Consider the following 144,179-nt stretch of genomic DNA (forward strand, 5'->3'; position numbering starts at 1 on the left):
ACTTGAACTGATACAGATATACATACACATAAGACTTGATATAACCTTCATATCCCACCCTGCTCTCTACCCATATGGAATAATGAGATTGGTAGTGATACTAACATATATTAATATACCATTATTTTAAATGCTTCCTTCATAATGTCTATTTTTCCATCTGCAATTCTCTTCCCCTCTCCTTCCCACAATTCTATTGATTTTTTCTCCTCAATTATCTAAAGTTGTTTTTGTTTTCTATTTCTCTTTAGCTTCTTCATATGAGAGAAAATATTTGACTCTTGACTTTCTGAGACTGGCTGATGTCATTTGGCATAATATCATCTACTTCCATCATTTTTCTGCAAGTCACATGATTATGCTTTGCTTAATAGCTAAATCAAATTCTTCTATGTGTATATACCACATTTGTGTTAGTTGGACACTTCTCAAATGGCCAATAGGTGTATGAACATTTTCAACACCATTAGCCATAAAGGAAATGCAAATCAAAACTACCCTGAGATTCCATGTTACTTCATTTAGAACAGCAATCATCAAGAAAACAATTATAGTTTCTGGTGAGATTGGGAAATAGAAACTCATATACACTGTTGGTGGGCTTACAAATTAGTTCAACCACTGTGGAGATCAGCATGGAGTTTCCTCAAAATCCTGGAAATGCAATCACCATACGACCTATCTTTTCCCATCTTTCCAAAAGAATTGATGTCATAATACTATAAGGAAAGATGCATACACTTGCTTATATCATCACAATTCAAAATAGCCATATTATAAAATAAACCTAGATGTCCACCAACAGATGAATGGATAGCAGAAATGTGATGTTTTTCTTTGAAAATTATTTTCATATGCATTTTATGTGTCTTTGTACCACAGGGTTGGGTTTTTTTTTATAACTTGTAAAGGAGACAATGCAGAAGGAAACTTAATTAGCACAGACTGGTAGGCAGAAGTGGGCCAAATACTCTCTCTAGCGATGGGTCTGGGCTTGTTGCTGTTGCTTGCTAAAGGCTGTTAATAACATCGCCAGCCTTTGGTTCAGTTGCTAGGGATAAAGAAAAGTGACTGCATTTGAAGGAAAAAGACCTAAAGAAATGTTCTTTTGCCTACCATAGTTACATACCTTAGGAAGAAAACCATAGGATAAAAGTTACTGTTTTATTAAGGCAAATTTATTATTATCTTGCTTATGTTTGCTTTAATGCAAAAAATAAATCACAAGGAGGATATTAAGGAAAAGATTGAAGACCTACTTCCCTCCACTAATTGAAGAGTATGACACTCAAATATGAAGGCGGTGAGCATTTTTCCGAGTATTTGCTTTGCATGCCAGTCGTGAACATCCCTCTTAAAATATGAGCATTCTCAAGTGCAAAACAAATATGCCTGTGATTGGCTAGTGATTCTATACTGAAGCATTCCCTATGAACAGCCTAAGTCATTTTGTGTTCTTCGGAAGACCTGATGAACCCCATTGTTCTCTTCATTGAGGAAATGGCTGGCATTGCTCAGAACAAAAGAGCTACAACTGCAGTTCAATTTCATTTTTAAAATTACAGATTGCAACCATTCTATCATGCTATCCAACATATCATATTCAAATAGTCATCCCTGTATATTTCTTCCTATCAGGAATAAGAAAAAGGATATTTCTGTGAATGAATCCAAATTATGCTGAAATCATATAAATATAAAATTAGAATTTTTTTCTATAAAGCAACTAGGGATTGTACCCTACTCTAAATCTAAAATGAAACAAGAATTTTAGAGCTACTGTTGGCATTTTAAATTTTATCTGTTAGAATTATTGTAACATTTTAAACTTATTTTATAAATGCTAATGTATGTGCCCAAGAAATAGCACAAAGAAATCATCAAAAAATCTCTCTCTTTTTTTTTTTTTTACCTTTTCCTTACTCTCTATTTCATGGTTTAAAAAATTGAATACTCAAGAAAATTAGAATAGGCTGGGCGTGGTGACTCATGTTTGTGATCCCTGTGCTTGGGAGGAAGAAACAGGAGGATCTTACAGGTTTGGAGCCAGCCTTGCTGGCTTAAGAGACCCTGTTTATAAATAAAAATATAAAATTTTTATATAAAATATAAATATAAAAAGGTCTGGGCGTGTAGCATGGAGGTAAAAGGGTTCCCAGGAACCCTAATACCATAAAAAAAAAAGAAAATTAGAATAGGCAGAAATCACTTATGTCATTCCATATAGTCATAGAATCACTCTGTCACAAGTTGTAGAGATATTGGAGGAATGTTTAATCAGTAAAAAGAAATACAGTCCAGAAGAGAACAGAATTCAGAGAAAGCCAAATTATTTCAGTGGAGTGAGTTTGGGAATCTTGTAACATATTTCATCATAAGAAGGTCTGAATGATTGTAATCCAAAATCCGTATTTCAAATGAAAGCAATGACAACAATTGCAATAAAAATACAGTTATCAGGGCATAAGCATATTGAGGTCTGTGAGAGTCAAGGATATTTGTCAAAAGAGACCCTAACTGGCAGTTGAGATTTGTGTGAGTGGCGTGTATTAATAGAGGTTTTTTTTTTTTTTTTGGCATATTTTCCCTCTGAAGTAGGAATCAAAGTGATCTCTTCAGAGTAAAGGGGGAAGAGTGGGATTAGCAGGTTTAGGAGAGGAGAAAAGGTTTAAGATCATTATGGCAGTTTACACACTCTCTGCACACAGCCAACGCCATCCATGGACTTAAAATTATAGGTAGCATTTGCCGAGCCTAAGATTGTTTGTGGTCCTGCCATTTCAACTGAGATGCTGAATCAATTTGGTCAAACATCACATTAATAAGGTCAAAAAGCCAGTCAAACTGGTTGTCTGACTTCAATGACGGCGTGACTGATGTGATTAGTGAAAACAGCCTCAAACTCACTGTCATCCCCAAGTCTAATTCCAGAAAGAGCTCTCCTGGTTCTGATGTTAAACTGTTCTCTTTCTCTCCGTTTTTGACTCTGTAAAATCAGTTTGCCTCTATTGATGTCCTTTAAAGTTTCAGAGCTCAGACTTCCTGCAGACAACATACTTAATTTTATGACTTCCTATAAAGTTTCATCAAATTCAAAGCAATTTTTTTAAATGCCACAAAGACAAAGGGATTTCAATTGACTTTCAAAACAAATGTCTGTCTTTATCCTGATTTCTATCAAATGGACATTTTATACCAACTGCCTCTTCAGCAGGAGCTTGAAAATAAAATGAAAATTTTATTCATTCTCTTACCTCTGTCTGTCCATTTTCATAACAAAAACCTTCATGTTTTCCAAAATCAAACTTAACCTTTATCATTTCTTTATGTATTGAAACTCAGTGAGTACTAAATTCTATGTTTGCCCCCAAACCTTGTAAAACAACTATCATTAGCAGAGGAATAGCATATAGCCTGTAGCAGTTAGCAAACTTCATTTAAGTCAGTAAAATATCATTTGTAGTTTTCCACTGCCTACCCATCATAAACCATTGTTTTACTGATATGATGAAAAATTAAAGTTTGATCTAGAATTGAGACAATTTATTGTTTTAGAAATATTTTAGTAGGGCAAAAAGATCAACTTCAGATTTTTTCTTTGGGTGGGGCATATTGGTACATCCTGTGTAATCCCAGTACTTGGCAGGTTGAGTTAAGGGGATGCCAGGTAGAGGCTACCCTCAGAAATTTAATAAGACCTTCAGGATTCTAGCAAGACCCTCTTTCAAGATAAAATAAATAAAATAAGTTGGGCTTGTGGTGCACGCTTGTAGTCTCGGCATTCAGGAGGGTGAGACTAAAGGATTGTGGATTGAGATCCTGTTTCAAAAGTAAAGAATAATAAAAAATACGGCTCAGGGTGAAGTTCAGAGGTAGAATGCCTTTGGGTTCCATCCCCAGTACCACCAAATAAATAAATAGATAAATAAATAAATAAATAAATAAATAAACAAGATAATGTAGGGCTGCGGATATAGCTCAGAGGTACAAGGCCCCTAGATCCAATCTCTATCTATCTATCTATCTATCTGTCTGTCTGTCTGTCTGTCTATCTATCTATCTATCTATCTATCTATTTTTTGCAAAACTATCACTTGAATAAACAAAATCATAGACTAATATATTTGTACTTTTCATATTATACCAATAAATAAATAAGATAATGTAGGGCTGGGGATGTAGCTTAGAGGTACAAGGCCCCTAGATTCAATCTCTATCTATCTATCTATCTATCTATCTACCTATCTATCTATCGATTTTTTTTGCAAAACTATCACTTGAATAAACAAAATCATAGACTAATATATTTGTACTTTTCATATCATACCAACAATGCCTTTCATTCATCCCTTACATAGTGTTAAAAAATCAAAATTCAAATGTTATGATTTCCACAAGAGGAGAGATTTTCTGTATCTTACTGTTCAGTTCTATGCACCATGACCCAGGAGATCCCCAAATCCACTCTGAAGAGCACAGCTATACCTTTCCATGGAAGATCACAGCCAGAAAATTGCTAACTATCAACTAAAATTATATCCTCCTCACAGAGGGCTCAGCTCTATCACCAAAGATCAATCTTCTAAACAACTTCCCACGTGGTGCAAATGGATCAGCTTCTCTCCATGTCTCCATTCAAGCCACTGACCTGGCTCAAGGAAGAGTCCCCTGTGTCTCTAATTTTCTTTCTTTATACCATTTAATTCCCTTCCTCCCTCCCTTCCTTCTTTTTGTGGTCACTGGGGATCAGAGTTAAGACTATGCCCATCCCTCTTCTCTTTTTCTCCCTCTCTCTTTGCTTAGCAGCTACCAAGAGCTAGGTAGCTCCTCTCCACCACCTCCTGCCACCATGGTATTTCTGCTTTTGAGGCCAGCAAACAGTGAACTAAACCTCTAAAACCCTGAGTCCAAAGAAATCGTCCCTCCCTTAAGTTCTTTGTGTCATACTCGATTGCTGCCAACGTCAGTAGAAGGAACACAGGTTTAAAGCAGCTCATACATTTAAGGCAATGCTTTTCTAAGGAGGGATGAACACCAGGGGGAGGATCACTGGGACCAGCATAGTGGGCGCCTATCTCAAACTATAACTTTATCTTTTCTCTGCATTTATACAATCTGGGATTTTGAGTTACTAAAATGCATGGTACTCAAGAGAGAAAAGAGAAAAGAACAAATAGAAGGTAAATGACTATTCAAGTAGAGATAAGAGGGTCTGTAGCCCCAAAAACAATATGAGGAAAAAATACTTAAGAAGAAAATGTCGAAGTCAACCACTAAAGCAATCATGGGAGGGAGGGATGGGGAGGGAGTGAGGTGGGGACAGGGTGGGGGCTGGCTGGGGCTGTGTGCATTTATGCCCACACAAGTTTTTTTTTACCCAACTCTGATGTATAAATACAATGCACCAATAAAAATAATTAATAAAAAAAGAAAAAATATTTGACAAGTCTGACAAGAAATTGCTCTACTCGGTTATATTTTAAAGAATAAGAACACATATTTCTTCCACTGGGCAGTTGGCCCTGAAACAGTCTCTGGTTATTTTTTCAGTTTGGGTTTAGCTATCTGGTTTTATAATCTTTGTGTTTTCAACATTTAATTATTTTAGTTTTGTCGTGTATCACAGACTGTTTTTCTTTTTATGCTTTACTTAAAAATGATCTCTATTTTATCTGATTTAAGACAATTTTTTCTAATAGTAATAAAGTGAATGTTACTTTCATAATCATGCCCCTTGGTCTTTAGGTAGACAAGTAAAATTATTTTTGGATTATTTTAATAAGCAAAACTAGGTGTAATTGAAGATATTAGATGTAAAAATAAACCAGAGATAAATTGTATTTGCTTCATCAGTTCTAAGTGTCTGAATAGGAAAAAACATTCTTAAATCATTTATAGTTTTCCAGTTTAGGAGTTTTACAGGATTCTTAACTTTTTTAAAGTCACAGAAGCCTGTACTGACAAGCATTATGGATAAGTATAATTTCAAGTAAATAGTTGCAGATATTTCACGACAAATGATTGAATATAATTCCATTTTACTAACTAGATTGATAGCTTGTTAATAATTGGTAGAATTTTTTGAAACTTTTAGCCAAGTATAGTGTTTGTAATTCCAGTAGTTGGGAGGCAGAAAGGATCAGAAGTTTGAGACCAGCCTTGTCAACACTGCAAGATACTCATAAACATGTTGGGGTGTCATTCAGTGACAGAACACCCTTAGGTTTGACTCCCCAGTACCCCCAAAATCATCTGAAATATTTGATCTTAAGATTTAGAATATGCATCAATTATGATGTAGCTAAAATTTGAATGCACATTGAGTATAATGATTGGGTAAATTTCATCTGTACATGAAAAAGCTAGATTTGTTTTCTACTTTGCCCCAGTGTAAGATGTATAGACAAAATCCTTCAGGAAAAATTAGTCATTGAACTAGAAATCACATATAAGAATTCTAATTAGCACATTACTGTATTTATGGTGTTACTAAGGCTTCTGAGATCCTAATTATATCTATCATTTGGGTAGTCATTCATAATTGATTGAGGAATCTTTTTGAAACTGTTCTCCAAAGCTGCTACACAACTAAGTCCAGATTTTACATTTGTATGGGAGAGATTCTGTCTGCCTTTGCTCAGTGCTGTATCCACAGAAACTTTTCCGCTAACCAAAAATAATGGTTAAAATTAAAACAGATTATTAATTACCTTGTGATGTAACTATTAATTCAATAATAATCGAGCAAAAATAGTCAACATTCCTTATATTCATACAAGTCTATGGCTTTATTTGGAGAAAAAATAAAGAAACAACTCCTCATCTTTTTAGGAGAGAATTACATATTTATTTTCCAATGTTTAAAAAATCTAAAGCAAATTCGAAATTTGTTTTAACTCCATTAAGTAATAACTTTAACGTGTGATAATAAAAAATTATGGATTACTAATCCCAGATACAGAATACTTATCAACTCTATTTATACTGGTATTTGTTATTGTTTTTTTAATTCATAGCTCATACACATCTAGAGAAAAGTAAATTTATAGAACATTTTATAGTCTCATCTAGCAGTTAACTCTCTCTTTTAAAGTTGTGAGGATTCGGGAACAAATTAGTATGAGAATGGTTTATGAGGCAATTAATAAATATTTCATGATATTTCCAAATGCCTGAGACAGCCTTGGGCCTTTTTTAAATCAACCCATAAAGCATAGTCTGAAACATATTTAGGATATTTTAACATGGACATTTAACTGAGTCATTTTAAAAAGATGACAAAAATTTAAGCTTCTTTCTGGACAAATAAATGATAATAAACGAGCATGTATATTTGAAAATATGACATAGGTATGTCTTCATTGCTTCTCCAAATTTTGTCTCTTAGATGAGCTCACAGTCAAGTTTTAGGGTTATGCTCATAGGTAAGTAGTGTTGCATTTTAAATAATTTGGCATATTTTTAAAATTAGCATTGAGTTTTCATTGATATATTACAATCTTAATTTCACTGGAAAAATTATTTTAGATGGTCTTGACAGTGAAGATTTTTCTCCACTTTGTTTTGCATTGAAAGACCTACTTTAGTTTGCTAGTGACAATGTACTCCGATCAATAAATCAGTAGGGTGTGGTGCTGCATGCCTGTTATCCTAATACTTTAGAGGTTGGATAAGGAGGATTACAGATTCAAGGTCAGACTCAGGAATTTAGTGAAACTCTCAGCAACTTCGTGAGGTCCTCTTTCAAAATGAAATAATAAAAAGTGCTGGAGATGTCATTCAAAGGTAGAATGCCTGTGAGTTCAATCCCCAGTATAAAAACAAAACAAAAATATCAAGAAGTCATGCAAGTTTTTATTTTTAAGCAACTACATTAATCCCACTATATTAATCCTCTGCTTTAACTCAGTGGCTTTCCATTGTCCTGAAGGTAAAAATCCAGATTACGTAGCATAGCCCATAAGGCCCAGTATTGTTGAGCCTCCTGCATCTCCTCCTCTTCCTTTCTCTCCATCCACCCACAGTGTCTCAGATTCCTCCTTTTGCCCTTCTCCCAGAGTTCAGGATTACTCTGTTGCTATGTCTTCAGTAGAAACTTTCTTCTACCATTTGGCCATTGTTACCATCTAAAGGAAGCCAGCAAGAAGGAATGGGTTGTATCTCTTTTATTCACCAGTATACAGTCAGCATTTAACACAACACCAGATCAACTAGCATTGACTAAATGAGCAACTTTACTAATGAATGTTGCTGCCAATGAGCCAGTTTCCTTGGTGACAGCAACAAGGCCCTTTTTGAGCATCCCTATGTGGCCATTGTCAACTTCACTTTATAACCATTCATAAAAATCACAAACCCCTTTGTCTACTATGTCCTCTTTTATACCTAGAGCAGTAATCCCCCCCCCCCCTCTCTCTCTCTCTCTCTCTCTCTCTCTCTCTCTTTCTCCCTCCCTCCCTCTCCCTCTCCCTCTCCCTCTCCCTCTCTCTTTTCCATCAACATTAGATTTGAGATTTCAGGGTAGTAGAAGAGGTAAATTAAGACCTGAGTCATCCTGAGTCTAAATCTAGTCATCAGCTCAATAAGCAACAGAAATGCATTTGCTTATAATTTGCTTATAAAAAACACTTTGAGTGTTTTTGAATACCTGAAGGTATAGATGATGGAAATTTATTTTGCATTTCACATTTAATTTAAGGTGTTTTATAAACCTAAAAATCACCCTTTTCTTATACACTGTTAAATTGGCTAATTATTATTTTTTTCTAAAACTTACCTGAGCTTCTGCTGTTTTTGCTGCTGCAATTTTTTTTCTCTCAGTATGGCCGATGGCTTGCTCAATTTAATTTTGTTAAAAGCAATTTCCAAATAATTAAAGGTGCTAATATGATGATTTCACTCCATCATTTGAAAACTTAGGGCTTGTTTATTGATTGTTTGAGCTGACTGCAACCATTTAAATATAGAGGTAAAGAACACCTGTTAAACAAAAACTCTTTTTCAGTTCACATTGTTGTACAAACTATGGAAAGCAAATTATGTTATATTTCAATTATATATACCCTCATTTATTTTACACTGTTTTTAAATGGTTAAATTTTCTTTCTTTAAAAAGATGGCTAAGCCGGGCGTGGTGGCGCACGTTTATAATCCCTGCGTTTGGGAGGCAGAGACAGGAGGATCGCGCAGGTTCGAAGCCAGCCGCACACGCTGGCTTAAGAGACCTTGTTTCCAAATAAAAATATAAAATAGGTCTGGGAGTGTAGCCCCAAGGTAGAAGGGCTTCCAGGAACCCCAGTACCACCAAAAATAAATAAATAAATAAAATGGCTAGATGTAAAATATTTCTGTTTTTAAGTAATCATATTTTAGAGAAAGGCAAAGTTACAGAGAAGATTAAAGAGAAAATATTGAGTCAATGTTGAGTTTATCAATTGATAATGTCATTCTTAGAGACATTTCTAGAGACTCCTAGAAATGTATAGTATAATAATGACCATGATTTATCAACTCTAAGATGACTTCACTTGAAAGATAAATAACTTTTGTATGCACCGTCACACACACACACACACACACACACACACACACACACACACACTCTAATACTGACAAGTAAGCACTGACAGAATGCCTAATGATACTCCCACAGTTTTCTAACACTAGCCTACTGTTGCCTTGAAGTTTCCAGGGAATATTTCAATTTTTTCTGCTGCAGTTTTACTGTCTGATATATAGTAGCCAACCCTATAGAGGTATCTCAGTAAGAAAACACACCATACCTTCAACTATGTCTCAGTATCTGATCACTCCTCTTAACCCCAGTGTAGCTTTGCATGGAAACCTGGTATTACTGCTCTCCTCTCTTGGCCTGTATTTTTTTACTTCTTCATCAAATTACATCCTGCTGATCTGTTTCCATGCCTTTAAATATACTCAATAATAGTTTGTTTGAATGCCCACAGTGTCGTCTTTTTTAAAACGGTGGAACAATAATTAAATACAAAAGTGTATAATGCAAATTGCACATAAATTGACTGAAGCAAAAACAGTATGAAATATTATGACTAATTTCATATATGTACAATCAATCTCAACTATCTCACAATAGCTGCCAAGCAAGCAGTAATTGTTAGATATCATTGATTGTGGTTTCAAATTCAAAGCTCTAAAAACATTTTAAAAAAGAGAGAAAGAAGGAAGAAGAAATGATAAAAAGAAGGAAGGAGGCTACTTGAAAAATTAAACATTGTATTAAGGAGCACAGAAGGCATAAAATTCATGCTGTAGTTTGATATTCACACCCCATTCATTCTTTTATTTTATCCAGTCTTCTTATTAACACAATTATTTTCAATTGACATGTGAGTAGAAAGTGATTAAAATAAAATAAATATTTCAGATGTTTTTCTCTTCATGAATATTTACAAACTATTTAAAATATAAATATAAAAGTATTTGAATGGTTGAGTTAATATGCAATACAAATTTATAAACCACTATATATATATATATATATATATATATGCATGTTATATTAATAGCAAAAAGTGAGTGCATGAACTTTAGTGTTCTAAAGTAATCATTCACATTTAGCTCATAAGATGTACAAGTACAAACATAAAACTCAAAATCTTATCAGAAAAATTAAATAAAAATATATTATCCAACATAATAACACATATTTCTTTTACCTGAGGGGAAAACTGGTTTCCAAGTATGCAAATGTACATGGCCTTGATTACTTGGCTGCATGTTCACTGAAAGAATTTATGAGGCAATTAGAGTAACTTGTTTGCATTATTCAAAACTCAACACACATGACTGAACTTCATTATACCTTTGATTCTAAACATATTATTGCCTATTGATAGTGAATGACTGTTGAGCCCCATTACTGCTGTGCATTATACTTGCTAATTAGTCATATATATATAAAATATATACTTAAAACTGTTACAAAATCAACTCTTTCCCAAAAGGTGGCTTCCTTTAACCCATGATTTTCTTTCTGATAATTACTGGCCTGCGCTGTTTCCCTAGTTATGTGCTAATGACACAGACTTAAACTTAATGTTTTTTTTTATTTTCCTTTTTTTTGGTGCATTATAGTCTCACATCACAATGTGGATCATATTGACAATGGAATATATTGACATAGTACTTGGTGCCCTCCCCCTTCACCTGTTTTCCCATTTCCCTCCATTCCAATACTGAGTGTCCAGGTTAACAAAGTTATATTCACACGTATACACATAGTTCCAAGTAGCTTTTCTATTAATAAACTTCAGCCTTCTTCCTATGCTATACTCTCTTCCTGGCTTTTCTGAGGTTTCCCCTACATTATTTGGAGTCCCTCTGGTAATTCCTAATACTTTCTAGTTTGGGTATATTAGAGAAAACACATGTCTCTTCTCTTTCTGAGCTTGGCTGATCTCAATTAACATAATGTTCTCCAGGTCTTTCCATCTTTTTGCGAATGACATGATTTTGTTCTTCTTTAGTGCTGAGTAGAATTCCATTGTGTATATTTCCCATAGTTTTGCAATCCATTCATCTGTTGATGGAAACTTAGATTGGTTCCATATTTTGGCTATTATGAATTGTGCGGCTATGAACATGGGTATTCATGTTACTGTAGTTCTGATTTCAAGCCCTTTGGAAAGATACTCAGAAGTGTAATAGCCAGATTATGTGGTGGATACATTTCTAGTTTTCTAAGGAATCTCCACACTAATCTCCAAGAGGCTGAACTAGTTTGCATTCCCAGAAAGAGTATAGAAGTGTTTTTATTTCCCTACATTCACACCGGCATTTGTTGTTTTTTGACTTCTTTATGCTTGCCACTCTGATTGGGGTTAGATGGAATCTCGCTGAAGTTTTTATTTCCATTTTGCTGATGGCTAATGATGCTGAAAATAAGTGATGCTTTATACATTCTTAACAGTTAAAATTTATAGTAATAAAATGTATCAATCCCCCTTAAATATATTTGATCTCTCAGAATATTGAACAAATAGAAAAATAAATACCATAGCAATTTTTTTAAGTTTAGAAAATAATGTTATGATATCTAATATAGAATTAAGAGGCATTTCAGAAAGATGAAAGTGTTAAGTGAAGGTTAGAAAAAAAACTCTAACAACAAAAAATAGTTTAAGAATATTTTATAAGTAATAAAAATACTTGAATCTAGCCAAACATGGTGGCACATGCTTATAACTACAGTACTTGGCAAGCAGAGACAGGAGAATTGCGGGTTCAAGACCAGCCTCAGCAACTTTTTGAGGCCTTCAGCAACTTTGCAAGACATGTGTCAAAGTCAAAAAATAATAATAAAATGAAATTGGGCTGGGGATATATCTCAGAGGTAGAAATCGCTATTTTCAATCTCCAGTACCACAAAACAAAAAAGAAAGACAAAAAAATACTTGAATCTTCAGAACAAAAGAAATCTTATTTTAATGATGATGAATCATAAGGTACTGATTATAATATTAAAAGTATGTTCATATCTATCTTAAAAATAAGTAATTTTGAACTTTTATGATCAGTAAATGTAATTTATCTGGATAGGGTAATTACAATTATTATATATGAACCCATATATACAGTCACTTCCAAATTCAAATGAAATTGAGCACAGTGGCTGATATTACTTACATAATGTTTCATATGGTTGTAGAAACCTGTTTAAACATCAAACTGATTAATTTAAGTCTCTACTAAGACATTTTCTTGCCATTTCCCCAACTTCTCTGTAAACTTTCTTGGTTTCTGTGAATTACTGCAATGCCTATCTTTTTTAAGGAATGATAAAGTTCTTTTATACTAAACAAATAGGGAATCAAGAATTTCACAACATTTATGAAACACACACACACACACACGCACACACACACGCGCACACACACACACACACACACACACACACACACACAATACCAGAATTTAAATGCAATCTTATGAATCCTAAAATTAATAAAGGAATAACTTTTATAACTACTATAAAAGTGGTCAATAACCAATATCTGTGTGTGTTTGTGTGTGTGTGTGTGTGTGTGTGTGTGTGTGTGTGAAGAGAAAAAAGAGAAAGGGGAGAAGATAGGAGAGAGAGAAAATTTGTCTGTAATTACAACTTAATCAAAATACCCCAGTAACATAATCACGTTACTGTAAGTAACATCATCTCATCTTGAGAACAAAAATATATAAAAAATGTAATGGAGATATAAATATCAACCCAGGCACATGTTCTATATTTCATCCTTATCAGTTTGCATTTTGTCTGTGAACCTCAATTTCTTCCTTTGTTAACAAGAGCTAAGATTGCAATGCCATAAAGTTTTCTTGAAGAAGAGAGCAGAAATCGGGTCTAAAGTACCTGCCCAAGGAGCACATCATAGGTAATTCACCAAAACCCTTTCTTTTTCTTCTACAACTAGAGATTAGTTACAAGCTAAAGGTATAACATGAAATATATACAAGTTGGGGACATTGCACTCTTAAAAATGACATTTTTCTAGCGTGCAATGTTTTACAGAAAAACTGATTCTCCTCATATACTTTGCTACTTGTTTGACACAATAAAAGTGTGATAAATGTGCTTTTTAAATCCATAGATCTAAGTATAACATGCGGAAATGATTTCAGCAACTTAAGATATTTTGACATGATTAAGTTTTTTATATATAACCTGCAAATTCTAGTAATCAAAGAAAACTGACTAAAGTGTCATAATTTTTTGCTGATTTAGCTTTATCTTGGCAATTCTATCACTTTTTCAGACAGAGTAAAGATTATTTCCTCTTTGGGAGGTTGATGGGACCATGTGTTGATACCTTACGTCAGCATTTTCCCCTTACAACGCACTCATGTCTAATGGTTTTCTGGCCAGGTAAAATGACTTGGATACCACTGAGTCAGTCTTTAAGAATTAATCACGTGGAGCAGCATACTGAAACCTCCTTTTAACATATGTTAGTAGCAGGTTTGATGAAACAAACTAAAGATAATGAGGAGATATAACGTTCATGTCGTGTTAAGATACATATGTTTATACACATTTCGAAAAGCCCCACAGTACAAGAATAATTGGTGTTTTCTTACATATGCTACTTAAATATCTTCTGCTATTGCTTCTAGTCTGAAACAAGGCTACCATTTGCAAAATTGAACCCTGTGGAAATAGGTATGTCGAGGCAATGTTTAGACACTAAATGTTAGACACTAGAGGAAGAAACAGACACTACTATAAATTAAGATGAAATTATAGGCAAATGTAAAGATTTCATTCCTCTAATAGGCTTTAGTTTTATTGCATGAAGAAATATGTACATTTTAATGAGAAAACAGATAGTCTTTTTGAATGTTTATTAGATTAGCTAATTATTAGATAGTATTACTAACTAAAATATTAAAAGACTAAAACATATTAGGGTCAAATATATATTAAATCTGCAGGATAAATAGATAAATCATAGTAAGAAAGAGATGTGAGAAGTGAAAATTAATGAACTCATAACTTCAAAATATTTTATCACAAGGCAGAAATACACATGAAACACAGACTTTCGTTTCTTTTTATGATGAAGAAAATAATTTTACAAAGAATGAAGAGTTGTCATTAAAAATACTGCCTAAAAGAGTGGTCAAAATTTTACTAATTTTATAACACATCAAGACAAAATAATCTGGTGTGAGCCTAATATCAGGATTGAGAAAATACTTTTGTTAAATATATATCTGGTCTAACAAATGATGAAGTAAAGAATTTGTACAGTTCAGTATCTACAGAGCAATTAGAAATTAAATCTAGAAAACAGAAGTTATGTTGATTCAAATGATAGAATGCAAGAAAAGTAGATCAAGAGGCAAGAAAGAAGATAGGAAATGAGAGATTGGTGGAAAAAACTTCTTTAAGACGGCAATAATAACTAGAATTAAAACTTGATAAAAGCATACTTTTCAGAATTTCTCTCAAAACAGAGACAGTATAGAGAATACCTAATCTTTTTCTGTGTAAATCGGTATAACTTAAGTATTTTATATCTAACTAATTTTATCTTATTACTTGAGCTAAACACATGTTAAAGGGCAAGATAACAACAATTTTTATAAACACTAAAAAATTTCAAATCAGGCGTGGTGGCACAGGCTTGTAATCACAGCATTTAGGAGGCTGAGAAAGAAGAATCCCCGGTTGTGGACAGCCTCAGCTACTCAGTGAGGCACTTTGTAACACAGTGAGGCCCTGTTTAAAAAACAAATGCCCCTGGGTTCCATCCTCAGTACCACACACACAAAAAAAAAGACATAAATAATACATAAATAAATAAATGAAATATTACCACTCACCTCCCCAAAAACTAATCCTGGAAACTGAGAGACAATTTAAAGTCTCTTGCTTGTATTCATTGCATAATTTCCTCCTTTTTTATTTAGAAAAAAAATATTTGATTTAGCCGAATGTGGTGAGGTACGCTTATAATCCCAGCATTTGGTAGGCTGAGACCGGAGAATCATGGTTCATGGACAGCCTCAGCTACTTAGTGAGACCCCTTCCAACTTATTGAGACCCTGTTTTAAAATAAAGAATAAAATATAGGGCTGGAGATGTACCTCGGAGGTAGAATGCTCCTGGGTTTCATCCCCAGTCCCCGACCCAGCACACACAAGTTGATTTAAAGGAGATTGTGTCACTTCGACTATTAAGCACATCAACTTCATATTCTGAGGATCTGAACATTTAAATATAATGGGATTTTTTTCTGAAATATTTTCTAAATATCATTAATGTTATTATTCCCATATATAATTATTTATGCATATATTTTATATAATATATAACAAAATATAAATTATAAATATATATAAATTTTTATAATTACATATAATTTTTTATGGTACTAGGGATTGAACCTAGGCAATTCTACCTCTGAACTTTACCCACAACCTACACTTTTAGTCTTTATTTTGAGACAAGGCTTCACATGTAGCCAAGACCGGTCGCCAAACTGTGATTGTCCTGTTTCAGCTTCCCAAGTACTGGAATTACAAACATGCACCATTATGCCCAGCCATTATTGTATGTTTTTTGAGAAGGATTGTATATTATTGATAAATTTCTTAAAGCAAATATTAAGGAAAATTATAGCAATATTATATTCAGATCTACGTGTTAAGTTCTCCGGAAGCTTTTAGGTGCAGTGGATATGGGATAAAGAAAGGGCGATTGAGATACTCATTCCCACTTTAGAACTTAAACAATGGAATATTAGAGGTTTACAGTCTACATGGAAATTAATAAGTATAGAAACAACATAGTCAGTTTCCTACCACTGATTAAACATGTTGTGTATTCTGTCATACTATCTGACTTCAAAAAGTATGTCTCCTATTTTACAGTTATATTATTATATTATTAAGAGAGACTTAATCATTCAATAATGATTTTAAGTAACAATTACCTGAGATTGTCTAACAGAGAGTTAAAGTAACTAGCTAATTATTCAAAAAATTCCTAGAAAACAACATTAAGCTATTAAAGCAACTTTTCTAAGACTCCACTTTTCTAATCAGTGCCACAGAATACAGCACCTGGTCACAAGCAAAAAATATGCAAGAAAGGAGTATGGACCTGGGCTCATCCTGCAGCCCAGTGTTCTCTGCTTTGCTGGTTGTTTTATGATGGGGGTAATCCAGAGATTCTGGACTGCAAGACAGTCCAGAGAAGGAGGTGCACTCAGGGCATCTGGGGAGCTAGCTGTTTACCAAAGAGAACAGTGATAATGCATTCTTTCAACCAACAGTGTGCTTGTACAAAAGCATGCTGAAAGTGCATCAGCCTGGCTCGTGGTTTTCTGAAATTCTGACCTTCTAACCATAAGAGTAAGGTTAGTGGTACTGTGCACACACTTGTTTTATTCTTCGGGGATTCTTGGACCATTGTCCTCCAGTCACTAGGCGACATTACTGTAGATGTGTTATCTACCCAATGGCGCTTTGATGTGCTCATCTGTGAAGCACTATTTTTAAGTCAAAGTAGAAATATGTCACCCACTTCCCCTTTCCTACTTCATACATTTGTTTCTCCTATAAAATTAAGTAGGATGCTGTGTTAATTATGTATATTATTGTTCATTACTAGAATAAACTAGAACACAGCTACTTAATGTAAGAAATTAGATTCTAAACGTGGCTCCATATTTGGGCTATGAGTGTGAAATACAATTTCAACAGCTTTGTAGTCCCAAGCTGCCCTGTCATTAAAATAATGGAACAGGAGAAGATTCTTCTGTCTAAGAAATTATTTATTACGTTTTTACTGACCTTTAAGTACCTGGTCTTTGTGAAATCAGAAAAATGAATGTATTTAGAAAATATTGTAAAATAGAAAACGGGATTGGTAAAGAATTTTCAAAATATTATTTAAGAAGTACATTTAGTTAAGACAGATGCTATCTAAGAAATAGAAGAGTGAAAGAAACCCAAGTGTAATGGTAAAATCTACAATCCAGTCCTATAAGTGGCTGAGACCGGGGATCACAGGTTGGAAGCCAACCTCAGCAACTTAACAAGGTGCTGGCAAGGTCCTGTTTCAAAATGAAAAATAAAAATGTCTGAGGGTACAGATAAAAGAAGACACTCCTGGGCTTACTCCTCACTTTAAAAAAGAAAAAACAAGCAAAGGAGCCTCTGTGTTAGAATAAAGGTAGATCTTAGGTTGAAACTTAAGTTCTAGCACATGAATGATTTAACCTACTTAATCTTCAATTTACTTATAACTAAATACGATTAGACTGTCACATACCCATAACTCTGATGCAAATATAAAATACGATGATACATTTTATAATGGTTTCAGTTCCTCTTACCTTGTTCTCACTAAAACTTATTATATTGGCATTGAGATTTTGTAGAAAAGGATTATTTATTCTCCTTCAGAAATTCATTTCACTTTGGAAAATCAAGAAAAAAGTTACATGCAAGCGTGGCAAATAACAATAACTCAACTACGCTCGACTGTGTGGTGGACCTGGGAATATCAGGTGCCATATTGAGCCTCATTTATAAACTACTTTCTTAAATGTCCCGGAGTTGTAAATGGAGGGTGATTCAGCCTTCAATTTTGATCAGCTAAATAAAAATTTAAACTAGCCAAACCAGACTATATAAACTCTTAAAAGTAGACTAGCTTAGAGTTATCACTTGACATATTTTATTACTCTTTTCCATTTGCGGTAGGTAATTACTCCATTCTAATGCTAAAACTTAGGCTTATAAATTCTGCTCATAAGACTATAAAGAGTCTTTTTTTCTGTAATGTCTCCTCTTCTTTGTCTTGGCAGCTAGTTCAGTCTTTCACTATGAAAAAGAGACAGACATCAGCAATATGTGGTGAAACAAAACTTAAAAAATAGAATACTTGCTAAAATTAAATAAGATAGTTTTAGTGTTAATTACTCATAATTACTCAAACTTTTTGTTGAAACCCATCCAAAGGATAGAATAGTTGGCTTGGAAATTAGACAGTATTTTGAAGTTTTCTCTTTTAAAATATGTATGTGTATATAGGTATGTTTATATCTATATACACATGTGTATGTATTATGTTCAATATATTCTATATAAAATAGATGTATATACATAATATACTCACATAGATTAGATATGATATGCTTAATTTTTCTAAACATGATTTATTTAAAAAGTACTAAGTTATATATTATATATTATATATATTATATATATATATATATATATATATATATATATATACACACACATACATACTAAGGATGGAACTCAAGGGTAATTTACTGCTGCGTTATATTCTCTGTCTTTTTATTATATTGTTTTGAGAAAGAGTCTAAGTTGCTAAGGTGATCCTTGAACTAGCAATCTTCCTGCCTCAGCCACCTGAGTAGCTGAGATTACAGGTGTGTGCCACTTATTATATATTAATTCTTATTATATATTAATACACAAGTTGTCAGAAAGTTTTATCATCCCACTCTTATACCAATTTTCACGGTTTACATAAATTGTACTATATTGATTTATTGCAATATTATGTAGGTATCTTCAGAGTCTTCAAATTAGGGTGAAGAGCTCTGAGATAGGAGCAAAAATGCAGTGTCAGCTTTAAATTTCAATAATTACTAGCTATGTGACTTTGGATAAGATAGACACTCTGAACCTCTCTTTTCATATTTTAAAAATACAGAGTCCCATTTACAGAAGAAATATTGTCTGTAAAAAGTATAGTGCAGACTATTTACACTGTTGATTAGATGCACAAAATAATAAAAGAAATAATTTAAAGTTGAATTGCAAGTGATTTGTATGCAAGTAATTTGACAAATACTACCTGCCTTGCACATGTAGATAAATGAAAGTAAATTAGTCAACTCAATTGTTTTGTCTTTCATTGAAAATATCTATCTGAAATAAAATATGTTGTACTTTTCAGATTTGCTGCTAAAAACTTAGTATTATACTATTTAAAAATCTATTTTTCAATCATGCTAAATGATAATTGTATCCTATACTTTGCATACCACTGTAGGTTATCTTCACCTCATTTTTCTGACCTTTGTCCTCTTGCTGAGTTTCAGCTGAAAATTAAGGTAAATTAGGCTAAATCTTGTTCCCAGATCAAGTCTGGTTGGGATGACAGAAATGTAAAAAAACAGTCAAGATACCATCATTAGTTCCACAAATAATTGTCAAGTGCCTACCATTCATACAGTTTTCTAGGTGGGAAGATGTGACAGGGCAGGACTGTAAAAATAACTGCTCCTGTGAAACATATGTCATAGAAAGGAGGACAAGCAATGTTAGAATAATACAAGGAGATGATTATTTGTAATGCAGATGGGAAATTAATAATTACAGTAGAAAAATAGGACAGAAGAGAGGTCATCCAGGTTGTAAACATTGGAATTTAAGCTGTGTTGGTAAAATTCATTTCATCAGGGATGGCTTTAAGCAGAGACTTGAAAAGCATAAAGTAGTTAGTTGTAAAGATATATCAAGAGAGAGTTGTCCAATACAAAGAAAACGCCAATTCCAAATTCCCATGGCTTGATTCCACCTGATTAAAAAAAATGGAAGTCAGGAAGAACATCAACAAAGAAGACTCTCCTCTAGAGAGCAGGGTGAGGGCCATGAAGATCCATGGACCACAGAACTAACTCAGGAGGGCATTGTCCTCCTCCCAAAGAAAGAGAATCCATAGGGTTTGTCCAATGAGATTAATGAAGCATGTTTATTTTTCTCTGTCTTCTCTTAAATGTGTATCATGAGAATTTCCTTTCCTATCTCCTTACAGCATGCAAGTGCAGGCAAAATACTTATTCTTTTGCTGCACAGTCAAAATAAGGTCTAGTAATACTTAAGTCCCTACTATCAGTAAATTTGTCCTTTGCACAAGTAGAATTATTTATTCTATTACCACATGTATTTCTCTAAGACTCATAGCTCTAATCTGTCATCTAAATATAGGAATTTACATCCTTCTAAACAGAGGCACTGGGGCCTTTGTAATATGTGTTTGTTCTATATACAATTGGCCATCGTTTATTCCTCATGATATGCTGGACTTCACTGAAGTCCCATGATCCTGGAAGTCAGTGATAGTTAGAGAAATTCTCTCACCACTTCATATTCCAGAAATGGTTTCTAGGAAGGGATCACTTTCCTACATATTTCTTAGGTAAGGCTCAAGGAGATTCCCATTGCTCTTCTGTGAGAAGGCCAGACACACACTTCCCAAATTCCTTTTCCCTTTTTCTTTCTTTCTTTCTTTCTTTCTTTCTTTCTTTCTTTCTTTCTTTCTTTCTTTCTTTCTTTCTTTGCCTTTTAACTGACTGGTTTAACTATTTCAGTCTCCTGATCAATCAGGCCAAATTGTATGCTAACTTGATCAAACTTTAAACTTTTATCCTTCCTTCAAAGTCATCTTTGATACCTCCCAGTCCCCAGCTTGAGCCAAATTTCACCTTCTTCACAGCCCTCTTGAGCATGGACTGAACGCAGTGTGAAACATTGCCTGGTCATTGCATCTTTCCACAGTCTCATTCCACTTTCTCACATCAACCCTTCAAGCCCTGTTCACACCTATTATGCATATAAGATCCCTTTATGTTTACCTTTGATGTGGTTGCAGATTGCATGGTCATTACATTACTAATGCGTAGCATCTCCTTGCCACTTGCAATAATTCCTTCCAATAAATTATTTCCTTACCTGTGACCTGTTTTGTTACTTAATACCTGTTACATTTTTCAAAAAAAATGATTTTGCTATGTATTGCTATTTCACGTGTAAAGATAACCTAAGCATTATTACTAAAAGCAAAGGGAATTGTAACAAGAGAATTAAATTCCCAAACTTAGCATGCCCTGTCCCTACAGAGATTCTCTATTAGCTTTATTACATAAAGCTACAGTTTTTTCAGTAGTCTTTTTTGACTCTGCACCTAGCTTTTTTTTCTTCCTTTCCTCATTTGCACTTCTGCATCATCACACTTGCCTGAAAAAAAATCGCAAATACCATTTTCTCTGCTAGGAGCTTTGTTCATATGCCCACCTATCCACCTCTTTTTCTTAGACCCTGAGTTTGGAAGTCAGCACCCCTGGGAATTTCTTCATACCCCTTTTTCTTTCTGCAGTTCCTCTGATATGTTGCTTCCTTCCCAAATACTATTACCCTGGTATATATTGTTTCCTTTTCCACCGAACAACATAACAGTAGATTGCAATTATCTCTTTTATTTAATAAATAGAATATTATTTTCTTTTGAGAGAGAAAAAAAAAAACACTGATAACAAGAGTGCTTTTTGCAAAGATGGAGTTACAAAATCAGTATTGCTATCATATAAGAAAGAGAGTAGAAAAGCTCAGAATCCTTTCACATTACCAGCCTGGTACTGTGCCCAAATAATATGAGCCCGATTTCCTATGGATCTTCTCCTAATCCCCTGGAGAGGATACAATTGCTTCTAATAACAATTTACACAGGCAGCAAAGAACAAATCTATATAAAAGGGGTAAAAAGCTCCCGAAGGCGATCACATTCGAAAGATGTTACCTATTACCAGACGCGGGATAAAGAAATCTTTTTATATTATTATGCAGAGCAGTTAGCATCCTATTGAACATTTCTGAATAGGATCTTGATTTTAACATTGAAGGTAGAAGGCCTATTGAAATGTTTGATTCAAACAAGGAATCCCTTTACTCTAAAGGTGAATCCAAGCAACACAGAAAGGTAGACTGCTTTTCCATCCAATTCTTTCCAATGTATCTTTTCCCCTAAACTCCTAAACGGTGACAGGCTTTAAATATTGGTCCTAGGTTCTTGCCTTTCTTCTGTCTGTGCTACTTCCTGATGTGATCTAGTTTTAACAAGAAATCCAGACTAACATTCAGAAGGGTACCGGATGTGTCCACATCTGTGCTGAATAAATAAATATGAGAGTGTTTAAATAAAAATTACAAATTCATATCTCCAACTTCTTTCTTCTGAGTCACTTACATAAAAGTAAATCACACCAATGAGCCAGGGTTACACAGTCAAAATCCTTTGCTAACAAGTAGATCTTAAAAGTTGGCTCTTAATTATTTAAATCCAAGGGTTGGGCCCCTTATGATATGGAAGGCAAAAGTATGAGTATAAAAGACAGTATTTGTTCACCACAAAAAGTCAATCACAACAAACTGCAAATGAAATCCGGTGAATATTACAAATATATAGAATGCCAGATATCAATAAGGCATGATACCTTAGATACAGATTTACTTTAAAAATTTTATCGGCAAAATATTGACTCAAATATGAAGATACAAATGGACGATGGCCAGAATGTATATATGTATGCATATTTAGATATATAATAAATAATCTTCTGAGGCCAGCCCAGGAAGCCAAACTGCTCTCTAGAGTACGGGGTTCAGGAAGTCAGACCTCTATCTCCAGCAACAATCTAGGAGGCAGAGCAATAACAGCGGTACCAATCCTCTACAAATGGCTTGGAGCTGATTATCTACTGAGAGATACCCTAATTTTTGCCTCTTTTTCCAATTTAGAACTGACAGAGAAAGCCAAATACTCCCCTAAACACATCACTTAAAATACTCATCAATAGCTTTCCCATGCCAACAGCCTGCGATGAGGGCACAAATAAAATCTTTTCTTTACTCCATGGGAAAAATCTTTCCCACTTTTCTGCTTTTGAGTCTGTTAAACACAGGAAATGATGGCTGAGCCCTTGCTTTAGCAATTTCTGCACAGCCAGCCCGTTCCTGTTCTCACCGTAGTGAGGAGAGGAGGTCTGTGTTTACTTTCACAAAACTTCCACCAGTTTCTTCCCTACAAAATATTTGAATTGTTTTAAAAGTCAACATCCTAAAATTCCAATTAAACAAAACAAATCCAAAGGTCACTAGAACTTATATTATTTTTTAAAATTTATACACATTTATAGACACAATGTTGAGATCTTTCCAAAACCCTTCAAATATCTCTAAAAAGGAAAGCCATAAATACATCTCTGAAAAAGAGTCATCTTCGGCCTGGCGTGGTGGCACACGCTTGTAATCCCCGCGCTTGGGAGGCGGAGACAGGAGGATCGCGCAGGTTCGAAGCCAGCCGCGCTGGCTTAAGAGACCCTGTTTCAAAAATATAAAATAGGTCTGGGAGTGTAGCCTGGAGGTAGAAGGGCTTCCAGGAACCCCAGTACCACCAAAAAAAAAAAAAAAAAAAAAAAAAGTCATTTTAAAGCCGGGTATGGTAACACACACTTGTAATCTCAGCATTTGGGAGGTTGAAACAGGAGGACTGCAGTTTGCTGCCAGCCTCAGCTACTTAGTGAGGCCCTTTGCAATTCAATGAGGTCCTGTTTCAAAATAAAGAATAAAATAAAGGGCTCAGAGTGTAGCTTGGAGGTAGAATGCCCCTGGGTTCCATTCCTAGTACCGCCAAAAAAAAAAAAAAAAAAAGTCATCTTTTATTTCTGTCTTTCTTTCAATCACAAGATAAGCTCTGTCTACAAAGAAGAGCCATGTGGATTTTTAAATTTTTTTATTGGTGCATTTTAGTCATACATCTTAATGATATACAAGATGGTAGAGACATACTTGCAAACATCACTCATTTAGCCCTTCCCTAATACCCACCGCATTCCTTCTCCCTTCTTTCCTTTTCATGTTTGGCTTAGTGACTGACTTTGATATGTTTGTTAATGTACATCATATGCATTAAGAAATTTCCCCCTTTCCCCTCCCATCCCCCTCTGTTAGGTTGCCTTGTTTGCTCATCAATGGTTTCTCCTTCTTTGTCTAGAGTTTCTCCTATGACCCTTTTCTCCCTAGCTTCTTCATATTAAGGAGAGTGTTTCATTTTTAATTTCTAAGACTAATATCACTTAGCATGATATTATCCAGTTCCATCTATTTCCCTGCAAGTGACATAATTTTGATCTTTATGGCTGAGTAAAATTTCATTGTGCATGTATCCCATAGTTTTGTAATCTTTTTATTTGTTGATGGACATCTTGGCTGATTCCATTGTTTAGAAATTGTGAATTGTGCAGCTATGAACATAGACAAGCATGCATTAGTTTGGTAGTTTTGTTTCCATTATTTTGGGTAGATACTTAGAAGTGGTATTGCTGGATCATATGGTAGTTTCAACCCCATTCTAATTGAAGTTAGGTGAAATCTTCTAGTAGTTTTGATTTGTATCTCTCTGATTGCTAATGATTGTTGAATATTTTTCATACATTTATTGGTCATTTAAATTTCTTCTTTTGTGAAGTGTCTATTTCCATTTTATGATTGTGTTATTTGTTTTCTTATTGGTAATTTTTTTTACTTCTCTTTATATTCTAGATATTAGTCTAGATATTAGATATTAGTCTAGATATTAGATATTAGATATTCTAGAAATTAGATTGGAGGGATAGTTGGCAAAAATTTCCTCCCCTTTTGTCAGCTCTTTGTTGAGGTTATTGATATTTTCCTTTGTTGTACAGAAACTCTTCGGTTTAATGCAATCCCAAAGATTAATCCTCCTAATTTCTTGTGAATGTGGTTTTTGATGAATGAAAAATACAGATTAATTGCCCTTGGACTAAAAACTGGAGACACTCTAATGGAAAGACTGGAGAAGACAAAACATGAGGCTGTGTAGTACCCAGATTGGACTGGGAATTATAACTGAGAGATTTCTGCACAAGGATTTTCCATGAGCTCAAGAGTGTAAGTGTTAAGTTTTCTTTCTGAGGTTCTGCCTTTTAGCACCAACTGCTCCATCAGGCAACAGTCCCTGTGCAACCAGTGCTTTGGAGAACTAAGAAATGGGATTTATATCTTCCAATGAGACACTTCAGTGAAGAATATTGCTATTTTTTATCTCATTTCTTTGAAACCAGCCCATTGTGGGAAATGTCTTTAAAACTCAAAAAAAGAGTACCCTAAGAGCTGATCTGTGATGTTGAGGCAGAAAATAACAACAGAAACAGAAAAGAACAGGAAAACACAGGCAAGGGAGAGCCCAGCAAGAGAAGTGAGATCTCCATGGAATTTATGGGAAAAACAAGAATTCAGTACTCAAGAGAACATGCCAAATGAAAAGTATAGAATTCATTGTTTATTATCAATAAAAGAAATCATAGTCCACATATACACACAGCCTGTGTAAAGCTATGGTTGATTTATCTGGAAATAAAGCTATTGTGTAATTTATTAAACTGAGAGCAGCCATTGAATTTGAATTGGTGTGTTAGGTTTACTTTGATGCCTCCGTTTATACAAATGTTTAGCAATACCTCCTGTAGTTTTTATAACTCCATCTACTGCACAGGACGTAAAACCTGCACTAGCACTTCATAAGCCTTAGGTTGAGATCAGGCTCCCGAAAATTACTGTATCTTACCCCAGTCATCAGTGACTCTTGGAAACTTGTTAAAAATTCAAATTCATGATCTCACTAAAGCGCTAACAATAGATTTTAAGGCAGGTTCCAGAAATTGAGGATTTACTAAGCCTAGAAGTGACTCGCTTGCTTATCTTTGAGAACCTCTGATCTACTTTAAATTCAACCAAAGGTCTTCAGTCACCACCTCTATTATTGTGTTATTTCAATAAATGCCACACTGCAGTGGATATGATCGCCCAACAGGGCAGTCTGATCACATGATGGGCAGTGAGCATGAAGTACAGTCATTACAGCAGATTACACTCCACTGTCCTTAATGCAGTAATGCATGGAAACAGAAATAGATTTTCAAAATACATAGTCAAATTATACTTTTTGTAGTGAACTGTAAAACATTTATATTTGGTGAAAGAGGTTCTGAGTTATCACTTGATTTAAATGTTAAACTAGAACACAAATATAGTCTATCATAACAAACTTCATATATTCTAAAGTAGTTTGAATCAAGAATATCTTACTTTTGGATAAAATAGACTAGTATGGCAAGTTGAATGGCTTTATAAGCCTAGGGCAAATCAAGACCAAATCCAAAGTATGCCTAAATATAGTGGGACGCCTTCCGTCATGAAAGTGAATATACACAGGAATCCTTGTAGGAAGCGAAAATAAAGTCTTTTCTGAGAAATCTTAAATGATGTTTTTCTCATAAAATTTGTTACTCAGTTTACACTACCATCATCTACAGGACAAGTTTATGGAACTATGGCTATAGAATAATATTTTTTCTGGGAAAATTTCATAATATAAACTTTTATCTCATGTCTCAATCAATTTAAACAGATTAGTTATTAAAAATAAATATTTTTTTATTTTACTTCCATAAATAAGGAAGCAAAGTATAATGAGCAAGTATTAGTATAAATATTGGAAGCATAATTAGAACCCTAAAAATCTCCAGAACATTTAATGTTTAAATCTTAAAAAGAAAAAAGTGGCATTGTACTTTAGAAAATAAAATAAAAATACATAAATTAGAAGTAAACACATCTGGGTGTATTCATTCTAGTCACCCCTCCATGCTAGTCTGGTACCTATCCTCTGTATTTCTATCTTTTAATAAATTTCTTTAAATCTTCAAAAAAAAAGAGAAGTAAACAAATTTACCCAAAAAGTAAGTAAAATTTCTATAACTTTGTAGAAATAAAAAAATGTTGAATTGAAAAGTAGACATAACTGAAAAGAAAATGAGTAAATTAGGTAATAGAACTAAAAAAGTACAAAGAGGCAAATAGATGACAAGTATGTATAAGGACTCACAGAGGATAGATAAAAAAAAGTATACATTTGAGCTTTAGAGGGAAAATAAGAGTATGTTATAGTGCCCATACGTTATATCGATTGGCAATACCCCCAAACTAAACAATATTACTAGTTCACAAACTCAAGAACTTTATCAAAATCCTAAGCAGAATCAGAAACACAAACACAACAACGACAAACACTAGATGTAGACAGAAAATAGTGAAAAGTTAAACACTTAAAAAATAAAAAAGAAAGTCACTGAGAAATGATCAGAAAAAAAGTGAACTGCCACTTAAAGAGCAACAGCTGGTTCAGTAAATGTCTCTTCAGTGACACTCATGCCAGAAGATAGTTGTGTGTGTCTGTAAGAGACTGAGATAAAGATGTTAACCTAAAAAAATTCTATGACAAGCACAATACTGTGGAGAAAAGATGTAGTGGCCACTGGCAGATTCTCAAAACAAAAAGAAAAGGTATGATTTTTATCCATAAAACCTGCAATGCAAAAAGAAACAGAGGTGCCCCAATTAGAAATGAATAGTAAGTCTCTCAAATACTGAAGATAATGTTTCATGAGGTATAATAAAATAAGTCCGATGGATAGATTAACTAGCTTATTAATAATAATCATTTCACAATGCATCCATATACCAAAACATGTCTTATTCACTGCAAGTATTATTTTTAATATTTCACGTATATATATAAATGAAACTGGAAAAAGAATTTGAATATTTCAAGCAATAATGTGCCGTTTTAAAATATTTTAGTTTGTTTTTCAATATTTTGAAATCTTTGTAGTTCATGAGAACTTATAAGTTACTTGGTAAGTAAGTGGTAGTAAAGAAATAAAAATGAGGATAAAAAGGTATATAAACAGAAACATAACAGATGGGGCAAATAGAATGAAAAGATAACATTATATAATTAAATTAAAATTTATGTCATGGTAAATATAATTGGGTTGTTACAGTTAAGAAAAAAGTGTGTGTGCGTGTGTGTGTGTGCGTGTGCGTTACTAGAGATTAGAAACAAGAGACTCACAGGTTCATGGCTCATCTCAGGAATTGAGCAAGGCCTTTTAAACTTAGTGGCACTCTTTCCAAAACAATACAAATTTTAATGGAAAAATCACAACAAACAAAAAACAAAACTATCCATTCTATTGAAAAACACATAAAACTAGAGGATACTGAGAAATGGCAATATCACATTAAAAAGTATACCAAAGAAATATTGAGAAAAATGAGACATTAACATGAGACAAAGTTTTAAGACAATATAATTCCCAAACATATGGAGGCTTATTAAATAAGAAAAAGACAATCAAAATAAAAACATAATGATAATTCTAAAATTACATGGATTAATAATAGAGAAAAATATCTAAAGTAAATGAAAATAAACACAAAGATTTAGACATAAACACAGTTCTTATTAAAAATTCAAATATAATCTTGATGTTAACTTCTTAGGCAAATAAAAAAATCTAAGAATATAAACAATATGAAAAGCAGAAAATTCAAACTTGATCTAGCGTACAAGTATAAATTACACACTGAACAGCTCCAAAAGGCAGTTCTTTAGCTCACAGAGAACACTTGGAATATGGACAGTGTACTGGATCATAAACCCAACTCAACAAATGTACAAGGATTGAAATCACAGAGATCTCACTCACACCTACAGTGCAATTAAGCAGAACACCTATCCCACTCCCTCTCCTTCCCCTAAGGAATACATAGGATGTTAGCTGATCCCGTTCCACCATGAGGAATTCATATAAACACGTTCTCTCTTTTCTCATTTCAAGTAAACTATATGCATAAGTGGAGAAAAATACAGAATTTATGTTGCTTACATAAAAAAATCTATGATCTTTGTGTCTCTATTCTCTTGTTTTATGAATTTTCTTTTGCTTAAACTGTCTTCTTTACTCCAAATATTTATTTGTTGCACAAACTTATTTTATTATTAATTTTTATAAGCTAATTATTGCTTTATTCTTTAATTTTAAAAATTAGAGCTTTGCAAACTGAACATGAACTATTTTAAGAAGACATTTTTATAGAAGTATTTTCAGGATATACAATCAGCAATTTTTCTGCGAGTAGAAAAATATCACAACCTCTTTATAGTTTATTTCCCTTCTTAACAACAAAAAAAATTTTTTTCTAAGGTCTTTTTCTTGAATGTGCATTTCTAAGTTACATTAGTACTTTTTTCTCCCTTAAGCTTCAGCCATATGCCATTAATTCTCATTGATGCTCGGCTTTAGCCAGGATCATATTAAAGTATTGATTTTAGATGTTATCTTATTATCTTGCCAGATGGCATGAGAGAGTGAAATCTCATCTTGGGATCTTAAGAAATGAAATAACCTACTTCCAGAAATAGAAAGCTGCTGAATGAAGACGCTCTTTATAGATGCTTAATTTCTAATACTGCAAAAACATGAAAAACAAAATGTGGTTTAACTGTACTGAAAATAAGTGACCAGGAACACGTCCCTGTGAAAAGCTACATGAAGATGCCAGCGTGACTTTGCTACAATTCTTTATAGCATCAGAAGAGTAAGTACGTGAGAAATAGTATTTTATACTAAAAAAATAAAAAAAACAAACAGACAAGTTAAGATGCCATTTGGCTTGCAGCCTCTTTTGTGACCCATATATATATATATATATATATATATATATATATATATATATATATATATATCTTTTTTAACTTTTCCATAAGTTCACAATAATAAAGATACGAACGTGACCCAGTCTAGGATTGATGACATGCCAGAATCTGTAAAGGATTTTTATTCAGTGAGAATGAAACAGAAATAAACGAACTCCTTAGAAAAGAGGTATTAAAAAGATGCAACTTTCTTTTTGACTTTGCATTTACCAAGGGCCAAGCAAAAGTTAGGCTTTTGTTAAAAGACTGTATAATTACTTCTCTCTAACCAATATTTTCAGATCTTTACAATAAAGATCAGGAAAAAGGGTTCATGCCTAAGGGATGCTTGCATTTTGGAAACATAGAATCCCAAGATAAAATGAAAGTGCCTGGGCTCGGATTGTCCCCCAACAGCCTTCACATCAATGAAAGTGCTATTACTAGAGTATGTTTAGAGTGGTCTTATCAATATTTTAAGTCATAAGAGAACCAAAAAAATCTACTATATAAAGCAGATACCGTCCAATACTTTACAATCATCAATGAAGAGCCCATTGAAGGTAGATGCTGCCAACTTTAATTAAATTAACACATTTACTCCTCAAAATAAATTTGTTAGTTTGGTAGTACTGTTATCACCAGTTTATAGGTGCAGTAGCTCAGGTGCAAGTTGGATAACTTATCCAAGACTCACAACTTATACAAATCCTTGAACTAGTGAAAAATAAATGCTTGTGAGTCTGATGTAGGAATGTTGCCAGCATCTAAGTAGTTGAAAAGCAAAACGAAAATAAAACCTAGGGACTAGCTATTGGCAATAGTGCATGTGAATAGAAAAATAAACAGCAGAGAGGCCCTGAGGTACACACCTGTAATCCTAGTACTGGGGAGGCTGACATAGGCGGATCACAGGTTTAAAGCAAGTCTCAAATAAAGAAGTGAAAGTTGGGCTTATAGCTCAGAGGCAAAATGCTCATGGGTTCAATCCTCAACTTGATATTTAAAAAATTGAATAAATAAAAAGAAGAAAACAAAAAGAAATACTTAGAATATATTTTCTATATTCTGAATTTTTTTTTTTTTTTGCAGGTCTGGGGATGGAACCCAGGGGCATTTGACCTCTGAGCTACACCCCCTGCCCTATTTTTTATTCTTTAATTTGAAACCGGGTCTCACTGAGTTACAGAGGGCCTCACTAAGTAGCTGAGGCTGTTCGCGAACCACGATCCTCCAGGTCTCAGCCTCCAGAAAGCTGGGATTACAAGCGTGCGCCACCACGTCCGGCTTGTATTCTGAATATTCTAAAGTAGAGAATACCTCTTGAAATGTACTAAGAAAAGAATGTTTTAAAAATGATTGGTTCTCTTTGGAGGTTCAAGAAGATATATCCTCTTTGATATTTTTATCATGTTAAAATACTAGAAGCTTCCATAATAAGTATTTTACAATAATGTGCTTTAAATTAATAGCAACAAAAATCTTAGTGTTTTAAACATCTCAAATAATTTTCCAAATGCAATTGCAATAACAGCATCTTTGAATTTCCTACAGCTTCCTATCATTCATAATACTGATGTTCTATTTCAGTCTGATACATTTAACATTATGTGGTTTCCATAAAAATCCATTTTGATTTTAATTTGCTGAATTTGGTATTCTAATTTTAATAATTTGGTATTCTAATTTTAATAACCATTGAAAAAGATTAATGCTAAGGACATATCCTAAATATTTAAAAAATACTAATAACTTTCACAGTAGTGACTTTGGCAATCACATGTTAGTAAAACTTCTATAAAGACAATAGATAAACAGGTAAACTTATCACCCACATCCCCCTTCCTAGAATTTTCTCCCTTATTGTGTGCTCTTGGACTTAGAGTGCACGTAGACCTGCACACTCCCTGGCCCAACTTTGCACGCATTTCTTTAATCTCTCTGCTTCAGCCACTTCAGTGAATGTTCAACTTCCAGTTGCCTCTGCTTCCCTATTTGAATAAAAATTTGTGTGTCTTGGACCCGAACCAGGGCTCAGTTGCCCTTGACACTGTTTCCAATTCTATAACACACCCAAATGGCTCAAGCTGGTAGCCAGAGATAAGAACATAGAGGCTTCTCTCCCTCACAGTGGACAGGACTTCCAGCTTTCCTGTCTTTTTCTTTAAAGGGACTATTTCCGGCAACATCCTTTCTCTCCTGTGGTCTAAACACTGGACACACAACACCTAGAGGAAAAGGGTTTATTTGCTTACTGACCTGGAGAAGATCCGTGATGAGAGTCCATTCTGTACCTGACTCCTTCAGCATCTGTGCTCCGTGGGGCTATCTGGCTGGGAGCAGAGACAGCAAGGTAAGGAGAAGGGATATATACTGTCCAAAGCCCTCACCCCCAGGGACCCCTCTGCAGCAGACTCCAACATGGGCACCAGGCCAACCACGTGAGGTCTGGGGGACATTTTATACCCAACAGCAACAGGGACCATTTAGGCATTGCTACCTCTATCCCCCAAATATACTGCTGTTTGCTTTATTGCCTTTTCTGTTCCTGATCTCAGTATGTGTGACCTCCAGGCCCACTATGTACACCCTTGCTTTAAGATATGAAGTTACTAAAACTCTTAAATTTCACATGATCATGGTCATTGATCACTACACTACACTCTCAACCCTGACAGAGAGGCTGCTCTGCGGAACCAGTGCAGGCCCATGCTTCCCTGGGTGTTTTGTGTTTTTTTTGTTTGTTTGCTTGTTTGTTTTGCCCTGGCCTACTATGGCTGCTAAAGGTGGTTGCTGCCAGATAACTCAGTAAAAACTAGAAGATTTTTATATAAAACTTTCTCAACTCCCCAAAATGTGTCTGTTATTGAAATACCTGATATGTATTAACTGATAAATGCTATGGTGAAATTTTTGGTCTGTGTTAGATTCTGTGACTGTAACAAAATACTTGAGAGAAACAGATTTTGTAAGAGGCAAGATATATTTTGGCTCAGGGTTTTGGACCTTTCAGCCCATGGCCATTGACACCTGCTGCTTTGAGCTTGTGGTGAGGCAGGCAGAGTGCGTGGTATAGAAGAGGAGGATGTGGTACAGAAAGCTGCTCGCCTCCTAGTGGCTGGAAAGTGAAGGACTGAAGAAAGGAAGGGACAGGGTCCTAATATCATTTTACATATCCTCCCAATAATGCCACAAGCTGATGACCAAGCTGCTAGCGTATGAACCTGCAAAGGATATTTAGGATTCTAACCATAACATAGTCACAGCTCTGAAGACCCTAAATGGGCTTTTCTTTTTTTCAAGAGTGTGCTGGGTGAGATTTTTGGATTCCTCAGAGAGAAATACCATATAAGATATTTTTTCATTACTGGAAAAAATGAGTATTTCTTAAAGAAATTTATTAAAGAAATGTCTCTCTATCAAAGATAAGGATTGTCAAATATGTTACAGAATCCTATCTTATTATAAAATATTAATAAAAGGATAAGACAGACATTAGAATTCATGTGAGTCGAGAGCTGAAATGGTAAATCAGAATGGAAGCTAGAAAAAATATACTATTTAATAATTATTATGCACAAGCCAGTGCAAAATTTCATTTTACCGTCAAAATTAACAGAGATATGGTCATTAGTTCATTTTTTGCACATGGCAAAATCTAAGTCAGAAACGATTAAGAATTTGTCCATGGTGATACTGTTTGTAAGTGGTGAAGTAGAATTTAGGTGTGCGTTGCCATTATTCGTAGTGTAAACCTTCATGGTTTCCATAATTGACTGACTGAATGAGAATAGAATACAGGAAAATAAATGAAAACCAAAGATAGAAAAATGACCAAAAAGATTTAGAAGACTAAACCATCAATGACGTAAGAAGAGTATCAACTTATTCAACAATGAAAGTAAGATTCTGTCAATGATAGGAAAAAATAGCCAAGGGTCTAGAGATGTAATTGAGGTAATTTGAGTCATTTTTCCCATGGTCAAGAGAAAAAAAAGAAGGCAATTTTGAATGGAAATATAAAAATAGGAGTGAGTTTAGGCTGGACTGCATAGAAATATGAATCCATTAGAGAATGAAGGACTAGGTTTTAAAAAAAAGTCAGCAAAATAAATTGAGGAAAATAAATTGAGAAAACATGTTTCACATACGAAATACATATATATTGGCTAAAGAAATGAATATATGGTGACTGCGGTGGAATGGGAAAATCCTAAATGATATTGCCACCCTGGCAGCATTTTGTGGTTAGGTGCTGAGAACCAGGAAGAAGTAAGGATGCCCAGTTCAAGTAATGAAGCATGTGTTGGTGTCTTTTACTGTGAAGGTACTTAAGGGGGTGTTAGATGGTTGGAGCCATACAGAGCTCAGGACGGGATATAACTAGCTGCCAGAGTCTGTGGAAATTCTGCCTATGGCATGGAGACACACATGTCATTGGAAATTCTGGAGACATGTTCAATGGACAACAGTACTGAAGAGTCCTGCCTGTTTACTGAAGTTCACCCATGAATAAAAAGCTCCTGTGAGATTACCCTGTGCAGAGGGAAGAAAGAGAAAGCGTCTCAAGCCACATACTAAACAGCAAATGAAGAAAAATGTGAAACAAAACTAAATTTTTATTTAAAATTAATGTTTATTTGATTTTTAAAATTAAATTTTTATTTGATTTTTCAAAGAGAAGAAGGAGTCTGCTCTTTGAACAAGAGACTGAATCAAGTGAAGCACAGAGCTGGGCATGATGGTGCACACCTGTGGCCACAGTCTTTGGGATGTGGAGACAGGAAGGTCGCAAGTTTAAGGCAAGCATGCGGAAACTTAGTAAGACCATCAGCAGCTAAATGGCTGAGAATGTAGCTCATGAAAGGAATGGCCCTTGGTCTAATCTCGAATACTAAAAAGAAAAGAAAGGCATGCAAATATGTATAATGATGTATAAATATATGATTTATAATATATAATGAATGTTGAGAGTTGTGTTATCTCAGAGGTAAAGGAAATAAAAGAAAAAACTGTACAAATCTGTTGTACTCTAATATTGCAAGGAAAATAATGCAAAAACATCTGTTAATCAAGCTAATGAAAAATAGTCAGATAATCAGAAAACAAACAGTTGATTATTTTAACATAAAGAATACACATTTTGCTATTTTCATGTGCTTCTGTATGACAGTAAAATTATAAAGGAGGGATGTGATAGAAAGTTCACTTTTATTTTGTGTATTTCTAAATTAAAAAAACACTTAGAGGATGCCCTTATTATTTTTAAATAAAAGACAACAACAAAAGGAAAGGTCAAGAAATGTCCTGGAAATATTAATTGCACTTGGAAGCAAGTTTAAGTTTTTTTGTGACCTTGGCCCTGCCGATTTTAGCGTTCCTTGTGGGAGCAGAGGGTAGAGGAGGGTGGGAAGCTGAGCAAAGGCCTCCCCAGTAGAGTGACCTCGAGAGGTCAGCCAGAAGCAGGCAAGAATGCAGGAAGCTGGCTCAGGAAGCACAGGGCTTCCTAATGTCTGGGACATACATCAGCATTTAATCTTATCTATCCATTATTGTAGATTGCAGATATAAAAAATTCATTTTGGAAATAGTTCTCAACCTACATAAAATTTTATGTATGTATGTATGTATGTATTACATTTATGTACTTGCAGAGAAAGCAGTTTTTAAGGTAGAAAACGCTTCCCCTTTGCTGTTTCTAGGAAATATGATGCTCTGTAAAATAAGAGTCAATGTGGCCAGGCGTGGTGGTGCATGCTTGTAATCCCTGCGCTTGGGAGGCAGAGACAGGAGGATCGCGCAGGTTCGAAGCCAGCCGCACGCGCTGGCTTAAGAGACCTTGTTTCCAAATAAAAATATAAAATAGGTCTGGGAGTGTAGCCCGGAGGTAGAAGGGCTTCCAGGAACCCCAGTACCAAAAAAAAAAAAAAAAAAGAGTCAATGTGTTTCTCTTGGAAGAACAAAGAAACTAGTATTTACCATTTAATTTCGTGTGTGTGTGTGTGTGTGTGTGTGTGTGTGTGTGCGCGCGCGCGCATGTGTGTGGCACTGGAAATTAGATTCAAGGGCATTTTACCTCTGAACTATACCCCTAGCCTTATTTTATTTTTGTTTGGAAACAAGGTCTTGCTAAGTTGATGAGCAGCTCAGTGCTTGCTGAGGCTGTCCTCGAGCCTGCATTCCTCCTGTCTCAGACTCCCAAGCACTGGGATTACAAGCATGTAATTTCTATTTCTATATACCTAATAGTTTTAAAATTTTTCTTTGGCCAGGTGTGGTGATGTATACTCATTTTCCTAGTACACTGTGAAGCTGCGACGGAGGAATTGCAGGCTTGAGGTTAGATCAGCAACTTAGCAAGAACATGTTTCAAAATAAAAAATAAAAAGGGTTGGAGATATAGTTCCAAGATAGAATGCTCCTGTGTTCATTCCTCAGAACCAAATAAAATAACCAAACACAAAAATATTAGTTGAGTCACTAGTTTAAACACTTGTACTAGGATAGCAGTGGTACCAATGTTGGAAGGTGATGGAATAATTAACAATCGCTTTATTTGACAAAAGACAGATTTGGAGCCAGAAAGATGAAGTTTATTCACACATGAGAGAGTGATGAGAGAAGTAGTTCCCAGGCAATTAGAGTGAACGTTTATATCAAATTTTCATAAGATGGGTGTCAGGAAGCCCAAGGGCAAAGCTATAGTGAGAAACAGGTACAGAGAAAGAAGGAAGAGTTAGGAATCTTTCCTTCTTGTGAGTTCTAATACAAGTGAGAGATAGATCCCCTTCTGGTCTATAAATACCTTGCAGGGAGCATTTATGGAAGCTGTACTTTGAGGGTATTTTGGTTAAGTCAGTTAAAACAGGAAAGAAACTAGAAAAGTTTAAATGAAGGTTTTCCCATTCCTGTAACTGTTATTCAGATTTTTTCAACTTGAAACAATGCCACATTGATAGCTTCAACTGGCTCCCCTCGCTGGGATGTTTGATTGTATTTGAATCTCAAATGTGCGCCTTTAGAATTTCCTTTCTCTTAAGAAGCAGAATAAATATTAACACTCAAGGCAGATAAGCAAGCCTTTACCTAGCGATTGAAAGGCAGAAATTTTAGGTGGCGTCTCATTTCACTTACCCTTCACTTTGTTCTCTTTTATATCCATTTCGTGGCAGCAAAATTTGAGTACAGCCACTACTTAATGGTTTGTATTTTCACATCCACCTGTTTTGAACTATATTCTTACTACAAAAATTAAGGAGCAATGACACGATCTTCTAATGTTATCCTGATATTTTTAAATTATTCTGTCTCTCTTAATCTTCTTCCCAGGTCCTTCTCCAAAAACAGCTTGCAGGAAAAAAATTGTACAGTAGAAATCTCTGCTCTTTAATCACAAGTTATTTGATTAAAACTTATTTTTTGAGGTTCTGAGGATGGAACCAAGTACACTATACCACTGACCTACAACCCCAGAATTTTTATTTATGTTTATTTGGTTTTTTTTTTTTTTTGAGATTTGGATCTCATGAGGTTGCCCACCCTGGCTTCAAACTTGCCTCAGGCTCCTGAGTGATTGTGTTTACAGGTATGCACCAGGTTGCCTAGTTTGATTGAAGCATTTCTGTAGGTATGAAACCCTTGAGAATTTTCCTGTAAATGAATTAATGTTTGGGATTAAAAGAGGAGAATGACATTCTAAAAGGGTTCAAATCCCTTTCAAATTTAACAGTGTAAATTTGATGGTCATTTTGACAATAGTGGCTTCAGTGTGCCCGTCTGTAAAATGATTATCTAAAGGTACCTACCTCACAGAGTTATTATGAAAATTACACGAGATACTTTATGCAAAATGCTAGTAAAGTTCATAAAAATCCAGAGCACAGGGCTGGAGATCGTGAAGCCCAGGGCAAATAGCGTAGAGCCCAGGGCCAGAGAGCACAAAACCCAGGGCCTGAAGGCACAGAGCCCAGGGCCAGAGAGTGCAGGGTCCAGGACCGAAGATGGCAGAGCCCAGGGCCTAAAAGCGCAGAACCCAGAGCAGGAAAACCCAGAAACTTGCGCTTATGCCGAACTCATTTACAGCGACACTCCGTGCACTGACACCTGAGCACAAAGTAGTCAGAGGTGAGAGAGGGGTGCAAACACTCATAGAGTGGGTCCAAACGCTGACAGCAGCTTATGGAGCACATGAGAGATACTGAAAGCCGGGTGTATTGGCTCACGCTTGTAATCCCCGTGCTTGGGAGGCTGAGACAGGAGGATCGCACAGGTTCAAAGCCAGCCTCAGCTACTTAGTGAGGCTCTCGGCAACTTAGTGAGACCCTGTTTCCAAATAAAAGTATAAAATAGATCCGGGAGAGTATATTCCGGAGGTTGAAAGCCCCTGGGTTCCACTCCCAGTACCACCCAAAAAGGGAGAGAGAGAGAGAGGGAGAGAGAGAGAGAGAGAGATTGAAACATACTTCAGAATTTGTTAGAGTGAACAGACATTGTTTGGGTACTATATGTATATATTAGTAGTAATGCCTTTTTTGTTGAGTTTTTGTCTTTGACTTATTCCTATAATTGTTAGTTTTTTTGCTTGTTTTGTTATTTTATGCATGTTTGTTTGCTCCCCCCTTCAGTCCTTCTGTAAGCTTCCTCCCTCTATCCTTTCTACTCTCTTTTCACAAATTTTTTTCCTTACTGTATCTCCTTGTTTTATATTCAAGCTGTTTCATATTTTTATACCTAAACACTCTATACTAACTACAGGAATCCTACTATATCACTATCTCTCATCTCAACCCGACACTACCTTATTATACTTAAATTCTTACTCAATTTAATCATATCCCCTACTTTACCCTACTCTCACCCCCTCACCTAAACCTCACCATTGAAAACAACATTACTTACCCATGCGTGAACCTGCTGAAACCTGTAAATCCCCACTGCTGAGATTGGATCAGACAAGTAATCCACAGGAAAAGACAAAATAATAGAATGGAATTTTAACCTTATATCATTTTCACTTTAAAAGCAGTAGCTTTTTGTGTTTATTTCTTCCAGGCAAAGTTGCTCCATGGAGAGATTTGGTAGGACTTTTTGTTGTTGTTGTTGTTGTTGAAGTAATATTGAAGATGTAACTTTAATAGGACATGATAAAACGCCATTAGCATAAGAAATCAGACTGAGCACACATAGCAAGACAGCTGAACTGATTTAAAACAATAAATCATGTCAAGATATGAAATCCTTTCATTTGGCAAAATGAAAGAATATGATGTTACATTTCTCACTTCCTATAAATATGCTGAATTTCTGTAATCAATCATCTCAAATAAACTGGGATTTTATAATATAGCTTAAGGAAGTCAGACGAAAAAATGGATTTTGGTTTATTTCCAAAAAGTAAAAAATTTACAGTACTTTAGAAACTTTTTTGATTAGGGTTATTTTATTTTATTTCTTTACACATTAAAGACAATATTGTGAAGAGATACCAACAAGCTTTCCACAGATAAATATTCACATTTAATAAAGATTGTCTTGGAAATGACTAGTTCCTAGACAAATATGATACCAAAGTTCATTAAATGCATGAAAATTTGGATCATAAAGTATACCACTGCGAAGATAAACACATCCAGATATAAAGTCGTGCAAAAATATAGCAACCTATGCAACTTTCATTAATATTTATATTCATAAATGACTTTATTCAGAACTACTTTAAAAACATACAGGGTGGTTAATAATTATTTACAATAACTTCTTCAAAAGTTGATATATATTTTTGATATATATTGAACTAACACACTTTTTAATAGTAGGCATATTTTTAAGACGTAACAGTAGACTTATTTTCAATACTCTACCTATCAAAAAGTTAGAGAAAAGCATCCTTCTCATTATTGAATCAAATTATACAGAAAAATGAAGACAAAAAGCAAAAGTTCCAATATTTCCTTAAAATGACACAATTAAATTTCTTATTCAGAGAGGACTATCTCTGTTATTAAAAAATATAAAAACATTGTATGAAAAGTTTGTGCATATATTCTAGAACAAGTTTCATTCATTTCTGGGAGAGAAGATGGAGTTAAGATGGTAACTACATTTGCTTTTTAAAAAAGACACATAGAGGTAGAATTAAAGTTTTGGGTGCAGTAGAAAATTAAAAATGTAAAAATAAACTCAAAGAATGATCTTTCTTCTTTGTCTAAAGGAAACAGAATCAACACTTCCAAGAAATCTGAATAGAACTAAATAAATAAATAAATAAATAAATAAACATCCCAGAATCCCTTGAGCTGGTAATAGGTTCAAAATTCTCTGAAAGTTAAAAGAAAATATGCCTCCAAGAGAATTTTTAATTTTTTATAATTAAGCTACAAAGACTTGCAGATAATTTATTTCTAGTGAAATTGTATCAATAAGCAAAGGCTTGCATATATTTTCTTTCTATTAAAATTATATCAATCAGGTCCCACTTTTAGTATGATGGAGTTGTATCTGGATGAACCCCATATGTTGAAAATGAATTTAATACACTTCATCTATGGAATATCACAACTTAGCTCATCCTGAACATGTATGAACGTTGACATTAGTCTTCGATTTGGCAAAACAATATAAGACAAATCTTGCTTTTAAATAATGTATTAAGCATCCATATAGCTGACTAGGAGCTATAGCTCACAACTATTGACAGGCATCACATGAAAATACCATGCTACCTATAAATAGCCTGGAAAATATCAAAATTCAAAACTCCGACTATGGTTTCTGCTAAATTCAGATAGCTTTCACAATATTGTAACATGAGAAAAACTTGTAGGTGGAACTTTTTTAAAGTTGGGAGCCATCTGCATCACCTAATTTTGCTAAGAAGAAAAAAAACCATTGTTGCTAAGTTGTCTAAAGATGATTAATAAATAACATACCATTCTCTGAAATTATACCTTAGCAAAAGTACAAAAACACCTAGAAATTTGGCAGTTTTAGTTATGGAAAGTGCAGCATTTTATCAGATACTATGATCTCACTTAATTTTGTGGCCTTAAAGTAGATATTTAGGGACTTATTCTTGTTTTTCAGAAAATATCAATTATGAAAGATCAAAATTAGTGTAGAAAATTGTTAAAAAGATTGTCTTCTTGGTCACAGTGCTTCCCTAATTTTTCAATTTAAATGCAAAATATGAGTCACTCTTGCATACTCTATATTTTCAAAGAGGCTATGGTTAGTGACACTGCTTTAAAAGGAAGTTGCTTTGACTCTAACATTCATGGAAAGATTTTAGTGGAAATAATTTGAAGTGCCCTTTCAGCTCAAATTTTATTGTTCTTCCCTGTAAAGTTAAACATTCAAAAATCAAAAATTCTCTGTCTTTACTCTCATTATGAACATGTGGTAGATATTTTTTGTTGTTGTTGTTCAACAAGAACCATCACATCCTTAATCCAAAGGCTCTTTCCAGTTCTCTCCTTACTAAATTCTTCAGTCAGCATTCTCACCATTGTGATCCAAAATACTGGACGACCATAACATAATATATGGAAGATTTATTTGCACAGGGTTCTAGAGATTTCAGTTTATATTAAACGAGCTTCCAAACAGGAGCCAGAGATGTAGATCCTTAAGGCATTATAATGAGGCACAAAGAGAAAGGGCAAATGTTTATGTCAGCTCATGGTGGAAGGGGAGATAAAAACAGGAGCTGTAGCAGCCAGCCCAGGAACACTTTATCCCTGCTCAAGCTCCCAGGGACTCTTCTCTAGCAACTAAATTCTGCTTTCAACATGGCTGTCTCCAGCCTTTGAGACAGAGGCACATTTTAAAGTAGAAATTATAACACAGAAAATCTCGACACTCCCTATTTTTAAAAGATTCTTCTTACTTTATATTACCATGAGAACCACAAGTGGATTTTTAAAGGAATTCTTATATGTAGAATACTAAGCATCCATATTTAGAAATATTTATGCAGAATTTTATTATGTATATATTCTATAGTTTAGTAATCCATTCATATGTTGATGGACATCTCAGCTGGTTCTATAGTATGGCAGTTGTGAATTGGGCAGCTATAAACATAGATATGCATATATTAGTATGATAATTTGGTCTAATTATTTTGAGTGGCTACCCAGGAGTAGTATGGCTGGGTCATATAGTAGACTCAATTTCATTCTTCTGAGGATCGTCTACTCTGTTTTCCAAAGTGGTTTCAATAATTTGAAATCCCACCAACAACCTATCAGAGTTTTTACTTCACATTCTCACCAGTATTTGTTACTGTTAGTGTTTTTAATGACTGACATTCTAGTTGGAGTTAGGTGTAATCTTAGGATGATTTTGACTTGCATCTCTCTTACTGCAAATGATGTTGAACATTTTTTCAAACATTTATTGGTCATTTATATTTCTTCTTTTGTGAGCTATTTAATTTATGTGCATATCTTAATTGGGTTATTTTATTTTTTATTTATTTTTTTGGTGATGAGGTTTTTTGTTGGAAGGGAAATGGATGGACTGAAGAACATTAATGTTGAATGATATTAGTCACAAAAGTGAAACGTCTCATGTTCTCCTTCATATGTCAAATCTAAGGAGATTTTGGAACATAGAAATTACTCCAGAGGAAAGAGAAAAATAAAAACCTTAGTTGAATGAAGGGGACCTAACCGAGGAAGATAGGAAAAAGAGAAAAAAGCCATAATGATCATAATGCACTTACACGAACTCGTCAAAGCCAATCACTGTGCTGAGAATGGGAATGTGGAGAGGAGAAAGAATAGGGCAGGAACTGGGAAAGAGCTTAATTAGTGCTGTGTTCGTGTCTCTATCACCCTGAACTTCATCAAGATGTATGAGTATGATTTAATATTTATAGATGTAATATATACATACATACATATATATATATATATATATACACACACACACATATATTACATATATGTATTTATGCAAGTTACTCCGTAGGGGTTTTGGGGAAAAAGTAAAAAAAAAAATCTAATAATCTGAGAGAGGTCATAAAGAAAGCCTAGTCATCTACCTGGATGGGTCTGCATAGGATAGCTTTCCTCTTCTAAACTTGCTACAAACAAGGGAACAAGGGTATTATCTCAACCTTCTCTCTCTGTAACCCAATGTTCCAACTAGAAGAAAGAGTTTTCTTTTAGTACAAGCTCACGTCTGCTATTTGAACATGTTTCTACTACATCTACTAGCAAAAGAAATCTTGGACTTAAGTAGCAACATCACACAGAACTTCTTAGCCTTTAGCTGTTCCTTTAATCGGATATGCAAATCAGTGGAAATTACAAGAATATGAGAATTAGTAAAAATCATTCTAAATTAGAATGCCAAATTTTTATCTAAACTGAGAAAAATTGTTGCCAAGATGACTATGCATCCAAATTCTAATTGCTTTGTTGTATCTTATCTTCAGTTACCATCTCAGGGGCAACACTAGATATACAACCAAGATTTAGAGTTGGTCGAGGGGGAAAACAAATAATAATTAAACAAAGTGTAAATGTTATCTGCTTCATTTAAGAAATAGCATAGAATTTTATTTGACAAGTTAAATTTATACTCCATCTGTACTTTTTATTAGCACTTTGGTAATCCTCCTAAACTGTAATATTGGCAATTTATTTATGTGTGGAGTAAAGATGAGAATTCCCAACCTGCACATCTCAAAAGTTTATTTTGAAGAAGGTGCTATGATGTATAGGCAGTATTATACAATGTAGAACATAATATGCAAATATAACAATGGTTTTTTTTTATCTAAAGATAGTTATTGGTTTCCTGGTGTTGCTATAACAAAATGCTACACACTGGGAAGGTTTAGTAACAGAAAATTTATCATAATTCTGGTGGACTGAAGTCCCAGATTAAGGCAATGATGGAAGAAAAAATTGTTTTTTAGTGAGGACTGTGAGGTAGAATTTACTATGTACAATATGTTATGTGTCAGGGTTTCAGTAGTTTAATATAACTTTTATCCTTTACTTAGGGATCCTCCCTGGCCTTTATTCCAGCTAAACACATAGAGATTTATCCATACTTCTTAAGACATTGCTACTTAAAAAAAAAGAGAAAGAACTTTACTAACCTCTTGCTTACTAAACTCCCTGATTCTTAGACAACCAACTACTTTTAATTATTTTATAAAAATGATTTTATTTAAGAGATATATCGCTGGTCATAGTGGCATATGCTTAATCCCAGTACTTGGGAAAGTGAGACAGGAAAGTCACAGGTTCAAGGACAGCCTCAGCAAGTAGTGAGACTCTAATCAACCTAGGGAGAATATGTTTCAAAATAAAAGTAAAATAGGACTGAGGATGTAGTTCAGAATTAGAATGTCGTATGTTTAATCCTCAGTATCACATAAAAGAGGTTCTCTGTAAATTTGTAATTACTATAAACTTTGAGAGCCATTTCATATGTAAAAAAATTTACTAAGCCAAGAATGACGGTGCACACCTATACTCCCATCATTTGGATGACTGAGTCAGAAGAATCACAGGTAAACCAGTCTCAGAAATTTAGCAAGACCTTAAGCAAATTAGTGAAAGCTTGTTTAAAAAAAAAAGTTTGGGGACGTATGCAAAAGATATAATGCCCTGGGTCCAATCTCCAGCATGAAAAACAAATTTAAAAATACCTTACTCTGCTTGTTTTCTAAAATAAAATGAAAGCTTTGTGTAATTTTATAGTGTTCAATATCTAAAATATAAGGAAATATTGAACGGGCATATTGATTTTCTAGCTGTAAATACCCCTACTTAGGAAAAATAGATCCTTTTTTCTCTCTGAAGTTTTATAAAATGTTGAAAAACTTTGTTTCATAAAACTTCAGAGAAAAATAGGAAGTATGTATATATTTGGATATACCAATAGGTCTCCAATATGTCCATTCAACACAAAAATTGTTACAGCTATATTTTTGTTACTAAAATTTAATAGTAAATATATATAATGTGACATATTATAAACAGGAGTTAATATATAGAAGCATGTATGCTAAGACATGTACAATGGTGCATGCCTACATCTCTGTACTTGGAAGGGTGAGACAGTAGGATCGCAGGTTTGAGGAGAGATTCAGCAAGTAGTGAGACTTTCTTTAATCTAGTGAGACCATTTCATAATACAAGTAAAATAGGGCTGAGTGTGTAGCTTGGAAATAGAATGGCGCTGGAGTTCAAAATTTCTAGTAACACACACACACACACACACACACACATTTATGTTAATACATAAGAGATCCTAGTATCAACTGAGTGATTCTTTTTAGATTCATTGAATTCCCCCTATATATCTATCAAGTTTAATTTATTTGAGGGTACAGGACTTGTATGTTAAGTTCCCCAATAGTCTTTGATTATACAACACATGTTCTTATAGAATTGAGCACATTCTGATATAAAGGTAGTAACAGAACAAGTAGGTATTATATCGCACAACTCCTTCAGGTAAACGGGGATGGCTAATTTAATTTCCAAGGTGACAAATTATCTTATCATGAGTGAGCAGGCAATTTCTTCCCTGAAATAAACTAAGTAGGCCAGGACAGCTTTAACTAGATGAAATCATTATCCTTTTAAAAGACACAAGTGTTGAATAAAGTTAATTTTCTCTGCTTTAGTGTGTGGTAGAAAATGGCATAAGAAAATAGTACTGCCTTAAGGTGATGCTAACTCGTTTAAATTCTCCAGTAAGGAAATAAAAATAGTATTACTTTGGAGAAAATATGAATCTGTGTGTGCATGCACATTTTTAATGTAGGAGACTGCAATAATGAACTATTTAAAAGACAAATATGTGGGCTGAGAGTGTGACCCAGTGGTAGAAAGCTTGCCTAGTATATGTAAGGCCATAGGTTCAAGCCCCAGGATTGTCAACAAAACAGAGGGGAAAAAAGAGAAAAAGACAAATATCTTCTCTACCATTCTCCATGGAAAGTGCACACAAATGTTAATTTATATCTCTTATTTTCATAACAATTTAAAAAATTATTTACGAAGCTACAGCTTTAACCACCTGATCATTGATTACAGCATTGTATATTGGATATGTTTTTGCTATATTATTATATTGGAAACATTTCTTGTCTTTGAGTTCAGAACGGTAATTTAAACAGCTCTTTCTGGTGATTGTTTAAGTCTTCCTTAGCACCTTTCTCTTCTATCAAAGACTAAAACTTATTACCTAATTTCTGGCCATCTCAGTAACAGAGAGTCACCTCCAGAATAATTTGTCACTTGTATTTCTTAAAGTTTCTTAAACATTTTCAGGAAGATTAAGAAAGCTAAATTTATCTTGAGTTTATTTAATGAGTGATGGAACATTTGAATTTATAAAATTTAAATATCTTTAAAATCTAATAGAAATTAGTAAGTGTTGAGAAAGGCAATGGCCATAGACTTTGAGCATTTTTCCTATGTTTACTGTCCCAAAGGGAATTCAGGAGCTTGACTGCTCTTACCCAGAATATTTTCACTGTTTCATTTGCGGCAAGTCAAGTGAAAGATGGGTTCATGCCGTTATCTCTCAAAACCACCCCAAGGAGCAGACTTGTTTCCACTTATTGAAAGAAAGCAGGCTCATATTCTGGAAACACAGTCTTTTGTATCTGTAAGCATCCTTGGGCATCCTTTGCAACACCTCCATGGGTCTATTTTCTGTGACTTATAAACTTTTTTGTCTCTAATCCAGAAGTCTAGGTCTTCTCTAAATATCTCTAAAACCATAACAAAATAATTGATTAGATTATAAAAAAGTAAAGTCTCAGAAACTGCCTAATCCTTGACAGAAATAAATTAGGTTACTTTCTGTCTTTTTTTTTTTTCTTCTGAAAGTTGATAGTAAGTAGGTAAATACTCTGTGAGAAGCATAAAGTAATTTCTGAAGAGCATTCTTTCCCATCCTCAGCCCCAGAATTTTGCATACCAATAAACCTCTTGCAATAATATACAATAGGAACTAAGTACACCTAGTACTCAAAGTGCATTTACTATTTACATTTGGAGAAGATAGCACTCTGTGACCCAAGAGGGAAGGAGGGAGGTTGGAAGGAAGAGAGAGAGAGAGAGAGAGAGAGAGAGAGAGAGAGAGAGAGAGTTAGTTAGTTCAAATTTTCAATCAAAAGTAACTAAGGGTGCTTATTATGGCTATTATGTTGAAAAATACTCAACTTAATAAACTAGATGAGTTGAACATATGGAAAAAAGTTAATGAAACACAAAACTAGAATGTATTATGGGTTTTATGGCTTACTAAATAAATTCAAAAACCAAAATGACATTTTATTCATGACTATATTTAATATAAAGATGCTCAGAATTTTAAGACATCACACATTACAATTGCAATGTTCAATTAGAGGGCCTGGCATGAATTCAAAAACTACTATAAATATCCATTGTCTTTAGACACTATGGCCTTGTACTTAAATTGAATAATTTCTCTTAAATTTTGGCTTTTACCCAATCTAGTGGGCATACTTCAGTTGTGAGTTTAATTTGGGGGGGGATATTTTTGCTTTCGATATGCATATCACTTATACTACATCTTGTGTATGAGGAAAGGACAAAATGTATGATATTTATATTTTTTTCTCATAGTGTATTGAGTTGGAGGAAAAAACAAACATCTAGTGGTACTTCTCAGCTTTTGATGTTAATTTAGAGGTGAATTGTATGTATGCACTTTGTTGGTAGCTCTACAATACACTAGTTATATGGTTACATTTTAAGTAGATTTGATCTGTAAGTATTGATGCAAGTTGAGGATCTATTATCTGAAATGTTTGAATCCAGAAATGTCTCAGATTTCAGATTTTTTTCAGATTTTGGAATATGCTCATATGTATAATGAAATATCTTGTGTAGAGGACCCAAGTTTAAACACTAAATTCACTTATGTTTTATAAAATCCTCAACCATAGAGCCTGAAGGCAATTTTACATATTATTTTGTACATCTGCATTTAAAAATTTTTTTATTGGTGCATTATATTCATACATCATATTGGAGTTAAAAAACTTGTGTGTACATACATGTACACATCACTGACTTAACCCCTACCCAATTCTCACCCCATTCCCTCCCCATCTCTCCTTCCCTTGTTTGGCTTAGTGGTTGACTTCTACATCTGCATTTTCTCTGTGGTCTGTCATATGAGGCTGAGTGTGAAGTTTTAGAATTTTACCTGATGAAAACTATAATTTATTTTCATTATTATATGAGATTAACAAATAATATTAACAAATATCTTACTTGCTATTATCTTCATTTTAATTTTCCAAAGGTCTTTGTAAGTGTAATGGCTATACTATTTCCCCAAAATCACTTTGTTAGAATTATAGCTTAAAAATTTTATCTTTAACAATAAGTCAAAGCAATTTTAATATGAAAAGTACCTTCAGATAAAATGTTTAATAAGCAATTAAAATTACCTATAGGCAAAATTATGAGATAGATAGTTTTATTGATCAGCTAACATTTTTAAAGATATTTAACACTCAGCTGTTGATAAAATATGATAGTAGGAAATCTTATGTGTGCTTGAAATCCAGAGATATGGAAAGACAAAGAAGAATGGAGCATTTCACTGATAGTTTCCAAATTGAATTTAAGGTAACAGGGTCTTGGAAGAGCTGTCTCTGCCTAACTAGAATATCCTCTAATATATATTTTACTAATAACCAGCTCCAGACGCTATTATGACAGATAGTTTATTATGAGTTAATTTGGTATCATTCTATAATCTAGCATATGTCACTCAGTATAGAGATGAAAAAATGGTATAAATTTTTTAAAGTATCCAAAATATGAGTCTTCACTCTAATTCAATATATTTTGCTATAAGATTTTAGAAAATTCACTTTATATTAGCATTTTGGTTTTCTTAGATAATTTTTGTTTGTTTTTGTTGTTGTAGTTGTTCGAGATAATGGATATTGAACACAGGGACATTCTACCTTTGAGCTATAGCTCCAGCTCTATTTTTTATTTTTTTGTTTTTTGTTTTGAAACAGGATCTTTCTAAGTCACAAATGGCTTTACTAAATTGCTGATGCTGACTGTGAACCTGCAATCCTCCTGTCTCAGCCTCCTAAGTACTGGGATTATAGAGGTGTGCCACCATGCCCAACTTTCTTGATAATTTCTAAAACTCTTGCCAGCATGAATGCATCTTTTCTATTTAGAAGGTACTGTGAATATATTGGAGATACTGGAAATACAAATATGAACTTGACGTTTCGTTGTAGAGTATATTTAGTTTGAAAACTTAGATTGTGGCAGGAAAATTAGGTCCCCAGAGAAATGAGACAGAGATAAGAGTTGAAAGCAGCTTTCTTTGTTCTCTAGTCAAGGCTCCGCAAGCAATGGTTTGGGTCTGGGCACCAGTAACCAAACATATAAGCTCTTTTATGCATTCGGTTCTTTACTGTTGGGAGAGGAGGAATAGGAGTGAGATGTGTGTTTCCTAGCATAAGCATGATTACAGAAGCAGATCAAGCAAGTAATGATTATATTAATTTTTACATTGCTTTTTATTTCATCAATGCATTGTGTATATTTGAGAGAGCCTGTTCTGGGTCATGCCCTGAGCTGACCAGGGTGACTCAGCCTTGTTTATATCTTGGCTTTTTTATCTTCTGAACTGCCTGCTTGCTTAAATCTGTGAAGAAGTTTTGTTCTTTTCATTTTGCTTCTAGCCAAAAATAGTTTTAAGGATAAATCCAGGGGTCCTATCTCAAGATAAAAGGACCTAAAGACAAATATGAGAGAGGTTATGATTAGAATGAGGTGTGTGTGTGTGTGTGTGTGTGTGTGTGTGTGTGTGTGTGTGTGTTACTGGGGATTAAACTCAGATGCACCTTAACTCTGACCTATTTATGGTCCGAGACCTTTAATCTTTTTGGATTTGGAATAGGGTCTTGTTAAGTTTCTGAGAGTCTCTCTACATTGCTAAGGGTGTGTCCTCAACCTGCAATTCTCCTGTCTCAGCTGCCTCCCATATTAGGATTACAGACATGTGCTACCATGTCTAAGACGAACACTGTGAACCAACCTCAGGGAGAGATTCGTTTAGACACCAGTCACATAAAAAAGAGAAATCTCCATGGGTACCATCGAAAAGAGCAACCTCCTCAACATTTTTGTTTGTCCTTGAATAGTTGAAAAGAATTAGAGCCTGAAGTCCAGAATCTGGAACATCCTAAATCACCTTGTAATGATGGGACTGAGGTCATCCTCACATAACTCTTGCCTAAGCCTCATGAAAGTCCCCTACAAATAATCCCTGAACTCCCCAATGGCCTCTCTCATTCTTGGGGTGGTCTATGCTCTCCACTGCATAAGGAATGATAGGTTGGTAGGTTTTCTTCAGGAAGAAGAAATATCTAAGCAAACAGCAGTTTTCTGAAGTGCCACCTTTGTATGGCAGGGCAGAACAGAGGGACACTTGTGCTATGGTTACTGGTTGGGGTGGTGGTGATGGTGGTAATTGATTTCTAGTTTTAAACTATGGGAGTCTTGAATTGTTATAGTCTAATGTATTTCTTGAATGATCAGTATTGGGTTATTATTATATCAAAACACATATAGCTTGTGAGAAAAAAGTTATTGTACAAAACTCTTAATTTAATGTAAAATTGGTTAGTATTCATATTATACGTAGTGTTTAAAGTGATTTGGAACTCTTTCACACTTGAAAATTTAATATAGTATAAAAGTCAAAATCAAGAACTTTCAAATAAGATTTAATTTAATAAGATTATCAGGCTACATTAATAGATATTTTATTAGTATTTTTATTAATAAAATTAATGTTTAAAGGTTAAACACCTGTATTTTTCTCCTTTACACAGTGCTATCTCACTTTATTACTGTTATTATGTTAAATTTTTAGTTAATTTTTCCAACTAACTATACAAGAACATTAAACAATCCTGGATAAAGCCATTTTATTCTATGATGTTTCAACATAAAACTCTAATCAATATTTCACTACATTTGGTTCAATTCTTAGGACTGATAGAAAAAGATGTGTTACCATTGGATCATGAGAAGATATGGGACATCTCAAAATTATGCTGCTATCTACTATTCTGAACCAAACAAAGTCTAACAGTATCTTAGCTTAGGCTGTATTACTTTTTTTCCTTTAGAACTTTCCTCAAGAAGTATTGACTTTGGAGGGCAGAAAGCTGCATAATAGCTCTTTCTCTTGGCATTTTGCTTTATTCTCAATCTTATACACATTTGTTATACGAATATACATATATTTGTATATATGTGACAAATTGTTGTTTTGATAATACTTTGCATAAAAATGCCTAGTAAGTGTTTTACCAAGGAAATATTAGCTATGCTTCCTCATTTTTGAGTTGCTAAGCAGGAATCTATGGCATTGATTGATGTATCTTTTTGAAATCTGCAATGGTCTTTATAGTTTTAGTTATGAATATGTATGAAAAAATCAGTTTTAGTAACTGTGCTATTAGAGAGATGGCCTGGGACTATAATTCAATAGTAATTTCCTTAAAAGACAAAGGAACTTGAATTACAATAGAATAAGTGTTGATAATGGAATGTCTTCTTGAAAAATAGCTTTTTGTATTCAGGCACATTTTCAAATGATGACAAGAAGAAAGGACTAAAGGGGGAGCACACTCAGAAATATGTCAACTCCTAGCTGAATACTGAAGAAGAAATGCTTTAATATTCTGTCCACCTATGCCACATTATTTGAAAATTTTAAAAAATCGTCATTAATGCGGCACTATTATATTTCTCCAGACAGTAGAAGCATATTTCTTCTATGTACAGGTATGTGCCTGTGTATACATACACACATATGTGCATAATATACACACATATGTGTATACATTTATAATATATATGCAGATATGTATGTATTTATAATTTAAATACAAATGCATAATATATACACATATATGTATGTTTATATATAATGATCAAACAAGAAAATATGTACTAAAAAATTTAAAGGCAGCTTTAAGATGAACTTTAATGTAGCTTTAAATGTAGAAGTGACCCTTTATATCCATGAGTCTCATAAAACATATTGAAATAACTTTAAATCAAAAATATAATTTTAAAAATTGTGTTTATATTGACTATACCAGACATTTTTCTTGTCATTTTTTTCTGATTTATGCACTATAACAACTATTTACACCACATTTACATTGTATGAGGTATTTCAAATAATCTGGAAATAATTGAAGTATTTAGGAGGATATATTTAGGACATATGGAAATTACCAAGCTATTTTATTTAGAAGATATGTGTACTAATGGATCAAGGTATCACCAGGAAATTTTGGAACCATTCCCCTGTGAATACTGAGGAAAATGTGTTCTTTGAGTTCATCATTCTTTTCTCCTGACAACAATAGCAACAACATGTATATGTTGGCATATCAGAGTTTTCTTTATACTCTATGTCTTGTTTTCAGAATCAATTCAAGGCAACAGACTCCAGTTAAAGAATACACATAGGTATCCCCATCTCAGCTGAGCATCGTTATTTTATTATTAAAATTTAATAATTAAAAAATAAATTGCTTTCACAATGTATTTTTATTCTACTTTATCTTATTGTGATGACTCGATTTTTGTGTTACTTTGCACTATATAAAAGATTTTTGAAACACACATAAAAAAGTCAGCTATGGATTAAAATTTCGGAGTCATTCTTCAATTAAAAAATTCTGTCATTAAAGGATTTCTTTACGAACTATAGAAAACAGAGAATAGCTATTATATGAATAGAATAATCGCTACCTTATAGATTTTTGTTTAATATGGCAATACCCTTATGTGCTGAAACTAAGTTATACAAATTTCTATATATGGTGTGGCAGATATGTGTTTCCTTTCCATATGCCCTAATAATGATAGAATGGGAAATTTTCAGGGGCTCTTTTCAATTGTGGATATTCCATTTTTCTTTGAAGGCACATCGTTTAGCAGAAAATAAGAAAGAAAACACATGGCCATATATCAGAGCAGTCACGATGAAGAGCACCGCTACCCAGCTATTGAGAGAGAAAGCAGCATTTTACCATAACTGGGCCAGCTCTGCTGCATCTATTATTTAGGAAACAACATAAAACGTTAGGGCTACATAATGGAAAACTGTAAATGAGTCAACCTTCTTGACACCCAGACTCTCAGGCACCAGGTTAATGTCACAGAGGCAAACTGGTCAGCATCCAGGGCAAGGAGCCAGATGTAGTATCTGAACTTCACTCTCTGAAAGAATAGAACTCAAAGAGAAAATTGAGCAGTTTCAGGAGGTCAAGAGAGTGCTATTTATGGTGGAATCACAATGTGGCATTTGGGGACTAGACAAGTTCCTGGGACTTCATTTCCAACTCACGATGACTGATAGCAACCAAAATTACAGAATGGATCTTCTGCACGGTCATAAAAATGTGTTTTCTCTCCCAAAGCAAGTCAAACTAGTTACTAATTATTGCTATTATGCTTCTTTTGTCCATATTTCACCTGTATCCCATTTGAGGGATATGTATAATCTTTACTAAGAATAATGGTGGATGTGTTACCATTTACTTGCAGTCGAGAAAAGTTTAAATATTTAACTTATGATCACAGTTTTAGTCAATATGATAAAAATTTATAACTGAGTTCATTTGTATAAAATTTTCTTCATTCCTCAGAATTATTTATCAAGCCCATGATCTTACTATGATATGACTTTTTGTTTAATGAAGTCAAATTTTAAAGTGTTAGCTTTGCCAGGCGTGGTGGCTCACGCTTGTAATCTCCGTGCTTGGGAGGCGGAGACAGGAGGATCGCGCAGGTGCGAAGCCAGCCGCGCTGGCTTAAGAGTTGCCAAATAAAAAAAGTATAAAAATAGGTCTGGGAGTGTAGCCCGGAGGTAGAAGGGCTTCCAGGAACCCTAGTATCCCCCCCCCAAAAAAAATGCTAGTTTTGTGCCCTAAGAGTAATTTAAATATGCAAAACAAAGGAAAAACAGATTTTAAAAGGTGCCATGTAAACCAGATCATTGTATAACTCTCTGGATATCATACATCAAGTTTTTATGAAGTAGTTTATTGAATTTTAATTGTTATATATTTTAAAATAAAACAGAAACGTTGCATACTCTCTTTTTAGGTATTTATTTTCTCTCCAAATTATATTGCCACATTACACTATGGGGTCTGGATGCCCAGTAGAGTAGCCACTAGTCATAAGTGGTTTGCAATAGAGCTACTCTGACCGGGGAAATGGATTTTTAACATCTAATAATTTTAGTTTAAAAACTGAGATTATATATATAGTGCAAATAAGAGTATTGCCATGTTAAACAAAAAGCTATAAGATAGCGATTATTCTATTAACATAGTAGCTATTCTCTGTTTTCTATAGTTTGTTAGTAAATAAATCCTTTGATTTTTAAATTGAAGAATGACTCTGAAATTTTAATTCATAGTTGACTTTTTATGTGTGTTTCAAAAATATTTTATATAGTGCAAAGTAAAACAAAAATCAAGTCATCTACTATATATATGTATATATATATATATATATATATATATACATACATACACACACACATACACACACACACACACTTTTTTTTTTTTTGCTGTCACACACAAGTTTTTTTGGGAGGTTAAATTTTGCTTCAACAATCAAAAACCCAGCATCTTATTTGAGATGTAGTTTCAGATACCCACCTGATTTTGAAGACTTATAAAGAACATAAGAAATTCACTAATAATTTCTGTGTTTATTGCAAATATAAATATGTCAATTTAAATAGAATATAATAACTGATCATTTCATCTATGCCTTTGTACAGTTTATATTACTAAAATTGAAAATTGTATATATAGCTCATGGTACATTTCTACCAATAAATATAGTATTTATTTTAAATTTTAAATATTTTGAAATTAAAGATTATAGGAAATACTTTCTCTAAAGATTCTGGGACCAACAGATTTCAACTTAATTAAGAGGACACCACAACTATTTTAGTGGCCAATTCTAACCATGTTGACTAAGAGGTAGATTGGCTGCTAAAAAAAAAAAAAAAAAAAAAAAAAAAAAAACACACACAAAAAGTAAAAAGAAAAGATTGGGAACAAATCACTTTGATATCTTTTGTAAGTAGTTATAGGATAATTTAAAGAAAAAATATCGACCTTTAGAAAATTATATTTTTCTTCAACTGGGAAAATTAGAAATTAAAGACTTCCAATTTTTAAGTTTTGTCGGTACATTGAAAATAACGAATGAATTACAAAACTATGAGATATGTACATAATGGAATTTTACTCACCCATAAAGCAAAACACAATTACATCACTTACAAGAAAATGGATGAAACTGGAGGGCAATATGCTAAGTGAGATTAGTCAGTCACAAAAAATAAGAAATCAGGTGCTGTCCCTAATATATGGAAGCTAGGGAGAAAATAGGCAATAGGAGAAACTCTAGACAAAGAAGCTGATTCTATAGCTGTGCAAATAAGATGACCTAACTGAAGGGATTGGAAGGGGGAAGAGGGAAATTCTCTAAAGCACATGATGTACTTTAGCAAACATATTGATATTAATCATCAATTCAAACATGAGAAGGAAGGAGGGGGAGTGAAAAGGGTGGGAATTGCGTAAGGGCTAATGAGTGATTTGTGCATGTATGTGTCCACCATCTTGTGCCCCATTAAGATGTATGACTACAGTGCACCACTAAAAAAATAAATCTTACATCATAGGAAGATTCATGTTGATACATTCATATATATGCACAAGTCCACTGTTAGACTCAGTCTCTTTTCTTCCTAAAACCATCTCGAGTAAAACCCCATTGTGTATATATACCATGCTATCTTTGTCCATTTATCTGTTAATGGAAACTTAGGTAGGTTCCATAATTTGGCTGTGATGAACTGTGCTACACTATACATGGGTATCATGTATCACTATAGTATTCTGACTTTACTTTCTTTGGAAAGATACTGAGAAATGGTACAGCTGGGTCATATGGTGGCTTAATTCCTAGTCTTGAGAAATTGCCATAATAATCTCTGTATTGGTTGTACTAATTAAAATCCCCCCAGCAGTGCAAAACATTCCTCGTTTACACACCCTTGCTAACATTTATTATTTGTATTGTTTCAGTTTTTATCTTAATAGATTTAGCTTCAGTTATTGACATTAGTTGCATTCATTCCTAATATTAGATTCAGGTTTTTTAACTCAATTATATTTAAGGCTTGGCCAGAATCAGGTATGTTGCCCTCATTATTTCTTTATTTTTGTTGTTTTAATAAATTATTGATACTAGTCATCCTACTATATTGCCATGATTTTAAATGTATCCGTTTTAAACTAGTTAGAAATTAATTTCAGAGGGTTGATATAAGCATATTTCTTAATTATTAATTTCTTGTGACTATATGATCAATATTATACTACAAGGTCATATTATACTACCTAGTAATAGTATGATATATTGAGTATATTTAATGAGAATTATCTTAAGGATGATTTTTTAGTACAAAATAATTTTACTTGCATTTAAAATATACTAAATTGTTTTCTGATATTTTCTGATTTCCATATTATGAAATTAACTTTGATATTACTTAAAATATTAATATATGTATAAAATATAATATCAGATTACATGATGTTATTACAGCAGGTAACAATGTTTTGAGCTGGTTGTGAATTTTTTAAATTTATGGAGAAGCCAGAAAAATACTGTCCTTTTTTTTTATCATTTTCGTATAACTGACTAAAACACTAGAATAAATGACTGTATTTTTCCTCTCTAGAGAATTCAAATTCCCAATTTTAATGAAAAACAATCCTTTCTGAAGTTCTTAATTTTTTTATTAACATAGCATTTGTAAATTAAATTTAGGCATTAATTTGTGCATTTAATGGTCTACAAATCTCATACATATTGTTAAGCAAAAGCAAAATAGAAGTAAAGCATCCTTCTTTTTCACTGTTAAATCATTTAAAAATTGTCAAATGCTAAACTTAAAGGACAGTCATTGCTTTTAGGATCAAAGGGAAGTGTAATGGTAGATTTCAAACAAAGACTATCTGCTATACAGAAGAGTCGATGAAATTCCCTTTCCTCACCTTGCTATGATACATTATGAACTTTTTTGGAATAATGTATTACTAACTGAATTAGTTAATGGACTTTAAGGTTGAGCAGTGATAATAGTGTGTCTGTTTTGCACTTTGATTGGATGATGCAAGAGTATATTTCAAAATAAATAACTTATGACACCACAGTATCTACTGATATTTTTGGTGAGAACCTTTAAAACCTGCTCTTCCTGCAGTTTTTAAATGTATAATATATTACTACTAGCTACAGTCATCATGCCATATCATACATCATTACACTTTACCCTGTCGAAATGAAACTTTGTACACTCACATCTCCCTTTTTTCTATCTACCCCTCTCAGCTTCCGGTAACAATTATTTTACCCTGTACTACCATCATAGGACTTTTCTGCATTCTATTTGTAAGATTTTGTCTTTCTGTGTCTGGGTTATTTCATATAACATAATGCCCTCTAGATCCATCTATGATATTGTAAATGAACGAATCCCTTTCATTTTTTGGCTGAATTGTATTTAGTTGTGTATTTATATCAGATTTTCTCTATCCATCTGCACGTCCATGTTCATCACCACATTATTCACAATATTCAAGACAGGGAAACAACCAACGTGCCCAGCCATGGATACATGGACAAGCACACAACCTTTAATAACCAAGCCTAACAACCTTTAACAACCAACGTGCCCAGCCATGGATATATGGATAAGCACACAATCTTGTCACTTCACTTTATATCTAACTCTCTGGCTGTTTGTTATACTTTACTTTGTGACTATTTCTCAGGCAATAACCTCTCCTAGTTACTGCTTTCATCTGTAGGGAATTTGCTATTTACCAACCTGCACAATGGGAAGAATTAAACCTTGAAAGCCGTATATTGCTTCTTGGATGCCATTTTGTGAATGAAGAAAACGAAAACTTAACTGTGGAGGTACTGTTAGCAAATCACACATAAGTTACTGAATTTTACTTTTATGTAAACCAACAAAGATATCAAAAGAGATGCCAGAATTTACTTTCAAATGAGAGATTAAGGACTTATTTAAAGAAGAAGGCACCTCCTTTGATGTTATGTACGTGAGATACAAATGCCAATCTCAATACAAAGTATGAGGAATAGGAGGGCGTGGAGAAAGAGCCGGGGGCAGCTCACCAAGTGCTGTGTGCATGTATGTCACTAGCACTCTGAACTGCATTATGATGTGAGATTAGAATGCACCAATCAAAAATAAAAAATATATATGTATATTGTTGGGCTTGATGGTATATACCTGTATTCCTAGTACTTGGGAGGGTCAGACAGGAGGATTACGTGTTCAAAAGCCAACATCGGCACCTTAGAAGTCTCTTAGCACTTAGTGATAAAAGGTTTCCAATTTTTAAAAATAGGGTTAGGGGTATAACTCAGGGATAAAATGCCTCTTAGTTCAATTCCCAGAGACAAAGGACAAATATAAAGGACATATAGCTCTATCTTTGCCTACTTATTTGTCTATCTCTTTCACCCTGTGATTGCTTTATCTTGGTTTTCATAAAGAAAGAATAGATGGCTTCTAATGTAATATTAGACAGCCTTTGTAGAGATAAAAAGTACCATCTCTTCTTCTCTCAAAAAGTAATTTTAAATATATAATGTAAGATTAATATCACACATGAATTACCAATTTTAACCATAATTTATGGGGTCATGTCTCTGTAATAAAAATAATTTGGATTCTATTCTCCTTGATTCTTAATTTCTCTTTACTAAATCAAGCATGTGGTCATTATAACTTTGTATTTAAATGCATTTTTGAGGGTTTATAGTTTAACATTCTTATTCAATTGTGTGGCATATATTTATGAAGAATAATGTTATAAATGATGTGTCTTGACACTTAATTCTTTTTCTTTTATGATGTTTTACACAATTTTAGGAAACACAGAACAATAGAGAATTTACTTCCTTAATCATTACATGGTTAGAAGTATTTAAACTTCCTCTTAAAGTGCTAGAAAAATCATTAATAATGAATGGTGGTAATTGAAGAAGCAAACATAATTTACTCATGCATTCCACTTCCTAGGCAAGCAAGAAAATAAATGGCAAACTAATTATGGTTCAAAAACACAAAAGTTTACAAATACTTTTATATCTTATTTCTTCTATTTTTACTTGTCAAACATTCAGTTCTTTCCCTCCAGCTCCTAATAATTCAGGAAAACTCATTTTTTAGAGAATGTTTTGTGTGTGATACTGGGGATTGAACCCAGGGCTATTTTGCCTTCAAGAACCACCTCCAACTCCCTTTTTAACTTTCATTTTGAAATATTGTCTCACTAAGTTGAAGAGAGTCTCACTAGTCAATGAAGCTGTCCTTAAACCTGGGATCCTCATCAGGTCTCAGTCTCCCAAGTACTGGGATTTCGGGCATGTGCAACCACATCTGGCTGGAAATTTTATTTTATTTTATTTTTTCGAGATACTAGAGATTGAACCTAGGGACATTCTGCCTCTGAGGTTTACCCCAGCCCTATTCTTTATTCTTTATTTGAAACAGGGTCTCAGTTGCCGAGGACCTCACCAAGTAGCTGAGACTGGCCACAAACCTACCATCCTCCTGTCTCAGCCTCCCAAGTACTGGGATTACAAGCATTCACCACCGCACCTGGTTTTGGCTGGAAATTTTTGAGCCAGACACATCAGTAGCTTGAAATCATTTATGGATGGATTGTTTTCATCATGAAAAATTTTGACGGGCAGCATATCACTGCTAATAACCCTTCCCCCCGATATGTATGATAGGGTTGTAAGTGGACAAAGTATATGGGTAAAGTATATGCTCTAGCATATTGTTACAAACATTGGGTTTTATCCTGCAAAGTCTTTAATATTTTCATCACTAATATTTAATTTTAATATTTCAAATCATTCATATTCAGAATCTGTGGAGCATATTTAAAAACACAAAAAATTCAAACTTCCTTACACATCACATGCCATTTATAATAACAAAATATATGTTTCATTTTTTATTTATCACAGTTCTAAGAATATAGCAGTTTCTAGAAGTTTCAACCTAAACTTTTTAAATAGAATAAAAATTTACATCTAAAACTTGCTAGATATAAAAAAGAAAAGAAATAAATTACTTAGATCTTAGTCATGGCCATATTTTGTAGCAAGCTTCTGTTGTTGTTGATGTCATAGAACAACTCAGATCTTCTCCAGGAAAGATAAAAAAGAAAAAAAAACGAAGAAAAAAAAACAGGTAGTATAAATAAATTCAGTGAAACAAAAGCAAAACTTACTTCAGATAGACTTTGTGTGTGTGTGTGTGTGTGTGTCCTTGTATTATTAAAAACTAATTTTAATTTTGTCCACAATACCTTACACTAAATTTGTCATGGTAGGAAATAAGCACAAGATTGACACCAACACCGTGCTCACAGAGCAGGTAAGTGTGTTATACAGGTGTGTTACCAAAGGTGTCAAGTATTGCGGAAGGTCAGGTAAGATGGGAATGAAGAGCTGACATGGATACAGCAATGATGGATACAGCAATGGCAGTCTCTAGAGATGTTAATAGGAAGTCTTCAGTGTAGTGATGAGACAAAATTGTGGTCTGAAGAAAGAATGGAAGAAATTGGTATCAGAGAAGGAGGATATATTAGGTTTTGAATAAATGTTTAAAATACACTTAGGATCACATGAGATTATAATTACATAAATACATGCTTTGACATGTTCCTTATCAAAGAAATATACAGAAAATGCATCAATGTGCTAGATTTAAGAATGCTAACTTGAAACTAGGTATGTGTGTCTGTAACCCCAGTACCAGGGAAGATGAGAACTACAGCCTTGAGGTCGGCTTCGGCAACTGAGCAAGACCTTGTTTTGAAAATTAAAAATACACACACACACACACACACACACACACACACACACACACACATATATATATATTTATTTATTTATTTATTTATTTATTTATTTATTTATTTATATAAAGGGTCAGGGGTATAGCTCAGAGTCAGAATGCCGCTGGGTTCAACCCCAGTAGCAAAAATAAAAGACAAAATTAAAAATCAAAAGAAGCTGGAGGTGTAGCTCAAATGTAGAAAGCCCCTAGGGTAATTCTCTATATTAAAAACAAAAATAAATAAATAAATAAATAAATAAATAAATAAATACATTGCTACAAGTGAAAACACCTAAGACACAGGAAGAGGCTGTACAATGTTTACATTCTTGTGACCACAGGACTGAGCTGTGCCAAGCGTCTTTAAAATATCTAATCAACCAGCAGCAGTCCAAGTTGACCTTAATGTTAAAGACAAAAGTTCTGCACCATCTGAATGAACCATCCTTAGGAACACAGCACAGGCATATAGGCTTCTGCCTGAGGAAACATCTGGAAGTTAAATATAAAGAGTTAGCATGATGCAAAATCAGCAACCTGAGAGCGCAAAGTTCCCATGTAAGTGAAGGGAATTGCAAGGTTTTCTTGGGGATTCAAGATATACTGCTGTCCTACTGAGTCCACCTGCAACACTATTTTAAAAAAAATGGATATTTTCATGATGTGTGCTCCTGTTTGGGCAGAATGGCTTCTGAAAAGAACTTGGGACTGGAAACATTAGAACCCTTACTGCTGTGGCAGTTTTTTTTTTTTTTTTTTTTTGCGATAGCAAATCTATGTTGTTCCTGCTGTTTTGTTTGTTTGTTTGTTTGCTTGTTTGTTTGTTTGTTTTTTGCAGGTCTGGGGATGGAGCTCAGCTGCATTCAACCTCAGAGCTACAGCCTCAGCCCTATTTTTTATTCTTTATTTTGAAAGCGGGTCTCACTGAGTTGCAGAGAGCCTCACTAAGTAGCTGAGGCTGTCCGCGAACTGAGATTCTCTGGTCTCAACCTTCCGAATGCTGGGATTACAAGCGTGCGCCACCATGCCCGGCTGGCTGTTCCTGCTATTTTTGCCTCTTGATGAAATGCAAGAAACATGAGCTCCTGCGAGAAGAGAAGAAGAGTCACCATCCAGTACTTTTGTGATAATTATCATTTTTCCTTGGAATTTTGGATAATTTACCTTTTTGACCATGGGAAGAGCTTCCTACAGACTGAGGAGGGCTGCATCCTGAGTTCATGAACATCTAGAGTTTGAGCAGTTCTTCAGCAATCTGAGCAAGTCAGCAGTTTAATGGAAAAAGTATAACAAGAAACAAAAAATAGCATCTTAATTGATTTCACTCAAGGAAGTCTTGCTTGTGTCTCAAAGAAACAAGTTGAATTGTTTCTTTAGGTAGTCTCATTTCCTGTTTGTCTGAGAACATACACACCTGGATGGAATGAGGAGATTCCGGTGCTTAGAGGAGAAAGGAGTGATCTTATTTCATTCCTTTTCTTTTTTAGACAATAAGAAAAAGAAATAAATGCGAGAAGAAAAGAAAATATAAAAAAGAAAAAACGGGGAATAAAAGAAAAGAAGGAAGAAAGAAAAACATGTTCTAGAGCTGGTAAAAGAAATGTAAAACTGCTCTTGTGGTGAGAACATGTATTTGCAATATTTTGTTCGTAGAAAGACTTGTTTCAAGAATAAATGCAAATAATGCAGTATGAAATTAAAATAAAACCTCCCGTTGGTTGGCTTAATAAATAGAAAATAGTGACATGATATTTATAGACTCATCAACCAATAAATTTGATTAATCTTTCTTTAGACATCTCTGATGTAATCTAATTTTATATTTTATCAGTTTTCAAAGGAAAATTTAACATTTTCTTTAATTTTGTAATGTTGTAGAACTAAGCAATGCACATCATCAATTAACAATGTGAAATAAAATGAGGAACCCTATATTAAACATTAAGATATATGTCTTTTTATTTACCTACCATACATCATTGATTTGAATATTAATTCTAAGCCCACAAATATAATTTCCCCTATGTGAATTTAATGGTTTCAAAAATTTAGATCATATAGTACATTAAAATATACTGAATTTAGATAAATTTGTGTTATTATTTTTCAACCCACAGGTAATTTTTATTTGGTTTGTAAATTTTTTTTTTAGTGGTACTGGGGTTCCTGGAAACCCATCTACCTCTGTGCTACACTCCCAGATCTATTTTATATTTTTTATTTGGAAACAGGGTCTCTTAAGCCAGGGAGTCTGGCTTCGAAACACTGAGATCCTCCTGTCTCCACCTCCCTAGTGCAGGGATTACAAGGTATGCCACCACGCTCAGCTTGGTTTGTAAATTTTTACAGGGATTACCCTTATCCTTCTTTTATTAAAAAATATAATGTGAAGTGCACATAAGATGAATAATTCTATATGCTATGATGACTTTTAAAATAGTAGAGATAGCATGGATATGGTTCCAAATATGCACTTTTAATTAAACACACCTTTTGATATATATAGTTCTTTAATTCAAAATACACTATAAAAAAAAAGACAAATGGCAGACTGAAGGAAAATATCTTGTAGTATTTGTAACAGACTAAACCATCTTATTTAAAACCACAAATATACTTAGATACAAGTATCAACATAAACAAAATATAATTACGATTTTGCACTTAACAGAAAAATAATCAAAAAGTATCAAGAGAAATTTCATAGAAGATACAAATGCTAAATATTCATATAAATAAATAAATATATGAAAATTTGATCAACTTTACTTGTACTTGAGAAAATGTTATATCAGCAGAAGAAACACTTGCTAATAGCAAGTGTTGACAAATTTTGTGAAGAAATATATATACCAAAAACTATATATAGTAATATATATAGTAATATATTATATATATATATTTCATATATATATAATTTGTGCATAGAGATATAGATTTCCCTATTTAAAAACTATTTTTTATTGCAATTTATTGCTATATCATTGTAGTGATGATCATTTATGCCATTTCTGATTTTTACTACTTTAAGTTTCATTTTCATGGCCTTACAGATACAGCCAGATTATCCACCAAAGTGATGTTCCAATTTACAGAGCCACCTGCTGTAAACAAGATTTCTTCACAAAGCTTGTCAACACTTGCTATTAGCAAGTGTTTCTTCTTGCTGATATAACATTTTCTCAAGTACAAGTAAAGTTGATCAAATTTTCATATATTTATTTATTTATATGGATATTAATATTTGGATCTTCTATGAACTTTCTCTTGATATTTTTTGACTATTTTTCTGTTAAGTGCAAAATCGTAATTATATTTTGTTTATGTTGATACTTGTAGCTAAATATATTTGTGGTTTTAAATAGGACAGTTTAGTCTGTCACAAATACTACAAATATTTTCCTTCAGTCTGTCATTTGTCTTCTTTTTTATAGTGTATTTTGAATTAAAGAATATTTGAAGAAAATTTTAATTATGAAGCAATGAACTTCATCAACATTTTTCTTATTTCTTAAATTTTCTTTAGCAGATTTTCCCACTAGAAGTGTTTTTAATAATACTTTTTAATGTTTTCTGTGGTAATTTTAAGGCTTGCTTTAGGTATGTAGGTTTGAACCATCTGGAAATTTCTCGCATGTATGTTTTGAGATTAGGATTTTATTTTTACAGAATTATTTTAGAAAAAGTCTTTTTTTTTGCTGTCCCTTTTTAACAGTCACATCTGCAAAAAGCCAAATACCCACATGCCTGTGGGCATCTTTCTAGCGTTTGATATATTTTATGCTCTGCCAAATCACACTGTTTAAATTACTATATATTTCAATATGTCTTGATATTTGGTATGGTAATTTCCCATCCTTGTTTCTTTTTTTTTTCTACAATTGCACATTAAAATTTCATATGAATTTTATAATTAGCATGTGGGTTTCCATGAATAATCACTTTGAAATTTTGATTGGACCTGCACTAAATTTACACATTAATTTAGAATGATTTAAAGTATTTATGATATAATGAATAGGGTGCACCGCTCCAGAATTGCAGCTCTTTTTAAAATTCTATCAGTGAATTCATGCAGTTCTGATATTCTGCAGATAGTCTTTAAAGACTCTGAGGTATTGCCTTAGAAAACAAAATTAAAAGAAAACAAGCACATAGACTAACAAAAAAGTTCCGCAACTCACAGAGCTTATTCTAATGGGAAGACACAGACAATAAAGAAATAATCAAGTAAACACCATGGCACATATCATTTGGTTTTAAGTGCTATGGTTTTAAAACACAGCTGGTTAAAAACCTAGGAGACGTGCAGGAGGGGTTTGGAATCCAGTTGCATGTAGAATGGTAAGGAAAATCTTTAACTGGTACCTGAAGTCAGAAAGCAAACTATGCAAGTCCCTGGTGTACAATGTTTCTAGAAATTAGAAGCAGTGTAGCCCTCCCAGGAAAGAAAATGCTGGACTTTTTGGAAGAATTGCAAGACTCTAGTGAATATGAAATAGGACACAGAACAAAGAGAACCAGGAGATGAGGTCAGATCCGACATGATTGTGCAAACGGTGTCAGAATTCACTCGAAATTGTAAAGATAAGGGGTTCTGTTTTGAAGCAGAATAATTGAAATCTTCTTTCTTCAAAGAATAATTGGCAATTTTGTTGATAATGAAATAAAGGAGTTCAGAATGAAAGGATAGAAACCGCTCGAGGTCCCAGCTACTTGGGAGGTGAAGGCAGGAAATGTTCTTAAGAGTCTGAGGCCATCCTGGGAAACAAAGCAAGACCTCATCTCAAAAAATAAAAATTAAAAAAAGGATAGCAAGCAACAGAATGGCTACTGGGGCTACGAGCATGCGTCACCATGCCCAGCTGTTCTCCTTTAACCCGTTAATGTATTATTACTTTAATAGCAAATTATGCTAATAATGCTTTTCATGCTGAAATACATACTACCTGGGAGTTAACTTACCTAGTCATAAGTAAATATTTTAGTCTCCCTACTGTGTACACTGTTTTATTTAAAGACTCTGCCATGACAGCTGACTTGGTTTCACTCTTGTCTTCTCTCTTTTCCTAGAACACCTATTATTGGAAGTTCTGTTACAATTCATCCCCAAATTGGTCTCGAGCTAAGGCCCTTTAGACTGTTGTGTTTTTAATACAGATCTCAGGGCCTTTAAGTTATGATTTCTATACAAAAATTGGATTGATTTTATTATAACTTTTAGAGGAGTTTGTTTTTTTATTTTCAATTTTTGTCATAAAATTATTTAGTTTTTTATTACATAAAAAGGATCAGTGATAGCCATAATTTTACTAATTTGAAATTCTGATTAAAATGAGTATTTATCAGAAATAATACTTCTAATTTTTATTATTTATAAGCATGTGTTGCAGTGTTTTTTAATTTACTACTGAGTTTCATTTAATTTTTTTATGTAACTATTTCTTGGCAGTGTAAGAACCCAGGGACCAGAAGTTGGCTTTGTTTTTATTTTCAACTTTAAGTCATAAAATTATTTATAGTTTTCTCTATTACATGTAAAATAACCCATGATATCTATAACTGTAGATTTTAAAATTCTGATTAAACTGATCACTTATCAGAAATAATACTTCTAACTTTTATTCTTATTAAGCATGTGTTGTGGTGTTTTTGTTTTACTATTGAATTTATTTAAATTTTTAAGTAACTATTTTTGGGCAGCTAAGAATCCAGGGCTAGTGTTTGCGAGGCAAAGGCTCTGTCACAAGTCCCTTATGTAGCATTTTTTAAAAAAAAGTCTATCTTTCATTTGGGGCAAATTTCATCATCATTATTTCATTTTATATGCAGAAAAAAAAAGGCAGGAGCAGTACTTTCTGTAAGGTGGAGTTGCTTCTGCTCTTGCACCCAGAAAACGTGCTCCTGGCCTGATGTGATGTGAGTGGTGGCCCAGGAAATTGCGCTGTGTTTCCCTGACTCTGTGATCCGTGTTTCCATGAACCTACATTCCTATTTCTTATCGAATCTATACTCTTTTTCTTCTGTTTTTAGCGTAAATTTGTAGTCATGAATTTAATATTACATCCTCTGCTTCATTACTGGGGTCATGTTTCCTTATGTGCTTTCCAGGCCATCTTGTTTTGAAAGTCAAAATATTGTATTCATATATCCATAATTTTTTAATGTAAATAACCATGACAAATCTTCTGGAGCCTGTTAATACAGAACTAAAGTTTCTAGCCACTCCCAAGAGAAAGAACCTCAAGACCAAATGAGGGAGAAAATAATATATTAGAACACATTGTGAGGTAAAAGAAGAATCTTGGCTTAAATGGCTCCCAAGACCTCCAAAAAAAATAATAATTCAACAAAATTGACAATGAGATGAATTAGAGTGTTTAGGAATTGATAAATTTGGTCATATATACATAACAAAATTCTGAAACAAAAATGTATTCTCCTGCCTCAAAGCTATAGTTTCTTTTGAAATTAATTCCAAATTCCTGTTTGCTAATAATGTTGAAACAGTTTTCATATATTTATTGGCCATTTGTATTTTTGTGTGTGTGTGTGAAGTGTCTACTTAAGTTGAATTGCCCATTCCTTTTCTTTGGTGTTAGGTATTTTTTAAGTTCTTTAATATTTTAGATATTAGTTCTTTATCAGAGAAGTAGCTGGTAAAGACATCCCAGTCTGTCATTTCTCAAGATTCTTGATGGTTTCTTTTGTCACAGAGAAACTTTTTAGTTTAATTCAATTCCACTTATCAATTCTTGTTTTTATTTCTTATGCTTTGAGGATCTTTTGAGGAAATTTCTGACAGTGTCTCTATGTTGGAGCATTGGGCCTCTGCCCTTTTCTAGTAATTGCAAAGTCTCTGGTCTAAATTCTAGGTCTTTGTTTCATCTTGAGTGGACTTTGGTGCAGGGTGAGAGAACAGGATTTAATTCCATTTTATGCAAATGGATAATCAATTTTCCGAATGACATTCGTTGAAAAGGCTGTCTTTTCTCTAGTGTATATGTTTTTGGTGCTTAAAAAAAAAAATTAACTGAATATAAGTCTAAGAATTCTATTTGTAACTTTCCAAATGTGAAGAAAAAAAAAGTATGTTTAGAATGTGAAAATATATTAATCTTTAAGAAGGTCTAGGGAACATGCTTATTAAGTTCAAGGCCAATTAACAGATTTAAGATAACTGTGATAAGATTAATTTAAGGAATTAGTCTAAACTGTAGTCACAAAGCTCTAAAGACAATAAAGTACTTTGGATTTCCCAATGCCGTTTGAAAACAAAAAAGAAAAAATACACTCTTTAACACTTTTGCCACTGTTCAAAGTTAGTTACACTGTAAATTATTCAAAATTAAAATCACCATCTCTCATTAGTTGTCAGTGCATTTTCCTCTTAGGAATTCAGCAAGTTAAGCACATCAAACCAGTAGTCTTTGTTCTTCAATCAGAATTAATCATTACATACGCTGCGAAGGCGGGTAAGTGGCCAATTGTAAAGCTATATATAGCACTTTTTCTCTGATTCATTTTTTCTCCCATAACTTTTAATTATCTCAGGATAGGGTTTGTTAATATTTTCCCACTTTCCCTATGATATTACTTGATATCCCATTCTATTTATTTTATGTTTCTAGGAGTACACATTTATGCATCTAGCCAGATATACAGGAAGTGAAATAAATGGATAAGGTCATAACTGGTTTTAAAATATCTTAGGGGATTATGAGATTCAATTTTATCCAGTTAATAAAAGATACAATTTTGTATATTGTAATTTGCACAATATTTAATAAGTGAAGCTTATATGTGTGATTGTTTTCTTAAAGAATATTCAAACTTAAATAACAATATCTAAAAGAAGAATTTGATGGGAGATTTCTGAGACATTATATTATTAACCAGGTATTACTTGAATTCTCTGTAAGTTGTCATAAAATTCACAACATTTAATAAAACTATGTAAGGGTAGAGGACACATAATTCATAATGAACTACCAATAAAACAAATTTTGTAATATATCTGAACTGAATTACAATAGTCAAAATGTTTGCCTAAAAATTTAATTGATATTATATATTGGTATTAGTTTATGCATTGGTATAGAAATCTGTATGTTCTCTGGGCAAATAACCAAACAACAAAATGTGTCTAAAATTTTAGAAATTTATATTTAATAAATACATGTTTCTGTTTTCTGCATACTTTTTATTTTTTTCTAATTTAAAAATACATGTGTTCAATCAAAGATATATTTTAATTTAAAATTTATAGGACACTGAAAATTTATAGTGTAACAGAAATGTTTTTTGTGCTAAAAAATTTACTATCTAAAACACTACTAACAAAAACTGATAGGTATAATAGAATTTGGGGCAATATACTGATATTATTATAGAGAATAAACTAAGAACCTCAGTTTTGCAATTTTTTAGGACATATAATATTTAAATAGTACATCCCTCCTTAAGTTCTGCCCTTCTTCCAAAAAAGATAGCCTTAGTCTTCCTTCCCCGCCCTTTCTTAACTTCTTCCTGTGGGCTAGCCTCAGACTCTAATCCAAAACAAATTAGATCTCACTCTTTCTCTTCCCAGACTGGACCTCAAATATGACTTTCAATATTTAAATGTTTTAAAAATTTTCTATTAAAGACCATCTCTAGCATATCTCTACTCTTGGCAGGAAATACATAAAACTGTCATTTTGTACACCTTACTACTAATCATTTTTAAACTGTTGAAATTTTATGGCAGAGATTTCTGTATCCACCAACTAGTTCCGCTATAAGGATTTGGGTTGAACATGGAGGTATGTGTTGTTATTGAATAACCATTATTTACCTTAATAAGTTATTCAAGAAAGGTTGACATATTAGCTTTTCTAGACATTGTATTTATTGAACACTCAATAATGAAAAATATATATTTTACTTATGTTCAAATAGAGTTTACAAGTAGTATCAACAAATGCCAACGTGTGTGTGTGTGTGTGTGTGTGTGTGTGTGTGTGTGTGTGTGTGTGATACGGGGGTCCCTGGAAGCCCTTCTACCTATTTTTTTGTATTTTTTTATTTGGAAACAGGGTCTCTTAAGCCAGCGAGGCTGGCTCCAAACCAGCGCGATCAATCCTCCTGTCTCCACCTCCCAAACACGGGATTACCAGCGTGCGCCACCACGCCTGGCAACAAATGCCGACTTTTGATGAAAGTTGCTTCACCCTAGTCTCCTTGTCTATTTTTTAAAATATGAATAGAGCATAATAGATTTATTGACCTATTATATAATGTATACATAAGAAAAAAGATAAAAAAATTGAAAACATCAGTATATATTGACTGTATAGCAAAGAAGTTGCATTATGAATTGAGGGATGGGGAAGAGAGGGTGTGCCTTTTTCACAGAGAGTAGGACAAATCTAATTTTTAAATGCCTGGGCTTTCTCTCTATGTATATTTCCATGTAGAAGTTGTAAAGTGAATTGTTCACTTTAATTAAGGAAAGAGTGCCAGGAAAGGGTGACTATCTAAACACAGTTCCTCCCAAGCGATTTCTTTGTATCATTGACTGATTTTCGATTAAATGGATATAGCAGTGATTTTACATTCATCTATTCAAGAAAACCTTAATTTCTCCCAATTTTTCGGGGGTAGCAATTATGAGTAAAGATGCTATAAATATTTGCGTGTAGGGTTTTTTTTTTTTTTTTTTTGCCATACTAGGGATGGAACCCAGGGACATTCTACCTCCCAGCCACAACCCCAGCCTATTTTTTATTCTTTATTTGGAAACAGGGTCTCACTGAGTTGCAAAGGGCCTCACTAAGTAGCTGAGGCTGGGCTTGAACCATGGTTCTCCTGTCTCAGCCTCCCAAGTGCTAGAATTACAAGTGTGCACCACCACACCTGGCTTGTGTGTGGAGTTTTATGTTAAAACACTTTTTAACCCAAAAGGAAACATACCTAAAATCTCTGTTGTTGGATCCCATAATAAGATTATGATACATGTGTAAGAAATTAACAAACTGTATTCCAAAGACAGTTGATTGATTTTACATTCCCACAAGCAATAAGAGTTCCTGTCACTCCAAAACCTTGCCAGTATATGGCGCTATTAGAATTTTGTATTTTAGCCATTATAACAGATGTGTGGTAGTCTCTTATTGTTTCAATTTTCAATTCCTGATTGACAGATGATATGAAGTATTTCTTCATGTGATTATTTGCCATCTGCCCATTTTCTTTGGTGAGGTGTCTGTTCAGATTGTTTGCTCAATTTTTACTTGGTTTTTATGTTATTGTTGAGTTTTAAGGTTATTTATATTTCAAATAGCAGTATTTTATCAGATATGTATTTTCCAAAGATTTTCTGTTTTTATATTTGTATTGTCTTAACAGCATCCTTACAAGGTATTATTTTAAAGTTGAGTTCAGTCCAACATTTTTTTTCTTTCATGAATTGTGCTTTTAGTTTTCTTTCTAAAGAGTCAGAGAAAGTCAAAGTATGTCTACAATATATGTCTCTAATTTATCTTCTAAAAGTTTTATAGTTTTGCATTGTACACTTAGATCTATGATCTATTTTGTGTATGTGTGTGTGTAAAGGTTGTAATATTTGTGCCTAGATTATTATTTTTGTTTTGTGTATATCCAGTTGTTCCAGAAATATTTATTTAAAAACTATTCTTTTTGTACTTAATTACTTTTGTTCCTTTGCCAGAGATTAGATAAGAGTATGTATGTGGATCCTTTTATGGCCCATTTTATTCCATTTGTCTAAGTATCAGTCCATAATTTCACTAACATATTGTTTGGGTAGCAAGTAACTTTGTAGTAAGCTTTGAAGTCAGGTAGTGTCAGTCCTCTGAGTTTTTCTTCACCATATTCTGTTTCAAATATTTGCTCTATTGCCTTTTCATATGAGCTTTGTAATGAATTTATTGATATTTGCAAAGTAATTTCCTGAGATTTTTATTGGGATTGCAATATATCTGTAAATCAAGAAGGTAAAAACTGACAACATAAAAAATATTGACTTTTTAACCATGAACATTAACTACTCTTCACATATTCTGATAACTGTTTTCTTTTATGTACAAATTATCTTAGACATACCTAAATATGTAGTTTGATGATAGTGTAAATGAATTTTTTATTCTTTATTTTTGAAACAGGGTCTCACTGAATTGCAAGGGCCTCACTAAGTAGCTGAGTCTGTCCGCGAAATGCTATTCTCTCTCGTCTCAGCCTCTTAAATGCTGGGATTACAAATGTGCACCACTATGCATATATACTAATCCTGTAGCCTACAATATTGCTACGATCTCTTATTAAAACACATAAAAATCAACACTTTTTTTGAGGGAGAGAATTTTCAAGTTAGACAATATGATATCTGTGAAAAAAGAGAGTTTTTTTGTTTTTAATCTAAATTTCATTTATATCTTTTTCTCATCCAACTGCATTAACTAAGATTTCCAATATAATTTGAAGTAGTAGCTCTGAGAAGAAATATCTTTGCTACTTTTCTGATCTTAGAAAAAAAAAATCATCTACTGTCTTTCTCACAAAGAACTTACTTTATTTGTATAATTCTGTTTTCCTTTTTCCACCTTATGTTTTGAGAACTTTTCCTGATTTCACTACCTCTTTCCTATTGACTTGTTGTTTGTGTAATTTGGATTTAGAGTGTTCCTCTAGACCTCATGAAGACAATGTAGACAATGCAGCCATATTGGAGACTATAGTGCTTGGTGTTTTAAGACGTTCCCAGGGAAGTGGCTTTGGGAGTTATATTTGTGATTCATATTCATTCTCTCTCTCTCTCTCTCTCTCTCTCTCTCTCTCTCTCTCTCTCTCCCTCTTTACCAGCCTTTGGCCTTCATGCATGATGTGAGAGCAGAGCCTTTGTGCTTTCTCTCTCTCTGTTCCTTCGCCAAGCCCTGAGCTCTGTAGAGTTCACCCAGCCTAACATGGACTGAACCCCTGAAATCTCTAGAACTGTGTGCAAATAAATTTCCTTTTTAATTTTTTAAAATTTTTATTTATTTATTTATTTTAGGTATAAGGGATGGAACCCAGGAACACCTTATCTCCAAGCTACACCCCCAGCCCTATATTTTATTCTTTATTTTGAAACAAGGTCCCACTGAGTTGTGGAGGTCCTCACTACTTAGCTGAGGCTGGCAGTGAACAGAGATCCTTCTGTTTCTGCCTTCAGAATGCTGGGAATACAAGCGTGTGCCACCACAAGCAGCTCTATTCTTTTTTTAAGTTGTGGTGGTTAGGTGTTTTGGATTATAGTAGTGAGAATGCTGACTGTAAACATATTTTTAATAGAAGTAATTTCTATATATTTGAATTTTTTCTTGAACTAAGGATTAAACTCAGGGGCTTTCTACATCTGATTTATACTCCCAGCCATATTTTTTATTTTGATTTTGAAACAGGGCCTCACTAGATTGATGAGAGTCTCACTACTTGCTAAAGCTGTCCTCAAACCTACCTTTCCATCTTCCTGTCTCATCCTTCCAAGTTCTGGGGATTTAAGTATGCACCATCACACTCAGCTTGAAATGTTTTAATATTACAATAGACATTTTTAATTTATTAAAAAAATTTATGTTAAACAAAACATATTAAATAAAATCATACATTCTTTACCTCCAAAAAGAATAAACTGTACTTTCACTAACACTTCATTTTATGAAGATCTAAATAAAAACATGAATAAATCTAAAATAGTGATAATAACATACAAATAAAAATATATGCCACCTATGGATATACTCCTTAGATATATGAAGAACATTAGAAATTTTTATATCATGAAAAAAGATTAAAATTATCACTACCCAATACTACACAAGGTTAATCTATTCAAATTCCCTGGAATTTTATGATTCCAAAGTGTGATGGTTAATCTGAGTTGTCAATTACTTGACTGGATTATGAAACACCCAAGATTCTGTGACTTTTGGTACACTGATGAGATGCATGGTTATGTTATGGCAAATCAATGTCAAAGTCTTGCCCTGCATGTGAGCAGCACCACACTGTTCTGAGAAGCATGAGACCTGGATAAGATGAAGGGGAAAACTGAATGTGAAGGCAGAAATTTTTTATTTTTTTCCCTGAGAAAAGAGTGTCTGCTCTTGCTTGGGGTATTGCCCTTTAGCTCTTTGAACTGGACTTCTACCATTGTTTCTCCAGAGAGCTTCCTACCTTTCCATCTTGACCTGGGCCTGCATTATCAGCTGCTCTGATTCTGCTATTCCAGCTCTTGGACCGCTTCACAGCTGCTGGTTCCTCTGGCTCTTCACATGCAGGTGCTCACTTATAACCACCCTGCTTAGGACTGGAACCTGCTTTAATAAATCCCCTCTTACCATATACATGTCCTATGAGTTCTGTTACTGTTGTGAACCCTGATGAAGGCATAAAGGTTCCTGGAAAACCTTGAAAATTTTTTGAGGCAATCTGTTATTTCTGTATTTCTCCTAAAACCAAATGTATTCTTTAGAATACAGCTTGATTTTTTGATAAATAATCTCTATATACACATTATTCAAATGAAAAAGAATTTTTTTCCCTCACCTAAAAATTTACAAGAAGGAAATCAGTAGCTTCTTCAGGTTATCAAGGCCTAAAACTTTGAACATTCTTACACCACATTACTTAGCAGTGTGGACCTGGTCAACAAGGCTCTAGTTTTTTATCATCCTCTCACATGTATTTCAGATCCTAAGAAGGAAGAAAGATAGTAAGGGCTCAGCGTAACCCCAGAGTCTCTTCTTGTACTTCTATTTGCATTTTATATGCAAGGATTTAGTAAGGTGACCACACATAGCTGTGAGGGAAATTGGGAAAATGGTATGTAGCCAACAAACTGTGTGCATAGCTAAGAGTGAGGAGTTCCTAAAACAAAAGCAAATGAGAGGAAAATAGAATAAACACAATGGTCGTTCTAAACATTCAGTTTCATACAAAGCAGATGTATTTATCTACATATACTTTTTTATGGTACTGGGGATTGAACTCAAGGTGTATCATGGAGGATTCTATCATGGATTCTACCTCCATGCTACATTTTAGCCCTATTTCACTTTTATTTTGGAACAGGGTCTCACTAGGTTGATGAGACTCCTATTACTTGCTGAGGCTATCCTCAAACCTGCTATCCTGTCTCAGTCTTCAAAGGACTGGGATTAAACCCATGAACTATCAAGTCTGGCTTATGTGAGTATTTTTAAAGAAGAAAAAAGAGAATTTTATCAACTGCAGCACTGAAAGATTAAGAGAGGTGAATATTGATATTTACTTGGTAATATATTATATATTTCAGAATTTTTATAAAACGTATACACTTAAGAGAGTATAGTTATATAGTAAGATATTCAAAATTAGTAGAGATATTAGCATTGATAGTAGTACAATAATATGGGCAACCTTTTTTAATGCCCACAAGTAATACTCTGCAGGACTGACAAAAATGCCGTTATTATTAATTACAAATTAGCTGAGGCCTTCTGGTGAACTGGAGAGCAAATATCAAATCTCAGAAATAAGCCATATTACACAGAAAATGCTACTATTCCTGTTTCTCACTGTAAAAAATGATCTTGTTTTATCTGAGCTCATGAACTTAGCATAGGTTAAACCTGAACATTCCTGAAAAAAAAAACACACAAGTATATTTCTATATGTATGCAAACATTCACTCATATGGAGAAAAGAATAATTAAGCTAGTTTATTTTGTTACAGGAAAATGTGACAAAGATCACGAGAAGATTTAATTAGGCTAAATCAAATTAATTACAATCGTACCTGTGGCATCCAGTCCCCCCTAACTGCCTCGTGGCATTGAAGACACCTTGGCATCTGTGAGTTTAGGTCACACTGCTCAAAATCAAGAAGCTGACAGATCAGATTTTCTTCCTGAGATTCTGCTCATTAGACAAACCAGAATACTCACTTAGCACATCAGGTCACCGTGCCTGAATTCCCAAACAACACAAAGTTTGGGGCTGGGATCCCTTGATAACTCATTGAAAGTTGTCTAAATGCATGTACCTTCTCTAATGGGCCACAGATGACAGCTTAGGCTGAAGAAATTTTTTTTTTCTCCCTGTCAAATAATTTTGACAGTTTTACAAACTGTTCTTTAATAGTATCATTCAGATTTCTTTTAATCCTTTGTTTGCTGCACCCATGCCCATGAACAGGGATTTGTTGACTTATTAACATCACTTTAGGTAGTATTTTTACAACCTTATAACAGATTTCAAATATAATAAAAATATTTGCAGATTATTTGTGTTACTTTTTTTGTTGTTGTTTATATTAATTAGATGATAAAGAAAATTTTTTTCTTAACATATATTTGATTTTTACTATTGGTTAATTATCTTTTTTCCTTATCATTGAAGGGTTTTAAAGTCATATACTGTTATTAAGATGTTTGCAATACTTCTTAAAATTTATATAAATTTGGTTATCTAAAGTGTACATTGGTCCTACACTCATTTGTTATAAAAAAACAGAATATTCTACATATTCTTAGAAACCATATAGGGAGATAACTTAAACAAAAAATGCATACTCCATTATGATACATGTGTGTATATATATACACATATGTATATGCACATGTATATGAATATATATATAGATATTTTCTAAACTTTAATATTAGCAAAAAACCCCTGACACACCTTGCTGTCAAATAATATGCCCTCCAATTGATGAGACAATCACAAGATACTTATTTCAAATTTCTTCTACTAAAATCATGAAATACGTATACATTTACCTGATTTGCTCATTCCTTCATATGAATTAAAGTGGTATATCTTTCCACATATAAAATATTTCTGGTTTTTTTTCCTATATTCCCAGACCTATTTTCTATTTTATGTGGACACAGGGTCTCACTAAGTTGCTGAGAGCCTCACTAAGTAGCTGAGGCTGGCTTTGAGCCTGTGCGATCCTCCTGTCTCAGCCTCCCAAGCGTGCGCCGCCACGCTCGGCTCAATTTCTCTATTTGTGTTTGGTGCTTTTCTCCTTTTCACAACATTGACAAGTTTCTCTTAAAGAAATTGTTTCTTCCTCGGGACCTCTGCTCTTCGACAACTAAAAGGACAAAATTCAGTTCATGATACAAACAAACAAAAACAACAACAAAACAAATTATTTCCAAGTATAATATTTCATCATACTTACAATCATAATTCTTGAAATTGTTGTTTATATTCCTAATCTCCTTTCTTTTCCACACAATTTAATGAATTCTGTGATCAGTGCCACCAATTCCATTTAAATTATTTTTACAAGAATCAAAAATGTGTTTAGGGCTGACAGTCAAGTGTGAATTTGCCAATCATTTTTCTCATTATGCCATTCGTTTTATATACAATGTTGGGACAGACACCAGGTAAACATTTTCATTCTAAGTGAAAAGAATAGGGACATAGAAAGGAAAGATGGGACCAAAGCAAGACCCAAACACAGCATGGCAAAGAGTAAATTACTTAGCTCTACTCAGCCGCATGGGGCACGTGTTGGTGGGATATGATCTCCAAAGGGCTTGCTCATCCCCACTGGATGGCCCTTGCTACTTGCAGTCCACAGAGCCTTTCTCTTGGGCTATCTCTGTCCACTGCCTGCAGCTTTTTTTTTTATGAGATATTTCAAATTCTTGTCACCTTTTAATCCCTGGGGTTTCCATTATGGCTTCAGCCTCATTCTCATAGTTTCACATATCACCCTCTCAGGGATTGCCCACAGTGATTCTGAGCTTGGTATGGACTACCTTGCCTTGGAGTCCTTCTTTCAAAATCAAAGTGGAAATGTCTAAGACTCTGTATTCCTTGCATTATTTATTCCTACAAAACCAGCACCACATGGACAATGTCACGGTCTGCTCCCAGAAGGAGCAGTGGCCGTTCTCTTTGACTATGCTTACAGTGTCTTCTGAGTGCCTGGATTGTTGAACTGGGAGCAAACAGCTTACTATGTGTCTCCGTGGGACAGAGTTTCCTAGCACTCTTTTCTCAAAGCAAACTTTCACTTTTACATCCTTGAGCCTATAATGGGCAAGTCTGCAAATTCCTGAGCTACCCTTAAGGTATCTTTACTGTTGCCCTTATCTAAAGTATTTAGCTTATCGTTACTAATGTTAATCTCTTTAGCAACCAAGTCTTCGTTGGCCTTAATTTTAAATGCACTTTTCTGGTCAAATTGCAAATTTTTCTTTTGGTCCTGCTTTTCTATCTTGATTCTAACTGTAAACCTAACTAAAGGCTACTTACTAATTATATTCATGTCACAGTCTAAATGTTGTGCTGCCATGAAATTTTTTTTTTATCTTTAAAGTCATCCTCACACACAAAGTCTCAGGGCATGAAAAAAAAAAGTAAAGTAAATATGTTATTTACAAAAATGTAACAGTTGTTTTTATTTTTTTATTTTTATTTATTTATTTATTTTTGGTGGTACTGGGGGTGGAACCCAGAGGCTTTCTACCCCCGGGCTATACTCTCAGACCTTTTTTTATATTGTATTTGGAAACAGGGTCTCACTAAGTTGCTGAGAGCCTCACTAAGTAGCTGAGGCTGGCTTCGAATGCGTGTGATACTCCTGTCTCAGCCTCCCAAGCGCTGGGATTACAAGCGTGCGCCACCACGCCCGGCATAACAGTTGTTTTTAGTCCAATTACCAATAGAATTCTTATTCCCATCTAAAGCCTAATGAGCACTTGGTATGGTCACAAGAACAACTCTACTACTCAGTACAGATTTTCTCTTAGCCAGGTCTTTATCATTATGATTAAAATATATGACATATACAATTTAAAAGAGGAAAGATTTATTTTCACCAACATGCCTGGTCCTTGGTTAATTAACTCTATTGCATTGTGTATGAAGAGAGGAAGGGTGTCAAGAAGAAGGGTGTGACAGAGAAAATCTGCTCACCTCAAAGCAGCCAGGAAGTAGAGAAAGAAATAAAAGTTCTCAGAACAAGATGCGTTTCCAAGAGCGTCCCCTAAGTACCCTCTCCCTTCAGCCAAGTCCTGCCTCTCAAAGCCTCTGCCACTCCCCAGTGATCTAGTTATCTATCGCTCAGTGGGTTAACTCACTGATAATGCCAGGGTCCTCAGGATCTAATCAGACCGCCAAACTCCACTTCTGAAGTCTACTGCACTTGAGACAATCCATAATAAAACCATAACACTTTTAAATGTAGTTTTTATATTTATTTCAGTAAATTAAATATTAATTTTAAAGCAAAAAAAAAAAGAAAAGATTTGGTACCCCAAAGTTCAACTTCAAATACTCCAAAACATAGGTTGACAGGTAGGTGCAAAATGCATAATTGATTTGATGTGATAATTTCTCACATACTTAATTATGTTTCTTTGATTTATTAACACTATTAGCAAGATCCTTTGGGAGAAAAGAAAATGTTATGATTAACATTTTTGGAATGCATCGTATCTTAGTAATAAATTAAATTTTATATTGTCATCTTCTAGAAAATCAAATAAGTAAGTGATCATCAATTCTTTTCCATCTCCTCCTTATTCCATGTAATCCATGTATAGGTGAAAATTCCCAGTCCTAGATAAAACCACCATTATTACATATGGAAAGACAATGAAAAATTTTTCTATACTCCATCATATTTTGTTATAAGAATAATGCTGGTCCTTGAGATAGATTTTTCACAATTTTTTAGCTATAAAATATCTGTAAATCAATTTGGCAAAATCAGTCATGTTAGGAATGAATGTGGCCACCCGGAATAAAGTTCTGTGTTTATCATACGATAAGTATGGTTATGAAACTCTGAGCCAGGACTAAAAGCAGGGGCCTTATTTTTCTGTTAGGTGGACCACTCCATGTTTTTTTTTTGCCTGGGACTTTCTTATTGCATTTATTTGATTCCAAGAGCAAGACAAACTCAGTAGAAGCTTTAAAAAAAATCTAGCCTTAAAGTCATACATGATCACATCTAACATTCTGTCTATTTGTGACAGCCACTAAAATTAACTCAGGATGAAGTGGGAACTGGGCATGATATATGCCTGTTTTTCCTAAGTTGGAAGACTAACACAGGATGATTACAGGTTTGAGAACATAATTTAATTTAAAAAAAACGAGGAATGTAGCGAAGAGGGATAGGTGGATTCAAGTGAAAGTACCAATAAAAAGAAAAAGGAAAAGGCAAAGAAGAGAATGAGTAAGAGGAAGAAGAGGAGGAGAATGGTTGAACTCACTGCTCCACGAGATCAAATAACAGTAAAGAAGAACATCTGGGGATGGAAATAAGGCTGTTTTTTATTAATTACAGTTCTCATTAGAGAGTGTGATAACAGAGACTCAGGTAATAATAAAAAACCTACCCAAGGTCACGAAGTTTAACAAATCTCAAGCATTAATATGTTTTACACTAGATATAGATGCCTTTACTAAAATTGTATTTTATTTCTCCCATTAATTTTGAAAATAGTAATAATAGTACTGTGTTCATATCATTTTTAAATATCTAAGTGCAAATGATTCTCAAGGGGGCTCCAGTACTGACAAGCACCTTTAACTAGAAAACAACTCTACTTCCTATCCCATCTATCAGCCTAGAGCACTTCTGTAGTAATACAATTATACAGTCCTCTATGATTACAAGGTAGGTATTACTCTCACAAACAAATGGAAGATCAAATGCACCCGAAGTTGGTGGGCAAAAAATGAACTGGCAGAGACAGTGATGAGTTGATTTATTTGAGAACCAGTGGGCTGTGGGCTCACATAGAAAGTGAAGAATATCACTTAATCAAGGACTCAAACTAAATGCGAATCAGCTAAGATGTTGTCATTGCATTTGAAAACTTAAGAAGTCATCAATTCAAAGGACTAGACACCCTCACGGCTTGAATCACACATATAATAAACAGTATGATGCATGCGGAATTATTTTTTATTCTTACTATCCCTTCATTTACTTCTTTTGATATTTTAACCGGTGCATTGTAATTACCCATCAAATTGAGGTTATAAAGTGATCAGAATACACATACACTGAACACTTTCTCTCTGGATCCCACCCCACCCTTCCCTGTGGATATTGTGGTTGGGATTAATACTGAAAATTTCATGCATATACAAATCAGTATTTAAACCATTACTTTCATTAATTCTGAGAAAATACTCCATGATTTTTGTTTCATGATTACTTCCTTAGTGAAGGGCTAATCTTTCATTTGGTAGATGGATGGTATCCTCGATCTTCTCTGAGTTCACTTAAAAACAGTGTCATTGTTATATGTGCATAAGTGGAGATTATGACCCAACTGTCATTAACCAAAAAGGATCATCTGTCTTTCCCTTTTTTGAGTTGGGAGATTTTGGCAAGAACATAATATTCCCTTCAAAATCAGTTTGTTTCCTGGCTTTTTTTTTTTTTTTTAGACTCCATTTATCTGATTCTGCCTCTTTCTTACAGTCCTTGGGTCTCCAGACTGATTAGATCCTAATTTTTTTGGCATGCTGTCGACATGTCCCACGCAGAGATACTATTCTGGCCTTGCCTTTGCTGCTCCTCTGCTGTTTGGTTTCCCTTTCAGGCCTTCAAGTCTCCTCTTTGTGATTTTCACCTACTTTGCCTCAAGGTATCTTCTGACGGTGTGTTAGCACCTCTCTCTATGGATTTGTTCCCTCTCTGCCCAGGTAATTTATTTAAGCTTCTTTCCTATTTTCCTCCCCTACCCCAACACAGGATCCAAGATATTGAGCTTTCATAACAATATTCTGCTACTGTTTGAATTCTTTACCATGAGCACTAAGATCGGGTATTTGGTTGTGTCTTAGCTATTCAAACAATACATTTTTAAGACCAAAAAGCTTCACACATAAATATGCATGTTGCATAAAAAAAAACCTGATCTCCAAATATAAAGGGTATTATCTTTTCTTTCTTAGCAAAACAGTAGTCCTTATGATTTTTACTAAAGTAAACTAAACCATTATTTAAGAAGTTTTTTTAACTAAAATATTTTCTGTGCCATTATTAACAATTAAAATTATAAACAAAACTGGGTTAACATAATCATATATTAAGTATAGCAAAAATTGTATCCAATGACTTGGAATATTATCAGAAACAATTTATTGCTACAAACACTAAAAGAAATTCCCTGATCTTTTGCTTTTTTAACAATATATTTACAGAAAGAAATTACAATAAAGTCCTAAATGTTATTGAGGATAATCGAGTATCTTTCAACCAATAACAACTAAGCTTTTGAGAACCAAGAGAACTTTCAAAAACTAAACTAAACGAATGGCTTTACATATTCATAAAATTATTTACTAAGAAGGATGTCCCTTTAATTATAGGTTTTAGATGTTCTCAGACTTCTCTACTTTTGATCATGTAGTACACGGACATGAAAGTAGCCTTATTTTTCTGGCTTTGGAAAATTTTGTGTCCTTTATTAGCAGAAGATCCTGAGATGGAGGTTAGATTGATGTTAGTAGAAAGTATGTATCTATGTAAGCATTTATTTATTTATTTATTTACACTTAGACTCAGGGCCATTCTACCTCTGAGCTATAAACCAGGCCCTATTTGATTTGATTTTTTTTATTTAGAGACAATCTGGCTACACTGCTGAAGGTCTAATTTGTTGAGGCTGGTCTGGAACCTGAGATCCTTTTGTCCCAAATACTGAGATTATAGGTGTGTGTTCCCATGCCTGGTTTAGGGGGAAGTTTACTAAGAAGCGTTTCTTTCTTTCTTTCTTTCTTTCTTTCTTTCTTTCTTTCTTTCTTTCTTTCTTTCTTTCTTTCTTATTTTTTTTTTAACCAACTATAGAAAGAATGGAAAAAGAAGAAATCAGCACTGACCCAGAGGAAGAAACTGGATTATGCTGTAATCTCAAGGATGATTTTAGGGGACCTCTTGAGACTAGGATGGGCACTAGAAATTATCCTAAAGAGATGAGGGGAACAGACATTTATAGTATGATGAATATCATTGGATAAGCTGGCCCTGGAAAAAAGAAGTAACCTCTGGAGAAGATGTTGTCAGACACCGCAGTTTTTCAAAGTGTTAAAGGGAGAATCTGGGTTGACTATCATCATCAACCACAGAACTAAATTCTCACATTCAGGAAATTTAAAAAAAATTAGAATAAAATAAAAGAGCTACTTTTAACTTGTAGTACAAATCATCTAAAGTTCTATAGGTCTTACATCTTTAGCATCTTTGGAAGAATATTCTAGTTTCTCTCTCCTATCTACTCTTGTCTTTTCCTTCTCTTCCTCTACCCCTTTCTTCTCTTTCTACTTCTTTTGCCCCGCCCTTTTTTCTGTTTCTCTCTTGTTCACTCCTTACTCCAACCCTCTTTGTTAATATTCTGTTTGTAACATTTCATTAGGCAAATTTAAACACAACCATAATGAACAAGTTTTAATTTTTACTTTTTTTCCCCAATGTATTCTCTCTTTTCATCAAATAAAATTTACTTTTGTATCGCTGGCTGCTGTAAGTTTTGAAAATGCATCCTGTTAGCATCACCATATTTATTGCAGAAGAATTTTTTTGCAACCCAAATCTTTCTGTTTTCCCCTTTCTTTGTTCCAGTGGTCCCTTTGCAAAGTTATTGACAATTGCACATCTGTTCTGTGTCTCCCTCTCCTCCCCTTTTATCCTTTCTAGAATGCCATAAACAAAATCAAGCCCCATATAACCCATGATTCTGACATCTTTCATTTAGCATACTGCTTTAAGATTATCCACCTTTCTGCTTACATTAATAGTTTTTTTTTTCTTTTCAATAAATGGTCCTTTTATGTGAAAGTCAATTGGCCATGAAGGCTCTGTCTGTCATTAATGGTCAGTATGCAAAATTAAAGGAAGCTAGCTGAGAGACACCAAATACATAAAATGCCCACTAGAAATTAAACATTTTAAGTAGACAAGAACAAGATGGTATTGCAAATATAGTCCAGTTCTTTACAGATGTGCAAGTTGTATATGCATTTTTCCACGTATGATTCTTATTAAATGCAAGAATTTAGAGTTTATTTTGTCTAAAGTGTCTAATTTTATTTTATCTACTGAGCAAGCTCATATGTGTCATTCAAAAAAAAAAAAGAGAAGGTCCTCATCTTTCTCATCTTCTACTGAATCCTCTCTTCTTCATTTCTAGGCAAAGATATTAAATGTTTCTGCTTTGAACCAAAGTTTCTTGTATTGTTTATGTTAGCATGGTATTTTCATATCTTTTACATTAAACCCTGAGATTCAAAAAGGCAGAAAAGCATCATTTTTCATGAATTATTCTGGCATGTTTTTTAGAATTTAATAATCAGTAAAAGTTTGTTGAACGAGAAAACTTATGAAAAAATGAATAAAATGATATTCCAAAATATATTGCTCACTTTGAATAACTCATTCCTTATTTATACTTAAAAATGTATGTTGTGGATCATGGCATTTCCATGAGTATTCTTCCAACAAGCCTGTGAGTTTTTAGCCCGATCTCTGAGACAGCAGTCTCCTAGACATTTCTTGTAATTCATTTACCTATGGCTTTTATATCCCATTGTCATCCATCACCACATTTCTTTTCTTTTCCTTTCTTTTCTTTTCTTTTCTTTTCTTTTTTTTTTCTTTTTCTTTTTTGGTTGTACTGGGATTCCTGGAAACCCTTCTACCTCCGGGTACACTCCCAGACCTATTTTTATATGTTTTTATTTGGAAACAGGGTCTCTTAAGCAGCAGCGCTGGATTCGAACCTGCGCGATCCTCCTGTCTCTGCCTCCCAAGCGCAGGGATTACAAGAGTGCGCCACCACGCCCGGCCATCACCACATTTCTGACCTAAATCCTGTCAATGAACAGCACAAGATTCCCCACCTGAAACAAGAAATGGCCTGTGGTTTTTCTACTGGCCCTATTTCCTTGATTATTTTAAACATATATTGAGATTATAATGGTGAGAATATTTTAGCCTCTTCTACATCTTTGTTGGTTTCTTAGGGTGAGCATCTGGTATATTGTTCTTCAGCTCCAGCGATCACTTCTTTAAAGAGTTCTGTAGCACAAGGGTGGGTGTGAGGCAGAAGCTTTCAGCGCATTTCCCACAGATATCATCACCATATGCAGACTGTGTATTAGATAAGGCAAGCTAGTCATGTGGCGAATTATAGCAAGCAATCTGATAGACATCCTGACACCCAGAGAAAGTACAAAGTAAAATAATGAGCTAGAAATAAAAAAAAGCTAGCTGACATTTAGAAGCTATTTTTGAAACAATGAAGAAAATAATTACCAAATATATATTTAAATTGCATTACATAAGCCAGGTGTGGTTGTGCACACCTATAATCCTAGTACTTAGTAGGCTGAGATAGAAGGATTGCAGGTTTCAGGCCAACCTCAGCAACTTAGCAAGACCTCCAGTAATGTAGCCAGACCTTGTTTCATTCTTCAGCACCAAAAAAAAAAAAAAGAATTATGTTACTTAAAGTGAAGACTGTAATAGTGTTTTTTCAATGTTAAGTTTTATACACTTAAAATCTTTTTTAAACTATTGATATATATTATGTTTTACCATTCAGAAAGGGCCATTTTCCCCCTTGAGCTACACTTATTTTTAGACTGAAAGCCACCAATATTACAAAAATGTCAGATAAAGCTAAGTTTCTAATAGATAATATCCTAAAAATTAACTTCATCAGAATGCAAAGGGTAAATCAAATTAATGTTATACAAAACAAACATTCACATCCAAATCAATAAACTTTGTGAACAAGGAGGATGAATGCACAATGTTAGACCCTGAAGGCCTAGGGATGAACAAGCATGATATTTGTTATTGATATACTGTTTAAATACTTAAGATAAATAAATTCAATAATTAAATGTAACATATTCAAATTTTCTCTAACAAAGGTTCTGTTGGAAAATTAAAATGATTATTTTAGGATGAAGAGATCCTGTTGCTTTTTGAAGATTAGGGTAATTGTCTTTGAACAGCTAAAGAATGGGTAAAAATTTAATAACAAAACATGTCTTCCCATCATTGTTGTGTGACAACATGTAGTGTACAAAAATCATGAATGTCCCCATGTGAATGGAGCACTTCATAAAAAAGAATGCTCAAGATAATGCTTCTTAGAAAGCAAAGAAATGAGTAGATTGTGGTAGAGATGTCATAATAAGGAATATAGACTTTTTTTTTTTGTTGGTACTGGGGTTCCTGGAAACCCTTCTTCCTCCGGGCTACACTTCCGACCTATTTTTATACCTTTTTATTTGGAAACAGGGTCTCTTAAGCCAGCGCGGCTGGCTTCAAACCTGCGCGATCCTCCTGTCTCTGCCTCCCAAGCGTGGGGATTACAAGCGTGTGCCACCACCACGCCAGATGGGAATATACACTTCTGTAACCTATAAAACAAGAAACAAGATCTGAGTCTTCATTAGAATAATAACTGGTAACTGTAGGTAGAATAGTTTTGGATAGAAGAAGAAAAGAATCTTGAGGGCAAGAGGATATTTTAAGAACATATTTCAGAAGACCACAGCAGAGTGTTCAGGGTCCTAATAGTAAAGCAGCAGTTGAAATGCAAAGGAAGATGTAGATCTGAGGAGCCTTTTGCCCATACACAGAGAGGTCAGAGGATTCCATGGCCTAGGCCTCACTCTTCAGTAAGGAATTCACCAAAAAGACTTCCCACATTCTGTCATCTTCCTGAGCACTTCTCCAAGTGCTATGGCTCAGTGAGTCATTTTTTTTTCAAATTGAAGACTTCAGTTGTGCTCTAAAATTAATAAGAAAAAGTATGTAGTAAAAGTGATATTCTCAGGAAAACAGCCCCATTGAACTGCTGCTCACCTTTCCAAACTGGGTGATACTGAAAGTCAGAGGAATAGATTTCTCTCTGCAAATCCACTTTCTAATGCTGGCGACTTCCAAGGTGAGGGTCTGTGTTCTAAGTATCGCCAATATGGAGCTTACTCTCATACTTAGTAAAACCTCAATAAATTGATCAAATATTCCTTAAGCCGTCATATAACATACTCTCAAAAATGCGACATAAAGGAAGCATGTCCCACCTCCCTAAGTGAGACGAGGGGCGTAGACCAAGGTTTAAGGCCATATTCTCTGCCAATACGGCATTACGCTTTTTGAGATAGCAACAGCAAAAGTGTTTACATGACAACGCTGCTGCCAAGAATTCATGATTTTTTTTCACACTACAGATAATGAAAGTATGGGATGGCAGTCCGGGGCTACCGCAGCCAGCAGGCGTGTTTGATAAAGTGAATGTGACATGTGAAGTTGACACAGTGTCGATGACTTCTGTGCAGTGGGGATTCTTTCTTAGACCACACTCAGCCTAGGTTACACTTCATCCTGCCACACTATGAAGTCGACGATGAACTCATTGGATGATGCTGAATTAGTGCAGAGAGGAAACGATATGAAGAACTAGGAACAAAGATGAGGATGTGGAGGCTCAACATATCTGCTGTGGATATAGTTTGGAGCTGAGGACCGCACAACTGGCTCGTCTTTGAGGCTTGATCATCCTTCATTCTGATTTAAATCGCTTATTATCATCCAGAAGAGAAGCTACAATTCGGGTGTGGTGGTGCATGCCCATGGTACTTGAGAGGCTGAGACAAGAGGATTACAGGATCTTGACCAGCCTCAGCCATTTAGCAAGGCCCTCAGAAACTTAGTGAGAACCTGTTTCAAAATAAAAACAAAATAGGACTTGGGGTGTCGTTCATTGGGAAAACACCCTTAGGTTCAATCCTCAGTGTCAAAAAAAAAAAAAAACCAAAAAAACTTATATGGTGTTCACCACTTGTTGACAACATTTCATCTACATAAATACTTTATATCTGTACATATTTTGTTAAAATATTTCTCTTTTGGATTAGTAGACTTTTGTTATTTCTGAAAATAGACTTGAGTAAAAGAAAAGCCTAAGGCAACTGAGGACCAAGAAAATGAAAGGAGACATTCTGAAGAGCCAGAGAAGAAACAATGAATGAAATAATACCTGGCAAAAATTGTTCAAGGTCTGGAATGAACGATAAAAATTTGGAAATCATTATCAGAGTCATATCGATAATCACTGGTAGTTTTCTGGTTATAATATCCTACTTTTATACTGACTAGTTTGCAAACAATGTGTTCTTCAATTGATTTACCTTCAACTTCAAATAAAATATGCTGTAAATTTATATATAATATATGTAGTATGGAAAATATATAAACTATATATTATATATTATGTGTAATATGCATATTTATGGAAGCCACCTTTGTGCATTGTGGATAGCCAGAGACCTAATACGAGTATCTCCACATGAAAACGCTTTAGAAAGCTGAGTATGGTGGTGCACACTTGTAATCCCAGTACTTGGGAGGCTGACACAGGCGGATCTGGGTTTGCAGCCAGCCTCATCTACTTAGTGAGGCACTTTGCAACTCAGTTGAGACCCTGTGAGACCCTGTTTCAAAATAAAGAATAAAAAATAGGGCTGGGGGTGTAGCTTGGAGAGAATGCCCCTGAGTTTCATTCCCAGTATCAAAGACACACACACACACACACACACACACACACACACACACACACACGCTTAAGGTCTATTTGCTATAGGGAGTAGTTTGTATTGACAGCATTCACTTAGCCTTTCCTATCAAGGGTTGTTTCTTTCCATTACATGAATGGCGGCCAGGGCATTAGACACTGTCAGGTATTCAACTACTTAATGTCAAATGCAAGTGCTTCCAAGTGAAATGCTCTTTCTTTTTTAGAATTCTCCCAAGTCTGGAATCACTACTGCAGACTGCTACTTCATTTTATAATAATAGGGACTTAGAAATGAAAAAACAGAAGGACAAACACCATGGGAAAATTCTGGCTGTGATGTGTATGAAGACTAACCCCACAAAAGCTGGGTTTGAGTTTGTTTTAGGTGTGGAGAGCCAGGGCATCTTTGGTACAAATGCCGTCGACTAGGAGGTTACAAATGCCCTCCAAGGCCCTTCCCACAGACCAAGGGGAACCACTGAAAGTCTGGGTGCTCCCAGGTCCAAAGAGACCTGGGGTCCTCAGAGCCAGGTTCCCAGTGATGGGTCCCAAGGCCAATCCCCCAGGCTCCTACCACCTGGATTAAGACAAGGATCCTTGGGTGATCCTCATGGTGGGATACGGACTATCTGTTTCCTTATAGATACTGGGGCTAGGTTTATGACATTACCCTTATTTTCTGGCCCAAGGTCCAAATGTGCAACTATGGACTGGGGAGTATCAGGCCAGCCCCTGGAGTGTTTCTTTACTCAACATAATGCCTGATCCTGGAGTGACCTCCACTTCTCTCATTCTTAATTATGCCAAAGACATAAGCTGTTGTTTTTTTCTCTTTGACTGGTATTCTAAGAAAAGATACTGCTCAAGGTTGTTTTTTTTTTTAATTTTTATCTCAACCATTCCTAGTTAAAAACTAAACCTCTATAAAGGCAGCCATAAAACTTAGACCTCTGTGAGATGTGGTTAAATACAATATGCATTGCCTTTACATTTTTTTTAGCAGAAAAAAAATTTTAAGACATTTGTGATGCCTAACTGATGTCTTAATTTTTTGTGGCAAACCATAATTCATTTATTAAACTGGGTAAATATAAAATGTGAGTAATGCTTTAAAATATATTTAACTTCATCAGATCTAAAGTAACACTTAAGTCTTTTAAATGGGTATCTAATTTGTTGGTGTGAAAACAACATTGTGTTGTTTTGGGGTTAGCTTGTATGAAGAAACAAGAAATGTGAAAAGTGTGTGGGTATAAAAAGTTTTTTGGTGAAAAAGGACAAAAAGGAAGGAAATTTTAAGAAAGCATTTTATATAAAGTAAGGTTTATCCTAAGATTGACCCAAATGGGGGGAAAAAGGACTAACTAAAATAAAAATCAACGGGTTAAGGCAAGTCACAAAGAGTTTGTGAAATGTTTGTAAAAAAATAAAGTTTAAAGATACTTTTATATAAAGCTTAGTTAAAAGACTTACAGTGAGTTTCTATTAAGTCTACCTCTTTTGAGACCTCTGGAGGCCATTCTATTCATACATATATTTGGCCCATGTGTTATGGTTTAGGAATGTTATGGTTTTGGGGAAACTGTCCCCAGGGACCCCTGTTAGAGTCCCGGGCATAATATCCCTCAAACCACAAAACACCCCAAAAGAACAGAAAAACAGAGAAACCGTGGGTTCTTGTCCTGAGCTAAGGCTAAATACACATTAGCCCTGACTCTTGCTGAAGATTTAAATAAGTTTATTAAAAATATAGAAATACAGAAGATAGTTACAGCCCCATGCAAGAATGGCATGGGAGGGTGGTTCAAATGAGTGTCCTACCATCAAAGATACAACATGTGGACCGGACTTTTATACACGACACCCTCTACCTTGTTCACGTAATTCTGACTTAGTAAAAACCCTGTAAGGTAGCTCCTCCCCCCGCCCAAGGTGTCTTTCACAAAGGTCAGTCCCCTCCTCCCATCCTAGCTAGATTATTATGTACAATCTGCTTTAGAAAGAGGAAGTCCTAGCTCTCCTCTCCTATGGACTTGCTAATTACTTTTAGCTAAGTCAATCTAAGTTTCAATAGCTGTTTGCTTTCTGACCGAAACCAAGACCAAGTCTTCCTTTCCTCAGGTCTACCATTTTGACAAAATTATTTTTGAAATATATCTATTAATAATCAGAGCTTTCTCAAGTCTTCCTAGGCCATTCCCAATACTGGTACACCATGGTTACTAAATTGTGTTGTCAAGTTTGTCTTCAACAGAATTAAAGCCATCAAGTTCCAGATGATGCTCCAGATAGTATCCCAGATGAATGTATGCCAGAGCCTCTTGGACAGCCATGGACACCTCACACATAAGCTGATCTAACCATCCCAAATGACTTCCTCAAACCTTCAAATAGCTCCATTGACTTTCTTTGTCCCCATTCCCTTTGGCCTGACAGGTGTAAGGAAGGTAAAAAAAAAAGAAGAGGGGTTGATGGGGAAATGTGCCAGTATTGGAAATTGCTTTGGTATTATTTCAAAATGTAAAAAGTAGTCAGGGCCTGGTGTTGGTCAGGCACTCAGCAGCTCATTGTAATGCAGAGTTTCCTCACCAAAAGTGATTACCAAGTACACAAAAGAATTGGAGCCCAGGGCATTCATATTTTAAAGACAAGTTTACATAATAAATAACTTCTATCAGATAGGCTAAAACTCTGCAAGTACTTGGGAGGATGGTACAGGCCTTGCTTATATCAGAGATAATGGGCAGGCTCACATCTGCATCAGGGCAGGAAAAAGGCTTTTGGTCAAGCTGGGTGGGAGACAGTAAATCCTCATAATAATATCAAAAGGCTTGCACTGGAGATAATGGGGGTGGCAGGCCCACACCTAGTCAGGTCAAGAGCAGATAGAGAGACTATTGGTTAAGCAAGATGGGAAATAATGAATCTATAAAAACTGTTCTATGTTCAAAAACTTCAATGTCTTATTTTCAAGGCACTCCACTATTTCCTTCGATGTAGTGCTTCAATAATTCTATTCCTTCTTTCTGCATTTGTAATAATAAAAATTGCTTAAGCTTGAAAAAACAAAATAATTCTCCAAAGTCTTCTGTAAATGCCTGTTATTGGGCAGCAAATATTCTCTGAGGCAGGGTCAGAGCCATCTTGAATGATGTAGTTTCTTTCTTCAAAGGGCTGCAGTATCAGTGGGAAGAAACAAGGAGTAGAATCAACTGAGCAAGTTCAGAATGTTCTCTGTAATAGCATGCTAATAATAATTATGTGGCCTATAAAACTGATTTAATTTCTGCAACATTCTGTTCATGCTATGCAAATTTTTTGAGTAATTTTAAGCTAGAATAAATCATTCACTTCCTTTTGCATCTTACCTATTTCTACTTTCATGAGGGTGAGCTGGATCTTTAAATTTTTTAAATATTTGATGGAATATATTATATTACATATGTCTGTGTAAACTCATGCAATATCTGGATTAGAGAAATAATACATCGACTGGAACTCCTGCCGAACTGTATCAAAATGAAGAAAGACTTGTAGCAAAGAGGTAATATGGTCCATTTTATAGCATATCATGTAGATGTCTTAACTACAGAGAACTTTGGGGAATAATTAAATTTCTATACCTTGTGTGGAATGACCATTAAAAAAGAGAGTGCTATTTGTGAGCCATTTAAAGAGACTTGGGCTTCTGGCTCTCTCTCTCTTTTGTAATTCTATGGGGTTTAAATTAGTCATAATTTGAAATTCATGAATTTAAGGTTCTTCTTGTATTAAATCCATTTACTGGATATTATACACAACATTAATAATAGTTGAATGGATGAGGGTTAATAGTAAATCAAACTTACTTTGATTTACGAAGAATTCATTGTGGAACTTATATTGTTATATTTTGTGCTTTCCTTTTTTTCATTTTTAGCAGTTTATATTGCAAGTTTCAGGCTATATTATGTTAATTCTCAGAGGATATAAATAGACCGAGAAAGTCTTTAGAACATTTTTCAGGCAGCATTAACTCTTTTGAGCTCTTTAGTCAGTTTTTATTGCAATGTGTATTAAAAGAAAGGCTGTGGTTTGACAAAATGAAAGATGTCTAATAACTTCAAAAGTTAGGATGCTGAAAAGGTGGTTGAAGATTGGTGGAAAGTGGCTAAATAGAAAAAATACTGGGCAACTCAGAAATCAGAAATTCAAAAAGAAGGAATTCTATTGATAACAATATTTATTGATTGATTGATTTCAATTTTGTTTTGTTGGTGCACTATAGGCTCACATCATAATGTGGATCCTGTTGACAGTGCCATACATTCACACAGTACTTGGTGCCCTCCACCCCCCTGCTTTCCCTTTTCCCTCCAACTCAATACTGGGTGTCCAGGTCAACAGTGTTATATTTATATGTATTCACAAATTCAAATGTAGCTTTTTCATTAATTAACCTCAGCCTTCTTCCTCCTGTATCCCTACATTCCAGCTTTGATGAGGTTTCCTTTATTATCTGGAGTCCCTCTGGTATCTTTAATACTCCCTAGCTTGAGTATATTACAGAAAACATATGCCCCTTCTTTTTATTTTTTTCCTTTCTTTTTCTCACTTAACATAATGTTCTCCAGGTCTTTCCATCTTCTTACGAATTACATGATTTTTTTTTGTTTGTTTGTTTTGTTTTGTTTTGTTTTGTTTGCGGGTCTGGAGATGGAACCCAGGGGCATTTGACCTCCGAGCTACACCCCCTGCCCTATTTTTTATTCTTTATTTTGAAACCGGGTCTCACTGAGTTGCAGAGCGCCTCACTAAGTAGCTGAGGCTGTCCACAAACCACGATCCTCCAGGTCTCAGCCTCCCAAATGCTGGGATTACAAGCGTGAACCACCACGCCCGGCTGAATGACATGATTTTCTTCTTCCTTATAGCTGAGTAGAATTCCATTGTGTGTATATCCCATAATTTTGCAATCCATTCATCTGTTGATGGAGACTTAAGTTGGTTCCATATTTTGGCTATGGTGAATTATGCTGCTATGAACATGGGTATGCATATGCTACTGTAGTTCTTTGATTTCAAGCCCTTTGGGAAGATACCCAGGAGTGGTAGAGCTGGATCATATGATGGACCCATTCCCAGTTTTCTAAGGAATCTCCACACTGATATCCATAGTGGCTGCACTAGTTTGCACTCCCACCAAGAGTGGAATAAAGGTATTTAGAGAGTTCTCTTTTCCCCTAAGGTCTTAACTAAAGTGAGCTTACTGAGCACCTAGTAGCAGTGCTTCTGGTTGCCTAGCCAGAGCCCAATAAAAAAGTTTACTTTTACATTTTGATCTCGGCAGCAGATAGAATTGGAACATCAGGCATGATATATATGGATATATTGGGGAAAATATGTTGATTGCATAATGGGTAAAACACCAGTGGTAGATTATTTCCTGTATGGTATAGACATGAAGCATCCCCTAAAGATGTATGTGTGGAGAGCTTGGTCCACAAAAAGCAAGGCTCAGACGTGTGACTTTAGGGAAGTGACTGTATTGTGAATGCTCTGGCCACCATCGCTTCATCATCCAAGTGGCAGATGTATAGATTACCAGGAGGCAGTAGAAACTGTATAGGTGGGGCATGGTGACTGGGGCAGGCCCCGGAAGGGTTTGTATGTACCAGCTCGCTCACTCTCGTCCTCTCCCTCTCTCGCTCTCTACCAGGTGCTGAGTGGCTTTCTTCTGCCACAGCTTTCCACCATGATGCTTGGCCTGACCTCAGGCCCAGAGCAAGAGCAAGGGAGGCAGCGAACCATGGACTGAACCTCTGAAACCATTAGACAAAGCAAACCTTTCCTCCTCTAAGTTGTTTTTCTTAGGTGTTTGTCACAGTGAAACAAAACAAAACTGACTTGTGCATTTGCTAATTTGGTTTTGCAGTTCAATTGATACATTGATCAATACAGCCTCTGTTTCAACTCTTATGTTTGTCATTCATAGTCTAGATCAGCCACTTATAGATATGTGTGAATATGTAAGTATACCACTCTGAATCTTACTACAATGTATAGATACATTGCACCAATATTAAAAAAAAGTGGTACATAATTGTTATCTGGAAAAAATAGTATTCTTTGTCATATGGAATAAAGCTAAAATAATTAAATATTCCTGAAAAAATATTGTCTCAGGAAGAAGACAATCTTACAAAGGCAATGGGATTTTTTAATTAATGAGAGTAAAACAAATCATCAATACCAAATAAATGAAATATTAAAGCAATCAAATTCAAGATTAAAAAGTTGACACTTTTGGTATTAAAAATAATAAAATTCTTTCTAACATTTATTAAAAAATGAAAAGCAAGAGGGTAAAAGCATAATTTTATTTTAAAGATTTTTTTAAGTACAGAAAAGTAATCGTATGTTAACTTTTTACCAACACACACTCAGCTAAACACATTGGGCAGCCTTGAGCATTTCTCAAGCTATTTACCCATGATTATTCTTTAATATATTACTTCCTCTGGTGCTATTTACATTTGCTTTATCTGTTACCTCATTTGTATTGTTTTCCATTTATGCAGGAAATGCAAGCGGCTGATGAAACCATAAAACATTATTCACCAAATATAATTAATGAATCAAAGAGCTCATTGCAAGTGGGTCCACGGTTATTGTTTTCTACAAGATTCATAGATGTAAATACTGAAGAAGGAAATTGAAATGGTAGCTGTTAAGCGAAGCATGCTCCTGGAGGTTTGCTTTTGTAAGGCTATTCTGAAGTATCTGTGTATCAATCAAGATGCCAGCCCGGCAGAAATCCATTAGATCTTACATCTTATGCAAAACATGTTTCCCTACCCTCTCTGTTATCTTACCTTTTTTTAAGAAAAAATTCTAAAATAGATTTTTATGATAAAAGCATTGGCCCACTTGAGAGCACTACTTGATTGAAGATATTTCTGAAACTATCATTAATAGTTCTGAAATTTGTAGGAGTACAGGTAAAATGTCTGTGAAAGTGAAGAAACTGGGAAAGAGTTCAGAGAAGCCTTAAAGACAGTGCTTGCAGAAGTTTAGTGCAGGTACAATCAGAAATGTTGTTTGCTGACCCTTTGAAATGGCTTTGCCTTGAACGATGTCCTTCCTTGTTACAGGAAGTGCAACACATATTCCATATGGATGCTATCAAGTCACCATCTAATTGGATAGTGAATGTAAAACAGTTTTAGAATAATATTTTTCTCCCCAAAATTATGATATTAGGGCTAATGAACATGATGAAAGTAAAATCGGTTCCAGAGTTTACAATTGCAAATTTAAGTCACTGCCTGATGATCAGTTAGATAAAAGGCATGACCATCAAACTAAAATGAATTTTACTACATAGGTTGATATTGGAAAGGTGTTTTTGCTACTACTGCACAGTCTGAGTTTGTAAAAGAATGTTCAGGACAGGACGGTACAAGGAACCCCGCTGAGGATAAATGATTCAGGTTGCCTCATTCTGTTCCTAATCTGTGCCTGGTGTCGCTCACTGTGGATGCGCATCTAGAACATTCTATTACCACGGTGTCCACGGAGAAGAAGTGTCACACTGAAAGTTCTTCTCCTCCTTATCGCAGAAAAAAGAAATCGCTGGGTTCAAACTTTATGTCCTAACTTCTTTTTCTCAGCTACTAATGCTATTCAACTTCAAAGAAGTAAATTTTACATCAAAACTCCTTAGCGTCTTTGGATTTCTATTTTAGATTCATCTTGTGGATTTTTGTTCACACTGTGTGACAATAAAAGCTAGTCTGACCCATATGAGAGGCAGAATTGAAAAACATCTTACAGTCTCTGATGATTAAATTAAAGCCTTTGATTAGGAACAAATGTGCCAGTTGGTTTAAAAGCGCCACTAGAGTTGAGTTTATACATTTGAAATTAACATTTGTCTCAAATCCTGTTGATCTTCCAACCTTGTTTGTGCTAAATATGGGTCTGTCTTCAAGTTAATGCATAATTTTATACCCAGTAGACTTAAATTAAATTCCAAATAGCTTCAAAAGCTAAAACTAATTGTAAAACGAAGAGAAGACACATATCAAAGATTCATTTTTAAAGTTGATATCTACATAGCATTTTCAAACCATTTAAAAAATAGTTTATACTTTATTTGGACTCTCTTAACAGGTAAAATCTTGATAAATTACAAGAGTCAATTAGTGGCAGAAATGTCATGTATTGTTCAACGTCTTTTATCCTGGTTACTTAAAAATATGTTTGTAAATTTTTATACAAACTTTTAGTCCTAAAGGGTATAGAAAATTTATTTTTATAAAGTAACAAATAAATATATAAACTTTTTGAAACTTTTTTCATTGGTTTATTATAATCATACATCTTGATAAAATTCAGGGTGATAAAGACATACATTTTTATTATGATCTTTTTGTAAAGCTCAAAAAGAATTGTATCTGAACCAAAAATGAACTGCATGTCTTAATCATAGTGTATTTATGTATGGACATTGTAAAATATTTATGATTTAAAAACTTGCTTATGGTCCTAGGATAATTCAAGTGAACTGTTGTGGGTTTCATCATTTTTTTAATAGAAAGATATGCTGAAACCTTTATCCCATGTACTTCAGAATATTCTCCTATTTTAAAACAAAGTCACTGCAGGTGTAATTAGGTAAAATGAGATGATACTGGAATTGATTTGCTCCATAATCTAGTATGACTGATATGCTTATAAGAAGACAGCAATATTTACACATATGTGCTTGTATACACACACACACACACACACACACACACACACACACACACACACACGACATTCTGTGAATATGGAGAGAAGCTTCTATATGCTAAAAAACACCAAAGATTGTAATCAAACCACCAGAAGCTAGTCAGAGGTGGGAAAGATTCTCCTAGATGCTTGGAGGAAGTGGGGGTACTGCTGACTTCTATTCTTCAAAATTGTGTGACAATAAATTACAGTTGTTAAACTATTCAAATTTTAGTATTTTATGACAGAAGCCCTAGAAAGGAGTAATGAGTCTACAATATTAGGTGAGCTTTCTATTTAACATGGTCTTTCCATAGCTTTCATGATACCTTATATAAATATTTTCTGTTTTCTTTTCAAAAAAGTATAAATTCCATCAGAATAAACATTAGGACTTCCTAATAATTTATAAAGTACCACACATACTTTATTCAATGATATCAGAATAATCGCATAATATTTTGAGTATTACCATTGGAGAACTCCCCTAATATTACTTTTCAAGGCTATTAATTTCTGAGCATAAATTCAGAAAGAAAAAGATGATTCAATATAAACTATATATTTTATATACATACAACACTGGAGAACTATCTGGAGTTTTTAAATATAACAATATTTCTACTTCTTAGTAACAAAAGTAATAGAACAAAAATAAAAAGTTAAGGTCATTTTCATTATGCATATTTAACAATCTATGGGAGAGTATAAAAATAAATTTCTAAAGAATATGTAAGCAGTATGCCTATAATTGAGAATGCCTCTAGGAAGTACTTATAGAGATTTTAATGTTTATTCTAATACATATTATAATAATTTATATATTTTCATTTCCAATTCACATAAATGAAGAAAAAACTCACCAAGATTAGAAAAAATATAATACTATTAAAATTTTTAAATGTTCTTATTACTTCATTGTAGTCATACATCTTAATGGGGTACAAGATGGTAGAGGCATACATGCCCACATCCGTCATTCACCTCTTCTCCAATTCCCACCCCACTCCAACCTGTTCCCTCCTTCTCATTTTTGGCTTGGTGTTTGACATTGATATGTTTATGAATGTGCGTTACATGTACATTAAGAAGTTTTCCTCCTTCCCCTTCCCATCTTCCTCAGTTAGGTTGCATTATTTGCTTATCTATGGTTTCTCCTTCCTCTTCTAAAGTTCCTCCAATGATCCTTTTCCTTTCTAGGCTTCTGCATATTAGAAAAAGCATTCGATTTTTTACTTTTTGTGACTGACTAATCTCAGCATAATATTTTTCAATTCCATCCATTTCCCTGTAAAATATGTAATTTTGTTCTTCTTTATGGCTGAGTAAAATTCCATTGTGTACATATCCCACTGTTTTGTAATCCATTCATCTATTGATGGACAGCTTTTTGGTTCCATAGTTTAGCAACTGTGAGTTGTGTGGACATGAACATGGAAATGTACGCAGTAGTTTGGTAGTTTGATTTTCTTTCTTTTGGGCATATTCCCAGAAGTGATTTTGCTGGATCATATGGCATTTTTGTTCCCATTCTTCTGAGAATCCTCTATACTGTTTTCCAAAGAGGCTGCACTAATTTGCAATCGTGCCAATGATGTATTCAAATTCCCACTTTTCAAGATCCTCACCAGCATTTGTTTTTGTTTTTGTTTTAAATGATTGCCGTCTCTTTGGAATTAGATGAAATTTCAGGGTAGTTTTGATTTGCATCTCTTTGATTGCTAATGATGTTGAATAGTTTTTCATGCATTTATTGGTCATTTGAATTTCTTCATTTGCAAAGTGTCTATTTAATTCACTTGCCCATTTTTTGACTCGGATATTTGTTTTCTTAGTGCTGAGCTTCTTGAGTTCTCTGTATATTCTAGATATTAGTCCTTTATTTGAGGAATAATAGGCAAAATTTCTTTTCCATTCTGGTGGCTCTCTGTTGAGGCCTTCAATAATTCATTTTTTGTTGTTCAATAGCTGTTCAGTTTAATGTAATCCTACATATTGATTCTTCTATTAATTCCTTGTGCCTTTGGAGACTTGTTGAGGAAGATTTTACCTGTGCTTATGTGTTTAATTGTTGGACCTATGCCATCATCAATGAGCTGCAATGTCTCTGGCATGATTTCCAAGTGTTTGGTCCATCTTGATTTGTTATACAGAGTGAGAAAATGGGGTTTATTTTCCTTTTTTCTGCATATAGTTAGCCAGTTTTGCCAACACTATTTGTTGAAGAGACTTTTTTTCCCAGTCTATGTTTTGGGCCCGTTTGTCAAAAACCGTTTGGATATAAGCAGGCAGATTTGATTCTGAGTTTTCTATTCTGCTCCATTGGTCTATGTGTCTTTTTTTTTTTTTTTTTTTTTTGCCAATACCATGCTCTTTTATTACTATGCTTTTGTAGTATAGTTTGAAGTCAGGTATTGTGATGCCTTCAGCATAATTATTGTTTCTGAGAAGTTCTTTAGATATTCTGGGATTTTTGGTGTTGTTCCAAATGAATTTAAAGACTGATTTTTTTTTATGTTTGTGAGTAATTACCTTGGTAATTTAAAGGGTACTGCAATGAATCTGTACAACACTTTTGGAAAAATGGCCATTTTGATGATACTTATTCTGCCTATTCAAGAACATGGAATATCTATCCATCTCCTAGGGTTTTCTTTGTAGAGGTCTCTTAAATTCTTTCTTAGGTAAATTTTGGCTGCAAGTTTTTTTCATTTAGAGGTTTTTTTTTTTTTTTTTTTTTTTGGTATTGGAGGTGAAACCCAGGGGCTTTCTACCTTCAAGCTATACTCCCAGACCTATTTTACTTTTCATTTGGAAACAGGGTCTCACAAAGTTGCTGAGAGCCTCACTAAGTAGTTGAGGCCGGCTTCGAAACTGTGCAATCTTCCTGTCTCAACCTCCTAAGAGCCAGGATTACAAGCATGTACCACCATGTCTGGCTTCTTTTAGAGTTTTGAAGATATTGCTTCAGATCCCTATGGTTTTCATGACTTGGTTTTAGAAGTCTGGAGTGATTCTAATTGGTTTGTCTCTGAATGTTACTTGATTTTATCTTTTGTTGCTTTTAAGATTCTCTCTTCAGCTTCTACATTAATCAGTTTGACTGTATGTAATATGGTAAACATTCTCTCTGATCTTGTCTAAAGGGAGTTTTATAAGTTTCCTATACCTGGGTATTGACCTCTTTTTTATATCTGAAAATTGTTCTGATTTTACTTCTTTGAAGAAATTGTTGATCCCTTTGATTTCACTTTCTATTATTCTACTTGTTAGCTCTCTTAAGATGAGCCAATAGCTCTTCGATGTCCAATTTGTGCTATTGATTTGTTTTTCCTAAAGTATATAGTATACATTCATTTTTGGAGTTTACATCTTCTAAGATCAAGATCCTATTTTTTTTGTGTGTGTGTGGTACTGGGGTTCCTGCAAACCCTTCTACCTCCGGGCTACACTCCATTTTTATACTTTTTTATTTGGAAACAGGGTCTGGCTGGCTTCGAACCTGCGCGATCCTCCTGTCTCCGCCTCCCAAGCACGGGGATTACAAGCGTGTGCCACACGCCCGGGTTAAGATTCTATTTTTCATGTGATCTAATCTATTAATAGTTTCTATTGATGCATTCACTTCAATGATTGCACTCTTCTCTTTCTTCAGAGCTACTTTTTAATTCCTGTTCAGGGTGTCAAATTCTATGTTTATCTGTTCCTTTTTTTCTTTCAGGCTGTCTCCAAATTCTTTTTGAAATCCAGTATTATTTCTACTGTTAAATTTCTGATTTGTGTTTCTAGAGATCTCTGCAAACTTGTGTTGTCAGATTCTATTATTGTGGGGTGGTGGGAGCTCATTGCTTCCTTTCTTTTCCTTCTTCTTATAATTTCAAGTTTCTTAAGTTTATATCTTTGTTGTTTTGATATCCTCTCTCACTCTGTTGGTGTCAGCTGGTACATACAAGGGAAATTTGTATTGTATTCATTGGTGACGGTTGAGTGAGGAGGAAGGTGATTAAGCAGTCATTCAAGAATAGGGCAAAGTATGAGATAAAATTAAATAGAATGAGAGTTTTTATTTTCTAAGGTAATATATAGTAGATATTAGAAATAGTGCATATGTACTAGTATTCTAGTATCCAATGTATTTCGTATAGTGATATGAAGTGGGTTTAATACAAGACAAATAAAAGAAAAGAAAAAAAGGATGGAGAGAATAGAGTAAATATGCATGAGGGAAGAACCTTGTTAGAGGGGTAGGGAAGAGAGCAAACAAGCACACACACACAAAAGAAAAAGCAACAAAAAATTAACAGAAAATAAAACAAAACAACAACAAAATAATGTAACCCTAGAAATATATGAATATTGAGCATACTAGTCTTCTACCGTCCTCCTTGTTCTGTATGGATTCTTTAAGCCATTTAAGTTTCACATTCTCTAATAGATCCTCAAGCATGTTCCAAGCACTCTCATTCCTCTGTATACTATAGTAATAGTATACAGATGTCATGCCTAAATGATGTCAGCTTAAAGCCCTACTTTTTGATGTTCTTCAGTGATAGGGACACCGCCCTGGTACTGAGAGTTACCAGCACCTTTCCTTCTGCAAGCCTGGTCTTTGAGCTCTCAAAAGAGGATCTGTCTCTGAGATTCTCTCAGTCTTTGTAGGTGGCTGGTATCACTGGGACTGGATCTAGTGTTAAGCGCAGGTCTCCATGACGCTGAGCTCCTGTCTCTCCACACTTGTGTAGGTAGTGGTACCACTGGAACCTGACACAGTACGAACATAGGAGTTCATTGTTTTTTAAACCTAGAACTGGGTTAGTCTGACTTCTCACAGGTCATCATAATTGGGTGGTCTGTGGTGATCTCTGAAGGCCCTATTAGGGGTCTGATCCCTGGGGACTGTAGACCTTTTGCCTGATTGGCACTGGGACTGTATGCTAATTTTTTCCTCTATTGTGTCCCACAGCAGACTCCAACCTCACCTTCACATGGGTGAACCACAAAGTCTCAGATCCTTTTAGTCTATGGCTTGCTGTGCAATTTCCTAGGGCTGTGCTGGATGGTCTCCCTGGGGGACAGCTGGTTCACTTACAATGTTGTTGAGTGCCTCTCTGGATCTCTGCAGGACATGGTGATCTCAGCCACTAGTGTGGAAGTCGTAGCTGGGTTCCATGCAAGAGAAGCCAACCCTTACAATTCCAGCGAGCTGCGACTGTTCACTTCAAGTCATTGGCATATTTTGCTGGAGGTCTCTGGAGGCACAGTGCTGGCAGCTGAGGTGTGGTGAGGCAAGATGGCTCTGCTACTGCCTCAAAGCTGCAGCCATTGGAGCAGGGCAAGGTAGTTTTCTATTCTCTGATCTGCTTTTTAGGGTTTTGTTTTTTTTCAGTTTTCAGTGGGTGCTTTGTTCAAATTTATGCTGTTTAATTTCCTTCATCAAGATGCTGTTTTCACCTCAATAGAGACTGAGTGTCAACAGGACTGATATATATTGCTTTTCTTGGTTGCCATCTTCCTGGAAGTCTGCAAAAAAATATAATTTTAGATCAATTTCTAAATAGTATATAATAACTAATCAAACATTTCCTAGTACAAAGAAGAAGCACTAAAGAAATGTCCTGGTTGTTGTTTTGATATCAGTAAACACTGGAGTCACTTGTATGTATCCATATTGCCTTTCTTTACTACAATATATGTGTCACTACATGCTTTAATCATAAATTAAGAAAATAAACTATGCCTCTTTCATTTCTGTAGAATTGGGAATGATACAGGGCCTCATACATACCATACATACCACTGAGGTCTATCCCCAGCAGACAATCAACCCATAGAACATAAATCATTGAGAGAAGAATTAAACATCTAAAAAGCAGAAAAGTTGTTAAAAAAAAAAACAAAGCAGTTAGAATGTTGTAATTATTAAAAGACTATTTAGTTTTATTTCAATACTAGAAAATTACAAGATATCAACAAATCATCAGAGCTGTTGCAAAGAGTTAGACATGATGGTATCTTAAATTAGTAAATATTAGAAACTTTAATAACATTTTTTGTAGTACTAGGGATGGAACCCAGGGGCCTTTTACCTCCGAGCTATACTCCCAGAACTATTCTTTATTTATTTTTATTTTTCATTTTATTTATTTATTTATTTTTGATGTACTGAGAATAGCAGTAGATCCCAGGGATATTCTATCCCTGAATTACACCTCCAGCTCTGTTTTTTATTTTTTATTTTGAAATAGGGTCTCACTGATTTGCAAAGGGCCTCACTAAGTAGCTGACGCTGACTTTGAACTTGACTTATACTCCTGTCTCATGCTCAACCATGCCCAGCTCATAAAAACTTGTAAATGGCAGAAGACACTTTCTTATTAGCTAGAGAAGAAGAGATTTTGCTCATGTAAAACAAAAAATTCATCCAAATTTTAAGAAATCACTGTATATCTGGATGAACCACAAATGCAAAAATAAGCTTCCTAGGAAGCACTTTGGTTCAGAGAAATATGCTTCATAGTCAAAGGTGTGGGGGAGTGAACACAAAGTTGGGAGAAACTCTATATTTTTGTGGATTTTTACCTACACCTAGTGCATCATATACTTGAAAGTAAATCAGGAAAAAAATCATTTTTATGATGTGTGAGTGTGTGTTGAGGGGCATAACCATTTTTATGCCTGCCCAAATCATGAGAATTTTTTTATAAATAAATCCTTTTTGAGAAAAAATTGCTAGTTTTGAGCATTATTTACCTAATCCATGGTATACAGCAGACTCTAATATCTTTTGCCTAATATCTCACCTGAAGTTAAAAACGAAATATGCTAAAAATAGTGTCTGTATATCACAGATCATGAAACTGGCCCCAACAAATAGCTGATATATAATTGTACTATTTTTTTTTTTTTTTTTTTGGTGGTACTGGGGTTCCTGGAAGCCCTTCTTCCTCCGGGCTACACTCCCAGACCTATTTTATATTTTTGAAACAGGGTCTCTTACGCCAGCACGGCTGGCTTCGAACCTGCGCGATCCTCCTGTCTCCGCCTCCCAAGCGCGGGGATTACAAGCGTGCGCCACCACGCCTGGCTATAATTGCACTATTAAAGAGCATTTAACCTCATCCACGTTTTTCTACCACTACCTTCACCGCATTTACTACTCTAGTAGGATTTCATTCCACTAGAGTAACAGAGGTTTATCACTAAAAGAACTGGGAGGCATTGAGTCCATCAAAGGGAGAGATGCGATAAATTATAATAGAAGAATGTGCAAAAGTTTAAATAGATATGTCATTAAACTATAATCACTGATGTCTAATAAGCACATAATTTTTTCAAAATCCATAAGAACACGGAACTGCCTCTGACTTCAACCAAAGAGCTAACATTTAAGAGTTTGAAAATGGTGGCAAAGATTAGAACAGCTGGAACTTCTGCGCACCGCAGGTAAAAATGGAAAGTGAAAAAGCATGTTGGTAAACTGATATTTAACTATAACATGAAGCCTATAATTAATTACACTAAGATCCAGCAACTATTCCTGTATGTATATGATCAAGTACATATAAACCATATGTAGGTACCAAAAATATTTATACAGTAAAGATAATTACTTGTAAATTACAGTAAAGATAATTACAATAAAGATAATGACTTATAATAGACAACAGTAAGAGATGACATAAATTCCTATTAATAAGTTAGAAGACAATCAAAATAATATAATTATCTAATTTAGATTGTGATTTTACTGAAGGTTAATGGTTGATGATTGGGTACACTAGAAGAAACTTCCTTTGTTGATAAAAAAAAAAAATGCTCTTAGTTTTGCATTGGCTGGTACTTACCTGGGTTTATGTGTTTCAAAAGTGCTTGAATCCTATCTTGAAAGTGGAGACATTTTATTGTTTGTGAATAGCAATTTAATAAAGTTTATCTGAAATGAAATAAACCTTAAAACATTGGAAACTATCAATGGGTAAAGTAAAATACTTTAATAAAAAAGAAGACAGATTAATAAGATTATTGAAAAAATTAAAAATCCTAAAATAGGCAATTAAAATGATGAAAGTCTATACAATGAGCACAAAAATATAATTAAGCTTTTTATTTTCTTTCTTTTTAGATGGATTCTCACTGTTGCCCAAATCATCCTGGAACTCTTGGGCTCAAAGGATCCTCCCGCCTTAGTTTTTCCATTATTTGGAACCACAGACACCCATCACCATATTCATTCTCAAAATTCAATATTTCAGTATTAAACCTACTGGCATAGATGTGTGAATACCTTATTAAACTTATCTTTTGTTTCTGAGTTTATGCGATAGTTGTACTTACATTATTTCCTTTAAGTAGAACAATGTCTCTTTAAAATATAGTTCCTAATCTCTTCCATTTCCAAGGTGTATATATCTTTATAAAATGAAAGATTTCTCCAGAGGTTTTCTCATCCTGGGCTGTGCTTTCAAGCAGGGTTACAAGCTGAGCCACTAAAACAGATGGTTTTCTGACTTATTCATACTTATTTTCAGGAAAAAAAAAGATCATATATGTTCCCTTGGTAGTGAATTTTTGTGTTTAAACAACCCTTAATGTCAATAAGCTATTTCTAACAGCTAACCTGACTCTCTCTTTATCAAACATAAGTTTCAAATGTTTTTGTTTTATTCTCTGTGGAACAAGAGAACAGATGGTCAGCAACTTTCTTTGAAATACTGTTCATACCCTAGAAGACAGTTGCTAACAAGACCCTTTATTTGATCTTAAGTTTAATTATTTCAATTCACATAATAAAAAAGACAGACATTATCTCAAGTTCAACTACTCTAATATTCAAAAGTGTACAGCACAAAATGTTATTAAAAAGATATTCTGTGAATATACCTTTTAATGTCTGAAAATATGTTAACAATATCTGATAACATGCCAATCTTAGAGAGTTATAAATCCATTTCCATATTAATACAAAACAAAACTCAATGGCAAAATAATTTTTTAAATTGCCTACTTCAAGGCCCCGGAGTGGTCGTGCGCACTTGTAATCCCCACTCTTGGGAGGCGGAGACAGGAGGATCGCGCCTCGCTGGTTTAAGAGACCCTGTTTCCAAGTAAAAAATATAAAATAGGTCTGGGAGTGTAGCCCGGATATAGAAGGGCTTCCATGAACCCCAGTACCACAAAAAACAAAACAAAACAAAACAAAACAAAAAAAAAACAAAAACAAAACAAATAAATTGCCTACGTGCCTACTTCAATACTTTCAAGTTTTCTCTATCAATTTTTCTTTTATTGCAATTTCCTAATTAATAGTTGCTAATACAAAATACTAGACACATAAGAACATTCTGAATTTTTGTCATTATACTGCTTCAAAGAATAAGAAAAGAACACATCTTAAAATAGTGAAAACTAGTTTTATAAAAACTAAGCATCATAAATACTCAATACATATGGCATACATATGCCTTTATATCATAGTTTTCTATCTACATATAATATATAATATCCTGCCTTATAGATAACAGATATACCATTAACAACAGTCAGAAAATCTCAATAGATATGTAAAAATCACCTCTTTTAAATCTTTAAAAAAACTGCTACCACACAGAGAATAAAATATTTAGAGCACATAAAAAAAATAGCAAGGCACATAGAAAGACAATATGTTTACAAACACCAATAGTCAAAATAAACAATACAAAGATAAAGTTAATAGAAATTTGTGATTTTTATTTAAAAATTATTAAAATGTTGGGCTTAGTGGTACATATTTGTAATCCCTGCATTTGGAGCCTGAGACAGAAGGATTGCGGGTCAAGGACAGCTTCAGTTACTACTTAGTGAGGCCCTTAGCAACTCAGTGAGACGCTGTTTCAAAACAATAAAAGAATAAAAATATAGGGCTGAGGTACAGTGTAGCTTGGAGGTATACTGCCCCTGGATTCCATTCCTGGTACCATAAAAAAAAAAAATAAGAAAATAGGGCTGGAAGTATAGATCAGAGGTAGAATGCCACTGGGTTCCAGACCCAGTACTGAAAAAAAAAATTAAAATATTTTAGAAACTAAGTCACCAGAAAGAAAATTTTTGAAAAATAACTAGAATCTGCTGACATCAATCTAATATATATTCAAGAACTGAAAAGAAAATCTGAAATTAAAAGCATAAAGCATGGGCTTAATAGCACATTAAACTAAGCCAGAACGAGTAAGATACCCCCGAATTTAAATAAAGAACTAAGAAATAGGAACATGCTTTAAAAGTATAATATTCATGCAATTAGAGTTGCTAATGGATAGTACAGAGAGAATGAAGGCACACATAAAATTGAAGTAAAAAAATAAGGAAATTTTGGAACTAATGAAAGACATTAAGTCATTACTTCAAGAACCATGGTAATGGTAATTTTATTTTTCTTTATGCTACACTGCAGACCTTTTTTTTTTTTTTAATTTTGGGACTGGGTCCTTCTAAGTTCTTGAGGCTGGCTTTGAACTTTCCATCCTCCAGTCGCAAATACCCAAGTGTTGGGATTACAGGCATGTGCCACTATCCCCAGTTCACTGTAAAATTTAATCGCATTCAATAACATACATGTGCCCAGGTGTCCAAACCCACACATGAACACAAGTCATAAAGTGCCTTTTAACCCCAAGAGGTGAAAGCAAACATTAAAAGAAGCCAGAGCAAAAATGACACTTCATATAAATGCAAAGGAATAAAAATAAGAATAGCAAATAACTTGTTAATGAAATAAATGGAAGCCAGCATAGAATAGTTTATTGTATTGAAAGTGCTCCAGGGAAATAACTGCTCATCTAGAATCAACAGCCAGCCAAAATGCATTTCGAAAGACATTTTCAAGCAAAATAAAACAGTGAGATTTTATTCAAAATATTTAACAGCTCTTCTTGAAGTCCAAGAAATGATTTCACCTAGAAAGAAGGTTTGTGATTTAGGATAAAATTATGAGAAACGGTGAAATGAGGAAAGTGTTTAAACCTGGTGGCACATTGAGCTGATTACTAAGTAGACCCAAAGAGGATGCATTGAAAGGCTAAGTTATACAGAAAATAAATAAGTGGAATTACAGTATATACCAGGAAGGGAGAAAGAGAGGTGTTGTTTCTAGTTGATCTATGCTTTGCCCAGGAAGTAGTACCATTTTATAAAATATTTTAACAAATCATCAAAGCCCGTTAACCTTTATGTAAACACAAAATTTCAAAATTAATATTAAATATGTAATATATACATATACACAGATACATTATACTTATATAAGATCTAATATTTACATAAAGTTATATAAACAACTATTCCAGATCCAAAATAACAAAGACAAACTCAAAACAACTATACATTGATAATTGGCACAAAAAATGTAAAAATAACATTATGCTAAGTGAGATTAGTCAGTCACAAAAAATAAGAAATTGAATGCTTTTGCTAATATATGGAAGTTAGAGAGAAAATGGGTCAGAGGAGGAACTCTAGATGAAGAAGGAGATACTATAGATGAGCAAATAAGGTGACCTAACTGAGAGGATAGGAGGGGGAAGAGGGAAATTCTCTAATGCACATGGTGTACTTTAACAGACATACTGATGTCAATCACTAAGCCAAACACGAGAAGGAGGGAGTGGGAGGGAATGGGGTGGGAATTGGGTAAGGGCTAATTGGGTGATGTGCGTATGCATGTCTCCACCATCTTGTGCCCCATTAAGATGTATGACTACAACGTACCAATACAAAATTGAAGAAAATAAAAGCAAAAATTCAATAATAAAAAAAACTGGAGAAGGAGCCGGGCGTGGTGGCGCACGCTTGTAATCCCCACACTTGGGAGGCTGAGACAGGAGGATCACACAGGTTCGAAGCCAGCCTCAGCTACTTAGCGAGACCCTGTTTCCAAATAAAGGATAAAAAAGGTCTGAGAGTATAGCCCGGAGGTAGAAAGCCTCTGGGTTCTGCCCCCAGTATCACAAACAAAAAAAGAAAAAGAAAAAAAAGAGAGAAGGAAATAGGAAAGCTCCAAGAGAATAGAAAGCAACTTCTTTGATCAAATGAAGTGCATTTATAAATTACCTAAACCATCACCACATTTAAAGGGTAACAGTTGAAAATATACATTCTGTCTATAATTATACTTTTTTGTTTGATATTATTGTTTCTGTTTACATGATTTCTACAACAATTGATTTGAGTTTTGTATTAGGTATTTGGTGATGAAAACTATAAGAATATTTATATCATACACATCTTTATATAAAACATATACACACATAGAATTAATTAGTTAGGGGTGTATGGTGTATGTAATTTTATTTTCTCCTCCAATGTTGAGAATTTTATTCTGTAAATTGAAGTGTATTTTAATCTCTGGAACTTAAAATGATTTCCATTCCAATATTTAATACTCTTCCCAAGAATCTTATTTTTAAATGTTAAATCACCAGTTCTCGTTCTCATTCTCATGAATATTATCCTCTCTCATTATTTTATGCAGATTTCATTGCTAACTATATGTTCTTAGAGATAGCTTTTAGTTTTACCATTATATTAAAAGAATTCTTCGTTGTTAAAATTGTATTCTTATTGTTTCTAGTGCAGCTTTCTATTCTGGTCTTACTAAAATTTTTGGTGGGAGGTATTGATATTTTCAGTGATTTTATCCCAATCTCGTTCCATTACATTAATACAATTTGATCACCTCATATTTGTTCAAGTAACATGGTAGATCTAGTTTTCCAAAACACTTTGTTCTCTTGTGGGTTTTGGTTTGAGCTTTTCATCTCAATTTTTCTTTTTACATATTCTCCCAATATTTATTTATTGATTGATTGATTGATTGATTGATTGATTTCAATATAAGGGATGGAACCCAGGGGCATTCTACCTCGGTGCTACAATCCAAGCCCTATTTTTTATTCTTTATTTTGAAACAAGGTCTCACTGAGTTGTAAAGGGCCTCACTAAATAGTAGCTGAGGCTGTCTGCAAACCGCGATCCTTCTGTCTCAGCCTCCCAAATGCTGGGATTACAATCATGCGCCACCAATGCCCTGCTTCCAATCTTTATTTTTTTTTCCACAGAGAATGATGTCATACAATTTAGGACACTGAATGTCCTTTAGAAGATGGGTTTATTTTTCTAACAGTTCCGGAAATACTCGTTTGCTCTTTACAACCTTCCCAATATTATTTGCAAGTGGCTTATTTTCCCCTGTACCTGTCAAAAAAGATTTTAGCCTTTAGAAATTGCTTATTATGATGTAGGTTGTTTCTATTTCTTGAACTCATCTCTAATGAATTCATGTTCTGGTTAATAATGTTTTCATATATTTACTCAGAAGGAAGCTGGTAGTATGGCTTCTCCTCCTCAACAGTGCAATTTCCCCAAGAGTGCAAATTTCTAGCTCATGTACATTTGCCCAGACTGCGACAAATCCCAGTTCCTCTACTTGTATCAATAAAAAAGGCATGATATAGGGCATAAAAGTGAGCCTATTTATGTCATTCTGGTTTGTTTAAAATACTATTGATTTTTTAAAGTTTGATATTTATTATTTACTTATTTACTCTTTACTAATTTTATTAGTTCTGGGGATTAAACCCAGGTACATTTTACCTTCGAGCTATATCTCTAGTCATTTTTTTTTTTTTAATTTGGAAACAAGGTCTTGCTTAGTTGCTGAGATTCTACGTTGCCATGGCTGGCTTCAAATGACGATCCTCCTGTCTCAGCCTCTCAAGTACTGAGATTACAAGCTTGTGCCACCATACTCTGCATTGCTATTAGTTGTTTTTTTTTTTTAAATCACGATAAATTTCACTTTTGAAAAGTGTCCTTTGACACCCTCATCAAACCCAACTGTTTAATCCTAGGAATTGAATTATAAAATCTTATAAATTATGTGAATGAATTATTTTCAGAGCTTATAAAGGGTTCATAGTTTTTTTGTTTGTTTGTTTTTGAATGAGATGGCAGATTGAGTCAAAATTTGAGGTTTGATAATAAAGAAAGACAGGCCAATTTTACCTTACTTTTGCCACACACTAGAATAGACTGAATGTTTTGCTTCTCAAAATTCCTATCTGAAATCCTGTCCCATCATGAGATGGTAATAGGAGATGGGGGCCTGCAGAGGTGATTAAATGAGAAGTGCAGCCCTCACTAATGGGGCTGATTTCATTGTAAAAGACCTCCAGAAACATGTCTCATCCTCTTTCCACCATATCAAGAAACCGAGAGAATATCCATGAACCAGGTATCAAGCTCTCTCCAGACACAGCATTTTCTGAAGCTCAGATCATGAGCTTTATGAACTCCAGAACTGAGAAGAGAAAGTATTTTTGTTAAAGCAGTTTATGACCTTTCTGTTTCAGCAGCCCAAAGCCACCAGGACAGGCAGTCTTAGTTTTTAGTGGCATGGGACAGAGGCATTAGATTGCTTATTTTTAGACAAGTTATTCTAAGATTATATTTGGTGAAAATATCTTTCAAATACAAGGAATTAATTGTTTACTAGTTCTTCCCAATAGCACATTTGAAAAATTTTCTATTTTATTTTGAATTATATTTTCAATATGAAAGAATTCTCAGTTCTGTGTTATGCTAAATTTTGCAATCCTGCATACTGGCTTAATATTTAAATGTCAAACGCCAGTTAGAGGAAAGTCTTATATATAGGAGAGATTCTCTGAACGGGTATGTCGGATCTCTCTCCCCTTGAATTCTCTCTCTTATATTAGATTTTCAGATCAGGCACTAGCAATCAACAGTTGCACTGAATACCCAATCTAAGACTCACATTGCATAGAAAGTGATGGAAATAGATAAAAACTGACAGGAAGAAAAGGGGCAAGTGACAAAGATGAATACTGAGGGTAATTTACTTGGATATAAACTATTCAATCCAAAATAAGAAGAGTAGAAAGAGAATAAAGCTATCTCGCTCTGCCCAATTGTGTACTTTATCATTCTCCCAGTATTCCAGTGCAAGACTGTCTCCTTCACAAGAGGCAGTTGTTTAAGTGGATAAAGGTTATATTTTAAAAACAAAAATAAAAACATCTTCTAATTAGTGTATTTTTTTTTTTTTTACTTTGGAGTATGGATGAATAGTCCTCCCGCTTTAGAAAGCTTTACAAGTATCTATCACACACGTTTTAAAAATGGATCTGTGTGACATTCTAGGCAGCAATAATGTAGGTTGTATTTGTTCCTGCATCTTAGCTATAGTGAGAAACTGCTTATTAGAGCAAAAAGTTGTTATTTTTTCTCATTTACATTTGAAAAAAAACCCATGTGAATTTAACTAAATGAATTTTCAAACATGATATAATATGTATAATTGAAAACAATTATGTACTAGACTTTCCTTAAAAGATGTTGATGTAATAATTATTAGTGTTTTGCCAAAAAATAAGTTACTGGTCATCTAGGTTTTTTGGGGTACATCAGGTGACATCAGAAGAAAAGAAATTTAGTTAGCACTGGCCTCACTTTGATACAAAGACTGATATTTCATATTTGAACTTTTATCAGTTTGCTTTCAAAAATTGAATACATTTATTTATTTATTTATTTATTTATTTATGTATTTATTTTATTTTTGGTGGTACTGGGGTTCCTGGAAGCCCTTCTACCTCCGGGCTACACTCCCAGACCTATTTTTACATTTTTATCTGGAAACAGGGTCTCCTAAGCCAGCGCGGGTGGCTGGCTTCGAACCTGCGCGATCCTCCTGTCTCTGCCTCCCAAACGCGGGGATGACAAGAGTGCGCCACCACGCCCGGCTATTTATTTATTTATTTATGGAAATGGGGATTGAACCCAGGGCCATTCTACCTGCAAGCTACACCCTCAGCCCTATTTATTATTATTTATTTTGAAACGGTCTCACTAAGTTGCAGAGGAGCTAAGTATCTGAGGCTGGCTGCGAACCGCGATCCTGTCTCAGCCTCCCAAGGACTGTGTCACAACACCCGACCTATGTTTGTTTTATAATTTAGAATTTCTATGAACAGGAACCCAAGTTTCATTAAACAATTCATCATGCTTATGTTTAATGAGAAGAATCTAGCAATTTTATGAAATTTGATGTACAACTATTGGCTTAACTTAGGTTTTTGTCTTAGGGTCCTTCTTAACCTATCCAAGTGTTTATAAAGAGCCAAACTAGGAAAGACCACTTAGATTATATATAAATGAGCCACATTATAGGGAAAAAGTATAGGTTCTCTCTTTTTCTCTAAAAATTCTAGATGAAATTAATACTTACTTTAGTTTATATTTTGATTATTGAAATCGACTCTCTCTATATATTTATAAATATATATATTTATAAATATATATCTCTCTCTATATATATATATGTATTATTTTTCCATAGCAGAGGGCCTCCACCAAGATTTCAGCAAATTATCTATAATCTTATCTATGCTTATTTTATGCTTTATGTTCCTAATTGCTTCATTAACTGCATATATTAGATTTCACAGTTTCTTGAACAAATAGAGATGTAAAATTGTCATTAAGTCTTTAAACATTTTTTTCTTACGTAGATGATGTTTACTTATTCTTCATTTGATATATAAGAATATAAGCATATTTTATTTAATTAATACACAAATTCACAATATGTCAAAATGTCTATGTTAAAATATCCTAAAGTAGGAATTAGAAGAAAAAGAGTTAAATTATTTTTGTAACTTCTAAAAATTATCTTAAGTTGGACTGATTCTTTTTTTTCATTTTGAGATTGGGTCTCTAATGTTTTCCTAATTATCCTTGGACTCCCCATCCGTCCTCTTGTCTCAGCCTCTTTAGTAACTGGAATTAGAAGCACCAACCACTCTGTCTGAGGTTGGATAGATTCTCAAGTAACAATTAGTTTGTCAATATGTTAACCAATCTCTCATTAGGTTGTTCTAGTTATTATTTTAATGGTTGAATAGCTAAATATAACTTTTTTTTTTAACTTAAAAATTTTTTCTCAGAGGCACCAAATCATGTCCTACATGTAAAAACTGCCTGAATGTATATCCTTTCTTTAAGACTTTCTCAACTTGGCCTACTTCAAGCATCAATAAACCTAGACAATACCCCAGTTAACAGATTGAGAACAGGACACATAAATATAAAATTTTTAAATAACTGTTAAATTTATTCTCTTACTTATTGGCACTTTTGTTTATCTCTATATTTTTACGTTTTAGAAGTATAATAAATCTAATTGAGATTATTTAGAAAATTGAAGATTTAATATATCCACCAAATTATGTGGTTGTTTATATCACTAAAGATATGATATCCTAAAAATGGTAACAGTCTGTTTCCCAGTTCATATGAATAATTATACTGTAACTTTTCATAAAATTACTAAATTATGTTCAGGGGAATATTTTTACTGCTCATCAAAGTGTTATTAAACTACAAACAAATGTATTGCTTATTAAAATTTTATAGCATATATAATTAATCTGCATTGTTTTTGAATCATTACTTTCAAATAATTGTCATCAATATACTCTTATGCAAATTTGTTCCCAGAACAAACATGTAAACTAATTTTGTTCTCAATAGATGAAGGCCATTCTCCTAGAGTACATTATCAAGCATTATTATTTTTATTGAATTGTTATTTAAGTAAGCACAATAATTTTCTTTGACATTAAAAATTTTTGATATAGTTATGGAACATATTTTATAAGAAAGATTATAAATATACATATATTGATACATATTCTCTTTCTTTTTTTGTCTGAAGTAATGTTAGATTTAGGGTCCTGGTATTTTTTGGTTATCATAATTCAAAAAATGAGTGGTTTCTTTCTTTAAGATTCTATGGCACAAGACTATTTTTTGTTTGTATTGCTTTTCTTATTATTTATATCTTTGCCCTGTTTAAAAGGAAAAATTTAGACATTAGAACCAAACCAAATTAAAAGATAAAGCAATGTTTGACTTGACAACAGAAAGTCTTACTGTCACACCCCAAATTTAAACATCACTAAAAAATATTTCGTAAAAGTTTCCTAAGATGAACTCTAGATAAAGGAGGAGAAACTACAGATAAGCAAATAAGGGGGTAGATGGAAACTCCCTAATGTACTTGATATAAATTTACAAACATATAATAGTCAATCACTAAGCCAAAAATGAGAAGGCAGGAGGGGTTGTGCATGTATGCCTCTACCATATTGTACTCCATTAAGAGATGTGACTACAATGAAGCCCCCAAAATTTGAAAAAAAATTTAGATGTATGACTATGATGCACAATTAAAAAAAGAATATTTTAATTGTTATCTCAAATTATTAAGCCTCTTACTTTTGCATCTTCTCTATATGATTGCAGATATATTATGCCATTATACAATAGCTTAATCAGTTCACTTACATTTTTTAACAAATCTTTATTAAATTGTCTGGATAAGGTAGCAGTAGATCAACTACTCTCTATACCCACTTATCCTTGAAAAAATTGGAAATTATTGTATATTTTACAATGAACATGAAAGTTTTGCATCTTGCATTTCCTATGCATGAGTTCAATAGAGAATTTATACAGATCTAATTTTGTGTAGGTGTATGTGTGTGTGTGTGTGTGTGTTTGTAAGAAAGAGAGAGAGATTAAGGTGGAACTTGTGAGCATTCTACCTCTGAGATACACCCCAACCTTAGTTAATACTTTATTTTGAAACAGGGTTTTTCTAGGTTGCTGAGAATTTCACTAAGATGTGGAGGCTGTTCATGAATCTGCAGTTCTCCTGTCTTAGCCTCCCAGGTATCGAGATTAAAAGCATGTGCCACCATGTCTGGCTTATGATTCTTATTTTTAAAGGATAGGTAAAACAGTATATACTCTTTTGTTTATTCCGTAGATTATGAGGAATTGTCATTTCTCTTGTAGTTTTAAAGCATTTTTAAAAAGTTTTAATAGGAGAGCAGGAGGTAAACCTATTGAGAATCCAGAAGATCAGAAAGCCAATGAATCCTCCTCACTGCTAGCTCAGCAAGATTTAAAAAGTGGTATTATAATTGGATTTTAAAAAATTATTATCCACTTTTTATATAGCTAGTCTAAAAATTTGCCTTCAAAATTGTAATTGAGCCAGACGTGTTGGCGCAGGCTTATAATCCCCGCTCTTGGGAGGCGGAGACAGGAGGATCCTGCAGGTTCGAAGCCGGTCTTGCTGGCTTAAGAGACCCTGTTTCCAAATAAAAATATAAAAAATAGGTATCTGGGAGTGTAGCCCGGAAGTAGAAGGGTTTCTAGGAACTCAGTACCACAAAAAAAAAAAAAATTAAATGAATTTAAGTACATTTTGTGAGAACTAATTATTAAATATTTCTTAGATACAATATGGAAGACCTAGAGGTTTGCGATTATTTCTAAGACATTGGTTAATGTAAGGCAGATATGTGAAGTATTTCAGATGCATTATGGATCTCACACATTTATATCAATTTTTATATAGTAGTAAATGCACATTTAATCATTGCTTTCATTTTAAAATTATGTAGTTGTACACAGCTCATGGAACATGCTTCTTGTCATACCACTTTTGCTATGGTATTGTAGATTCCCTAGACTTCACAGAAAGTCTGTAAATATGTGTCATCATTTATGTCATTTCAACTTTGTATTTGCCTTAAAATAATGATGTATAAAATAAAAATAACAGTGATGGCACTGTCATAAAACTTGCTGCTAAAATTTAGAAGGGCTTTAGATTGTTAATTTCCCCATGATTAAAATGGCACTTTGAATCACAGAATGCAAATACACATATTTTTTCGAGGTACACAATCATTTAAAGCTGTTTAATCAAAATTTCAAACCAGTAAATAACATTGCTTTTCAATTGGGGATGTGGGTTCTCATTAGTCGGAAGCTATATTCCGAAACTATTTATTTCATGATATGATTTAAATTACAGAAGAGTTAGCATTGCTCGCAGGGGTGGAAAGCAACAAGGAGAGTTGACTCACTAATTATTTAGCGGACTTGAATGAAGCAGTATCCATAGGATTCCTGCAGCAAAGCCTGCCCTGGGGCTGGAACAGGTGTTGTTCCATCAGAATTCAGCGTTGCTGCTATGTCAAGGAGGAAATCAAAAAGACAACTCTGGGAAAGAAAATCTCATCTATGTGACACGAAAAGCATAGTTCCTAAACTAGATTGTGTGCTCTTTTTCTCTCTCAGTCATTTCCTAGATTTTCCCCATCTCAAATACATCCCTTACCAATTCCCAAGCAGCTGGCCTAATTCTCCCCCTGAAAATGGCAATGACACCCTTGCAGCCAATCTCAGGCACACAGGTGTTTGGAGGGGTCCTAGGTATAGCTAGGCAGAAGCCAAATTTCAGGTGGAATCACCCATAAAGGTTATAATGATGAGACCAAAAATTGCCTACCAATCTTCCTTCCAAAGGTTTATGGCTCAAGGCTGCACTTAAGAATCTTCCTTCTCCAAGTGAGTCACCATTAAGTTCCTCTGCAACTGCTTGGGAGATTGTTTTGGTTGGAATTGGAGTGGTATAATGACTGCAGTGTTCATTGCCTCAGTGTATAACACCTGCAAGTTCTTCAGTTCTTATTGTCTCACACACAGTTTCAACGGCTTCCAACATTCTTCTGAGTGAGTAGGAGTGAGAAAGGCAGCCTATTGTTCCTGATGTTAATTATTACAAATTGTCAATCAATCTTGACAGCAGACGATTTTTCTTGCTATCTTCTGTGGGCAAAAGGCTACAGGAAGTTTGCTTTGAGAGGAAAAAGAAGAGAGAGGGAGAAAGGGAGAGAGAGACAGAGACAGAGAGAGACAGAGAGAGAGACAGAGAGACAGAGAGAGAGAAAGAGACAGAGAGAGAAATTTGTCTTGAGGTTCACTTCCTTGTTTGCATGGTGGATGAAACAATTAAAGTTATATTTTCCGTGTGGGCTTTTGTTTTTCTTTAAATAACCATAGACTCACAAACTAGATGACGGTCACCGTCGGCTGTCCACCTCAATACCAGCATTGGGTCTTTTCGTGCATAAATTAGGATGTCCATGCACTGCACTTTAAAGAAGCCAGTTTATATAAGGGGCCATATCAAGTGAAATCAGGGTGTTCTGTTGTACTGAGTGAAGAAAGGAATCTGGAGCGCTTTCCGGGGCAAAATTTTGCTTTCCCTGAAATCCCAGTTTTCCTTGGGGCTGTAATTCTGGCTGAAGAGAAGGTACACCCAGCTTTGCCTGGCTTTCTTTATCTAGTTCCACAATTCCAGTGCTCCTTCATAGAGATGACCACAGTCATAGCAATTCTTCTCTGGCTGAAATATGTGATACTTACTCTGACCCCAGGCGAAGTGGCGCTGTACATGAAGGTAGACCTTGGTTTGAGCACAAATAAAAATTTGGTATAATAATTACTTTGGAATCCATCCTGATTTATGAGCATAACGAGCCTAAGTATCCACCCATGAGCTGAATGTTCACACCCCTCTTACAGAAAACACTCAATTTTGGGACATATCCATTTGTGTGATAAGGCATTGCCCATAGTAGAGCTTAGCTCTTAGGTCATTTACTACAGAAATACTTTTATTTATTTATGTATTTATGTTTTATTTATTTTTCTTGTGCAGTACTGAGGATAGAACTCTAGGACATTCTACCTCTGAGCTCTACCCTCCCACTCTTTTTGTTCTTTATAATTTTCTTTTAAACAGGATCTTACTAGGTTGCCGAGAGTCTCTGATGCTGAGGCTGGTCTTAAACCTGTGGGAAAAAATACCTTTAGAGGAAATAGATATTATCCAAAATGTGTGGACAGTATGGGAAGAATTTGAGTAGGGAGTCGCACCCCAACTCAAATTCTTTATATTTATCATACTCAGGTTATAGAATTTATCTTCTATGCATTTTCATTAATTATGCATTTGCTGATAACAGAGATACTGCTGGTAGTCTCACCTTTAATTTACAGTTCCTTAAGGATGAGTGAATCTTCTGTTTTTAGGATGGAGAAAGAGAATTCACAGAGGAAGGCCCCCTTCTAAGAGGGAGGGTCAGCCACTTATAATTTTTCTATTCTTAAACTAAAACTGTTTCATTCAGTTATAAACTTCACTTATGAGTTACTTAGGTAAAAGTATCTAATCTTGGTCTTGACGTTCCTGTTTGGAGATCAAGCTAATCTCTTTTTCCAAAAGGATTCCAACAGAATTTCTAAAAAATATTTTATTAGAGATTCCAGTGTTCAAACACTTGTTGGTCAAATACCCTAAGAGCCCTCTTCATAGAACAGGAACAGTACCCCTGCTAGGTATCCTTAATAAAATTGCCCGATAAGAAATAATCTGAGCTGGTCTCATTCTAAAACACAATTTGGGAAATATACCCAAACTCTTATCACCCGGATTTAAAGAAACAGTTACATGCAAATCTTTCCAAATTTATTACGGTATTATGGGATACTTAAGCATTTCCAGAGTTTCTGTAAAATAACCACATACTTGCAAACTAGCCCATACAGTCAGCTAGTCTTCAACTGACCTTCAGAAGAGCTGAGTTAGGCTTATCTTTAAAGCAATTAATCTCAGGGTTGCTGTCAGCCTCTAGTTGGCTTGAGCAAGTGGAGAAGGCTTAGCATGTGTGTTGGCCCAAATGAGAGCAGGCTTTGATGCATATATTAAATACTTGTGTGATTCCTAAACTAGATTGTGACTTTTTAGTGAAACCCTTGTAAGAAAACTCGAAGGCAAACTTCAGTCTCCTATTTATAACTTTTATAAATTATTCTACAGAAATTGGGTTTCTGGGCTAACTATAGCTGACAGTTTTTTTTTAATACATTATGTGCCAGTCATGTCCTCAGATGCGCCATTGCCACTTTTAAAAGAAGACTACCTCCAATTGCTTTGCAGTCAAAGGGTGTATTATTAGGGGTTGAAAATTAAACAGACAAAATAGCAAACAATAAAACGGCAAAAATTTCAGGCCATGGTAAATAGTGTACTGTAGGAAACTGAAATAGAGAATGATGAACAAGCTATCATCTTAGATTTTAGGTAATGCATTATACTATCATAAGTGACGGTATCTATTAAAACTAGTCCCGAGGAAGAAAGAATCCATGTCAGCCATACTTCCTCCTTCTGGAAGGTTCTATTTAATAGGGCAAACCCTCTTTTTTATTTTATTTGGTCTTTCACAAATATTTTTTTGCTTCTATTATGACTTGCAGATTGAACTATAATACATATTCAATATTCATTATGAAAATAAACTTATTTTTCCTTACTCAAGAAAATTTTTCACAGACAAGAAATTTGATTTAACCTTTAAAGATTGTGAAAAATTTCTATACACAGACATTATTACATGGATATGAATATTTTGGGAGAATTCTCTAAACACATTTATTGTTAATTAAAAACACATCATATTTACACTTAGCATATACAGAAAATAATTAATAGTGTTTCGGGAAACACTATATACCGCCTCTTCTGCACGTTTTCCTCAAATGAAATGCACCTTGGCCCAAAACTGCCTTCATAATGACAATATAAATAATGTGTCCTGAATCCTAATCAAGTACAGCCAGACTTTATTCAATAACCCAAACAACTAATTATATGTCATGCTAGATAAATCAGTGTAAATATAACAGAAGCTAGAAACAGCTGGGTGGATGTCTAGGGATTTTGAAGCTTCTCCCCCCGCCCCCAGATAAAGTCAGCATACTGTGGACACTATTTGTGGACTATTTTCTCAGGATTTGAGAATCTTTAAATGCAATGAATTTCCTTACTTGTTAAAAATAATATATTTGATGATGATACAATACTAATCCATGATATAAAAAGTATAAAATCATAATATAAATATAAACCCATAATATAAAAATTAACGACATAAAGAAAATATTTAATTTTTAAAATCTGTGCATTTTGATCTGAGCTATTTGTATCCTATGTTGTGCATCTACATCTACATACACACATATGTGTTTGTGTGTGTGTGTGTGTGTGTGTGTGTGTGTGTGTGTGTGTGTGTAGATACTGGCGATCAAACCAAGGGGTCTTCTACTTCTGAGCTATAGCCCTAGCCTATTTTATTTTGAGAAAGGTTGTCACTATGTTGCTGGGGGTCTTGCTAAATTGTGGATGCTGGCCTCAAACCTGCAATGATCCACATGTCTCAGCCCAAGTATTGGGATTGCAGGAATGTACCACCTCACCTGGCTGAGGGTGGGGCTTGTGACCACACTCAGTGTAAGGCTTCATCTGGAGAAAAAAGAAATGCCCAATTCTTCCCATTTATTGCCCAGTATGAATGTAAACCCGCTGCTGCTTTATTGAGGTCATAGATTTCTTTTGGGGGGGTCTCAGTTAAGAAAATATTCTCAGAAAAATTTACTTTCATAACACATTTTGTGGAACAACACTTCTTAGTTTGAAAGTGAAATTAGTTTTGAAAAGCAAATCTAATCTATCCACAGAATTTCCAATTTGTGATATGGGCTGTGTCATCCTCAACCATATTTTTAGTGAGGAATCATTTTGCACCATTGACAAATACCTATTTTCAATTCATAATTGACATCTCAGTATAACTATAATAACTTAGTTGAAATCTCACTAGTCACTGTGGCATTATGAACTCTACCTGGCCAATATAACTTATTTTGATTTTTGTTGATAGAAATATAGGGGCTCTGGTTAGATACCACTGGCTTGTCTGAAATACTGGCAAATCTTCTACTAGGTCTGTGCCTTCCTACATTGTTTGTACCTACTTAGTAAAGAAATTATAATTGGGTTGGTACAATGATAAAACTTTAATAATACATAAATAACATAGTGCTCCAGGTATAGAATCTAAAAATTTTAACTTTTTCTCTTTTATGCTTCTCTACTTTCTTTTTTTTTTCTTTTTACTTAGGAAGTGAAATCTTAGTCCAAATTGTTATCTAATCACAAAAAGTGTTTATATTTTACATTCACTTTCCCTGCAACTAAAAATACCTTCAAATTTATTTGTATGTAACTCATAAAGATAATTTGCTTTATCATCTGCATATATTCTTATGTTCTTTCAAAAACTGTCGATGTTATAATGTTGATGTTATAACTGTCGGTGTATAATGATACTAAACTTTCATAACACAGATTAAATTGTCTTACTTAACTTAAGAGCTTAAATGCATCCCAGCTCTTATGATAAAATCCAAATTTCTTGTTATTTTTTAATGGTTATATTGGTTCATACAAGCAATGTGCAGTCACTTAATTGGAAAAACTCATTTGTGCTACCTTAATGGATTTTCAACAGTTGCGCTACTGGCGCAGGGTCTGTTGTAGCTACGTTTTTCTAAGTGCCAAACAGGTGAATGATGGAACCCCAAGAGATAAGAAGAGTGAAAAATGTGAACATGTTAAGAGGCCAAAATGCTCATGTACTGAGCCCTACGTACTGGCAGGGAAAAAAGACAAACAAACCTACAATAAAATGGCAGAAGATACGAGCAATTAAATCCCATTAGAGAATGTTCGCATGTCTAATACCACATGCAATTTTTCTCAGCATCACCAGTAATATACAAATTGTAAATTAAACCAAGATTATGTAAACTATTGTTTTTCTTTTCCTATGAAACTGGAAACTTAATTCCAAAATGGTTTGTCTGTGTGTGTGTGTGTGTGTGTGTGTGTGTGTGTGTGTGTAGAATACAGTGCACTCTGAGAAAGTGTTTGAATTGGGAAATACGTATTCTGGAAAATATTGTAAAAAAGAGATAAAGAGAGACAGAAAGAGAAAGAGAGACAAAGAGAAGGGGGAGGGAGGGAAAGAGAGAGAGGGAGGGAGGGGGAGGTTGAGAGAGAGAGAGAGAGAGAGAGAGAGAGAGAGAGAGAGAGAGAGAGACCCACCATTTGGGAATCCCCATTTTCTTCTGTCAGGAGTCCACTCCTGCCAATAATACCATTACTTCAACTTTTCTGAGTTCGGTACCTAAATACCTGCCCAAAGGCCCCAATTCTCCACACCTCTCTGCACTGAAGAATTAGGTTTCTAACAATACAAGCTTTGAGAGACACATTTAACCACAGCAGAAAGTATATTTATTTATGTTATTGGTCTTATGGTTTTACTAAAATGGGGTTTCTGAAATGATGTTTCATTTTAATAATTTTCAGAATTTTTACAAATTCAATGTATTTCCTCCTTAGTCAAAGGTTATCATATAATAAGTTTTAAATTTCCGTACAAAGGAATTTTTTTTAATTTTTATTTTGGTGGTACTGGGGTTCCTGGAAGCACTTTTACCTCTTGGCTACACTCCCAGACCTATTTTTATACTTTTTTATTTGGAAACAGGGTCTCTCAAGCCAGCGCGGCTGGCTTCGAACCTGCCTGATCCTCCTGTTTCTGCCTCCCAAGCACGGGGATTACAATTGTGTGCCACCATGCCTGGCTGAAGGAGTATTTTAATTTAATTTTATATTTTGGGTAGTTTAATCCTATTTCTGCATTCTGAAACCTTTTAATATTTTTAAGTCTTTGTACATAATCACTCTTTCACAATTCCATATATACATGATAATACAGTATATTTTTACTGGATTGTATGAATCAATGAATTTCCAAAATATCAAAGTTGATTATGTTATTTAGATCTTTTACAGACTTGTTTATTATAATTTAAAATTGTTTATCCAAATTAGTCTTGAATGTGGAATATTAAAATCTATTATCAATGCTTGTGTCATTTTTATGGTATTGACTCAATTCTTTTGTTTTATATACATGTTTTCTGTATTATTTGGTGAACATAATTCAGAATGACTTCCTCTTTGTGGTCTATAGCATTGGTATTCATTTCTTTACCTCTGTTAAAATATAGTGGCTAAGATTTCTCTCAAGTTTTATATTCCTTACAGTCTCTTTGTTGTTATTATTATCATCATTATTATTATCATCATCATTTTCTTTTTGCTACCTCTGCCTTATTTTATTCTTTATTTGGAAGCAGGGTCTCACTAACTTTTGTAATGTCTCACTAAGTAGCAGAGGCTGGCTGAGAACCTGTGATCCTCCTTTCTCAGCCTCCCAAATACTCGGATTAAAAGTGTGTCCCACCATGGCTGGCTTCTGTTATTCTTTACTTGTTATTTCTCCATTTTCTTATCTTTAGCCTTTTTAAATGATAGTGTTAATTTGTTCTCATGATTAGATCATAATGTTGAGTTTGCTTGATGGACATGTGAGAACCTATTTTTTTTTTACTTACTATATAAATAATACCTTATATTGAAAGTGCTATATAGTATGTGTATTTTTTACCATTGATTATGTATTTGCTCTTTAAAAATATTCAGAACTTAGAAAAAATTTGTATATTTACTTTAGCTTTTACTATTGTTTTGATACTTTTAAAAGGATTGCTAACATGACTTTTTCTATCATATACATTGATTTTACGTGATGTCTTTGATTGGTGTCCATTACATAGAAATCAATCATTTCATTCTTCTCTTTCCTTTATCCAGTGTCTAGTTACATCTACTTTGTCAGAGCGCACATATATACATATAATTATTCACTTCATAATCCCAGCCTGTGGTCATTTTAGTTCAATGATTAAATAGAGAAAATAGTGTCAAAGTTTTTAATCAATTCTTGGGTAGATGAAGCTCATTCCCCTTTGGATTCCTCAAGCAGAAGACTTCGGTGTACTATCACATTCAACCATTCTTTACAGCTTTGTCACTGGAAGGGAATCTGAACTGAACATAATGTCCTTGGTTAATACATTCTTTCTTGAATTTCTTGAATGGTTACTGCACTACTTCTTCGTTTTCTCGTTCCAAAGATACAGTAAGAGGTAGCAAACATTATTCCTGAGTCTCCCTTGAGGAAAAGTTTTGGTGTTTTTGGTGTTATTTATTCTCTTTCTCAAATCCTGCAATCTCATTGTCAATTCTTCTTTCTACTTTATTCATCTATTTTGCCTTTTCCAACTTATAAAAACATATAAACATAATTTCCATGACATAGATTTATTTTAAAGTATGTTATTCAACATGGTGACAGAGAAAAAAAAAATCCAGTGCCCGATTACAAAACAGATGCACCTACAGTCATTTACTAGGTCAGACCTGCATGTTGAGTATTTCACTGGTGACTTAAAAAATAAATGTTCCACTTTGAAATGAATTCATACTTGTCTATAAACTTTTACTTTACATATGATGAATGAACGTGTGTTGTTCCCACAGAATATCTAGCAAATCATTATATATTTATGAATATTTTATAAGAATTCAAATAATTTCAGACATATTTTTCCCTCTAACTTAGAGATTTAGATTTTTTAAGCTATTATAAAAGATTATATGTATATATATATATGTATGTATGTATGTATGTATAGACATATAGACATATATTCATACTTATTGTTTTGGGAAATTATTAATTTTATCTACATATATTACTTTGTTAATTATTTATACAATAGTCTCAAATTAAAATTATAAAAACATATTTATTACATATGTTTAAACTTGTGCTTTGTTCTAGAAGAAGTTGTGATCAACTTTGAGAAAAGTTATATATTCATGAGGTACTTTGTCGATACAAAAACAGTATTATTTTGTTTTGAAAAGGAAATAATGTGCAAACCCACACAAAAACTCATTTTCTGTACCATGATTAGGTAATAGTGAAATAAACACAGTTTTCCATACTGCCTGTGTAACCAGAGATTTTTCATTAAATGTGGCATTTCATTAGATATGAAACAAATACACAAACAAGATGCTATCTATTGAGATAAATAAGCATTGCTTCCTTTCCAAAATTAAGCAGTTACATTTAGTTTGTACATCTCTGAGTAGGGAAAAGCTGCTGGCTTCATCTTCCTATTCTAAGCCTAGAGAAGACTTCTGCAAAGCACTTTTGAAGACTGCATAAATCTTTTGAACACATGAGAACTATAAATTTAAAAAAAAAATAGACTTTTTCCTTGAATGGTAAATGTAACGTATGAAAAAGGAGACAAATGCAAATGGACCTAATTCAGTGCAGATAGCTAAACAGCAGCTTTTGTTGGGTAGAACAAAAGGTATAAAAGGTAGTTATTTTAAGCTCATGCTAATATAATTGATTCATTACATTATTTCCGCCTGCTGCTTTTAACTCTTACTTTTCTGCTCTTTGCATTTCAACCAGTTCTCTAAGAGAAGCTTGCAGAGGAGGAATTTATTGTAGAAGCCAGTGCCACGAAGAATTGGCTGTGTTTCTCCTTATGCCTTATTATATTACTTGATTTCTCCCCTCATGGAAATATTAAATTTTGACTGTACAAGAGTAAAACAGGCAGAATCTCACTCAATTGTAGTGCTAATGATAATGAAAAGTTCCCTTTCTCTGTTAACTAGATAAACTGCATTTTGTAGAAACTCTGAAGAATGTCTTCAGACCAAGTGCTGTCTTGAGGACAAAAATGTAGTAGATAGTAGATATAAGTCCTGTTCTGAATGGCAAAGCTGTGTGGGGCAGTTCATTTCATTTCTGCCTGGTATCATGTTCTGAAAGAGCAGAGATCCACCGATTGACAGGCAGCCAGCTGTGTCTGTCCTGTTTGAACAGCATGGAGGAGAAAATCATCCTTTTCCTCCCAGGAACCACCTCCAGTTGTCCCCAGTTTCTTCAAAGCTCCTCTTTCCCTAACTAATTTCTCATCTCCCTGCTGTCCCTGACTTGCTGTCTTCTTCAAAGGCTTCCTTTATTTTATTATTTCAGGGTTTTTGTCACTCTCAGTGAGGGTAACTATTTGGTAACAAATTTTTAGTAAATAGAATTCATTGTTTTGGAAATCAGGTATTTAATAATATGAGGCTCCAGTATTTTTCTGTTTACTTAGGATACTAAGAGATAGTGGTGTAGACATTGGCTTTAACTACGCCCATTTGCACAGATAATTCTACACACACACACACACACACACACACACACACACACACACACACACTACATACGTATGCTAATATATTAAATAGATAGTCTCCTGGGCCAATAGAAAATATAGAGTCCTCTTTATGCTAATTTTCATAATAATATTGTTTGTTCAGAATACTCAGTGTCTACAATTGAGCATATCAACCACTCAACATTCACATCCCTCTGAATAGATACTGTTGTGGATGGAATTATTTCCCCTCAATATTCATAAGTCAGGCTAGAGATGGGGATTTATTTGAAGACAGGCTCCCTGAAGTACTAGTTAGTTAAGCTCTGATAAGGTCAGATGTTCTGGAACAAGCTGAGCCCTACCCCAATACAGTAATACAGTGGAGACCTTATAAGAACAAATGTGAAAAACAGAGGGCATGCATAGGACTAAGACAGTCTGAAGAGACATAAACACAAGAAGACAGCCTTCTACAGCCCAAGACCAAGGTCCAAGAACAAATACTTCATCCTCAGATCTCAGGGGAAGCTACACTTGCTGAAACCATAATCTCGGATGTTGAGCTTACTGGACTACATGAGAGTAAGTCCTATTTTATGTTACTCAACCCTAGAAAACCAGGAGAGATGCCATGTACCATCCGATCTCTGGATTAAACTGGCATACATTTTAAACATTTTGGATTATTCTTCCATTTAACCCTCTAAACTCTTCCGACTTGTTCCGTCACTACCATAAAGAGTTCTTGTCATAGTCACCACCATATACTTTGACCCAACATTTGATTTTCTCACATATATTCTTGCGCATGTACAGACTTTCTGAGAAATCCCACTTGAGCTTCTGAAAGTTCATCTGCTATTATGCCAGGCTTCTGATTCAAGTATTTTGCTGCGTGTTCTCTACAGGTTAGAATGCACGCCTCTTGACTTCCAAGAGCAGCCTTGTTTTTTGGAGTTTTTTTGTTTGTTTGTTTGTTTGTTTTTTTGTTTTGTTTTTTTTGTTTTTTTTTTTTTTGGTGGTACTGGGGTTCCTGGGAACCCTTCTACCTCTGGGCTACACTCCCAGACCTATTTTTACATTTTTATTTGGAAACAGGGTCTCCTAAGCCAGCGCGCGGCTGGCTTCGAACCTGCGCGATCCTCTTGTCTCTGCCTCCCAAGCAGTGGGGATTACAAGCATGCTGCGCCACCACGCCTGGCTCCAAGAGCAGCTTTGAAAGAAACCCTGCTGTGTATATCTCTAGTGTCATCTCTTATCACTTTCCCCTAAGTCCAGTAGTGATTCTGGTTTCTCTTCAGTTTCCCAAATGTGTGAAAATCTCTCCCAAACATGCTCACATAATTTTACTAATAGAGGCATTTTATTTTTAAAAAATTCAAGATAATGGTGATACTTACTGAACACTTGTTCACTCACTTAACTATACTTACACTATAAATTTCACGAGGCCATGTCTGTCTCCTTAATCACCTTATCCACAAAGTCTAGACAAGTTTGACATGCAGTTGGTGCTTAATGAATTTAATTAATTACTTAACTAAACAAGTAAATGTACTAAATAAGTAAATGTAAAAATAATGAATAAATGTAGACTTAGACTCCCTAATATTAGATTCTTTAACCTGATGAATCAATACATGTGTTGCAGTATTTGCCATGCTGTCTTCACACACACACACACACACACACACACACACACACACACACACACGCATACACATGTATGCGTGTGTGTGTGTGTGAATATATCTATTTTTGGTGCATTTGTAATTATACATTTGAGGAAATTTCAACTCTAAAACTGTAGGTACTCATAGAAACTTATTCATTTTGAATTTCAAAGCTCAAGAAATAAAACTTATAGTTGATAAACGAGATGACATCCAATTAAAATGACAAAGAAAGATGTAAAGATAGTTAATAAATGGTATGGCATCCATCCAATTCAAATGAAGTCAATCAGAGTCTGAAAAAAAACCCTACAGAATGGTAGAAAATATTTTCCAGCTACTCTTTTGACAGAGGACTAATATCTAGAACAAAAAATTAAAAAAAAAAACTTAACACTCTCTTGACACTTTACCACTCATTATTTTTCAGTTCCTTCAAATAGTCTTCATGAATTTATTTAGCAACCATCTATTGATTTCAAGATCCATTAATATATACTGGTGAGGAACTCAAGCTGTGACATACAAATGTCTGAGTCACAGTGCAGTGGCCTGTGGATTGAATTACCTTGGGGGCACTCTCTACTGGTCCCTATGATAACAACACCAACTTCCCCCCAGTGCAGTGACCTCCATTTGGTTTCCTCGGTGTAGTTTCTGATCACACTGTTGCCCAGGCATGCCTCTCCGCTTAGTGTTTTTCAGCACTTCTGCACTTTCTTGAACTTTTAATTTATCCATAGTTGCGTTAAAATGGCAAGGGTAGATTTGGTAAACTTCACTTCTTCCAGTTCCCACTATAGTCTTGTCTAGTAGAATGAAAGAAAAACAGACAGGTGATGTCACACAACCTGGCATTTGTATCTGAGGGGTGTGTGATGATAAACCATCTCCAGCCCACTCCAGATAGAGACAACTCGCTCACCTTCCAAGAAGAGTGCACTATGGATTCCACAAAAACAACTGTGTTCATAGGACCTCTGGAAGCTCAGTCCCTTCTGTCTTGAATGATCGCTGGTGCTGTCTCCAATAGTCACTTGGGGTCTTCTGCAGTTTTTCACTGTGTCCTTCCTCAGTTTATGTAACTTACCACAGTGCAAGCACCAAGCTGTGGGGTCAGAGGGAGAGGGGAGGAATTGGATATTACAGTTAGAGAAGGGATGTCGAGTATGCTAAATGAGCAGTCTGCCATCTAAGGATGGAGTAGTTTTCTTTTTTATTCCTTTTCTTTTGTGTGGTGCTGGAGACTGAAGCCAGAGGCATTCCACCACTGAGCTACACCCTCAGCCCCATTATTTTTTATTCTTTATTTTGAAACAGGGTCTCACTAAGTTGCAGAGGGCCTCACTAAGTAGCTGAAGGTGGCTACAAATCTGGATCCCCCTGTTTTAGCGTCCCTGGCACTGGGATTACGAGCATGCGCCACCACACCTGGCTTGAGGGAGTATTTTAAACATACTTTTCATCTCCTTTGATTATTTGTCATATGGCCAATCCAAAATGATTTTTAAATATATTTAATAAGTGATACTTTTTATTATTGAATAGGACCTTGCTGAAAAAACGTGCTCTAAAACTAAACAGATAAAAAAAGTTCAACCTTAACATTACGTTAGTTTGCTTTATAAGAAAGTTTATGAGAAACATATAATTTATAAAAGGTCTTGTAGATATTTTATATTCACAGGAGAATTGTGAAAGTACCTACCACATCAGTGGTAGTGAGACAGAATAAATCTACAGTGGTTATTGACATTACTTTAAGAGCTATCAGTTACCCTATAAAGAAGATTGTGCTTAAAATGATTATATAACATGCTTATATAGATGTAACTCTCTGAAGTATGACTTGACATTTAAATCAAAATGCTGTTCTTCAAAATTAATCTCACTCATTTTATTTTCAAGCCTTCTTATATAGGTAAGAAGAGGTGAAGGACATCTGTAGCATATTGACTTGATGAGCAAAAGAAACATTTTGTAAACAGTTAAATAATGTCATCAGGTCTTTGAAACAGAAAGTAAGTTAATTTCAAACATTAGTTGATATTATTTCATCTAACTTACAGGTTCACATTTATCATAAAAAGTGTGACTCCAATATTAGTATCTTCTCATTGGAAGTTTTAAATTCCAGCCTTCACACTCTTCTCTTGTTCCACTTTCGGGCAAGGAGCTGGGGTGACCTCTATATTCTCTTATTTATCAGAGGTGGAAAGTTCAACCTGCTGCAGATATAATTTTAGGGAATTTGATGACAAGGTAATTCATACTGGGAAAGAGCTTATAGTTGATATCCTGAGAAAAGTAAATCAATATTTTATCGATTCAATAGATACTACTATTATATAACAGTCATATTAGTGTTTACCAATACTAATATTATAGATATATAGTTTTGAATTGACTAGAGTACATCATGTGTGTATATAATAATAGGATACACACTGAAAAATATAAAACTATAATTTTATAACTTGACAATCCACATATCATAAACCAATGCTTCAAGAAAGAGTATAATTCAAAATTTGATATCTAACAATTATCTCTGATTACAGATTATTTCTTGCAGAATTAAAATATTACTAATTATTTATAACAATGATGTAGAACCTCTTCTAAACCCATCAGATATTCCTAAACCTTTGAGAAGCTGCAGATATAATGAGAAATGCACAAGAGAGATATTTCTTAAAAAAAATTATAAAAAGGCCTCTTGGTCTTGGAGGCCTAGCCATATTGATTTATACTTTTCTATAGTTTAAATAATGATTTGGTTGTAGTAGGTTGAGGAGTATAATATGATATACAATTGATTCCCAAGTAATAGATGTTATTTCACATGTATTACATCCAAGGAAATCATATAATTTTTGAGAAATATTTCCTCTGAACAGCTGATCTTTACTTTGTCTATCTATACATGAATTCTGAATATTAAGCTCTTGAGTATAAAATTAGGTAAGAACACTAATGGGCTAAGATTAAATAATTTATATTGTTAAATATCTACATGAATATGAAATATAACAATTCTACAGATAAATTTATGTCTATGTGTAAATTTATGTCTAATATACATGAAATAAAATTAAGGTAGCAAAAAGTGTGTATAGTTTCAAATCATTTTTTCCAAGTATGGAAAGTAGAATTGAAAGAAAAATTAAGAGTCCAAAAGCAATAATTATTTCTAATGAATTAAAATATCAAAGTGTAAAAATACATGGGGAATGTTTGAAAGGATGCTCAAACTTGAATTCAAATGTTTGTGCATATTTTTGGCATGTTACTATAAAAACGCTCACATAAAGAGGTTATTTTTGAACGAAAAGTTTAAGCACCAAACACTTAAAAAAAAAAAAAGTTTAAGCCTATAAGAAATACGAAGACATAGAAAGAATATGAGCCTCTCCAGGATTTTCTAGGATGAGTGTTGCCTGTAACTATTTATTTTATAGCATAGCCTTTGCTTAGAGACCTTTTCTCAAATATTCCAATCAACTTAACCATAGCAAAGGCATTATTACTTTGAATTTAACAAAACTTAAAGCTCAGTGCTCCTCACTTATAATATTTGTATGGGAGTGCATCTCTTTTTGGGAGTGATGAAAGCACATGGATAATATGTTTCTTTCTCCTAAAACTTGCCTTCTAAAATATAAAGAAATTCTTCCTAGTGTTTGATGGTGTTGAATTGTTTGCTGGTATGTTGCATTTTAAATAAAAGGGAAGTTGAGATGGGTACGTCCTCTGGTATGGACATTGGGATATGTTTCCATGGCTCCTATAGTCACTTATGAGATCTATTCACATCCTCAGGCACCTGCACATCAGAAATATAACATTCCTGAGAAAAACTCTATTTGACTCTGACACCCTGTCTTACCTAACTGTTCAAAAAGGAAAAAACAAAAAAACAAAATCAAGCCAGAGGAAAGTCTGATTAATTTTTCTTACCTCATCATATATACAGAAAGCCAAGGCATATACTGATAAAAATACTATTTTATTTCTGGGTGTGTTGTTTGAAGTTCATAGTACCATCTGATTTTTCAAATTTAAAAAAATATTGCAATTTAATTTCTCAATTCAATTAAAGAGGTTTCTGCTCATTCAAGTGTAGCTGGAGGCTAATTTACTCGCAGGGAGTATTGTAACCCACCAGGAATATCTTCTAATCTAAAATATCTAAGCCATCTGAGGTATGGAGTAGATAATTTACATTTTCTTCCCTGTGTTCTTTGCAATGTAAATGATTCATTATCTAGATTAAGGAGCTAAACCTCAAGAGTAATGGGATTATTATTTGTGTTCATGGATTGCAACAGTAAAATTAAAAAAAAAAGAAATGTTAGTATTACTTTTAATATATATATTTAACAATGTTTTCATTTAACAAAACTGAATTTTCTAATTTTATAACTTGTTTTTAATGTAATTATTCAATATATTCAATATCATAATAATGCCATATTTTCCTTATGTATACACAATCTAAAAAGAGTAATTACAATTGCATAAGTTATTTATTTAAGATAAAACAGGTTCTCAATATCACTAAAAATGAACACTCAATTTTTAAAAATCCCTTAAGAAAATCAGATTTCCCTTTCTTATAAATTTCTGTGTCAAATAGTGTAACCCTTTCTATTTTCAACTCCTGCAAGCTGATTTAAATTTCCAGGGAGAATTCTCTTTTCCTTGTGGCTTTTCACATTGACTTGAGACTTTGGACTTTTTTTTCCCCCGTAAGGCACGGTCTTCCTCTACAGGGAAATCTCAAAGAATTTTTTTCTTAATCAGAAATTCTGTGAGTTGGGTTTCCTATGTGAGAGGAAAAGTGATAGAGAAGACTCCAGAGAAATACTAGTTCTAAGGTTTTTTCTTTTCTTAAAAAATAACAAAAACGATTTAGGAGTTGGAAATCCATTTTACAGTCACTTTACATTAGGATTTGGTTATCTCTGTTTGTTTGAGATGGATGTGGGGGGTTGAGGGTGGGGTGGGATTGTCATCCCTCTAAAATAACTATCATGAAAAAAAAATAGGAGCACTAATGGCAGCTTTAGGGAAAAATGGAGGTAAAAAGAGCTGGTGAACAAAGCTCATTTATTTCAAATAAAGTTTAAAAGTTAATGGAAAAAAATAACAAATACTATTTCTTCAAGGAAGTTCAGAAAATGGTTGTATTTATATTAATAAATAAATAGCATAAAATAAAAAGTAGAAATACTGAAGACATAGGTACTTTGATCACAAGGAATATAAAAATAGTTTTGTTGTAAATTATAATTTTATCTTTCTTTAAACTCTATATTGCAGATTATCCTTGCTGTGTTATTTGTACAATCAACTCTGATGGCTTTAAAATGAGGACTTCCCATTGAATTTTCTGAACCTTTTGAAGCAACAAAATTCACAAGGATTCACATAAATCTTACCAGAAATGTATGCTAAGATGTATTCAATAATTAACTAAATTATTTTTGTCATTAAAATACATTTCACACTAGCATTGCATTTAAGTATTCAATATGTTATACAAAAACTTCATCTAAATAGGAATTCTGTAAAAAAATGTAAATTCTGTGAAATATTTATTCCATTATTTCAACATAATCAAAATTTTGTGTCATATTACAGTATATTCTATATCTGAAGGGGGCATTAGCTTTGGAGAAATATCAAATTACTATTAATTTTTTAATTATTTTAAATATATAAAGTATATCAAAGCTCTATTCTCCCACCAGAGAAAAATTGGCATTGAGAGTAGAAATTCCTTAAATTTATTCTAATATACAGTCATAAAATTCTACAAATTAAGTATTACCTAATGTACTGTAAGGATGATAGAAATCTAAAATTCTGAATATTAAATTTACATCAGGTAACTGAATCTAGGTTTTGAGTTGCCCATATTGTACTTGAACTTTCATTATTTTGTATATTATTTATTTATTTATTTATTTATTTATTTATTGAGGGTCTGGGGATGGAACTCGGGGGCATTCGACCTCTGGGCTACACCCCCACCCTATTTTTTATTCTTTATTTTGAAACTGAGTCTCACTGAGTTGCAGAGGGCCTCACCAAGTCGCTGAGGCTGTCCGCGAACCATGATCTTATGGCTTTCAGCCTCTCAAATGCTGGGATTACAAGCGTGCGCCACCACGCCTGGCTATTTTTGTATATTATTTAAATTACATATATATTCAAAATGATTACATTGAGTATTTTATATTCTCATTTTTCAATAATACTATTTTTTATCAAAGTTAAATATTTGTTTAATCTTAATCAAACACTAGTTTCTTTTGTGATTTACCAGTGTAAATAGTTATAGCATATTTTTTCACCATTTTTTCATGCTTACGTACATAAGATCAAGAAAATTTTTGTGAAAAATAATTAAAATTGACAAAAACTAGGAATCTAGTTCCTTGGTTCCATTAGCTAATGACAGTCACATGCAAAATAATCATATGTGGCTAGTTGATAACATAACGGAGAGGACAAACAAAGGACATTCATGTAATCATTAAAGTTTTATTGGGCATCACTGATTTAGTGCTCACAATTGAGCTCAGAATATGTACTTAGGGATTTTTATTTGATACAATATATTTAGAGATAAAAATTGACTAATAATATAAAATGAGTAAGAATAGAAAGGGAAGAAAATACATAGGTGTGAATTTCAAGACGTGTAACCTTCCAATACTTAGAGATTATGGATATGTAAAAACCATCAGAGAGTAAGTAACAAAAGGACCAATGAGATATAATGAGATAAAATGAAAATACCAATAATATATTTTGCTTGAACTAAATGAAGGGACAGGAAGACAGTGGATACAGAAAGCCATAATTTTGGGTCAATTACAGTAGGATATAGATGCTCGTGAGGCCAGGAAAAACTAGGTGGGAAAGGAAGGCGCGGGAATGTGCGGGTGAGTGACACAAATCCATTATGGAATCTTACCCTTCAGTTTCCTATACATAATAAAGAAAAAGAAATAAGAAATATTTCACAGAGTGCCAGTTATAAACTATGCAAATGCTTTAGGTTAATTGTAATTATTTTTAAGTAAATATGATTTAGCCAAGAGAAAAGATGGCCATATGTAAATCTGCCTTAAATGTGCTCATAATGTATGGACTCTTTAGAAACATGCTTTGATATCTTCTTCAAGCTTCTCTGTCAACTACCCTACTGCGGTCATGCTATTCAAACCACACGCATGCAAGCTGCATTGTCTCCACCGTACCTGATAATAGCAAGGAGGTAGAATTGTATTGTCACAGTAAGAAATGAGAGGTCAAAGAAAGAAGTCTCAGAGTCACTTACGCTGGACCTGCAAGATCAACTAATTCCGAATGGGCAATGACGATGTTGAAGCATTCGGTTGAGATACTTCTAATATTCAGTAGTGTTTACAGGATCTCTATGGACATAGTTACTCTGCCACAAGATAAAAAGAGAAAAGCATACATAAAAATTATAAGACAGACAACCACAGCTGGCTAACAGACTATTCCACATGTTTCCCTGTAGATTATGTGACTCTCAATAATCTTATTTGTACAAAGGCATTTTTATTTGCCTCTGTTAGGTATCATTCATTCTAAAAGCTTAACAATTATATTCTTTAACTTTTGAAATGGGTTTGAAGATTCTTATAGATGTATCCGTGTTCCTGTTTCCTCATCAGTCTCAGTCACTTTTTCTGATCTTCACAGAAAATCTCAACATTTTGGTAATTTAATATTTGTTTTCATCCTCTTGTAATAAAAGGTCATAAGTGTAATAAAAAGTGGTAAGCCATGTAGTCTTATGATAGGTTCTTCCTCTGGAAAACTATAAGAAGTTAACTGCTTTGCTTCTCACACAATATTTTAGAATCTGCCTATGAAAACCCTACCTATCTTTGGTAATGAAAAACTAAAATAAATATTCTCTGAGGTAGACCTTCAGGAACATATTGCCACATTTAGTTGTAGGAGTGTGGTTTAGCAGATGGTTTCTGGAAGTTGGTCACACGTACATCAGGCATTCTGGCTCAGGGTCCAGAATCCTTGACCTGAAGCTATTCTGCTTATGCCGGCCCTTCTCCTGCTACCTCCCCTGTGTAATCTCTTTGCTCCAGCAAGGAGAGATTGCACTTCTTCGTGAACAGGGCACTAAGATCTTTCCTGTCCTTTTCACCTAGCTACTCTCAACCTGCTCCTCTTTCTGTGCAAATTTTTTCCTCCTTTCCAGATTTAATTTGTTTCTCCCATAAAGCAACAATAAACAGTACTATGTTATTCTTTCATATGGTTAATTGACTTTTCATCTGTTTTAGCACCTTGGTATCCTCTGCTGTACTCAGACATTATTGTGTTCAGTATATTATCTAAAATAATGCCTTAAAAGGCAGACAGGAAAGCACGGATTGTGCACCAGTGCTGCTTACTCGAGTGTTAGCAAGGAGATGCAGGAACAAAGTGCAACCAACTAACGGAGAAAGGAGTTTTATTAGGGAGCTGGGAGGAAAAGCATATTATCGCCCATTCTGCAGAGTGGACGTGTATTCATTATACTCGACTTCAGCACTCCCATTTCTCTTGTTTTTATTGGTTTCTCATAGAAGAGCATCATGCGTTTACTGCTAGTAATGGCTAGGTAGAATGTTTTATGATTTTCAAAGTGCTTTGTACATATAGTATTATTTTAGATCCTCACAGCAATCTTGAGAATTAGGGAGAGAGGCAGTTTCTGGTCCATTTTTATCAACCATTGTAGGACACAATTTGAGCTGCAAATTTAGTATAGCCATTCATTCAAATAGTCTAAATATTGAAAAGATCACTTTATCTTTTTATTTTAAAAGATGCTTTTTGTAGCTTTATTTATAAATCAAAACATGCTATTTTAAAACGTTGCAGGAATATGTACTCACGGAGAATCTCTTATTCATTTTTTAGCACAAGAGTAAGAAAAAGGTCTAGACAAATTAGAGATCCAAGAAGTATAAACGCAATGAATAAATTAATGCCGGCGTTGATAGATGAAGGGGAAAGCAGCGGAATTTCATTGTGCAGCTTGACTGAGCAACTTTGTTTGCAACAATATTTGTAAGGTCAGGGAATTGTTGTTTAGAATGTACTGGAAAATTAAAAAGAATAATGAAATTGATTCTTCAGCCTTAGGGTTGTTGGCCACTGAATTTTAAATCTGCAGACATAGGGCTCAGATATTCCTATTCGTGTTAGCTCCATCTCATAAAGAAATTCTGGAGAGGCAAGTATATTGATACTTCGAAATTCTATTTTCTTTATATTTCTTGAATACTGTTTAGGACACAGTAATTGCGTGAGATCCCCAATGTGTGTTAACATAGAGATGGGCAATTCTTCACTGAAACACAGCATGTCTTTTTCAAATGGAAATCTAGAACACAGATTTCTTTTCTCTAAAGCACCAGCAAATGCACCACTGGGTTTTATTGGGGCCTAGTGGGTAAAGGTATTAAGAAAAGAGGAATGTAGAAAAATTTCTGATGCATAACTAAAACTTTTACCAAAATGTGCACTTTTATTTAGAATGTTAATGGTTAAAGAAAGAAAACCTGTATTTATTTTTTTCTCTTTTCTTTGTCCCAAGGCATTTTGCAGCCTCATATAACCCTCTCTGCTGTGATCTCAAAAAGTTACTAGATATGAGAATTGCTATATGCCTTTAATTTAAGTCCATATTATTTCCCCTGGGAAATTTTAGAAATGCTGGGTGGGATGTCTGAAAAAGGATGAAAAAATCTGGTGGAAGAAAACTTATAAAAAGAGAAAAGAGGCAACTTCTTATATCTTTGATTTTTTTAGTTCATAAAATTCAATGACAACCCTGTTTGTATTCACTTTTAGAAACCAATAATATAGACTTTTTGAACTTACAGTCATTACAAAGTTGAGATTTTAAAAATTGTTACTTGAAACACTGTTTTCACTTTTTAATATTATTGAAACATTCTGAGGCACAGTTTCTGTTCCAAAAAGTGTAGGTACAAAACTTCTTGATTTCCTTTTATTTCTTTCTTCTAAGATAAAAGATCCATTTATATTAATTATAAATTATTCTGTGAAGGAATTTGTATACAAACAAATATGATTGCTTCCTATATTTACATTTTAAAATATTTAAAAGATAATTGAAGTTTTAGTGTTAAAATATGGGATATTTTCTATCACCTTCCAGTGAATTTCTTTACTTTTTTATTTCTTTGGTAAGTTGACATATATAATTGATAATTTTTAAATAAAGTATTGTAGATATACAATAATGTGTCTTATGTGTCTTCTAAACTATGTAAATAATGCAAAAAAGCATTATTACATATTATTACATATTATTACATATTTCTTACTTGTCATGCTTTCTTCTAAGACATTTATACAAATTGACTTGTAAGTTTTTACAACAACCGTGTAACATAGATTCTACTATTCTTCTCCAGCTATAGGTGAGGAAATCACCACAGAGAGAAGTTGAAATAGCTTGATCTCTGTCACTGGAAACTGAACCATGGCCTGATGGGGTGTGTCCATACAGCGCCTAAGGAGATACAGCCTTCCTTGGCCTGAGCGGCCTGCAGCCTAAGGCAAAACCTTAAGTAAAGTGATTCAGCAGAAAAGGGGCTAAGATGGCGCCTGGAGGAAGCTACGAAGGCGTGGTTTCCCCATTCATTATGGGTGGGGAGACTGAGCGGTTTTTCCCTTTCTACCTTTAAAGGAGCTTTTCCCTTTCTACCTTTAAAGGAGCTTTCTGCACACATGAATGGCTCATGTACTGGCCTGGGATTGGCTGTAAACTACATGCTAGTGATCTTTATCCCCGATAGGCTAGGCTATTTCCCATGGGAATTCCCCTCGTGGTTTGGTGCTATATATATGATTGCTTAGAGAGAAATAAATGACATCTTGCTTGACTTGACTCCCGGCTCGTGGGTTTGTGTTCAAGTCGTCGGTACTCATCATCTGCAAAGCCTCGCCGCTGTTGGGCTGGATTCCCAACAATGGCCCCTTGTGTTCAGACATACTAATTCTCAACCACTGCCTGCCTCTGTGGCTGCATGATATTACAAGTTATAAACTCTATTTTTATACTACTCATGTAAGTGTTTTAATTTTAAATACTGTACTTCTATCAAAGTTTCGGATATAAAGCTGAACACTGCACTATTTTATTACATTGAAATTATTAGTTTTTTTCTTTTTTTAATTTTTCTTTATTGGTGCATTTTAGTCATACACCTTAATGGTATACAAGATGGTGGAGACATACATGCATACATCACCCAATTAGCCCTTAGCCAATTCCCACCCCATTCCCTCCCCTCCCCTCCTTCTCATGTTTGGCTTAGTGATTGGCCTTGATAAGTTTATTAAAGAACATCATGTGCATTAGAGAATGTCTTTCTTTCTCCTTTCCATCCCCTCAGTTAGGTCACCTTATTTGCTTGTCTATCGTATATCCTTCTTTGTCCGGAGTTCATCCTAGGACTCTTTATCCCTAACCTCCACATATTAGGGAAAACACTGAATTTTTATTTTTTGTGACTGACTAATCTCACTTAGTATAATATCCTCCAGTTCCATCCATTTCCCTGTAAATGACATAATAATGTTTTTTTATGGCTGAGTAAAATTTTATTGTATACATATCCCATAGTTTTACAATCCATTCATTTGTTGATGGGCATCTTGGCTGGTTCCTTAGTTTGGCACTGGTGAATTGTACAGCTATGAACATAAATACTCATATATTATTTTGGTAGTTTGGTTTCCATTCTTTTGGGTAGATACTCAGAAGTGATGCTGCTGGATCATCTGGTAAGTTCGTTCTCATTCTTCTGAGGATCTCCATACAGTTTTTCAAAGTGGATGCACTAATTTTCAGGCCACTTCTCCGCGTCCTCGCCGGAATTTATTGTTTGTGTTTTTAATGATTGCTATTCTAATTGGAGTTAGGCGAAATCTCAGGTAGTTTTGATTTGCATATCTCTGATTGCTAATGATGTTAAGCATTTTTAAATGCCTATTGGCCATTTGAATTTCTTCTTTCGTGAAGTATCTATTTAACTCACTTGCCCATTTTTGATTGGGTTGTTTGTTTTCTAGTGAAGCCACTGTCCCTGTGAAGAACACCCAGTGTGGTGCCTCCAGGGACTCATGCAGCCATAATAAACTGCCTGGGTCTGAGACTTTGCAGTTCAACCTAGAGAAGGTGGTGATAATCTGCTGTTGGACATAGCAGAGGCTTAGAGAGACTCAGACTCTGCATCAGTGGAAAGTGTAGGAGAGACCTAGGTCCAACAAGATCCTACTAGATCCAACTAGTAGGATCTCCAGGATCACCATAAACCACCCAATCACAGTAAATATGGAGAAGTCAGACTAGCCCAGCCCTAACTGGAAAACAGTATTTTTTTTTTAACATTTCATAGTAAAGAATTAACAATAGGGCAAATTGCTACTATTTTAAATTGTTAACATAATTGAGTTTGGTTGCAGAGGCATCTGCCACCTACAGAGGCAGAGACTGAGTCTCTACATCTGTAAAATTATTTTTTTGTTGGCTTTTGCTCTTCAATTTTAATGGAGCAAGGGTTCTACCTGCCATCATTTACCTTTATATTTTTTTAGCTCTTTATATTTATCCCAACTATTTGCCTTTACCTTTTATTCCTCTCAGTTCTCTTATAAGCTATTTTAGCCAGCTGTGGTGGTGCACGCTTGTAATCCCAGCACTGGGGAGGCTGAGACTGGAGGATCGCGGCTCACGGACAGCCTCAGCTACTTAGTGAGGAAGCCCTCTGCAACTCAGTGAGACCTGGTTTCAAAATAAAGAATGAAAAATAGGGCAGGGGGTGTGCCTCGGGGATCAAATGTCCCTGGGTTCCAACCCCAGATCCGCAAAAAAAAAAAAAAAAAAAAAAATTAATATCCTGATTTTTAAAGTTCTCTTTAGCCCCATGAATTCTCTTTTATGATACAGTCTTCTATTTCTGTGGCTTCTTTGCCTTATTTTTTTATTTTGTTTTTATTTTTAACACTCTAGGATATTGATTCTCATGAGCAATGGCAGTCATATTTTATAGCAATTTGGTGATACTTCTTTCTACTGTAGAAATAAAGATAAATCTACTCTTATCAACCTTATTTCATGGTTTAACATGAATACACTGACTTCCAAAAAGTAGCATAGAACTATGTTAAAGGTGGTATCATAGCATGACTTTATATAGAATACTATACGAGTGATACAGGTTTTCACTCATTTGACATTTTATATTATGCCAATGTTGCATTAATTAAAACTAATTAATTTAAAATGAAGCTTCTTATTTTCATGAGTAATTCTAACAACATGAGCATGTGAAAATAATAAAGTATCATTCCTTCTTTTTGTAATCAAAATATGAGAAAAACATGTATGTTGGGAAATGTATTTAATAATTTTATTTTTGAAATAATGAAAAATCCTAAGGATATTTTGCGAATGAAATCATCCTTCCTTAACTCAACTAAAATCAGAATAAAATAATTTTTAGTGAAGTAAGAAATGGATGCTTTCACTAATATGTGAAAGCTAGAGTGAAGTGGTTATAGAGGAGCCCCCAGGCAAAAAGGAGAACCTATGTAGGAGCAAATAGGGCAATCTGAATGAGGGGAGGGGAGGAGGGCAAATAGCTCTCTTAGGCACGTGATATATTTAGACAAATGCATTGATATCAATCACTAAACCAAGCAAGGGAGGGAGGGTTAGGGAGGGAAGGGTGTGGGGATTGAATGGGGGCTGACTGGGTGATGTGTGCGTGTATGTCCACACAAGTCTATTTTATTTATTACCCCACTATGATGTATGAATATAATGCACCAATTTAAAAAAAAGAATTGCCTGTATAAAAAAAATAATTTTTAGTGTTTATCTTTATTTCTGCAACTCAAAAGTAGACTCTACAACATTGACATGAATAAGTAAATGTGAAGATAAATAAAATGTATGTATATATATATATATAAAACATCAAAATATGTTAATAAGCATGTATCCTTTTGTTTTATGTTAAATATAACTGAAGAAAAATTAAGCAAAATTTTTTGTGATTTGTGGTAGGTATGAATTCAGCCAACTTTCTTCCATTTTTAGCTTTTTCTATCAGTTGATGGAAGTGTTGTAAGTGATTTTCTTTACCATATATTTTAGAATGATTGTAAGTGCTGAATATCATGTTGTGAATAGCTTTTGCTCTTAGGTATGAAGAAGAAATTGATTTTTGCTTGTTCTAAAATTGTTAACATTTTCTGTAGCAAAGGATGAAGCAGTAACTAAGATATTCTGTCAGAATTTCTTTGAAAAAAGTGCATGAAAACTAGCATCGTGTGATAGTGAGAAAATTACCTCCAAAGCAGATTATATTCTTAAATCACAAGTCAAATTTGACTAAAAGTTGCATTTAGATATTGAACACTATTTACAATAAATATTTTTATATTTCTTCAATAGTGTTAATTATAAAAATAAAATTACTTCCAAGTTTTTATAATAAACTCTAACTAAATTACCTCTGTTATCTCAGTAGCTTTATATATGGGACATGTCAGAGTTTCCAAAATTCCCAATAGAAAATTGTATTTTTGTAGATCCATAGTTTTCATATTGGCTGTCACAGAATTTACACAAATTTGAGACATAATTCTACAGAAAAATCAAAAGGGAAACAGTATTTTTATGTCTTGGAATTTATGAAGAGGACAATTTGAAAGGCTGGGGACCTTATTGTCAGGTTGTCACCTCTTGTCATATTTATCAATCACACTATCCTATATGAAATGTCATAAAATGAAAATTCAGAAACTATTGCCCACAACTACTACTTAACAATGGGTTGCTTGATGCCAGGCAATGTGACATGCTTATATGATGGTAAGTAGTGAGGGGAAGCGAACCACCATAACAAATAGGAAAAAGAACCACTGGCATAGGTGGATGGGACAATGTGGAAAAGAGACTTTATCTCCTCACATTTATTCAGACACCCAGGTTTCTTCTACCCTATGCGTATCAGACAATAAAGTACATTATTTGCTTTAAGTATGCCTGCATACAAAAGCATGATTTTTCAAAAT

Source organism: Muscardinus avellanarius (genome assembly GCF_963383645.1).
Source record: "Muscardinus avellanarius genome assembly, chromosome: 6".
Lineage (NCBI taxonomy): Eukaryota > Metazoa > Chordata > Mammalia > Rodentia > Gliridae > Muscardinus > Muscardinus avellanarius.